Source organism: Rhinoraja longicauda, chromosome 1 (assembly GCF_053455715.1).
Source record: "Rhinoraja longicauda isolate Sanriku21f chromosome 1, sRhiLon1.1, whole genome shotgun sequence".
Taxonomy (NCBI): Eukaryota; Metazoa; Chordata; class Chondrichthyes; order Rajiformes; family Arhynchobatidae; genus Rhinoraja; species Rhinoraja longicauda.
The window spans coordinates 100,978,270-101,122,448 of record NC_135953.1 but is presented as its reverse complement, the minus strand read 5'-3'; the positions used below and the strand labels follow the sequence as shown (position 1 = coordinate 101,122,448).

General features: G+C 45.2%; 1 protein-coding gene across 2 annotated transcripts; it reads right to left on the bottom strand.

Annotated features, from left to right (window-relative positions):
* Nucleotides 1–72,351: 72,351 nt before the first annotated feature.
* LOC144595709 (alpha-synuclein-like) lies at nucleotides 72,352–135,835 on the bottom strand. 2 transcript variants are annotated; one of them, XM_078403256.1, is made up of 5 exons: nucleotides 135,406–135,827; nucleotides 134,357–134,398; nucleotides 122,529–122,674; nucleotides 77,546–77,638; nucleotides 72,352–73,184 (listed from the first exon to the last, which is right to left on the bottom strand). In XM_078403256.1, exons 1-5 carry the CDS (start codon nucleotides 135,524–135,526, stop codon nucleotides 73,152–73,154), a joined length of 435 nt encoding a protein of 144 aa, XP_078259382.1. In that variant the 5' UTR covers nucleotides 135,527–135,827; the 3' UTR covers nucleotides 72,352–73,151. The 2 variants fall into 2 exon arrangements, with proteins under 2 accessions (XP_078259382.1, XP_078259392.1); XM_078403266.1 differs by lacking the exon at nucleotides 134,357–134,398 and having other exon boundaries at nucleotides 135,406–135,835.
* Nucleotides 135,836–144,179: the final 8,344 nt, after the last annotated feature.

Here is a 144,179-nt window from a genome sequence, read left to right as displayed (position 1 = left end):
TTTAGTTTAGAGATACAGCGCAGAAGCAGGCCTTTCGGCTTGCCGAGTCCACGCTGACCAGCGATTTCCATACACTAACACTATCTTACACACCAGGGACAATTTTTTTACAATCTTTACCAAAGCCAATTAACCTACAAACCTGTACCTCTTTGGAGTGTGGGAGGAAACCGGAGCACCTGGAGAAAAACCACGTGGTCACAGGGAGAACGTACAAACTCCATTCAGCCAGCACCCATAGTCAGGATCAAACCCAGGTCTCTTGCGCTGTAAGGCAGCAACTCTACCGCTGTGCCACCGTGCAGTCAATATGTTCACGCCCACTATTAGTGTGTGAAAATATACCAAAATTCACCTGTACTCCTTTCAACTTGACAACCTGTCTTTGCTACTAATGACATGGATCCCTCTCGAACAGGACGCAAAGTACAGGCAGGTGGCTACTTTTTTTTAGCGAGTAGGCATAATTTTAAACTTGTAGTTATTGTCACATTAATTTGCAGGTCCTGACCCAAAATGTTGTCTGTCCTTTTCCTCCACAGATGTTGCCTGACCTGTTGTGTTCCTCCAACATTTGTGTTTTGTTCAAGATTCCAGCATCTGCAGTTTCTTATGTCCCCAATCTAAATTCTCTGTACCCAGCCTCCAACACTATCCCAACAAATGTTCACATGAGCCAGAAGGTGGCAATGTTGAGTCGAGGTTAAGTTATTGAACCAGCAGCTGAAGATATAAAGTTTAGGTTTAGATTTAGGTTTATTATTTACAGGTTAATTGAGGGACAGTGAAAAGCTTTGTTCTACATGCTGGTTAATCAAATTAGCTTTCATTAAAAGTATTGATCCCTTCAGTCTTCAGTGAAAAACAAATTGCTGGAGGATCTCAATGGACCAGGCAATACCTGAGTTGGGAAATGGACAGGCGACGTTTTAGGTTGGGGACACTTCTTCAGACTGATGTCTCCATGGTAGAGCTCATCATTCTCAGCCGCTCTACAAACATTATAGCCCTCAGGTACGGCAGCTTGCAGGCGGAACCATCAAAGGGCAATTGCACCTCCCGTTTTTTATGGCAAGACAAACTGCTTTAGACTCTACTTTAAACTAGAGATACAGCGTGGAAGCAGTCCCTTTGGCCCACCGAGTCCGCGCTGACCAGCAATCATCCCGTACACTAGCACTATCCTGTACACTGGGGACAATTTACAATTTTACCAAAGGCAATTAATCTACAAACCTATATGTCTTTGTGTGAGAGGAAACCGGAGCACCTGGAAGAAACCCACTCAGTCGCAGGGAGAATGTACAAACTCCATACAGACAGCACCCATAATCAGGATCAAACCCAGGTCTCTGGCGCTGTAAGGCAGCAACTCTGCCACTCTGGCACTTTGCTGCCCCAAGCTGTGGAGTGAACTTTGGTAGTCACTCTTATAGAACGTAGAACACAGAACAATACAGCACAGGAACAGGCCATTTGGACCATATTGTTTGTGCTGAACATGATGCCAAGTCAAATTCATCTCCTCTGCCTACATGTAATCCATATCCCTCCATTCCCTGCATGTCCATCTAAAAGTCTCTTAAACACCACTATCGTATTTGCTTCCACCATCACTTCTGGCAGCACATTTCAGACACCCACCATTCTCTGTGTGAAAGATCTGCCTGCACATCTCCTTTAAACTTTGCCCCACTTACCTGAAAGCTGTACCCTCCAGTATTTGGCATTTTCAACCTGGGCAAAAGGTTGTGACTATCTATTCTATCTAAGACTTTCATAATTTTATCTACTTCTATCCAGTCTCTCTCAACCTCTGATGCTCAAAAAAAATCCAAGTTTGTCAAGGCTAAAAGTGCATGAAGAATATTGATCAAGTTGCAGTGAGAGTTCTAGCAGGTTTAGTTTAGTTTAGAGAAACAGCATGGAAACAGAGGAACAAGAGGCCAATTAAACCTCTTTGGGATGTGGGGGGAAATGTAGAGCACCCGAAGGAAACTCATGCCATCACAGGGAGCACGAACAAATTCTGTACAGAACCTGGGTCTCTGGCGCTGTGAGGCAGCAGCTCGACAAGCTGCGCCACTGTGCTGACCGAAGGTGATCATCATCTTAAGGTTTTAGTTTAGTTTAGTTTAACTTAGCTTAGAGGAACAGCATGAAAACAGGCCCTTAGGCCTACCGAGTCCGTGCTGACCGGCAATCACCCATACACTTGTTCTATCCTATGCACCAAGGACAATTTACAGAAGCCAATTAACCTACAAACCTGCACGTTGTTGGAATGTGGGAGGAAACCGGAGCACCCGGAGGAAACCCACGCGGTTACAGAGAACGTACAAACTCTGTGCGGATAGCACCCGAGGTCAGGATCGAACCCGGTCTCTGAATGAATGAATGAATGAATAAATGGATAAGTTTATTGGCCAAGTATGTGCATATACAAGGAATGTGTCTTGGTGCTCCGCTCACAAATGACAACACAAACATACAGTTCATAATTAAGAATAAAGCATAATCACATCAAAACAATAAGGATACACCATTACGGTCTAAACTTGTGGGTGAAAATAAACCAGAGCAAAAAAGAGACTACAGACTTTAGTTATTGAGTAGAACTACTACTCGTGGAAAAAAGCTGTTTTTATGTCTGGCTGTGGCTGCTTTGACAGTCCGGAGTCGCCTTCCAGAGGGAAATGCTTCAAAGATTTTGTGGCCAGGGTGAGAGGGGTCCTTGCAGTGTACAGTTCGTCAATGGGGGGAAGGTTGCTGCCAACAACCTGCCTCTGGTGCTGCAAGGCAGCAACTTTACCGCTGTGGCGCTGTGCTGTTGTGCAGCCCCAGGTATCAGTGAGCAGGGCTGAGAACTGGGTCAGCAAAAGTTCAAACAGGCAAATCCATGGGGAAGAGAACACATCACAGGAACCGTACGAGACTGTTCCCCGCAGGGGATTGAAGACGGATAGTCGCTGCTGCTTCAGTCAGGATACATTTACTACACTGAAGTTCTAACCTGTCACTTACAGCACAGATGGAACCCTCCAAACCAACTGCCTGGGAATGCAGAACTTAACCTACTCTTCCCACTACCACAGCTTTTTCTGGTTCATGTACTTAACAGTTTTATGCTAATGGATGAAATCCTCTCAAGTCTACACTTCCCGGAATGGCGGGACTGTCATATGTTGAAAGACTGGAGTGACTGGGCTTGTAAACACTGGAATTTAGAAGGATGAGAGGGGATCTTATCGAAACGTATAAGATTATTAAGGGGTTGGACACGTTAGAGGCAGGAAAAATGTTCCCAATGTTGGGGGAGTCCAGAACCAGGGGCCACAGTTTAAGAATAAGGGGTAAGCCATTTAGAACAGAGATGAGGAAAAACTTTTTCAATCAGAGAGTTGTGAATCTGTGGAATTCTCTGCCTCAGAGGGCAGTGGAGGCCAATTCTGAATACATTCAAGAGAGAGCTACATAGAGCTCTTAAGGATAGCGGAGTCAGGGGGTATGGGGAGAAAGCAGGAACAGGGTACTGATTGAGAATGATCAGCCATGATCACATTGAATGGCGGTGCTGGCTCGAAGGGCCGAATGGCCTCCTCCTGCACCTATTGTCTATTGACTATTGTCTATTGTCTATACTACCAAACGCTTCATTCTCCATTGTGGCAGCACATGTGCCCAGCTAGTACAGCCGCTTCATAGGACATAGGTTTGAGGTGAAGGGTGAAAGATAAGTGTTTCATACAAAGGGTGGTGGGTGTATGGAACGAGCTGCCAGAGGAGGTAATTGAGACAGGTGCTATTGCAACGTTTAGGAACCAGGTACATGGATAGGACAGGTTTAGCGGGATATGGGCCAAACGCCGGCAGGTGGGACTAGTGTAGATGGGACATGTTGGTCGTTGTGGGTAAGTTGGGCCAAAGGACCTGTTTCCGCGCTGTTTGACTCTATGACTCTCTATGACTCTGATGCTGTCAGCGTATGTAGAACATGCCACAGTGCAGCATAGGAACAGGCCCTGCGGCCCACAATATCTGGGCCGAACCTGATTCCAAGCTAACCCAATCTCCTCCGCCTGCACGCGATCCATGTCCTTCCATGTCTATGAGCCCATCTCAAAGCCTCTTAAATGCCACTAACATTGACAAGTTTGCAGTGGCTGTTTCTTAACAGAGGGTGGTGGGTGCCTGGAACACGCTGCCAGGGGTGGTGATGGAAGTAGATGAATGGTGGTGGTTTAAGAGGCTTTTAGGTAGACACAGCAATGTGTGGGGAATGGAGGGATATGCATCACGTGCAGGCAGGAAGGATTAACTTAAGATAAGACACAATATAGCTGGAGTAACTCAGCGGGTCAGAGAGTATCTCTGGAGAAAAGGAGTATGTGACGAGGCATCAGGGTCTCGTCCCAGAATGTCACCTATTCCTTTTCCCCAGAGATGCTGTCTGACCTGCTGAGTTACTCCAGCGTTTTGTGTCTATCTTTGGTTTGAACCAGCACCTGCAGTTCCTTCTTACACATAAGGATTAGCTTAATTTTTTTCCACAACACTGGAAGCACTTGGCGGTATCTACATTCCAAAGGCCAGAAACAGCTGGTAAGAGAGTCTCCAGCAATCACAGTTAAACAGTTGCTGCTGAGAATGTCAGTGGAAGAAATAATAAAATCACCTTCAAATTAATCGGGCTCATTGTTGTACCATGGGGAATCATGCCAGTAATCTTTCATTTTAAATTGCCCTTCCTATGGAATTAATAGGAATAGAAATGTGCTGTATGGTGGGAAATTATTGTAAACTAACAATTGCATAAGTCTTTGAACATGGAACATAAAGCTGCCAAAAGTAGAGCTTCACAAAATAGAGCCATGTTTCAGACAGCAACGATGTAACGCAAAAAGTATTATAAATCTCTGCCTAGGCTTTTAGCTGAACATGCATCCATTTTTACAGAGCTATAGGAGTGAACAGTCAGTGAAGATAATTTTGTTTTAGAGTACACCGTGCGGGTGGATAAGTAATGAACATCATGTTGATAGAGGTTTTTTAAATTTTAAGAGGGACGGACAGAGTTGACGTGGGTAGGCTTTTCCCCTTGAGAGTGGGGAAGATTCCAACAAGGGGACATAACTTTAGAATTGAGGGACAAAAGTTTAGGGGTAACATGAGGGGTAATTTCTTTACTCAGAGGGTAGTGGCTGTATGGAATGGGCTTCCGGTGGAAGTGGTGGAGGCAGGCTCGATTTTATTATTTAAGAGTAAATTGGATAGGTATATGGATGAGAGGGGATTGGAGGGTTATGGTCTGAGAGCAGGTAGATGAGACTAGGTCAGAGAGAGTGGTCGGCGTCGACTGGTAGGGCCGAACGGGCCTGTTTCCGTGCTGTAGTTGTTATATGGTTATTATATGGTTATGTTCAGCACAGACATTGTGGGCCGAAGGGCCTATTCATGTGCTGCACTATTCTACATTCTATGTAGAAACAAGGAACTGCAGATGCTGGTTTACACAAAGGGACACAAAGTGCTAGAGTAACTCAGCGAGTCAGGCAGCATCTCAGATGGATAGGTGACGTTTCAGGTCTGGATCCTTCTTCGTGTTTATTGTTCCATGATCTATTCAGTAGACCTGGAATAAGGGATAGCTGAAATTAATGTCATTTTATTCATCTCCTCCATTTCCTGGTCAGTTAATCTTGGAGTTTGGAGGGATTGTGGTTTGGTCAGGGGAGGTTGTCAGTGGAGTCGACTGAGATCAGTGTGGGGAGGAGCAAATGGAAAAGGAGGGGAGAGAGAATCAGGTTGTTTGGGCAGAGTGTGAGAAAGGACACCTCCTCATATACAATGCTGGAAGGACACCTCCTCATATACAATGCTGGAAGGACACCTCCTCATATACAATGCTGGAAGGACACCTTGGGCTCTGACACATCATCTCCCAGGTGTCACAATCCTAGGAAATATTACACAATACTACATAAGTGATCATTTAATCATTAAAATGTCATTTATTGCAGGCATGTTGGATAGATAGGGAGATACAGCATGGAACCAGGGCCTTCAGCCCGCCTAATACACACAGACCATCAACCTGCCAATTACATTCATCCTATGCTAATCTAAACCAACTTTATTCTTTCCATGTTGTTAGCGATTATCCTTGAATTCTACAACTCATCCACATACTAGGAGCAATTTACAACAGTCAGTTAACTTACCAACACTCACATGTCTTTGGGTAGTAGGATGTAGGGGGGAAACTGGAGCACCCAGAAGAAACCCACCTAATCACATGGAGAACGGGCAAACTCCACACAGACAGCACCCGAGGTCAGGATCAAACCCGGGTCTCTGGCACTATGAGGCAGGGGCATGATCAGTTGCACTACTGTACCACTGTTGAGAAAGGAAGATTTAACCTTTCCTCAGAGCATCCATTTTTGGAGTAAAATCGTTTCCATTCGGTTTCATTTTCGACCCGCCCTGCAGAAATTATGGATTTTGATATCAGACTTTTCACACACACATACGCACGCGCATGCATGCAAACACACACACATACACACACACACAAGCATGCATGCACATATACACACACACATGCACACACACATGCACACACACACACACACACGCATGCACGCACACACACGCACACAAACACACACACGCATGCACGCAAACGCACACACACATGCACACACACGTGCATGCACACACACACACACACACACACACACACACACACACACACACACACACACACACACACACACACACACACACACACACACACGCAAATGCATGCACACGTTGCACATACACACACCCACACAAAGCACATGCATACACATGGATTGCACACACATACACATGCACAACCACTCACTCACATACACAGTATACCCACACACACACACATATACACAAGGTCAAAGAGTACTGTACAAGAAACAGACAGCACCAAGTCTTTGGTCACTAAGATTGAAGTGGTAATAAAGCGTTTGGTGTACGTTCAGTGTTGCTCCTGACAGAATGAACATCAGGTCCTGACTACAGCAACAGTTTCCTTTTAGTGATGACCAGACAGGCGTGGACCCGTTGGGTCCAAACCTCTCCTGCGGGCCTGGCAACCCTCCCCCAACTGACGACACTCACCCACTCCATCCACCCTCAGCCCCCATTAAATCTTCCCTGGGACCGGGGATGGGCGAGGGGGGAGTGGAAAGGGGAGAGGGAGCCACTCACCCCGACCCCGGGTGGCCATCGCATTGGCCAGCAGCAGGAGAGCTCTCCTCACCCCCCCCCCCCCCATTGGCCCCCCCTCTGAGCAGCAACTCTCCCCCAACTGCACACGCGCAGATCCGGCGGCCATCTTATGTAGGTATTAGATCAACAGACCTCAATTGCGCAGGCGCGGACTCATTGGATTCGCATTGTGATGTTGAACACGTAGGTATTACTGCGCAGGCTTGCAGGGAAAGTGGAAAAGGGATTTATTAAAGTTTAAAAAGTGAATAACTTTTAAAATATAACAACCATTTGAACCACAGGCCAATGGTGAGCAAGGTGGTCCTAAAATTGTTGCGCTATCGTGTACCGTTTTGGCTGTATTTCAGGAACAGACAAATATGCAATCAAATATATATACGTACAAACGAACAAATATACAAGATGAGAGTTTTAGTAATATACTAGAACAAGTGTGCCCGTTCAAAGCGGGCCCGTTGGGCCCGTCCCCACACCCCCCATTCTCTCCTCCACCAGCCCCACTCTTACCCGTTGGGGCCGTCCTCCTGATCTGTGTATGTCAAGTGACCACTATATTTCCTAATCAGATGTGCAGCACTTTGGTCAACGTGGGTTGTTTTTAAATGTGCTATACAAATATAATTGACTTGACTTGACTTGCAGTCAACGTGGGTTGTTTTTAAATGTGCTATACAAATATAATTGACTTGACTTGACTTGACTTGACTTGACTTGACTTGCAATTGGAAACAATGTAGCCGTCACAAGCTGAAGACCAAATCTGCACTGCAGCGCCCCCCTGAAAAGGGGGGGGGGGGGGGGCAGCGCTTTAAAACCTCTGTAACTTAAAAATCACGCGACCAAAGTAAATGAAAATATCACAGCCGAGCGAGCGCGAGATTGGCGATTGAGGCGATGCGAAAACCGTCGCGCTACGGTCCGCCTTTTTTCCGCAATCGATGTTACGTACGGTTCAGGTCATTCTCAAAAATATACACAAGATCTGAGTTTTAATAGTATACTAGCACAAGTGTGGCCGTTGGGCCCGTCCTCGTAGGGTTTCCATTGTAAACGGGAGGGGAGTGGGGGGGGAGGGAAGGGGGAGGGTGGGGGGAGGGAAGGGGGAGGGAGGGAGGAGGGGAGGGGAGGGGGAGGGAGGGGGGAGGGAGGGGGGAAGGGTGGGATGGGGGAGGGAGAGGGGAGGGAGGGGGTAGGGAGGAGGGAGGGGGGAGGGAGGGAGGGGAGGGGAGGGGGAGGGAGGGGGGTAGGGGGGGAGGGAGGGGGAGGGGAGGGGGGGAGGAAGGGGGACCTCCCCTTTTCCCAGTACCCCTCTTTCCCCGTTGGGCCCGTCCTCATAGGGTTTCCATTGTAACCGGGAGGAGGGGAGGGAGGGAAGGGGGAGGGAGGGAGGAGGGAGGTGTGGAGGGAGGAGGGGAGGGGGAGGGAGGGGAGGGGGAGGGAGGGGAGGGAGAGGGAGAGGGGGAGAGAGGGGGGAGGGAGGGGGAGGGAGGGGGGGGAGGGGAAGGGGGGAGGGAGGGGGACCTCCCCTTTTCCCAGTACCCCTCTTTCCCCGTTGGGCCCGTCCTCGTAGGGTTTCCATTGTAACCGGGAGGATGGGAGGGAGGGAAGGGGGAGGGAGGGAGGAGGGAGGTGTGGATGGAGGAGGGGAGGGGGAGGGAGGGGGGGAGGGGAGGGGGAAAGGGAGGGGAGGGGGGAGGGAGAGGGGTAGGGGGGGAGGGGAGGGAGGGGGGGGGGGAAGGGGGGAGGGAGGGGGACTTCCCCTTTTCCCAGTACCCCTCTTTCCCCGTTGGGCCCGTCCTCGTAGGGTTTCCATTGTAACCGGGAGGAGGGGAGGGAGGGAAGGGGGAGGGAGGTAGGAGGGAGGTGTGGAGGGAGGAGGGGAGGGGGAGGGAGGGGAGGGGTGGGGAAGGGGAGGGAGAGGGGAGGGAGGGGGTTAGGGGGGAGGGGGAGGGAGGGGGAGGGGAGGGGAGTGGGGGAGGGGGAAGGGGGGGAGGGAGAGGGGTAGGGGCAGAGGGGGAGGGAGGGGAGGGGGAAGGGGGAAGGGAGGGGGACCTCCACTTTTCCCAGTACCCCTCTTTCCCCGTTGGGCCCGTCCTCGTAAGGTTTCCATTGTAACCGGGAGGAGGGGAGGGAGGGAAGGGGAGGGAGGGAGGTGTGGAGGGAGGAGGGGAGGGGGAGGGGGAGGGGAGGGGGGAGGGAGAGGGGAGGGAGGGGGGTAGGGGTGGAGGGATGGGGGAGGGGAGGGGGGAAGAGGGAGGGGGACCTCCCCTTTTCCCAGTACCCCTCTTTCCCCGTTGGGCCCGTCCCCGTAGGGTTTCCATTGTAACTGGGAGGCGGGGAGGGAGGGGGGAGGGAGGGAAGAGGGGAGGGGGATGGAGGGGGGGAGGGGAGGGGAGGGGGGAAGGGGTGGGAGGGGAGGGGGGAAGGGTTGGGAGGGGAGGGGGGAAGGGGGGATTTGGAGGGAGGGGGGAGGGAGGGGGGGAGGGAAGGGGGAAGTGGGGAGGGAGGGGTTGAGGGGGGAAGGGGGACCTCCCCTTTCTTTTTTCGAAACACTTGCCCCGGTGGCCCACGAGCATAGGGGCCCCATGCTGATCTGTGTATGTTAAATGACTTGCAAAAAAAACCACAACTTTAAAAAACAATCAGCTGCCTTTCGCAACAATGTTGCAACCATCTCACACAAGCATTGTGACGTCACAAGCTGAAGACCGGTTAAAAATAAAAAGATGTAAATTTGTAAAGAGCAGACACCCAATAGCAGCTGCTTGTCCATTGTGACATCACACGCTGAAGACTAAATCCGCACCGCAGCGCCCCCTATAGAAACTTCAATAAGGGGGGGGGGGGGGGGGGCAGCGCTTTAAAACCTCTGTAACTTAAAAAACATACGAACAAATTAAATGAAAATATCTCGGCCGGTCAGCCGGGAGGTTGGTGATCAAGGCGGTGCAAAAACCGTGGCGCCACGGTTTACCGTTTTGCCGGAATCACTGATATATACACAAATCCCGATACAAACCTACAAGATCTGAGTTTTAATAGTATACTAGAAGAAGTGTGCCCGTTGGGCCCGTCCTCGTAGGGTTTCCATTGTAACCGGGAGGGGAGTGGGGGTAGGGAAGGGGGAGGGAGGGAGTAGGGAGGTGTGGAGGGGGGAGGGGAGGGGGAGGGAGGGGGGGAGGGGAGGGAGGAAGGGAGGGAGGGAGAGGTGAGGGAAGGGGGTAGGGGGGAGGGGGAGGGGGAAGGGGAGGGAGGGGGGAAGGGGAGGGGGAGGGAGGGGGGGAGGGAGAAGGGAGTGAGGGGGGAGGGAGGGGGACCTTCCCTTTTCCCAGTACCCCTCTTTCCCCATTGGGCCCGTGCTCGTAGGGTTTCCATTGTAACCGGGAGGAGGGGAGGGAGGGGAGGGGGAGGGAGGGAGGAGGGAGGTGTGGAGGGAGGAGGGGAGGGGAGGGGGAGGGGAGGGGGGGAGGGGGGAAGGGGGAGGAGGGAGGGAGAGGGGAGGGAGGGGGGTAGGGGGGAGGTAAGGGGGAGTGAGGGGGGAGGGAGGGAGGGGGATCTCCCCTTTTCCCAGTACCCCTCTTTCCCCGTTGGGCCCGTCCCTATAGGGTTTCCATTGTAACCGGGAGGGGTGGAGGGATGGTGGAAGGAGGGGGGAGGGGGAGAGGGATGGAATGGTGGAGGGAGGGGGGAGGGAGTGGGGGAGGGTGGGATGGAGGGAAGGAGGGAGGGGGGGAGTTAGGGGCTGAGTGGTGATGGAGGTTGGGATTGAGGGGGGAGGGAGTGGGGATGGAGGTGGGAAGGAGGGGGGAGGAAGGGGTTGATGGGGGAAGTGGGACCTCCCCTTTTCCCAGTACCCCTCTTTCTCCCACCACCAAGCCCCCTCCGCAACGACCCCTGTTGTCCCCAGTCCCCATTCACAGACCCCCCCCCCCCATTCTCTCTCTCCCCATACACACTCTCAGTGCTTTTTTCGAAACACTTGCCCCGGTGGCCCACGAGCATATGGGCCCAATGCTGATCTGTGTATGTTAAGTGACTTGCAATAAAAAAATATACTTTAAAAAGAGATAAGTGCTTTTTAAGTGCTTGTTTTGAAACATTTGCGGTCACATAGTGCTTCTCACTGTAGCACCCATCTCAAGTGTGCCCGTTGGGCCCGTCCTCGTAGGGTTTCCATTGTAACCGGGAGGAGGGGAGGGAGGGAAGGGGGAGGGAGAGAGGTGTGGAGGGAGGAGGGGAGGGGGAGGGAGGGGGTAGGGGAGGGGAGGGGGGGAAGGGGAGGGGGGGAAGGGGGGAGGGAGAGAGGGGGAGGGGGAGGGAGGGAGGGGGAGGGGGAGGGAGGGGGGAGGGGAAGGGCGGAGGGAGGGGGACCTCCCCTTTTCCCAGTACCCCTCTTTCCCCATTGTGCCCGTCCTCGTAGGGTTTACATTGTAACCGGGAGAAGGGGAGGGAGGGAAGGGGGAGGGGGGGAGGAGGGAGGTGTGGAGGGAGGAGGGGAGGGGGAAGGGGGAAGGGGAGTGGGGGGAGGGAAGGGGGAGGGAGGGGGGAGGGGAGGGGAGGGTGGAAGGGGAGGGCGGAAAGGGGGGGAGGGGGGAAAGGGGGGAGGGGGGAGGGAGAGAGGGGGAGGGTGGAAAGAGCATCCCTCTCCCCATCAGAACTGCCCCCTCCATCGACTCCTTTAAGTCCAGGCTCAAAACCTATTTCTACTCCCTAGCGTTTGAGGCTCATTGAGGAGGCGCTGTGAACTGTTTGCGTGCCACTGTATGTTTCATTTTTTCCTTAGTACCTAATCAGATGTACAGCACTTTGGTCAACGTGGGTTGTTTTTAAATGTGCTGTACAAATAAAATGGACTTGACTTGACAGCTCTTCGCAACAATGTAGCACAGGGGCATTGTGACGTCACACGCTGAATACCGCTGGGGGGGGGGAAGGGGGGTCAGCTCGAGTCCATCTCACAGGGGCATTGTGACATCACAATCCGCACCGCAGCGCCCCCCTTCTGTCAAAACTTCGATAAATCAGGGGGGGCAGCACTTTTAAACCTCTGTAACTTAAAAAATATGCGTCCGAATTAAATAAAAATATCATTTTCCAGCAGCGAACCGCATGCTGATTAAGGCGGTACAAAAATCGTGGCGCTACGGTTCACCGTTTTGCCGGAATTGCCGTATTCAGCCGACATCAGTGTTATATATATATATAACACAAGATCTGAGTTTTAGTAGTATATAGATAGATAGATAGATATAGATAGATAGATGAGGCGGTGCGAAAACCGTCGCGCTACGGTCCGCCTTTTTTCCGCAATCGATGTTACGTACGGTTCAGGTCATTCTCAAAAATATACACAAGATCTGAGTTTTAATAGTATATAGATATAGATAGATATAGATAGATAGATAGATAGATAGATGAGTCAACACTTTCTCACAAATATGGGAACTGGCGACAGTAAATGGGACTTGATATATGAGTGGCACTGATGTGGCAATAACCACAAACATTAATCACTTGCCTTATCCAGAGCTCTAGAACTAAACGTCAACTTTCAATTGGGAATATGATTCCTCTTGTGAAACAGGAATCTCTTGGGCTTTACTATTGGGCAAATAAATAATTGAAGATGAAACTTCAAGATCAGGGCATGGAAAGAGGACATTCAAACTCTGTAATAGAGTTAAATAAATAGTCCCAACCCCTTGCTCCTCTTTCTCCAAAACATCTCCAAAAATGTTTCCAAATCTGGTTTCAATTCCTCTTCGAAAGTGTCAAATTTATTTTCACAGCAACACCCCATGAACAAACTTAGGACAGACTTGGCAAACTGTGGCAAATAACTATTCCTCCAGCACTATCAATGCTAGAAAGATGCACAGCGGTCGAGTTGCCTAAGGCCCGGGTTTGATCTTGACTACGGGTGCTGTCTGCATGAAGTTTGTACGTTCTCCCAGTGACCTGCGTGGGCTTTCTCCAGGTTCTGTGGTTTCCTCCCACACACCAAAGATACACAGGTTTATTATGTCAATTGGCTTGGTTTAATTGTAAATTGTCCCTAGTGTGTGTAGGATGGTGTTAGTGTGCGGGGATCGCTGGTCAGTGCGGACTCAATGGGCCGAAGGGCCTGTTTCTTCACTGTATCTCTAAACTAAACTAAACTAAACTAAAAGCACTGGATCTCCTTTCATCCCATGTGTCCCCTTGTTTTGGTCACCCAGCTATAGGAAAGACGTTCTTGAGCTGGAAAGATTGCAGAGAAGATTTACAACAATGTTGCCAGGTCTTGAGGGCTTGAGCTATAGGAAGCGGTTAGCAGGCTAGGACTTTACTCCCTGGAGTGCAGGAGGATGAGGGGTGATCTTATAGAGCTGTATAAGATCATGAGGAGCACAGATAGGGTAAATGCACAGTCTTTTACCCCGAATAGGGGAATCAAGAACCAGGAAACATAGGTTTAAGGTGAAAGGGGAAAGTGTCAATAAATACCTGAGAGGCAACTCTGGCAGGAAACAGTTGCCACAGGAGATAGTTGACGCAGGTGTTACAATAACATTTAAAATACATTTTGACAGGTACGTTGATAGGAATAGTTTAGAGGAATATGGGAAAAATGACTGGTGTGCATGGGATATCTTGGTTATTATGGGTGAGTTGGGCAACAGGGCCTGTTATCATGCTGTATGGCTCTATGAGTCAGATTTTTGTTTTCCAATGTTCTGGGAAAATCATATTTTGTGTTCCGATGCTTACATTTCTTTCTTCTGGCTGCATATCAACCAATGGAAGCAGTTATTTTCCAATGCCTGTTAAAACTAATAGCAAAGTGGCGCAGCAGGTAGAGTTGCTGCCTCACAGCACCAGAGATCTGGGTTCAATCCTGGTCTCAGGCTTTGTCTGTGTGGAGTTTGTATGTTCTCTCCGTGACTGCCTGGGTTTCTCATAAAATAGAACCAGTATGAATGGGTTGATCGATGGTTGGTGTAGACTCGGTGGGTCGAAGGGCCTGTTTCGAGGTTATATCTCTAAACATAAACATAAACATTAACCAGTTCTACTTTAGGGAGAGGAATTCTACATCCACCAATTTTCTGCATAAGCAAAACCCCCCAACGACAGAGATGGACCAAAAGGACACAAAGTGCTGGAGTAACTCAACAGGTCAGGCAGCATCTTGAGAGAACATTTATATGTGACGTTTTGGGTCAGGTCCCTTCTTCAGGCTGATCAAGTATAAGTGACGTTTTGGGTTGGGTCTCTACTTCAGACTGATCAATATAGGCGACGTTTCAGGTTGGGACACTTCTTCAGACTGATCGTATAGGTGACATTTCAGGTTGGGACCCTTCTTCAGACTGAGATGAATTGAACTTTTGGTAATGGTATTGGTTTATCGTAGTCACATGTACAGAGATACAGTGTAAAACATTGTTTTGGTGCCAAGCAGACATATCATACCACGCATGAATACAAGCAAACCATACCTGAGTACCACAGGTAGCGAAAAATGAGAAAGAAAACAAAATGCAGAATATTGTGTTACAGTCACAGATATTTGCAGATTAGAATAAGGTGCAAGGGCTGCAATGCGTTAGATTAGGAGATCAGAAATACTTCCTTATGAGAGGTTTGTTCAATATCTTATAACAGCGGAGAAGAAGCTGTTCTTGATTCTATCGCTTTAAAGCTTTTGGATTTTCTGACGGATGGGAGAGGGGAGAGGAAAAAATGACCAGGGTGTGAGTGATCCTTGATTATGTTGGCTGCTTTCCCGAGACGCCGTGGTGTAGATGGTAGTAATGGTGGTGAGGATGGTCTGTGAGTTAGACTGGGATGTGTCCACAACTCTCTGCAATTTCTTGTGGTCTTGGGCCGAGCAGTTGCCAAACCAATTTGTGATGCACCCTAATAAGATGTTTTCACTGATGTATCACTGATCAATTGAAAGTCAGAGGATATTAAGCATAAGCTTATCTACCTCATTGGAGATCTCGGACTATCTTTAATCAGACCTTGCTGGACTATATCTAGAAGTAAAGGTTATTCCCTTTAGACAATAGATAATAGATAATAGGTGCAGGAGGAGGCCATTCGGCCCTTCGAGCCAGCACCACCATTCAATGTGATCATGGCTGATCATTCTCAATCAGTACCCCGTTCCTACCTTCTCCCCATACCCCCTGACTCCGCTATCCTTAAGAGCTCTATCTAGCTCTCTCTTGAATGCATTCAGAAAATTGGCCTCCACTGCCTTCTGAGGCAGAGAATTCCACAGATTCACAACTCTCTGACTGAAAAAGTTTTTCCTCATCTCAGTTCTAAATGGCCTACCCCTTATTCTTAAACTGTGGCCCCTTGTTCTGGACTCCCCCAACATTGGGAACATGTTTCCTGCCTCTAAAGTATCCAACCCCTTAATAATCTTATACGTTTCGATAAGATCTCCTCTCATCCTTCTAACTTCCAGTGTATACAAGCCTAGTCGCTCCAGTCTTTCAACATATGATAGTCCCGCCATTCCGGGAATTAACCTGGTAAACCTACGCTGTACGCCCTCAATAGCAAGAATATCCTTCCTCAAATTTGGAGACCAAAACTGCACGCAGTACTCCAGGTGCGGTCTCACTAGGGCCCTGTACAACTGCAGAAGGACCTCTTTGCTCCTATACTCAATTCCTCTTGTTATGAAGGCCAATATTCCATTGGCTTTTTTCACTGCCTGCTGTACCTGCATGCTTCCTTTCAGTGACTGATGCACTAGGACACCCAAATCTCATTGTACGTCCCCTGTTCCTAACTTGACACCATTCAGATAATGCTCTGCCTTCCTATTCTTACCACCAAAGTGGATAACCTCACACTTATCTACATTAAACTGCATCTTCCATGCATCTGCCCACTCACACAACCTGTCCAAGTCACCCTGCAACCTCATAGCATCTTCCTCACAGTTCACACTACCACCCAGCTTTGTATCATCTGCAAATTTGCTAATGGTAATTTTAATCCCTTTATCATGTATCTGTACAATGTGGATGGCTCGTTTGTAATCATTTATAGTCTTTCCGCTGACTGGTTAGCATGCATCAAAGGTTTGTCAGGGACGGTGACCCAGTGGTTGAGTTGCTGCCTCACAGCACCGAAGACCCAGGTTCAATCTTGACTACACGTGCTGTCTGTACAGAGTTAGTACATTCTCCCCGTGACCTTGTGGATTTTCCCCGTGGGTTTTCCCCGTGGGTTTCCACCCACATTCTAAAGAGGTACAGGTTCGTAGGTTAATTCGGCTTTGGTAAAAATTGTAAATTGTCCCTAGTGTGTCAGATAGGGCTAGTGTACAGGGATCGCCGGTTGGCATGGACTCAGTGCACCGAAGGGCCTGTTTCCACACTGTATCTCTAAACTAAACTAAACTAAACTAAAAAGCTTTTCACTGTACTTCAGCTCATGTGATGATAAACTAAACTAACCTAAACATGCTCATGGTCATCTCTTTTCCCACTCTTTGATTTCCAAGCCGTGTTTTCTTTCAAATTCTACAAATAAGTAAATTTACTTTGTTTAATTCTTTAATTCGCAGTTGATTTTTTTTACCTATCTTTTCTCATTAGTTCCCCTGCACTGTTTCCTTTGGAATAATACAATTCTTCCGTTTTGCGTCCTTACAAAGCTGTTGCCTCCCAGATTATCTATTTGGTTTTATATATTGTCTTTTATTTTATAGCTTCTCCAGAACATCCTGCATTGTCTAATATTTTCCTTTGGTTGTTTCCCTGCCTGCAATAAACAGGGGACATTTCACACAATACAATTTGTACGGCCAGCGGAACAGATTCAATCAAAGATCGAAGCATAGCTACATAAACATTCACAGAACTCTTCCCCTGAGCGACACAATAACTCCGCTCACAAATAAGCTTCGCTGTGAGTTTAGTTGAGTTGAGTTTAGTTTAGTTTAGTTTAGTTTAGTTTAGTTTAGTTTAGTTTAATTTAGTTTAGTTTAGTTTAGTTTGGTTTAGTTTAGTTGAGTTTAGTTTATTATTGTCACATGTACTGAGGTACAATGAAAAGCTTTATTGTTGTGTGCTATCCAGTCAGAGAAAGACAATACATGATTACAATTGAGGGCGTGCAGCGTAGGTTTACTAGGTTAATTCCCGGAATGGCGGGACTGTGGCGCAGCGGTAGAGTTGCTGCCTTACAGCGAATGCAGCGCTGGAGACTCAGGTTCGATCCTGACTACGGGCGCCGTCTGTATGGAGTTTGTACGTTCTCCCCGTGACCTGCATGGGTTTTCTCCGAGATCTTCGGTTTCCTCCCACACTCCAAAGACGTACAGGTTTGTAGGTTAATTGACTGGGCAAATGTAAAAATTGTCCCTAGTGTGTGTAGGATAGTGTTAATGTGCGGGGATCACTGGACGTTGCAGACTCGGTAGGCCGAATGGCCTGTTTCCGCGCTGTATCTCTAAATCAAATCAGACTGTCATATGTTGAAAGACTGGAGCAACTAGGCTTGTATACACTGGAATTTAGAAGGATGAGAGGGGATATCAAAACGTATAAGATTGTTAAGGGGTTGGACACGTTAGAGGCAGGAAACATGTTCCCAATGTTGGGGGAGTCCAGGACAAGGGGCCACAGTTTAAGAATAAGTGGTAGGCCATTTTGAACGGAGATGAGGAAAAACGTTTTCAATCAGAGAGTTGTGAATCTGTGGAATTCTCTGCAGTGGCAGTGGAGGCCAATTCTCTGAAAGCATTCAAGAGAGAGCTAGATAGAGCTCTTAAGGATAGTGGAGTCAGGGGATATGGGGAGAAGGCAGGAACGGGCTACTGATTGAGAATGATCAGCCATGATCACATTGAATGGCGGTGCTGGCTCGAAGAGCCGAATGGTCTACTCCTGCACCTATTGTCTATTGTCTATTGTCTATAATTGAGCCGGGCACAGTGTACAGATACATGATAAAGGGAATAATGTTTAGTGCAAGATAAAGTCCAGTAAAGTCCGATTAAAGATAATTCGAAGATCTTCCAATAAGGTAGATGGTAGATCACGACTGCTCTCTGGTTGGGTAGAGGATGGTTCAGTTGCCTGATAACAGCTGGGAAGAAAATGTACCTGAATCTGGAGGTGTGCGTTTTCACACTTCTGTACCTCTTACCTGATGGAAGAGGGGAGAAGAGGGAGTGGCTGGGGTGAGACTCATCCTTGATTATGCTGCTGACCTTCCAAAGGCAACACAAAGTTTTGATGGGAGGTTGGTTTGTGTGATGGTCTGGGCTACGTCCACAATTCTCTGCAATTTCTTGCGGTCTTGGATGGAGCTGTTCCCAAACCATGCTGTGATGCATCCTGATAAAATCTTTTCTACAGTTAACTAAAATTTTTATATTTTTCAAGACACACATTGAGGACCAAATGTCAGTCCAACTGCTGGGGTTTACACGAGGATTTGCAGAAAATTGTTGAATGTCACCAAATGCAAAGAGTAGTGCAAGTATAAATCCCTCATATATTGCAACAGTTAGAATAAGTCTGAGGAGGTAATAGGCAAGTGAGAGCAGTGATTATTTTTAGTTTGGAAATGTTACATGCAAACAAGTCCTTCGGTCCACACCGATCATCGATCACCCGTTCACGCTAGTTTTATGTAATCCCACTTTCTCATCCACTCCCTACATATGAGGTGCAATTTTACAGAGGCCAATTAACCGCATGATGTGGAAGGAATCCAGAGCACCCGGAGAAAATGCACATGATCACAGGGAGAACCTCCAAACTCCATACAGACAGCACCTGTCATCAGGATCGAACCGGGTCTTGGTGCTGTGACAATATTTTACAACCTCCATGAAAACCCACTGGGATTCTATTTCCCACACTCCTTTAAACTTGGAGATACTAGGAACTCATCAGGAAAACATCACCATAACAAACTCATCAGGAAGGCTGGCTCTGTCCTGGGGGCGGAGTTGGATTCATCGGAGATGGGCTTGGAGGGGAGGATGCTCCTCAAACTGCAGGGCATCCTGGACAATACAGCTCACCCCCTCCATGACACACTGGTCAACCTGAGGAGTACCTTCAGCAACAGACTGGTTCCACCAAGATGCAGGACAGAATGCCACAGGAGATCCTTCTTCCCTGTGGCTATCAAACTTTACAACTCCTTCCCCTTCTGTCATTGGGTAGACTGTTACCGACTCCCGCCCTCCCCCCCACCCCCCCCCCCCCCCCCCTCAATCTTTGCACATCCCCAAGCCTTTCCACTCATTACTTTAAATGCATGTTTCATGTATTTTGTGTTTTGTTGACTGTTGGCAGATCAATTTCCCTCCTGGGATAAATAAACGTATTGTAACGTATTGTATCATAACTGCAGATGCTGGTTTACAAGAAAAGATACGAAGTACTGGAGTAACTCATCTTGTCAGGCAGCATCTCTTGAGAACACGGATAGGTGATATTTTGATTCAGGACCCTTCTTCAGACTGAAGAAGAATTCCGACCCAAAATGCCACCTATCCATGTTCTTCAAAGATAATGCCTGACCTGATGAATTATTCCACCACTTTGTATCTTTTCTTCTGTCCTTAAACTTACCAGGCTCCCAGGAAAAAAAATTCAGTGTCATTTCTTGAAAAAAAGGCAAATTAAAAGCATGTTGGGTATTCATAAAAGCAACACCCAATAATGTGGAAAATCTGTCAGTCCGTGGTGGCTTTACTGATTTTGGCAATGACTTGCAGGATGTGAGGAATGGAAAAGAATATGCCTGACTTCGGAATACCTCCTCCTGCACCTGCCTTCTGAATGCACAGCCCATTTTAAAGCCGAAGATGTAAGGCACATTCATACAGTGGTTTGACATTGGTCTTCTGCTGTCTGAGTAAAGAAGAGTTGTTTGATCATCCTTTGCCTGCTTTCGATAAGTATCATTTGCCACGGCTTTGTACAATTAGACCGATCGTGAAACCTATTGCCACAAGAGGGCAGTGCTTACCCTAACGGGACTGACTGAACCACTAACTTACTTCACACAGTGGGTGGTGGGTGTATGGCATCAGCTACCAGAGGAGGTGCTTGAAGCAGGTACTGTAACAACATTTAAATCACATTTGGACAGCTACATGGATAGGAAAGGTTTAGATAGACATGGTCCAAATGCGGGCAGGAGGGCCATATGGGCTGTACAGTGCCAGAGACCCGGGTTCGACCCAGACTACAGATGCTGTCTGTATGGATCTGCTGTCAACGAAGTTAGACTTGTCGATAATAAAATCATGTTCATAAGTTCTAGGAGCAGAATTATTCCATTTGGCAATATTCTCTCAACATTCACTCTATCCAGGCCTTTCACTATTCCGTAGGTTTCAATGATGTCCCCCCTCATCCTTCTAAACTCCAGAGATTACAGGTTTAGTGCTGCCAAACACGCATATGTTAACCCAATCATTCCTGGGATCAATCTCGTAAACCTTCTCTTGTCCCTCTCCAAAGCCAGCACATCTTTCCTCAGATATGGGGCCCAAAAATGCTCATAGTACTCCAAATGCGGTCTGACCAGTGCCTTATAAAGCTTCAGCTTTACATCCCTGTTTTTATATTCTAATCCTCCCAAAATAAATGCGAGCATTACATTTGCCTTCTTTACTACCGATTCGACTCGAAAATTAACGCACCAACACTCCGAAGTCCCTTTGCTCCTCCAATTTTTGAATTCTCTCACCATTTATGAAATAGTCTATGCCTTTATTCCTACTATTCTTGATTAAAGAATAATCATTTTAATCTGTAATCGAGACCTAGTTTGTTACCTAATTAAGTCTTTCCGTAAATTCCATTCTGTAATCAAGACCTTGTTTTACTGTTAAACAAGTTTCTGTGTAATCTTGTCAGCTGAGAATTCAAAAGCTGTACCAAAGTCATGCTCAGCAGATCAGTTTTGACTGGTCTCCTAGAGAGCACCAGTTTTAATAAATCACCCATTCAAACACCAACTCCACATGGCCTTTCCATTTGCTCCCACAACATTGAAGTGATTATCTGCATTATGGGCTCAGATGCCTTCAATGTGACCTCAAATTAAAAATGCTCTCATTTATAGAACTTTTGCCAACCCAAGTCTGACACTAGTTCAGATGGAACAGCACAGGAACATGCCCTTTGGCCCACAATGTTAGTGCCAAACATGATGCCTACATAAACAAATCTCTTCTGCCTGTCTGTGCTCCATATTCCTCCGTATCCATGCAGCTATCTTAAAGCTTCTTTAACACCACTAGTGTGTCCGCTTCCACCGGCAGCCCTGGCAGCCCATTCCCAGCAACATCCTCTTTAAACCTCCACCGCTCTGACCATAAAGCCATTTCCTCTTTGACATCTCTAAACTGGGAAAAAGGTTCTGACTGTCAACCCCATCTATGCCTTTTAAATTTTTATGAACTTCCATTAGGTCTCCCCTCAGTTTTCAATGTCCAAAGAAAAAATCAAGTTTGTCCAACTTCTCCAAATAGCTAATATCTATATATTACTAAACCTCTCATCTTGTTTGTCTGGCCATATGTTTGTGCCATATGTTTGGGCCGTTTATTTGTGTCTGTTGATCCGCAAATATACCATATGCCTTCTTTACTGCTCCATCGTCTTTTGTTGCTAGATTCAGGGAGCTATGGACTTGGACCACAAGATCTCTCTGTACATCAATGTTGCTAAGGGTCCTGCCATTAATTGTATATGTAATTAAGATGATTATGCAGGCAAATTAAAAAGAGGCCTGAGAGAGGCAACAGTGAAGATGGGGAAGGTAAATGACTGCAGTGAAAATACATTGGGTTGAACAGCTAACTCATAAATAGTCATACTAGGCTCTAAGGGTTACATTCAGAGAGTTTCCCACTCATCTATGTGCAGATAGAGTCTCCTACTTGGCCTCAGTCCATGAATAGCTATCACTGGTTTGATTAAATTGCATAAATAAAGAAGACAGGAAGATTATTGCTCCCAATAAACTGTTCTGTGTGTTTCAGTTCCCGACAGATTCACTGCAGAGTTAGAAGGTTGAGAGACAGCCCAAGTGTCTCTCCTGAGATATCAGCATGTAATATAGAGCCATAATAGAGCCATAAAGTCATACAGCGTGGAAAAATGGCCCTTCGGACCAACTTGCCCACACCAATCAACGTGTCACATCTACACTAGTCCCACCTGCCTGTGTTTGGTCCATGTCCCTTTAAACCTATCCTATCCATGTACTTGTCTAAATGTTTTTAAAATGTGATTGTACCTGCCTCAACTATTTCTTCCGGCAGCTCATTCCACCACCATTTGTTAAAAAAAATTGCCATTTAGGTTCCTATGAATAGGAAGAGCACAAGGATGGCAAAGTGGCACAGAAGGGACAGAACAGTGGTGCAGCAGTAGAGTTGCTGCCTTACAGCGCCGGAGACCCAGGTGCCACCCTGACAATGGGTGCTCTCTGTGTGGAGTTTGTACGTTCTCCCTGAGACCACGTGCGTTTTCTCCGGGTGCTCCAGTTTCCTCCCACACTTCAAAGATTTACAGATTTGTAGGCTAATTGGCTCTGGTAAAATTATAAATTGTCCCTGTTGTGTGTAGGATAGTGCTGGTGTACGGGATGATCGCTGGTTGGCACGGACTCGGTGGACCGGAGGGCCTGCTTCCGTACTGTATCTCTAAAGTCTAAAGTCTAAAGGGCCTGCCTCCGCACTGTATCTCTAAAGTCTAAAATCGGAGGGATAGGTTATACAGGCATTTGGATGGGCAAGGGTTGATTAGGGATAGTCAGCATGGTTTTGTACGTGGGAGGTTGTGTCTCACAAATCTGATTGAGTTTTTGAAGACATGACCAAAAAGGTCGATGAGGGAAGAGCTGTAGATGTTGTGTACATGGATTTCAGTAAGGCATTCGACAAGGTTCCGCATGGTAGGCTGCTCTGGAAGGTTAGATCGCATGGGATCCAAGGAGAGATAGCTGAATGGATAGCAAATTGGAAGAAAGCAGAGGGTGATGGTGGAAGGTTGCTTCTCAGCTGGAGGCCTGTGACTAATGGTGTGCCTCAGGGTTCAGTGCTGGGTCTGTTACTGTGTGTCATCCACAGCAATGATTTGGATGAGAACATACAGGGCAAGATTAGCAAGTTTGCTGATGATACAAAAGTTAGTGGTTTTGTAGATAGTGAAGATGGTTGTGAAAGATTGCAGCAGGATCTGAATCGATTGGCCAGGTGGGCGGAGGAATGGTTGATGGAATTTAAAACAGAGAAATGTGAGGTGTTGCATTTTGGGACGTCTAAGAAGGGCAAGGCCTCTGGGGAGTGTTGTAGAGCAGAGGGATCTATGAGTACAGGTGCATGGTTCCTTGAAGGTCGAGTTGCAGGTAGATAAGGTGGTCAAAAAGGCTTTTGGCACTATGGCCTTCATCAGTCAGAGTATCGAGCATAGAAGTTGGGAGATCATGATGCAGTTGTATAAGATGTTGGTGAGACCACATTTAGAGTATTGTGTTCAGTTCTGGACACCATGTTACAGGAAAGATATTGTCAAGCTTGAAAGGGTTCAGGGCAGATTTACGAGGATGTTGCCAGAACTAGAGGGTGTGAGCTATAGGGAGAGGTTGAGTAGGCTGGGTCTCTATTCCTTGGAGCGCAGGAGGATGAGGGGTGATCTTATAGAGGTGTATAAAATTATGAGAGGAATAAATCGGGTAGATGCACAGAATCTCTTGCCCAGAGTGGGGGGAATCGAAGACCAGAGGACATAGGTTCAAGGTGAAGGGGAAAAGATTGAATAGGAATCTGAGGGGTAACATTTTCACACAAAGGGTGGTGGGTGTATGGAACAAGCTGATGTGATGTGATTTCTTAATGTTTATTATATGTTCCCTCACCTTGTCCACAAAAGATGGGAACAATGTCAACGGAATGGTAACACAAGCAACTGCAGATGCTGCTTTACAAAAAAAAGACACAAAGTGTTGGAGTAACTCAACAGATCAAGCAGCATCTCAGGAGTACATGGATCAGTAACTTTTTGGGTCACAACCCTTCTTCAGACTGATTGTAGTAGTGGGGGAGAGAGCTGAAACAGAGGAGAGGGCAGGACAAAGCCCGGCAGGTGCAGCACGGTGGAGCAGCAGTAGAGCACCAGTGCCTTACAGCACCAGATACCCGGGTTCGATCCTGACTGCGGTTCTTGTCTGTACGGGTTTTGGACATTCTCCCTGTGACCTTTATTGGTTTTCTCTGGGAAGCTCCGGTTTCCTCCCACACTCCAAAGACATACAGTTTTATAGGCTAATTGGCTTGGTATAAGTGTAAATTGTCCCTGGTGCGTGTAGGATAGTGTTAGTGTGCGGGAATCGCTGGTCGCGTGGACTTGATGGGTGAAGGGCCTGTTTCTGCGCTGTATCTCAAAACTAAACTAAACTTAAAAAGGTGATAAGTGTATACAGGTGATCTGGTTTTTCACCTTTTCCAGCTTTCTTCCCCCCTACTGCAATTAGTCTGATGAAGGATCCCGATCTGAAACGTTACCTATTCATGTTCTCCAGAGATGCTGTCTGACCCGTTGAGTCACATCCGCACTTTGTGTCAATAAATTAGCCATGATCATATTGAATGGCGGTGCTGGCTCAAAGGGCCGAATGGCCTACTCCTGCACCTATTTTCTATGTTTCTATGTTTCTATGTAAAATGTTCACTGTCTGCTGTTTAGGATTATTTCTGTTGTCTTAACAACAGAGGTTCATTCAACAATGATAAGTGGCAAAGGTTTTTCCACTCTCCCACACACCCCTGAGATTACTGAAGCACGATATTACATTGTGCTAGATTCCCTCTCATTATCTTAAGCTGAAAACAGTTTGTTTTACCTTTGACAGCTTTGTGCAGCCTTCCAGGAGAAGATTACAACAAGCTCGTGTCTGATTATAATCAGTCCAACATTAGATTTAATATCCATGTCAAATCCACAGCAGTAAATCATGCAGAACAGAAGAGAACATTTGGTTGAATTGTAGAAACAAAGAAGTGCAGATGATGGTTTACACCAAAGATGGACCAAAGATGAGTAAACCAAGGAGTTGTGGAGGGAGCGGTCCCTGCAGAAAGCGGAATGAGGTGGAGGTGGGAAGATGTGATTAGTGGTGGGATCCCTTGGGAGGCGATGGAAATGTTGGAGGATAATGTGTTGGGTAACGGGTATCCATATAACCATATAACAACTACAGCATGGAAACAGGCCTGTCCGGCCCTACCAGTCCACGCCGACCATTCTCCCTGACCTAGTCTCATCTACCTGCACTCAGACCATAACCCTCTAATCCCCTCCTATCCATATACCTATCCAATTTACTCTTAAATAATAAAATCGAGCCATCCTCCACCACTTCCACCGGAAGCCCATTCCATACAGCCACCACCCTCTGAGTAAAGAAGTTACCCCTCATGTTACCCCTAAACTTTTGTCCCTCAATTCTGAAGCTATGTCCCCTTGTTGGAATCTTCCCCACTCTCAAAGGGAAAAGCCTACCCACGTCAACTCTGTCCGTCCCTCTCAAAATTTAAAAAACCTCTATCAAGTCCCCCCTCAACCTTCTACGCTCCAAAGAATTAAGACCCAACCTGTTCAACCTCTCTCTGTAGCCTAAGTGCTGAAACACAGGCAACATTCTAGTAAATCTCCTCTGTACCCTCTCCATTTTGTCGACATCCTTCCTATAATTTGGCGACCAGAACTGCACACCATACTCCAGATTCGGCCTCACCAATGCCCTGTACAATTTTAACATTACATCCCAACTTCTATACTCGATGCTCTGATTTATAAAGGCAAGCATACCAAACGCCTTCTTCACCACCCTATCCACATGAGATTCCACCTTCAGGGAACAATGCACAGTTATTCCCAGATCCCTCTGTTCCACTGCATTCCTCAATTCCCTACCATTTACCCTGTACGTCCTATTTTGATTTGTCCTACCAAAATGCAGCACCTCACACTTATCAGCATTAAACTTCATCTGCCATCTTTCAGCCCACCCTTCCAAAAGGCCCAAGTCTCTCTGTAGACTTTGAAACTCTACTTCATTATTAACTACACCACCTATCTTAGTATCATCTGCATATTTACTAATCCAATTTGCCACACCATCATCCAGATCATTAATGTAAATGACAAACAACAGTGGACCCAACACAGATCCTTGGGGTACTCCACTAGACACTGGCCTCCAACCTGACATACAATTGTCAACCATTACCCTCTGGTATCTCCCATTCAGCCATTGTTGAATCCATCTTGCAACCTCACTATTAATACCCAACGATTTAACCTTCTTAATCAACCTTCCATGTGGAACCTTGTCAAATGCCTTACTGAAGTCCATATTGACACACTAGGAGCAATTATGAATGACCAATTAACCTACAGATCTGTACGTCTTTGGAATTTGGGAGGAAACCGGAGCACCCACTAAATTGTCCCTAGTGTGTAGGACAGTGCTAGTGTACGGCGTGATCGCTGGTCAGCGCGGACTCAGAGGGCTGAAGGGCCTGTTTCCACGCCATATCTCTAAAGTCTAAAGCCATATTCTCCAGTGATATTGCTAAAGTGAATTATCCAGGAGAGTTCAATCCATTAAGGAACCTTCATTGACAGGTTGCTGTTGCTAATGATGTCGAGTTAATGAACCTGACAGCGGGGGAAACGTGAGTTGGTGGAGAGTTGAAAGAACAGGATATCCAATCTGCCTTGATTGAACACAATGTTAATATTAATTAAAACAGGGCTGAGTAACTTGCCCCAGCTGCTTTTCCCCTAAGACTTAAAAGTCCAGCGCACGCAAAAGATCAAGTTGTGCTTCAGGCACACCTGATCTCTAGCAAAGCATCAGACATCTCTAGCAGACATCAGTCTGAAGAAGGGTCTCGACCCGAAACGTCACCCATTCCTTCTCCTGAGATGCTGCCTGACCTGCTGAGTTACTCCAGCATTTGGTGAATAAATACCTTCGATTTGTACCAGCATCTGCAGTTATTTTCTTACATTACTCTAGGAAAACATAAAGTGCCAGAGGAACTCAATGGGTCAGGCAATATCTTTTTGGTTTTGACAGGTGAGGTTTCAGGTCGGAACCCTTCTTCAGACTGATAACCATAAGAATGTAAGACATAGGAGCAGAATTAGGCCATTTGGCCCAACGAGTCTTCTCCACCATTCGATCACGGCTGATCTATTTTTTTCCTTTTCAACACCATTTCCATTCCTTCTCCTTGTAACCTTTGACGCCTTACTAATCAAGTACATCAATCTCAGCTTTAAAAATAGCTCCTATTATTGGAAACATGATTGTAGATTCAGAGCAATTGATCTTTATATGGAACCAGACGCAGGTTTGTAAATGTTGACTTTCTCAACAAATCTGCAGCTTCATGACAGACCCAGGCGCACGGTGGCGTAGCATGACAGACCCAGGCGCACGGTAGCATAGCAGTAGAGCTACTGCCTTACAGCACCAGGGACCTGGGTTCGATCCTGACTAAGGGTGCTTGTCTGAACGAACTTTGTATGTTCTCCCTATTACCTGTGTGGGGTTTCTCCGAAATCTTCGGTTTACTCCCATAGTCCAAAGATACACAGGCTTGTAGGTTAATTAGCTTGGCATAAATGTGAAATTGTCCTGGGTGTGTGTAGTGTAGTGTTAATGTGCGGGGATCGCTGGTCAACATGGACTCGGTGGGCCGAAGGGCCTGTTTCTGCACTGTATCTCTAAACTAAATTAAAGTAAACTTGGACAAAGATGCTGAGTTTTGTGCACAGGATATGCATGAGGAAAAAATGGAGGTTTAAAATTCAGACAAACATTTTATAAGATTGCATTTTGTTTAATTTAGTTTAGTTACCAAACCTAGTTTAGTTTATTGTCACGTGTACCGATGTTCAGTGAAAAGCCTTTTTGTTGCGTGCTATCCAGTTAGCAGAAAGGCTAAACATGATCACAATCAGGCCGTCCACAGTGCACAGATACAGGATAAAGGGCATGATAAAGTCCAGCAAAGACCAATAAAAGATAGTCCGAGGGTCCCTAAAAAGGTGATGGTAGGTCAGGTCTCTAGTTGATGATGGGATGGTTCAGTTTCCTGACAACAGCTGGAAAGAAACTGTCCCTGAATCTGGAGGTGTGTGTTTCCACACTTCTGTACATCTTGCCAGACGGGAGAGGGGAGAAGAGGGAGTAACTGCGGTGAGACTCGTCCTTGAATATGCTGGTGGTTTTGCCGAGGCAGCGTGAAGTGTAAGATGGAGTCAATGGAAGGCAGGCTGGTCAGATACCTGGGTTCGATCCTGACTACGGATGCTGTCTGTATGGAGTTTGTGCATTCTGCCACATGGGTTTCCTCCGGATGCTCCGGTTTCCTCCCACATTCCAAGGACATGCAGGTTTGTACGTGGACTTCTATAAAATGTCCCTAGTGTGTAGGATAGAACTAGTGAACGTGTGTTGGTTGGCCGGTCAGGACTCAGTGGTCCAAAGGGCCTGTTTCTATGCTGTATCTCTAAATCCTAAACTAAACTAAACAAAAGCCCAAAGTACCTAGTGCAACCACGACAGTTTGTATAACAAAGTTTAGTTGGTAGACACAAAATGCTGGAGTAACTCAGTGGGACAGGCAGCATCTCCGGAGAGAAGGAGTGGGTAACGTTTCAGATCAAGACCCTTCTCTCGACTCAAAATGTCACCCATTCCTTCTCTCCAGAGATGCTGCCAGTCATGCTGAGTTACTCCAGCGTTTTGTGTCTATCTTCGATTTAAACCAGCATCTGCGGTTCTTTCCTGCGAGTTTAGTTGGTATTTGTAGTGTTCAAGAGCCTGTTGGGAAGAAGCTTTCCTGAACTTGGAGGTCATGGTTTTCAGACTCCTACATCTTCTTCCTGATGGCAGGAGTGAAATGAAAGCATGGCCAGGGTGTGTGGGTCTCTGATGATGCTGGCTACCTTATTGAGGCAGCGACTCCTATTGATCCATTCGATGGTGGGGAGGTCAGGACCTGTGTTGAGTGACTGCTTGGCACATTTTCTCCTTGGGGTACAGAGTTATTTTTGAAACTATGATGCTAGATTGATTACTTTAGACTTTAGACTTTACTTCAGAGATACAGCCTGGAAACAGGCCTATCGGCCCACCGAGTCAGCGCCAACCAGCGCCGTACACTAACACACTAGGAACAATTTACAATTTTACCAAAGGCAATTACAGGGGCAGCACAGTGGCGCAGTGGTAGAGTTGCTGCCTTACAGTGCTAGAGACCCGACTTTAAACCTGACCATGTGTGCTGTCCGTACGGAGTTTGTATGTTCACTTTGTGACTGCATGGGTTTTCCCCGGGTGCTTCGGTTTTCCCCCACATTCCAAAAACGTACAGGTTTATAGGCTAAATGGCTTTGGTAAAAATTGTAAATTGTCCCTGGTGTGTGGAACCCAGATCTCTGGCCCTGTAAAGCAGCAACTCTATCGCTGTGCCACCGTGCTGCCCTTGACTGGATTAAGCAGGTCTCTGACCCATCCTTCAGCCTGCTTGCATCCAGTGAGTAGATGTGGCCTATGACATTTAATAGTTTTCCAAAATGCACAGAAAGCAAACAACTACAATGCTCCAACAGTAATTTTGTAATACCATGTTGTAAAACAGGAAGAGTATAATGCTCACCTCCACCCTTATTCAACATCTGTTAATTGTTTGACCAAGAGTCAAGACTCAAGAGTTCAGGAAGTGTTATGAGTGTTTAATTGTCATATGTACTGCCAACGGAACAATTACATTCGTACTTGTTGCAGTGTTACAGGCCCAATAGTAACACAAGAATAAACAGAGAGTAAAACCCTCACTGAAGGGCCTGTTCCTGTGCTGTACTTTACAATAGACAATAGACAATAGACAATAGGTGCAGGAGTAGGCCATTCGGCCCTTCGAGCCAGCACCAGCATTCAATGTGATCATGGCTGATCATTCACAATCAGTACCCCGTTCCTGCCTTCTCCCCATACACCCTGACTCCACTATCTTTAAGAGCTCTATCTAGCTCTCTCTTGAAAGCATCCAGAGAATTTGCCTCCACTGCCTTCTGAGGCAGAGAATTCCATAGATTTACAACTCTCTGACTGAAAAAGTATTTCCTCGTCTCCATTCTAAATGGCCTACCCCTTATTCTTAAACTGTGGCCCCTAGTTCTGGACTCCCCCAACATTGGGAACATGTTACCTGGCTCTATCGTGTCCAATCCCTTAATAATCTTATATTATATTAGATTTGGACTTTAGACTTTAGAGATAGAGCATGAAAACAGGCCCTTTGGCCCACCGAGCACTGAGCAGTAATTACCCCGTGCATTAGCGCTATCCTCTATGCTAGGGACTATTTACAATTTATAGGAGCCAATTAATCTACAAACCCGCATGTCTTTGGAGTGTAAGTGGAAACCGGAGCACCCAGAGAAAACCCATGTGGTCACAGGGAGAACGTGCAAACTCCGTTCATACAGCATCCATTGTCATGATTGAATCTGGGTCTCTGGTGCTGTAAGGCAGCAACTCTACCGCTGCACCACTGTGCTGCCCAAAAATGTATTGATTTATTCCCAATCAACAAAGTAATAACAGATTGGTTTATCTGATTACATTAATAACCAGCTAAATTATATATGCATATATCTATTAAAAAATATCAGAACTTATGAGTGAATAGAATAAAAGATCAGTGATAATATTTGCACACACATATCATGAAACCATTGACACTTTGAACATAAATGAGCTAGAAACAGTAAAGGAGCCTGCAGGTTCAAATATGCCACAGACACAGACAGATTGATTCATCACAACGCTGTCAATGAATGAATCAGCCAGGTGTAAGATGCAAGCTTTTCACCCAATTAATCATAGCAGCCTCACTGATGACTATAATGTAAACAATGGCGGCACTTGCCAGCACCTGAGATACAGAGTGCTCAGAACCCCATCCCAAACAGTGGCCTCTGAAAGGATGTGTAACAACATTGAATGTGGTGTGATGGTGGTGAACCAGTGATTCAGTGTCTCAATGTAGAAGCAAACTGCAGGTGCTGGTGAATACACAATAGGGACACAGGGATGCAGGAAAAATGTCCCCATTGTTGGGCGAGTCCAGAACCAGGGGACCACAGTCGAAGAATAACGGGGAGGCCATTTAAAACTGAGGTGAGAAAAAACCTTTTTCACCCAGAGAGTTGTGAATTTGTGGAATTCTCTGCCACAGAAGGCAATGGAGGCCAATTCACTGGATGAATTTAAAAGAGAGTTAGATAGAGCTCTTGGGGCTAGTGGAATCAAGAGATATGGGGAGAAGGCAGGCACAGGTTACTGATTGTGGATGATCAGCCATGATCACAATGAATGGCGGTGCTGGCTCGAGGACACAAAGTGCTGGAGTAACTCAGCAGGTCAGGCAGCATCTCGGGAGGATGAAGAGTCTGAAAAAGGGGCTTGATACGAATTGTCATCTAACCATGTTCCCCAGTGATGCCGCCTGACCTGCTGAGTTACTCCAGCACTTTGTGTCCAATTTAGTTTCTCACTTCAGTGGCTTTGGAATCTAACTTCATAATCTGGAGATTCTTTAAAAAAAGCCAATCTTCACAATGACTGCCACTAAATGACTGGATTGTTATGAGCATCCAATTGTTTATTTCATACACCATGGATACAGACCCTCCAGCCCACTGAGTCCCCACCGACCATTTGTCACCCTTTCATCCTAATTCTATGTTAACCCACCTTCACATCCACTCCCTACACACCAGGGGTAATTTACAGAGGCCAATTAACCTTCAGACCCACACCTCTTTGGAATGTGGGAGGAAAGTGCAGCACCAGAGAAAACCCATATGGAACATACAAACTCCGTGCAGACAGCACCCATAGTCAGCATCGAACCGGGTCTCTGGCGCAGTAAGGTAGCAACTCTACCATTGCGCCACTGTGCAGCTCTGGATATGGATCATTTGCAGGCAGAGGAGATTAGTTTAACTTGACATCATGTTCAGTCCGGACATCGTGGGCCAAGGGGCCGGTCCTGTGTGGTACTGATGTTAAAAATCTGAGATACAGAATGAAATTCGCTCTCAAGGTACTTGAGCATCAATTTTTATATTATTTTCAGCTGGTCTTTCTTGGTGCATACACTGGCTTAATGATCTGAGTCCCATTCCCACCCCCCACCCCTCTGTAAGTGGGGTAATCTGTACTGGGGATTCACCGCATGCAGACAAGACCGAACCAGAGACCGGGAAGATGGAGGCGGTGAAGATAACGGCTGTGATGGGTGAGGACCAAGGCCGGTAGGTGAGGAGAGGGAACCGGGGTCTGGCCTATCGTGCCCCCGAGGTTGGCTGCGGAAGGCTCCCCCTGGGCACCAAGGTGGCCGGGTGAGGAGAGGGACGCCGGTTCACAGGTCGATCCACATTTCCAAGGAAGGTGATGACTGGAGGCCCGCTGCAGCCTGGGGCTTGCCTAGAACTAGGGTTGCCAACTGTCCCGTATTAGCCGGGACATCCCATATTTTGGGCTAACTTGGTTTGTCCCATACGGGACTGCCCTTGTCCCGCATTAGGCCCGGACAACACAGATTGCCTGGACACTGTAGCCCGGGGGCCGCAGCAGTCCCGGACAGTGTAGGTAGACACACAATGCTGGAGTAACTCAGCGGGTCATGCGGCATCTCGGAAGAGAAGGAATGGGTGACGTTTCGGGTCAAGACATTGAAGAGTCGAGTCTGAAGAATGGTCTCGACCCGAAACGTCACCCATTCCATCTCTCCCGAGATGCTGCATGACCCACTGAGTTACTCCAGCATTGTGTGTCTACCTTCGATTTTAACCAGCCTCTGCATTTTATTTCCTCCACCGGACAGTGTAGACCCGGGCGCCGCCTAACGGAGGTTGGGTAGCAACCCACCACCCGGCCCGGGCGGCTGTCATTGGTGGAGCCGGAGCACATGGCCGCTGGTTGGGTGAGGTCACGTGGGGCACGGGGTGGTGATGTCACCTTGTCCCATATTTGGGAGTGAGGAAGTTGGCAACCCTACCTGGAACGGGCATCACTCATAATACCTAGAGCATGGACTGGACTCTGAAAATTATGCTAAAACATGGTGCCTCTTGCATGTGGAATCAGTAGACTCTTTCTGTACACTTGCTAATCAGGGATGTGCTTAGGAATGGCAATCCTATTCTGGACTATTTGTAAGAAAATAATTTCACTGTGCATATTGCACTTCGCACATGTGTCGATATAAGCACCATTGAACCATTGAATATCTTTAATAGTACTTTGATCAAACTTTTCTTTGATAATATTTCAACTCCAAGTAAATTCCTTTGATTTGATATTTTCAACTTCGATTAGAATTTTATGTAGCACCACAGGGCATTTTCTTCATGATAGACACCGATTTTATATATTCCATTCGCAGTTGGTTTGATATCTATGCTGTGCCAAAGGTTAGCGGGTGAATGCTGCTGAATGTTGGTGCTGGCATCCGGGTAAAGGAACCGCAGGGACGGGTATAAAGCTGGGGAGTGGGTCAATTGAATGGCTCTCTCAATGGGCTGGCAGCAGCAAGATGGGCTGAATGGCCCTCGTGGCGCTGGAAGAGTGAGAATTTCAGCGGGATGCTGATCCCTTAATGTGGTGAGAACGCTGCTCAACTTTAATCCTGTTGTTCCCCCAGAAATAGATGTGTTTTAAAAATATTCAGAGCTCACACCTGCTTCCTGTTCCAACCGAGGAAGGGGAAAGCAGATCAATATTTATCCCTTTGGGAAGTCTTTTGAAAGACTTTCCAAGCCGCACAATGTACTGGAGGTGACCTTGCAGGCACTGCACATACTTTAGCTCAGAGTATTTATCTGGAGACAATTGCGCAACAGTCATATATTATTGTTCGTACATTCTGCGCAGGACGTGTTTGCTTTAGAAAGCATCCTCTCTGGAGACTGCTGACTTCAAAAGCTCATATTTCAGGATACAATGGCAGGCTTTGGGGTTGTTTGTCAGGGACTGATTCATTGCACAGAGCATCTTTCTTATTTACATCTGAAAAGCGTGAAAGGCTCAGATGCTGCTCAATGCTGCTCAATGCTGAGGTTTCGAAGGACTCTCCCATTATTTGATCAGTGCACTGCATTCTGCACTGTTCCTTCTGTAACCAGACTTGCCTCTCATTAACAGTTGGACCATGTCAGTGAAGTGTGACACTAATATCACCTACTTCGTTAGGTTGGTGTGGCCAGTAATTGCAAAACGGCAGATTCAGAAATAAATGTGCAGAGAATTGATTGTTAGATTAAATTGATCGAAAGATACAGCATGGAAATAGGTTCTTCTGTCCACCGAGCCCATGCTGAACATTGATCAAACGTTCACGCTTGTTTGAAGAAGGGTCACGACCCGAAACATCAACTATCCATGCTCTTCAGGGATGCTGTCAAACCAGCTGAGTTACTCCAGCACATTATGTCTTGTTTTGCACACTGGCTGTATTTTATCACACTTTTGCATCCACTCCTTACACGCAAGGGGGAATTTGCAATTAGTGTAACAGTAGTGATTTGCCCAGTGGTTTAGTTTGGAGATACAGTGTGGAAACAGGCCCTTCGGCCCACCGAATAAACGCCGACCATCAAACGCCCCTTCACACAAGTTCTATGTCATCCCACATTCGCATCCGCACCACACACATTGGGGCAATTGACAGAGTTCTATAATCCTACAAACCTACACGTCTTTGGAATGTGGGATGAACCGGAGCACCTGGAAAAAACCCATGCAGTCGTAGGGGGAACATACAAACTCCATATAGACAGAACCAGTAGTCAGGATCGAAACCGGGTCTCTGGCACTGTAAGGCAGAAAATCTACCACTGCGCCACCGTGCCGCCCAGGTCTCTTTTAAGGTTTAGAACAATTGGACAGCTGGATGGGAGAAATGGTTTTCATTTTCATAGCACTGGTGACAATCTTAGAGCATCCCCAAATCTGACATAATCATGAAGTACTTCTGGCATTTAGTCACTGTTGTTGGGGCAGGCAATGGACAGATGATATTTTGGGTGAAGCCATGATCATGTTGAGTGGTGGGGTAGGAATGAGGGGCCGAGTGGCCTATTACTGCTCATGTTCTATACGGTGATGATCAGATCCCAACACAGTTCTCCAGCTGTGACCTAACTAATGTTTATTGTAATCATTTGTTAACTTACTGATAACATTCATATCCAGATTGTTATAGACTTATACAACAGAGGCACAGTGGTACAGTGGTAAAGTTTTTGCCTCACAGCGCTAGAGACCCGGGTTCATTCCTGACTATGGATGCTTGTCTGTACGGAGTCTATACATTCTCCCATGTTTCCCCCAGATGCTCCGGTTTCCCAAAGATGTGCAGGTTTGTAGATTGTTTGGCTTCTGTAAATTGCAAATTGTCCCCAGTGTGTAGGATAATGCTAGTGTACGGAGTGATCACATAGTTTCCAGGCTGTATCTCGAAAATCTAAAGTCTAAATAGCTAGGTTCCCAGTATCCCTGTGCTACAACACTGGTCACAGACACATAGTGAGGTCAAATGTGACTGACAATAGTCACCACTTCAAGTTACATAATCAGCTTCAAGATGCCTCAGGATGTCTTGGGGTCCCTTCATGACTTTAATGCTCAGCAATTCTTGCGGCACGGTGGCACTGAGGTAGAGTTTCTGCCTTATAGTGAATGCAGCTCCGGAGACCCGGGTTCGATCCCGACTACGGGTGCTGTCTGTACGGAGTTTGTACGTTCTTCCTGTGACCGCGTGGGTTTTCTCCGGGATCTTCGGTTTCCTCCCACACTCCAAAGACGTACAGGTATGTAGGTTAATTGGTTTGGTAAATGTAAAAATTGTCCCTGGAGCGTGTAGGATAGTGTTAATCGCTGGTCGGCGCAGACCCGGTGCGCCGAAGGGCCTGTTTCCGTGCTGTTTCTCCAAAACTAAAACTAAAAAACTAAAACTAAAATCAATTTGAGAGCAACTTATTTCACATTATTTATTTTCTGCTATTCATTAACTATCAGTTGTATGTGATGTTGATGATGCTCCATTTGGAGTACTGTGTTCAGTTTTGGTCATCTGACTGTTGGAAGGATATCGTTAAGCTGGAAAGAATGCAGAGAAGATTTACAAGGATGTTGCTGGGACTCAAAAGCCTGAGCTTTAGCGAGAGATTGGGAAGCTAGGACTTTATTCCTCGGAGCACAGGAGGCTGAGGGGTGATCTTATAGGGGCGTATAAAATCACAAGGGGATTTAATAGAGTATTAATAGAGCACAGAGTATTTTACCTAAGCTAGGGGAATCAAGAACCAGAGGGGAAAGATTTAATGGGAACCTAAGGGGCACCTTTTTCAATGAGAGTGTGGTAGGTATATGGAATGAACTTCCACAGGAGATAGTTGAAAGTATAGCAAAGGGGATTACAGAGGCATGAGGCAGGAGCTGGCCAAAATTGACTGGAAGGAGGCCCTAGCAGGGAAGACGGTAGAACAGCAATGGCAGGTATTCCTGGGAATAATGCAGAGGTTGCAGGATCAATTTATCCCAAAGAGGCGGAAAGACTCTAAGGGGAGTAAGAGACACCTGTGGCTGACAAGGGAAGTCAAGGACAGCATAAAAATTAGGGAGAGGAAGTATAACATATCAAAGAAGAGTGGGAAGACAGAGGATTGGGACTCTTTTAAAGAGCAACAAAAGTTAACTAAAAAGGCAATACGGGGAGAAAAGATGAGGTACGAGGGTAAACTAGCCAATAATATAAAGGAGGATAGCAAAAGTTTTTTTAGGTACGTGAAGAGGAAAAAAATAGTCAAGGCAAATGTGGGTCCCTTGAAGACAGAAGCAGGGGAATTTATTATGGGGAACAAAGAAATGGCGGACGAGTTAAACCGTTACTTTGGATCTGTCTTCACTGAGGAAGATACACACAATCTCCCAAATGTTCTAGGGGCCGGAGAACCTAGGGTGATGGAGGAACTGAAGGAAATCCACATTAGGCAGGAAATGGTTTTGGGTAGACTGATGGGACTGAAGGTTGATAAATCCCCAGGGCCTGATGGTCTGCATCCCAGGGTACTTAAGGAGGTGGCTCTAGAAATAGTGGAAGCATTGGAGATCATTTTTCAATGTTCTATAGATTCAGGATCAGTTCCTGTGGATTGGAGGATAGCAAATGTTATCCCACTTTTTAAGAAAGGAGGGAGAGAGAAAACGGGTAATTATAGACCAGTTAGTCTGACATCAGTGGTGGGGAAGATGCTGGAGTCAATTATAAAAGACGAAATTGCTGAGCATTTGGATAGCAGTAACAGGATCATTCCGAGTCAGCATGGATTTACGAAGGGGAAATCATGCTTGACAAATCTACTGGAATTTTTTGAGGATGTAACTAGGAAAATTGACAGGGGAGAGTCAGTGGATGTGGTGTACCTCGACTTTCAGAAAGCCTTCGACAAGGTCCCACATAGGAGATTAGTGGGCAAAATTGGAGCACATGGTATTGGGGGTAGGGTACTGACATGGATAGAAAATTGGTTGACAGACAGAAAGCAAAGAGTGGGGATAAATGGGTCCCTTTCGGAATGGCAGGCAGTGACCAGTGGGGTACCGCAAGATTCGGTGCTGGGACCCCAGCTATTTACGATATACATTAATGACTTAGATGAAGGGATTAAAAGTACCATTAGCAAATTTGCAGATGATACTAAGCTGGGGGGTAGTGTGAATTGTGAGGAAGATGCAATAAGGCTGCAGGGTGACTTGGACAGGTTGTGTGAGTGGGCGGATACATGGCAGATGCAGTTTAATGTAGATAACTGTGAGGTTATTCACTTTGGAAGTAAGAATAGAAAGGCAGATTATTATCTGAATGGTGTCAAGTTAGGAAGAGGGGATGTTCAACGAGATCTGGGTGTCCTAGTGCATCAGTCACTGAAAGGAAGCATGCAGGTACAGCAGGCAGTGAAGAAAGCCAATGGAATGTTGGCCTTCATAACAAGAGGAGTTGAGTATAGGAGCAAAGAGGTCCTTCTACAGTTGTACCGGGCCCTGGTGAGACCGCACCTGGAGTACTGTGTGCAGTTTTGGTCTCCAAATTTGAGGAAGGATATTCTTGCTATTGAGGGCGTGCAGCGTAGGTTCACTAGGTTAATTCCCGGAATGGCGGGATTGTCGTATGTTGAAAGGCTGGAGCAATTAGGCTTGTATACACTGGAATTTAGAAGGATGAGGGGGGATCTTATTGAAACATATAAGATAATTAGGGGATTGGACACATTAGAGGCAGGAAACATGTTCCCAATGTTGGGGGAGTCCAGAACAAGGGGCCACAGTTTAAGAATAAGGGGTAGGCCATTTAGAATGAAGATGAGGAAGAACTTTTTCAGTCAGAGAGTGGTGAAGGTGTGAAATTCTCTGCCTCAGAAGGCAGTGGAGGCCAGTTCGTTGGATGCTTTCAAGAGAGAGCTGGATAGAGCTCTTAAGGATAGCGGAGTGAGGGGGTATGGGGAGAAGGCAGGAACGGGGTACTGATTGAGAGTGATCAGCCATGATCGCATTGAATGGCGGTGCTGGCTCGAAGGGCTGAATGGCCTACTCCTGCACCTATTGTCTATTGTCTATTGTCTATTGTTGAGGCAAGTATTATAACAACATTTAAAAGACACTTGGACAGGTACATGGATTGGAGAGGTTTAGATAGATATGAACCAAATGAGACTAGCTTAGATGGCGCATCTTGGTCTGCTTGATGAGTTGGGCTGAAGGGCCTGTTTCTGTGCTATATGACTATATCACCGAGACCAGCACTAATCTGGAATAGCCTAGCTCCAGGTACCAGTGGAATAGGGGTTGGAGTCTCTGGAACAGGCATTCAGAAGTTCACAAGTTCATGAGCTCTCGGAGAAGAATTAGGCCATCCTGCCCATCAGGAAACCTACACAGTCACAGTGGGAACGTGCAAGATCCACACAAACTGCACCCGAGCTCAGGATCAAACCTACGTCTCTGGCTCTGTGTGGCAGAGAAGATTTATGAGGATGTTGCCAGGTCTATAGGGCCGGAGCTATAAGGAGATGCTGAGCAGGCTCGGCCTCACTCCTTGGAGAGCAGGAGGATGAGTGGTGATCTTATAAGATCATGAGAAGAATAGATAGGGTAAATGCACAGAGTCTATACCTTTATTGGAATCAAAAACATAATTTTAAGATGAGGGGGTAAAGATTTAATAGGAATCTGAGGGGCAACTTTTTTTACACAAAGGGTGTTAGGAATATAGAACAAGCTGTAGGAGGAGGTAGTTGAGGCAGTACTATCACAATCTTTAAGAAACATTTGGACCGGTACATGGATAAGATAGATTTTGACGGATAAGGGCCAAATGCAGGCAGTTGGGACTAGTGTAGATGGAGCATCTTATTTGGTGAGGGCAAGTTGGGCCGAGGGGCCTGTTTCCACACTTTATGACTCTATGACTATTTCACGTGGACAGTAGAATTCTCTTTTTGCATACAATTCAATGACAATCCTACAATACATTAGACAAAATCATACTAAATATAAGAGTGTAAGATAGTAGACCCCAACACAAGAATCCTCATTGTGCACCCTTCAAGTCTGAAAATTAAAATAAATTGTTAACGTGGACATAAAGGCGGCAGCACTGAGTTTGAGTTGCAGGGGTGATCCAGGCGGGGTGATGTGTCGATGTCCTTCACCACTGCTCCGCCACTAAGTGCCGCTGCACGCCTCGTCTGCTCCACATGCCGGTCACTTGGAGCGGCTCACCATCAAATGGAGCTTCAGGATGCTGCAGGGATCCTCCACTGGCAGTTCGTCCCATACACCCATCACCCTTTGTGTAGAAAAGTTACCCCTCAGGCTCCTTTTAAATCTTTCCCCCTCTTACCTTAAACTGATGTCCTCTGGTTCTTTATTCCCCTACCCTGGGCAAGAGACTCTGTGCACCTACCCAATCTATTACTCTCATGATTTTGTACACCTCTTTAAGATCACCCTTCATCCTCCTGCGCTCCAAGGTGTAGAGTCCTAGCCTGCTCAATCTCTCCCTGTAGCTCAGGCCCTCGAGTCCTGGCAACACCCTGGTAAATTCTATCTGGATCATTTCAAACTTAACAACATCTTTCCTACTACAGGGTGACCAAAATATAACATAATACTCCAAATAAGGCCTCACCAATGCCTTTCATAACGAGAGGATTTGAGTATAGGAGTAAAGAGATCCTTCTGCAGTTGTACAGGCCCCTGGTAAGACCACATCTGGAGCATTGTGTGCAGTTTTGGTCTCCTAATTTGAGGAAGGACATCTTTGCTATTGAGGCAGAGCAGCGTAGGTTCATGAGGTTAATCCCCGGGATGGCTGGACTGTCATATGGGGAAAGATTGCAATGACTGGGCTTGTATTCACTGGAGTTTAGAAGGATGAGTGGATCTTATAAAAACATAAATTATAAAAGGATTGGACAAGCTAGATGCAGGAAAAATGATCCCAATGTTGGGGGAATCCAGAACCAGGGGCCACAGTCTGAGAATAAAATGGAGGCCATTTAAAACTGAGATGAGAAAAAACGTTTTCACCCAGAGTTATGAATTTGCAGAATTCTCTGCCACAGAAGGCAGTAGAGGCCAATTCACTGGATGAATTTAAAAGAGAGTTAGATAGAGCTCTAGGGACTAGTGGAATCAAGAGATATGGGGAGAAGGCAGGCACTGGTTACTGATTGTGGATGATCAGCCATGATCACAATGAATGGCGGTGCTGGCTCGAAGGGCCAAATGGCCTCCTGCACCTATTTTCTGTTTCTATGTTTCTATGTTTCGATGGGATAAAATGTTTAGTCAGGATAAAAAAATCTGGCTAGCATGGACCAAGGTGGGCTGAATGGCCTTGGTAAATTACTAGGATTCCAGAAGAATGATTACTTCTGAACCTGAATGCTCACTGAGTCCCGAGCACCGTGAAAGATTGTGGTGATCAGGACAGTTGGCATAGCAACCAGATTGTCCTTTGTAGTAACACCGCTAAATCAATTATTTCTTTCTCGCCAGTTAACACAATGAATGTGAGCTGTGCTGCATATTTGTAGTTGTCATTGCCAGTGAAGAATAAGGGGCTGTAATTTTTTGAAGTCCAATACAATGTGACAATTATACTGCCAAATGCAGTTGTCAGTAAACTCCCCTTGAGTCTGTTCTCGTGCCCCTTCTGAAATAAACTTCTGCTGCTAGTCTGAACAAATTTTCTCTAAGGCTGCACTTGGTGACAACAGTAGCCAGAGTGGAGATGATTCCTTGGACAATCAACCTCGGTGACCACATGATGGTGTTGGGTTTTTATTTTGTCTCCTGTACTGAGATGCAATGGAAAACTTTGTATGCTTGCTGTCCAGTCAAATCATACCATGAATGAGTACAATCAAGCCATATCGAAATACAACAGGTAGCGCAAAGAAAAAAAAACCATGCGAGCAGAATATAGTGCTGCAGCATTATGGCGTTACCGCTACAGAGAAAGTGCAGATGAAGAAATGGCTTCAATGTACTTGGAATGGAAAGACATGGATGGATGTGAGCCCAGATCATCTCGTTAGACAACTTGGTCTGAGGCGGCGAGCACCCATTAAGGCTAAACAACATACAGCCCGGCAATAGAACATAATTCAAAGTATTTTAATTTTAATAATGTGAGCTTGATGATGACAGTAATTCCCCTACAGACTCAATCAGATTTGTTAGTGCTGGCGACTCCACAGTATTCATTAGATGTTCATAAATTATTAAAAATCGGTTGTTAAAAAAATTCCCTCAGACACTTTATGTTCCTTGAGTGTATGATAATTGGACATTTCTCGAGGCTTGAAACTATCTGAAGGTATTAATGCTTTGACAATGAGCCTCACAACAATTTTTTGCAGTGTATTTTTGTATGGCTTGGATCGCAGCTTAAAAAAAAATCAGCATGTTTAAGAGGAATGGTTCCTGAATTGAAGATACCACATATTGATTGAAATTGTGTGTCATGTTGATAAATGGTGTTTACATTAGGAGCGTGTCGGCTTGAATTAAACAGCTCAAGGCACGCTGCATTGTAGGTGGACTTCTGGCTCCATAGCAACCACTGAATTCTCTCACAATCTGTTCAAGATGCATTGGTATAAATTGGACAGGAAAGCAGGCATGATAGTAAGTGAAAGCAGAGAATGCTGGGAATGCTCAGCAGATCAGGCGGAGAGAAACCAGATAACACTGCAAGTCAACCTCGAAAGTGGGAAACATTAGAGACAAAATGGGTTTAGCACATATGGGAGGGAGAGAGGGGAGGAGAGAAAAGAAAGGGAAGGTGGGCAGGAGAGATTAAATGATAGCATTATAGATTGTAATGAAATTATAGATTAAATGATCTTCACATTTTCCTTCCCATCATGATGCTTGTGTACCTACAAGAGGGTGGGTTCACAGGTTGTAGGACCAGAATTAGGCCATTCAGCCTATCAAGTTTACTCCTTCCATTCAATCATGGCTGATCCATTTTTCCCTCCTAGCCTAAAAATATCCACTAACTTGACCTCCATAGCCCGTGGCCATGAATTCCAGATTCACCATCCTCTGGCTAAAAAAATTCTTCCTCATCTTCATTCTAAAGATACATCCTTTTATTCTGAGGCAATGGGCTCTGGTCCTAGACTCTCCCACTAGTGGAGACATTTGTATCACGCTGTATCTCTAAACTAAATTAAAACAAAATGTAAACATGTACTCAGTAAACACCATTATCAACAAAGAAAGTTCAATATATAAAATTAAAACAAAACAATTAGCGCAAAGACAAAGACAATGTCCCAGTTCCTTGTCCAATCAAGCCAGTTTGTAGTTTGGAGTTTAGTTGGACATCATAGTGTTTAATAGCCCGATGGTTGCAGGGAAGATAGCCTGATGGTTCCCCTGAACCTGGACATTACAGTTTTCAGGCTCCTATACCCTTTTCCCAATGACAGGAGTGAAACGAGAGAGTGGCCAGCATGGTGTGGGTGCCTGGAGAGACACACAGGAGAGTGTCATAGGTTCATTAGTTCATGTCATCGGGACAGAATTAGGCCATTCGTCCCATCAAGTCTACTTCGCCATTCAATCATGGCTGGTCTATCTTTCCCTATCAAACCCCATTCTCCTGCCTTCTCCCCATAACCTCTGACACCCTTTCTAATCAGGAACCTGTCAATCTCCGCTTTAAAAATAACCAATGATAGCCTCCACAGCCGACTGTAGCAATGAATTCCATAGATTCAGCAGCCTCTGACTGAAGAAATTCCTCCTCATTTCCTTTCTGAAGGTACGACCTATTCTGAGGCTGTGCCCTCTGGTCCACTAGTGGAAACATCACCCTCACATCATCCCACCTCATGCCAGACCCCAGGTCTTTCACATCTCCATGCCAACCATCGCGCTACTATTTTGCAAGTGCCATGAGAAGAGAACTTTAAGGTCTGGAAGGTTTCCTGGTGAAAATGGCACCATTGCTGCATCCTCCTTCTAATGGAAATTGTAATGATGGATTTTAGTGTACAATTCTGCGTGCAAGCCAGCACTGTGAATGCATTAACATTTTTACTTCAATTTGACAAACTTGTTCTGATTTCACGTCTTACAACTCCGTCTCCTATCCTTTCCATAATTCCACGCACAGTGAATTGTCCTGCTGAGCTGTCAGATTAAATTAACACCTGCCCCTTCTTTCATGCATCCTGCATGTCCAATTAATGTCCCACCAGACGGATTTGGATGAAACTAAGCAACACAAGCGAGATGGAGCAATATCTAATTTCTGGGCACTAGTGTCGAGGCATGTTGGCTTGCTTCAGGTGTTGCCTCGACAGTTGCTGCTTCCCAGGTCCTGAAGATGCTTCAGAGGGCAGTTATTACCGATTCACGGTTTGGGCCTTTGTCATGTGATATTGTTTAGTTTAGTTTAGTTTAGTTTAGTTTAGTTTAGTTTGGATTAGATTAGAGACACAGTTTGGAAACAGGCTCTTCGACCCACTGAGTCCACACTAACCATCAATCACCTGTTCACTCTAATTCTATGTTATCTGACTTTCTCATCCACTCCCTTCACACCAAGGTTCAATTTACAGAGGCCAATTAACCTACAAATAAGCACGTCTTTGGGATGTGGGAAGAAAGTGGAGCACCCGTCGCATAAGAACATGCAAACTCCACAGAGATACCACCTGGGGTGAGGATCGAACCTGGGCCTCTGGCACTGTGAGGTAGCAGCTCTACCAGCTGCACCAGTGTGCCACCCTTGTACTGAATATTCTCTGCTCGCCTGGCTGCAATCTCCATCGCCTTGGCAACATCAAATGTCTTCCAAAATCCTCTTTTGGGAGCAAGGTCTTGGGATCCAGGTGCAACGAGTTCTGTCCAATATAATTTTAAGCAATGTTTAATTTTAGGATGCGATGATTTTGAATCATATCTACAGATATGTACAACTGTTACAGAACATTGGATTGTTTAAGATGCAAAGTACTGGAGTAACTCATCGGGTCAGGCAGCATCTCTGGAGCTTATGGGAAAGGTAACATTTTATGTTGGAAGTCCTGGCCCAAAACATCACCTATCTATATTCTCCAGAGTTGCTGCCTGACCCGCTGAGTTACTCCAGCACTTTGAGTCTTTATTGTAAACCAGCATCTGCAATTCCTCGTGTTTACGTTGGGTAGTTTATGGTACTTAAAAACTAAGTTGAATCTTACTGTGATTTGTATATCATTCATCTCTATTTAAAGAATTAAATAGTTTGTTGCCTTCTAGTTGCTCCTCACCTCTTGAGTGTTTTTTTTCATAGGAGGATGCACATTGTGACATCTGCAAGAATGCCTACATTCGGGGTGGCACGGCGGCGCAGTGGTAGAGTTGCTGCCTTACAGCGCCAGAGACCCAGGTTCAATCCTGATTATGGGCGCTGACTGTACGGAGATTGTACGTTCTCCCCATGATGACATGGGTTTTCCCTGGATGCTCTGGTTTCCTCCCACACTCCAAAGATGTACAAGTTTGTAGGTTAATCGGCTTCGGTAAAAATGGAAAAATTGACCCAAGTGTGTGCAGGATACAATTAGTGTACGGGGTGATCACTGGTCAGCGCGGACTCGGTGGGCCGAAGGGCCTATTTCTGTGCTGTATCTAAAAACTAAACTAAGCTAAACTACATGACAACCTCCTCGCCACCCTGTAATTTAATTAAATATTGTACATTAAAAATGTGCTGCAGATCACAGCTCTGCCCAATGAAATGGTTGATGATCCTGAACTTGATATCTTCCTGGTTCTCTCCCTTCTAACGTAGGTCTCTAGCACCTTATACTGCCAAGTACTTAGAGTTAAGAAGTCTTTTTTTCAAATTGTTACTAATTAAGAGTAAAGATCCAATGACAAAATCCAAGCAGAATGTTCAGTGAATGCATGCAGGTTAAATTAATGCACCTTCTTTGCCCATTTATGTTCAAGACCTGATGACCTCTACTTATTGAGAGTAATTAGTTATCCATGTGGAAAAGGCCTGAAGTTTTCCCTTGTCTATGAAAGATTGATGATATTACTATAGGATCAGATAAACACATAAAATTAATTTCCTTTTGTTGGAAAATATCCAGTACAAAATGGACTGCCACCTTAAAACCAAGCCTCAATCAGTTTAGCTGCAAAATGATTTGGATTTTGAAAAAGGAAGACGATTTTTTTACTTACTTCCTTTTTCAGATCCCTTTCAAAATGTTTAAGTTTAGTTTAGTTCAGAGAAACAGCACGGAAACAGGCCCTTCGGCCCAATGGGTCTGCGCCGACCAGTGATCCCCGCATATTAACACTATCCTACACACACTAGGGGCAGTTTTTACATTTACCAAGCTAATTTACTACAAACCTGTATGTCTTTGGAGAATGGGAGGAAACCGAAGATCTCAGAGAAAACCCACGAAGGTCACGGGGAGAAAGTACAAACTCCGTACAGATAGCACCCTAGGATCAAATCTGGGTCTCTGGCGCTGCAAGTGCTGTAAGGCAGCAACTCTACCGCTTTGCCACTGTGGCGCCCTATTTTATTTATTTATTTATTTATTCACTAGTTTATACTTTTATTTTGTAACTAATATACATTATGGCACATCATGGTTGCAAAGTGTTTTATAGTCAATCAAGTATATTTGAAATTGTGCACCAACCATTTTTGCACACAGCAAGCTCCCATGAATAGCAATGTGATAATGAATAAATGAATGAAAGATACAGTATGGAAACAGTCCTTCGGCCCTCCGAGTCCACACTAACCATCGATCACCCATTTACACTTGTGCTAAGTTAACCCACTTTCGCATCCACTCCCTACAGGGGTGGCAGAGTGGCGCAAAGGTAGAGTTGTGGCCTCACAGTGCCAGAGATCTGGGTTCTATCTTGAGTACGGGTGCTGTGTGTATAGATTTTGTATGTTCTTCCAGTGACCGCAAGGGTTTTCTCTGGCTCCAGTCACCTCCCATGTTCCAAAGACGCACAGGTTTGTATGTTAATTGGCTTGTGTAAATTGTGCCTAGTGTGTACAAATGGATTGAACTGGTGTATGGGTGATTGTTGGTTGGCACGGACACGATGGGCCGAAGGGCCTGATTCCACGCTGCATCTCTCAAAGAAAAACTGAAAGAACTTTAGGGACAATTTAGAGAATAGACAATAGACAATAGGTGTAGGAGGAGGCCATTCGGCCCTTCGAGCCAGCACCGCCATTCAATGTGATCATGGCTGATCATTCTCAATCAGTACACCATTCCTGCCTTCTCCCCATACCCTCTGACTCCACTATCCTTAAGAACTCTATCTAGCTCTCTCTTGAATGCATTCAGAGAATTGGCCTCTACTGCCTTCTGAGGCAGATAATTCCACAGATTCACAACTCTCTGACTAAAAAAGTTTTTCCTCATCTCAGTTCTAAATGGCCTACCCCTTATTCTTAAACTGTGGCCCCTTGTTCTGGACTCCCCCAACATTGGGAACATGTTTCCTGCCTCTAACGTGTCCAACCCATTAATAATCTTATACGTTTCGATAAGATCTCCTCTCATCCTTCTAAATTCCAGCATATACAAGCCTAGTCGCTCCAGTCTTTCAACATATCATATCATATCATATCATATATATACAGCCGGAAACAGGCCTTTTCGGCCCTCCAAGTCCGTGCCGCCCAGTGATCCCCGCACATTAACACTATCCTACACCCACTAGGGACAATTTTTTACATTTACCCAGCCAATTAACCTACATACCTGTACGTCTTTGGAGTGTGGGAGGAAACCGAAGATCTCGGAGTAAACCCACGCAGGTCACGGGGAGAACGTACAAACTCCTTGCAGTGCAGCACCCGTAGTCAGGATCGAACCTGAGTCTCCGGCGCTGCATTCGCTGTAAAGCAGCAACTCTACCGCTGCGCAACCGTGCTACCGTCCCGCCATTCCAGGAATTAACCTAGTAACCCTATGCTGCACGCCCTCAATAGCAAGAATATCCTTCCTCAAATTTGGAGACCAAAACTGCACGCAGTACTCCAGATGCGGTCTCACTAGGGCCCTGTACAACTGCAGAAGGACCTCTTTGCTCCGATACTCAACTCCTCTTGTTATGAAGGCCAACATTCTATTGGCTTTCTTCACTGCCTGCTGTACCTGCATGCTTCCTTTCAGTGACTGATGCACTAGGATACCCAGATCTCGTTGTACGTCCCCTTTTCCCAACTTGACACCATTCAGATAATACTCTGCCTTCCTATTCTTACCACCAAAGTGGATAACCTCACACTTATCCACATTAAACTGCATCTGCCATGCATCCGCCCACTCACACAACCTGTCCAAGTCACCCTGCAACCTCATAGCATCTTCCTTACAGTTCACACTACCACCCAGCTTTGTATCATCTGCACATTTGCTAATGGTACTTTTAATCCCTTCATCCAAGTCATTAATGTATATTGTAAATAGCTGCGGTCCCAGCACCGAGCTTTGCGGTACCCCACTAGTCACTGCCTGCCATTCTGAAAGGGACCCATTTATCCCCACTCTTTGCTTTCTGTCTGTCAACCAATTTTCTATCCATGTCAGTACCCTACCTACAATACCATGTGCTCTAATTTTGCCCACTAATCTCCTTTGTAGAACCTTGTCAAAGGTTTTCTGAAAGCAAGGTACACCACATCCACCGGCTCTCCTCTGTCAATTTTCCTAGTTACATCCTCAAAGAATTCCAGAAGATTAGTCAAGCATGATTTCCCCTTCGTAAATCCATCCTGTTACTACTATCCAAATCCTCCGCAATTTCGTCTTTTATAATTGACTCCAGCATCTTCCCCACCACTGATGTCAGACTAACTGGTCTATAATTTCCCGTTTTCTCTCTCCCTCTTTTCTTAAAAAGTGGGACAACATTAGCTACCCTCTAATCCACAGGAACTGATCCTGATTCTATAGAACATTGGAAAATGATCACCAATGCGTCCACAATTTCTAGCGCCACCTTCTTAAGTACTCTGGGATGCAGACCATCAGGCCCTGGGGATTTATCAGCCTTCAGTCCCATCAGCCTACCGAACAATTTACAGGGGACAATGAATCTATAAGCCCACATGTCTTTGGGACGTGGGAAGAAACTGGAACATCCACTGGAAACCCACGCTGTCTCAGGGAGAACGTGCAAATTCCACACAGGCAGCAACTGAGGATGGAATCAAACCTGAATCAGTCTGAGACTTTTGAGCTCAAATCTCTGAAGAATCTCTTTGTGGAATTGGGATCTCCCTTCCTTAACTTTATGAGTGGCAGGACAATTGATCCTTTCAGGACTGAGATAGGTTTGTTTTTTTGGAAACGGGACTTGATGGAAAACTCGTGAAATAGCACAGATCATCCATTTACAAACTGAAGCACATGGCAGGTTTGAGGAGATTAAATTGTCCACACCAGTTTCTAATGTTCCATCGCGACTCTGAACCCGAAGGACAACAGATTTTTTGACATAAACTAGTTCTAAATTGTCCTTCAATACCAGTTCTTATTCCCAATTTAACATCCCATGTTTACAATTCAAATGAGTTTAGAGATACAGCATGGAAACAGGCCCTTCGACCCATCGAGTCCGTGCCGACCAGCGGATGCTCTAGTTCTATCTTACACGCTGGGGACAATTTACAGAAGCCAATTAACCTACAAACCAGCATGTCTTTGGAATGTGGAAGGAAACCGGAGCACCCGGAGAAAACCCACGCGGTCACCGGGAGAACATATAACCTCCGTGCAGACAGCATCCTTAGTGAGGATCGAACCCGGGTTGGGACTTTTCTTCCGACTGATGGAGCAGAGTGGAGATAGCTGGTATAAAGAGGTGAAGAGAAGAGGTTGGGCAATGGGTGGCACGATGGCACAGTGGTAGATTTGCAGGTTTACAGCGCCAGAGACCCGAGTTCGATCCTGACCAAGGGGTTTGTACGTTCTACCCGTGACCTGCGTGGATTTTCTCTGGGAGCTCTGGTTTCCTCCCATACTCCAAAGATGTACAGGATTGTAGGTTAATTGGCTTTGGTAAAATTGTAAATTGTCCCTAGTGTGTGTAGAATAGTGCAAGTGTGCGGGGTGATCGCTGATCGGCACGGACTCGGTGGGCTGAAGGGATTGTTTCTGTGCTGCATCTCTGAATTAAAATGAAAAAAGCGAAAGCTGAATCCAAATGCAGAGTAGTTGATTGGCAGATGAGTTAAGTGGGGAAAGAAAGGTGGAGATAGTAACCAAGGTGATGATAACCAAAGAGTCTGAGGAAGGGCTCTCATCCGAAACGTCACTTATTCCTTTTCTCACTGAGTTACTTCAGCATTTTGTGTCTATCTTCGATAACCAAGGAGATGATAAGTGGAGAAGATAAAAGGGTGCAAACGGTGGAATCTGGGAATGGGAACAGTTTCTCACGAGTTAATGTGTGTCTCCAAGAATGTTGTTATTCTTGGAAGAAATCGAAGCTTGATGTTTACTGTGGATGCATTGGTGGAAGTTTGGCTTATTAGCCGGATGGAGTTGTTTGGTTCATTTTGCTCCTGTACGTAACAATAGGGGATTTTGACTAAAAATAATTAAAAGCAAACTAAAACCAAAGGGATGTGAGAGAGGGAGTGGTTTGAATCAGTTGTTGTTCCATGAACAAAGGATGGCACTGATATGAACTTTGGCATTTTGACTGATCAGATAGCCCATCTGCCTGCATATGATCTTGATTCTTGATTCTAAAAACAAATGTGAAAGTGGAAAGCTAGCATCATTAACAGACAGTGAATTAAGGTTTGGGGCTAACCCCAATCAAACTGCTTCTCAGGATCAGTGGCAAAAGGTGATTGATCCCTACAACTTATTTGAATTGTATTGTAATTTTTTGATAATGCAACATGTTGGCGCAGCAAATGGCAGATTTACGCATCATGCATTGTCAAAAGTCCCCAGAAGCTGAGAAATAGGGAACATTTGTAAAATATGATGGAAAGGTTCCTGCAAACAGGCTCTCCCCGACCCTTGAGAAGAGAAAACGGAACATAGAGCAGTTCAGCACAGGAAGAGGCCCTTCCACCCACAATGCCCACGCCGAACATGATGTCAGGTTAAACTAATCCCATCTACCTGCATATGATCTTGATTCTTGATTCGTATGGGTGTCAAGGGTTATGTGGCCCTTTTTGCTAAAGGGATCAGGGGGTATGGAGAAAAGGCAGGTACAGGCTACTGAGCTGAATGATCAGCTATGATCATATTGAATGGCGGTGCAGGCTCGAAGGGCCGAATGGCCTACTCCTGCACCTATTTTCTATGTTTCTATGTTTCTATGGGGAGAATGCAGGAGAATGGGGTTAGGAGAGAGCGATACAGATCGGCCATGATTGAATGGCGGAGTAGACTTGATGGGCCGAATGGCCTAATTCTGCTCCTATCACTTATTATCCATATCCCTCCATTCCCTGCATCCCCGCATCCATGTGCCATATCTAAAACCTTCTTAAATGCTACTATTGTATCTGCCACCACCCCCCCCCCCCCTGGCAGCATGTTCCAGGCACCCACCATCCTCTGTGTAAAAGAACTTGCCCTGCACATCACCTTTACACTATTCCCCTCTGGTCTTTGACATGTCCACTCTGGGAAAAAAGTTCTGACTATCTACCCTATTTATGCCTGTCAAATTTTATATACTTCTATTAGGTCTCCCCTCAGCTTCCGGCATTCCAGAGAAAACAGTCATAGAGTTTGTCCAATCTCTCCTTATAGATAATACCCTCGAATCTAGGCAGCATTCTGATAAACACCTGGAAAAGAAAAGGAAAGACGATGTTGCAATTAGAAACATAGAAACATAGAAAATAGGAGCAGGAGGAGGCCATTTGGCCCTTTGAGCCAGCACCGCCATTCATTGTGATCATGGCTGATCGTTCCCAATCAATAACCCGTGCCTGCCTTCTCCCCATATCCCTTGATTCCACTAGCCCCTAGAGCCCTATCCAACTATCTCTTAAATCCATCCAGTGATTTGGTTTCCACTGCCCTCTGTGGCAGAGAATTCCACAAATTCACAACTCTCTGGGTGAAAAAGTTTTTTCTCACCTCAGTTTTAAATGGCCTCCCCTTTATTCTAAGACTGTGGCCCCTGGTTCTGAACTCGCCCAACATTGGGAACATTTTTCCTGCATCTAGCTTGTCCAGTCCTTTTATAATTTTATATGTTTCTATAAGATCCCCTCTCATCCTCCTAAACTCTGTTTCTATAAGATCCCCTCTCATCCTTCCAAACTCATGATCTTGGTGTGTTCTTAAATTCTTTATAACAATTAGAATACCTTTTGAAGTATAGTGGCAGTTGTGTTGATTTAGCCTTTAATCTTATTTTCCCATAAACATACAGATGCGTGTGTGACGTAACACAACACATAAGAATTACTTTCATCGAGAAATTAATGCTGCCCCAGTATGCTATTCTTGTGTACAGTAATTATTTGCACTGAGCACTTTAATCTAGGCATTTTGTTGGCATTCACAGGCAAACTGACTCATTGCATAAGTTGACATTTCATTGTTTAATTAACTACAGCGTGCAGACAGGGTCACACACTTTCCAATTTACAGTCGATGCCAATGTGTGGGCAATAATGTGCCCATCTGTGGTGGTTAATAGTGGATATTAACAAATGAAGAGAAGTTTTGTCAAACAGAATCTGATGTACTGCATATATTTTTGGAAACAAAGTCAGGGTTGAAGTTACAGGAAGCAAAGATGACACATCTAAAAATTAGATTGTTTATTTTTGATTTATCTCTAATTCTCTCTAACTCTCTAAATGTGGCACAATTGAGGCTGACATTACGAATTGAAGGAACAATTGCAATAAGTAATTATTAGACCGAGACAGAGCTGGCGGGGTCAGTAAATGATGTCAATTTTATTTAATAATATCACGTGGCATGACCGAAGAAAGATTTAAGAAAGCAAAATTGCATTTTAGCCTTTCCTGTTACTGCATTATTGGATCTGACAGTAACATCTCTGTGGATTCAGTGGCATTAAAAGTTGTGTGGAATGGCGGACCTGAGGAATGTTTTAGAGCAGAGAGATCGAGGAGTGCGGGTACATAGTTCCCCGAAAGTGGCGTCACAGGTAGATAGGGTGGTCAAGAAAGTTTTTGGTGCATTAATTAGGCTTAGGGGTATTGAGTATAGAAGTTAGGATGTATGTTAGACTTGTACAAGACATTAGTGAGGACGCATTTGGAGTAAGGTATTCAGTTTTGTTCACCCTGCTGTAGGAAGGATGTCGTTAAACTGGAAAGCATGGAGAAAAGATTTACAAAGATGTTGCCAGAACTAGAGGGCATGAGCTATAAGGAGAGGTTGGGCAGGAGAGGAATCTATTTCTAGGAGCACAGGATGCTGAAGGGTGATCTCATAGGGGGGTATAAAATCATGAGGGGGGTTGATAGGGTGAGTGCACAAAGTGTTTTACCCAGAGTAGGGGAATCAAGAACCAGTGGACATAAGTTGAAGGTGAGAGGGGAAAGATTTATTAGGAACCTGAGGGGCAACTTTTCACACAGAGGGTGGTGGGTATATGGAATGAACTGCCAGAGGAAGGAAATGAGTCAGTTACTATAACAACAGTTAAAAGACATTTGGACAAGTGCATGGATAGGAAAGGTTTAGAGGGATATTGGCCAAATGCGGGTAGGTGCGGCTAGCGTAGATGGGGCATTTTGGTCAGCATGGGCTGGTTGGGACAAAGGTAGAAACAAGATGCTGGAGTAACTCAGTAGGTCAGGCAGCATCTCTGGAGTAAAATAATAGGTGACTTTTTGGGTTGGGACCCTTCTTCTGACTAAACGTAAACAGGGGTGGGTGGGGGGTGAAGAGCTGGAGGTGAGAAAAGGTGTTTCTGTGTTGTATGACTCTGTGAATACTCTTGGAATGTAACTGTAAAAATCCAGTGATCAAGTTGCTATGTTTGGTTTGAAAGTTAGGTAGAATTTACTGCCGAGAAACAGGCCAATTGGCTCAATTGATCCGTGCAAAGTCCCACATGGGTTTCCTCACACTTTTCCTAACCTTATGTTCCTCTCACTATCATGTATTTCCCCTTAAGTGCATCCATGTTAATTGGCTCAAGCACTCTGGTAATGAGTACAAGTTTCTGCCATTCTCTAATGAAATCTTCCCTAAATTTCTTTTTGGATTTTTGTTGAGAATCTCATTGAGAACAAAGGTTTTAAGGAACATGGACTAAATGCAAGCAAATGGGACAACCTTGGATGGGATGTTTTGATCAACATGGACGAGTTGGGCTGATCCAAGTATGTATGTGTTGTATGCATGTGTATGTGTATATGCACATGTATCCATGATCCATGTATGACGTCATGACTCTATCTCATACTTGCGTTATCTGCATTTGGTCTTTCCTCCCCATGTAGCAATCAGCTGTAATTCAGTCATTCTTCGAACGGAGTTAAGACACTAATATCCAAGTTCTATTTTCTTGCAAATACTTGCGTTGAGGGAATACTGACTATGGAGGGTGCAATCCTTTGGTTGCATCATCAATCTAGAGGAGCATTAGAGTGTGGTGACAATGGCAGAATGTGGGGCAATAAGTCACAGGCTTGGCAGCATTTGAAGAATAAATCACTTAAAAATAACTTTAAAATAACTGATGCCACACCGCTAATCAAAATGAGGAAGTTAAGTAGTCAAAACAGAATACAGCCCTCGCATAAATAAAAATATTGGAGTTCCTGTATGAATGGTGGAAATACAACAACAGTTCAGTGGGAAAGGTTTTTCACTGGATTTCAGCTGAAGAGTCTGCACCCAAACCACACATCAGAATAAATTGCAAAACGTTATTGGAAACGTTCGTGGAATGTTCCAGAATTTAGGCCACGATAGCTGATTGAGTTAGGGAATCTGCTAGAGGCCAGACATGAAAGAATAAAGTCCTGTGCGGCAATATCTTCTGTCTATTTCCATCCATAAATGCTGCCTGACCCGCTGGGTTTCTCCAACACTTTGTGTTTTGTGCAAGATTTCAATATCTGCTGTCTCTTGTGTCTCCAGAGTTCTTGGAGATTTGTAAAGCCATAGAGAGACGGAGAGGCAAGGGCCAGGAGATGGTGGGGAGTGCAGCAATGTGGGGTAAAACCATGTAAACACAAAGGAGAATTTTCTAATCAAAGTCGTACTCACCTGAGAGCCAATGGAGGTTAGCAAGGCTCAGTTTACATTTTCTATCCATTTGTACTGTATCTAAGATGTGCTTATGTATATTGATACTTATACTGGATGTATACAAAAATGGATTTCATTTGCCCTCAATACATGTGACAATAAAGTACCATTGAACCATTGAACATGCACACAGACCTAATCGGATACAAATTTGTACACATACATCTGCAAATACATGTAAACTCGCAGACACACACACACACACACACACATGCACACATGCGCGTACATACACGCACTAATGCATACTTGTGCACACACCTACACACACACACTGCATACATATGCATACATGTGCATACACACATACACACATACAACACATGCACATGCACGTGCACATGCACACATACCATACATGCCCTGGGATATTACAAATGATTTCCTTTGTGTTACAACTTAGCCAGTATTGTGTTTGTAAAATGGTGATGTATCTCAATATTTATGTATCATTAATATGCATTAATGTTCCCTGCTGTGATGAGTGGGACATAAACAAACTTGCCACTTATGATTGAGAAGGAATGTGTTCATATTATGTTACCAAACCTTTAGCAGGACCTTGGGCTTGAGGGCTCAAAGATATGGAATTGACTTGGGAGGAGGAGTTAAGGGGTATGGAGCAAGTGGGTTGCAATGGTGGGATCAACCAACAAGGACATGAATGTGAGAAAGCACTTCTGCTCGTGGGCAATTTCAAGCTTATTATTCACTGATGAAAGTCAGGATGCATCGCATTTAGGTTTGGCAACAACTCTGCCCTTGACTGCCAGGAATCGCAGAGAGTTGTGAACCCAACCCAGTCGATCACACAGACCAACCTCCCTCCCCATTGATCCCGTCTATACTTCACGCTGCCTCGGCAATGGAGCCAACATAATCAAAGACTATATACCATGGGCATTCAATATTCTCCCATCTCCCATTCGGCAAAATTTACAAAAGTTTGAAAGCACATACCACCAGATTCGGAAACAGCATCTTCCCCACTGTTATCGGAACACTGAACAGTCCTCCCATAACCTACCACACGTTCGACCCTTACACTTTTTCTTTTTTCATTCTGTACTTCCGCTGAACCTGTAACGGTGTAATGCCTTTGGCACTATAATTCAACACTCTGGTTATTTTTCTCTTTGCACCACCTGTTGTCCTCATGTATACTTGATATATTAACCATATAACCATATAACAATTACAGCACGGAAACAGGCCAGTTTGGCCCTTCTAGTCCATGCCGAACACTTTCTCCGACCTAGTCCCATCTACCTGCTCTCAGACCATAACCCTCCAATCCCTTCCCATCCATATACCTATCTAATTTACTCTTAAATAATAAAATCGAGCCTGCCTCCACCACTTCCACCGGAAGCTCATTCCATACAGCCACCACCCTCTGAGTAAAAAAGTTACCCCTCATGTTACCCCTAAACTTTTGTCCCTTAATTCTGAAGTTATGCCCCCTTGTTTGAATCTTCCCCACTCTCAAAGGGAAAAGCTTGCCCACGTCAACTCTGTCCGTCCCTCTTAAAATTTTAAAAACCTCTATCAAGTCCCCCCTTAACCTTCTGCGCTCCAAAGAGTGCAGGAAGGAGATGCTAGTTTATCCTGATGATAGACACAAAGTGCTGGAGTAACTTATCAGGTCAGGCAGCATATCCGGAGAAAAAGGACGGGTGACATTTCGGGTTGGAACCCTTCTTCAGACATGATACACTCATGTTTAGTTTAGTTTAGAGATACTACATGGAAACAATCCCTGTGGTCCACCGAGTCCATGTCGACCATTTTATATGTTATAATTTTTCTGTGGAGCATGCAAAACAAAGTTTAGAGATACAACATGGAAGCAGGCCATTCAGCCCATTGACCAGTGATCTCCAGCACACTTGTTTCATCCTACACAATAGGGAAAATTTACAGAAGCCAATTAACCTACAAACCTGCATGTCTCTGAAAGGCAGAAGGAAACCAGAGCACCCAGAGAAAACCCACGCGGTCACATGGAGAGACAGCATCCGTAGTCAGGATCGAACCTGGGTCTCTGGTGCTGTAGGGCAGTAACTCCACCCCTGCGCCATTGTGCCACTCCACAGATTTTACTGTAGTGACACTAATAAAACGATGCCAATATTGATGACTTGTATAATTTTACTAGAGCCAATTAACCTACAAACCTGTGCATCTTTGGATTGTGAGAGGAAACTGGAGCACCCGGAGAAGACTCACGTGGTCATAGGGAGAACGAATAAACTCCGTACAGGCAGCACCCATAGTCAGGATCGAACCTGGGTGTCTGGTGCTGGAAGGCAGCAACTCAACCGCTGCGCCACTGTGCCATCCCTTTGTAATAGCGCCACCTTTGGTTGGAGGGTTGTAAATGATTGAATAAACCACAGTACAGCTGTGCAGTCATGTTCCAGTCAGCAGTGAGTTAACTTGTTATTCTGTGTCTGAGCTCAAGATATCACACCCTTCTTCTTCCATAGCAACGCAAGCAGGCACTTTATACAGGAACACATCTACCAGAGGCTGAGAAAAGGCAATTTTCCTGGAGCTAATATCAGAAGAACATCTTTTTAAAAATGAACTTATTCTTAACTCAAATATACTCCTCCTCAGTCAGAATGGGTGAAGTCAGCACTTGGTAAATTCAGATCATTTTTGGCTTTGTTCGGGAGCAACTCACACTGCTGATGAGCAGGCACACAATGTAACTGCGACGCAGTAGAGGGGCGATAATTAAATGCAGTTTGGTAGCTTGCTGCTTGCAGAAAGTCTTGGCCATCTGTGACTCTGACACTCAGGTTAATCTTTGCCAAGGTGAAAGACGGCAGCTCACATGCTCTTCCTCTTGTCAGCTGTCCTCTGAGGATAGCAACTACTGTAGAAATGATTTCTGAGGATCTGTGCATCCAGGGTTTTGTTTAGTTTAGAGATACAGCGTGGAAACCAGTCTTTCAGCCCACCGAACCCACCCTGACAATCGATCTCACGTTCTCACTCATTCTACATATAAAAAGACAGTCCAATCCAGTGTTTTGATTGATTGAAAGATGCAGCATGGAGACAGGATCTTTGGACCACCAAGTCCACACCAACCATCGATAACACGCTCACAATAGTTCTGTTATCCCCCTTTCTCAACCATTCCCTACATTCTAGGCACAAATTACACCGGCCAATTAATCTACAAACTCACACGTCTTTGGGATGCAGGAGGAAACCGAAGCACCCAGAGTAAACCCACATGGTCAAAGGGAGAGCATGCAAACTCCACATAGACAGCACCCGAGGTCAGGATCGAACCCGCGTCTCTGCCACTGTGAGGGAGCAGGTCTACCAGATACATAGCTCTGCCACCCATTTGCCTGCATGTCGCTAAGACTCTGGGACTTTACTGGTATCTTCGGGATTGGAACATTAAAGGCCCTCCACGCTGAGTAACTCAGGCGGAAAACAATGGAAACCATTAAGCGTTTGCTCAATATATTGCAATCGTCAGTGTCTTGAAAGGAAGAAAGAAAAGTACTTTACTGTGTGAAAATATTTGGGAGAGGGGCTGGAGAGAATAGAGGTGATAAGTCGAACTAACAAATGGAGGAGACCTTTCAGATGCTGGATCTGAATATGTCATCAAGGTTAACTCAATGACATAAAGGTTATTGCAAACACAAGGAACTGCAGATGCTGGTTCACAGAAAAAAACCCCACAAATTGCTGGAGTAACTCTGCGAGCCTGAAGAAGGGTCCCAACCCAAAACGCCATCTATTCATTTTTTCCTGAAAAGCTGCCTGACCCACTGAGTGACTCCAGCACTCTGTGTCATTTTTGACAGCAAGGTTGATGTGCATCTAACTCCATACGTCCACTGTAGCGCAATTCCCTCAACACATTTGATCACCTTTAAAAGACACTTGCATGGATATATGAATAAGAAAAAAATTAGAGGGCTAAGGGCCCAATGCAGGTAAATAGGACCAGCCCAGAATACCAACTTGGTCAACCTGGACAAGGTGGGCCGAAGGGCTTGTTTCCATGTTGTACATCTCCATGAGTCTGTGACCCAATAACAAAAGTCCATCAATCTCATCGTTCACACTTGACCCAAGGTACATTGCCATGCTTGGAATAGTTCCAAACTTCTCCTCGGCCTCTCCATGAAGAATTATTTCTTAACTTCCCTCTTGGAAAGCTTCATTCCAATATTTGGCATGAGCCCGTTTACTGGTTGATTATTTGAAAAAAACATCAATATTCAGTTTTCAGCATCTGGATGTTAATGACAAGGCCTGGATCTCTTTTGCCCTTGGTGCCAAGTTGCCAATTTGAGCTGTTGCAGACTTTCTAATGAAAGGGTGTTGAGAAGGTTTACAAGGCTGTTGCCAGGGATCGAGGCCCTGAGCTATAGGGAGAGGTTGAGCAGGTGAGACTCTATCCTCGGAGCACAGGAGAATGAAGGGTGATCTTATAGAGGTTTACAAAATCATGAGAGGAATAGATCGGATGGAAGTACAGAGTCTCTTACCCAGACTGGGGGAATCGAGAACCAGCCGACATAGGTTGAAGGTGAGGGGGAAAAGACCTGAGGGATACCTTTTTCATACAGAGGGTGGTGAGTGTATGGAACAAGCTGCTGGAGGAGGTAGTTAAGACAGGTAGTATCAAGACATTTAAGAAACGTATGGAGAGGTGCTTGGATAAGACAGGTTTAACAGGACATGGGCCAAATGCTGGTAGGTGTAGATGGGACTTGTTGGTTGGTGATGGCAAGATGGGTCAAAGGGCCTGTTTCCATGCTGTATGACACTATGACTAAGGTATTCCACAGTGCTGCTGGGGTGGGAAATGCAGGATTTAGACTCAAAGACGAAGAAGTAACAAAAATGCATTTTCAATTCAAAATTGCATTTGGAGGGGATCCTTTTAGCGGTCGTGAGCCCATAGCCCCAAATTATTAAAGACCTAGATAGAGTGGATGTGGAGAGGATGCTTCCAGTAGTGGGAGAGTCGAGGACAAAAAGACACAGCCTCAGAATAAAATGCCATACTTTAAGAATGGAGATGAGAGGAATTCCTTTACCCAGTGGGTGGGGAGTCTGCGGAATTCATTGCCACAGACGGTAGTGGAGACCAAGCCATGGGGTATTTTTAAAATAGAGATTGATAGGCTCTTGATTAGTAAGGGTTATGGCGTCAAAGGTTATAGTATTCTACAGTCTTAGAATAAAGGGGAGGCCATTTAAAACTGAGGTGAGAAGGAACTTTTTCACCCAGAGAGTTGTGAATTTGTGGAATTGTCTGCCACAGAGGGCAGTGGAGGCCAAATCACTGGATGGATTTAAGAGAGAGTTAGATAGAACTCTAGGGGTGAGTGGAATCAAGGGACATGGGGAGAAGGCAGGCGCGGGTTATTGATTGTGGATGATCAGCCATGATCACAATGCATGGCGGTGCTGGCTCGAAGGGCCGAATGGCTTCCTCCTGCACCTATTTTCTATGCTTCTATGTTTCTATGTTAAGGGGAGAAGGCAGGGGAAGGGGATTGTGAGGGAAAGATAGATCAGCCATGATTGAATGGAAAACAGACTTGATGGGCCAAGTGGCTTAATTCTGCACCTATGTCTTATGGTCTAAGTCATTACCAAACTTGGGTGACTGAGGTTTGGGGGGTATTGCATTCTTTGGGGTGATCAGAGTATGAACTGGAAGACCATGACAGGTACTTTCCCCAAACCGTATCCACATGCAGTGTTAGTATAAAGACTTAGTTCTGGGTCAAGAGAGGTTCCAAATAATTTCAAATCCAAGCCAACTCTGCTGATCAATGGTAGGGCAACCATTGTCTGTGGCAATTAATTCCGCAGACTCACCACACTCTGGTTAAAGAAATTCCTCTCACCCTCATTCTAAACGCACGTTTTTTTATTCTGAGGCTGTGCCTTCTTGTCCTCGACTACCCCACTTCTGGAAACATCCGCCCCAAATCCACTCTATCGAGGCCTTTCATTATTTGGGGATATGCACCAATGTTTTTGGATTAGGGCAGTTTGATTTCTCAATTGCAGCCAAGTAAAATTGATAGGATCATCTGGGCGACCAGAACTTGTCAGTATGAATCGCATCACATCAGTCCGTGGCGACACTTACGTGGCAAAGTAGTGAAGGGCACCTGAATGTTCTACCCCGCTCCACATCCACACCAAACACTTCACTCTTTGAACAAAGCCAATGTCAAATCAAAAATCAATGCACTCCAGTTTTAAATGAGCCATTGAATCAAAGTTGTACAGCACAGAAGCATGCTCCTTTGCCCACCATGTCCATGTCAACCTCCTTGCCCATCTTCACTAATCCCATATAGTCCCATTTTGACTTAGTGCCTTCAATGCCTTGTCTCTTTAAGTGTCTGTCTAAATGCCTCTTAGATATAATCATTATATCGGGGTGCACAGTAGCGTAGCAGTAGAGATGCTGCCTTACAGCGCCAGAGACCTGGGTTCGATCCTAACTACGGATGCTGTCTGTACAGAGTTTGTACGTTCTCCCTGTGACCATGTGGGTTTTCTCCAGGTACTTCGGTTTCCTCCCACATTCCAAAGGCGTACAGGTTTGTAAGTTAATTGGCTCCGGTAAAATTATAAATCGATCTTATTGTGTAGGATGGTGTTTGTGTACAGGGTGACCACTTGTCAGTGGGCCGAAGGGCCTGTTTCTGTGCTGTATCTCTAAAGTCTCTAAAGTCTAAATATCAGATTCCAATGATAAATGGTTCATATTAATCACTGGGACTAATCTTAAGGGTAGCTAAAATTAACTGTTGAGACTTCCTGATGGGGAAAGATCTAACCTTAAATATCCCACCATGGTTGACGAGAGTGTGGATTAAGGCGGCTCATGAAAGACAGTGTCTAATTGATTTAAGCTTTACGGCAGAAGAATTAGAAGCAGTATTGAGGGAGGGAGTTGCACCATGTTCAGTTCTTGGGTGAGGATGTTAGATCAGTAGATCTGAATATATAACCTTTTAATATACAAAGATTTGAGTTTTTATGACATCTTTCCCATTTCTTTCAGATCATCTCAAACATGGGAGTGCACAGGGGAAAATCCACACGGTCACAGGGAGGACATGCAAACTCCTCGCAGACAGCACCAAAGCTCAGGATTTAATGCATGTCCTGGAGGTGTGAGGGAAAAGCCCTGTTAGGTGTGCACTGGCAATGATAGGTTCACATTTATTCCTCCTCATTCGTTGCAAAAACAAAGTGGTGATGTATCATTTTCTTGAATTAGACCATAAGCAAAGGAGCAGAATTAGGCTATTCGGCCCATCGACTCTACACCATCATTCGATCCTGGCTGATCTATTTTCCCTCTCAACCCCATTTTCCTGCCTTCTCCCCGTAACCTTTGACACTCTTATGAGTCCGTACCAACCAGTGATCGCTGCACACTAATACTATCCCACACACTAGGGACAATTTACAATTTTAGCGCCCACAAACTTCTACGTCTTTCGGATGTGGGAGGAAACCGGAGCACCCGAAGGAAAATCATTCAGTCACAGTGAGAAAGGGCAGACTCCATACAGACCGCACCTGAGATCATGATCGAAGCCAATCTCTGGCACTGTGATACAGTCGGTTTACCAGCAGCATCTGGAATATCTGGCAGAGGAGGCTACAGGAGCAGGTAGAATTACCACTTTTAAAAGACATTTGGCCATATATACGGATAGGAAGGCTTTAGACCGCGGTGGGCCAAATGCAAACAAATGGGATTAGCTCAGTTTGTCAAAATTTGTCCACATGGACAAGGCGAGCTGACGGGCCTGCATCCATGTTGAAGGTTCTACGACTTCATTAATGAATATTTACAAAGCAAAAATGCAGGTGTTGAAAATCTGAAATTAAATGTTCCAGGAGAGGACTTTGCATCTGAAGCCACAACCACCAATGGTGGAGCAAAGGTGGCAAGGATGAGTAGGGCCGAAGGGCCTGTTTCCATGTGGTATGGCCATATGGCTCCAATTAAATCTGGAAATGCTCAAGAGGCCAATACTGGAGGAATGCAGATATCTTAAGAGCTTACAGAGTTAGAGAGGGGCAATGTGATGGAGAGATTTGAAAACAAGGATTGAAATATTAAGTACAGGACAGTCAGTTTTGAGTTTCTTATTATCAAAATCAGAGGAGACCTATTAGAAATATAGAGAAGAATGTAGGTAGGGTGGACAGAACATTTTCCCAGGCTGGAAATGTCAAAGACCAGAGGGCATAGCTTTAAGATGAGAGGGGCAATGTTTAAAGAATGTAGGTGTAATTTATGTACAATTTTGTTTGAAGGTTGGCTGAGTCTATGTGCCTGTAATTCTATTGCAAACGAGTTTTTTATTGGATCTTTTCCCCATTATACTTGTGTTTATGACAATAAACTTGACTTGGCTTGAAGACATTTCTAAGTACCTCGGTTTTAAATGACCAGCACATACTCTTGAAAATATGTCCCCTCGTTCAAGATTGTCCCACTGAAACCATCTCAACATCTCAACCCATCAAGCCTCCTTTGGACCTCAAACACCAAAGAATACAGACCAAATCTGTTCAACCTTTCCTCATAGAGTAATACTCTGATCCCAGGAATTATTCTGGTGAATCTTCTTTGAGAGCGGGGCAAGTTTTTTACATAGGGGGTTGTGGGATCCTGGGAAGTACCAAGGATGGTGGTAGAGGCAGGTACAATATTGCCACTGAGGTTTTTTTAGGTATGTAGATGGAAATGCAGGGAATGGAGGGATATGGATCATGTGCAGACAGAGGAAGGTTAGATTAAACTGACATTATGTTTGGCATGGATATGGAGGGCTTGGTCCTGTGCTGTACCTTTCGATGTTCCGATATTTTTCTGAATTTGCTTTGTCCAATTCCTCCTAATGCTTTATCTGCCAACTATCTTGGTGATTATCTGGGTCGAACTATGCTTTGACTTGGTGTCAGTAATTGCCTTTACCTGAACGTACACAGCGGGGGTTGGGTGGAATAGAGTCTTCATTCGACCATGAATTAGTTGAATGAGTCTTTTCTTCACCAAGGTTTCAGTAACAAATAGAGAGGGAAAGAGTGGGAGCGTCAATAGACTACTTGAGAAACATCATCACCATCTTCAGATTGATCGACACACTCACAGAATCATTCACTATCAGACTAATAATGATTAAACACAACAAATTAACAAACAAATTGACGCTGGTTGCCAGAACATGCAGGATAAAAATTGAATTACAATCTTACAGACAATTGAACAAATGAGTTTTGGAAAGTAATTAATGCTGTGTTATTTGGTGTCTAATTTGTTGTGATTTTACGACCTTTTCAAATGCTTTACCCATCAATAAATTTAATGAAAATGAATAGCCTTTTTGTCAATATTATTTCTATTGAGCATTGATTTTTCTTCCGGGTGAAAGCATTTGACAAGAACTTACAAATGTTGGTAGGGAGAGGATGTTTGCAAGCAAAGAGATTTCTGGCAAGTGGGAGGCTTTTAATGTGAGATAGGTAGAGTTCAGGGCCAGAGTATAGCTGTTACATAGAAACATAGACAATAGGTGTAGGAGTACGCCATTCGGCCCTACGAGCCAGCACCGCCATTCAATATGCTCATGGCTGATCATCCAAAATCAGTACCCCGTTCCCACTTTTTCCCCACATCCCTTGATTCCCTTAGCCCTAAGAGCTAAATCTAACTCTCTCTTGAAAACATTGGAGTGAAGGGCAAAGCTGGAGGTTTCAGGAACCCTGGATGACAAGGTATATCGAGGCACTGGTCAGGAAATGGAAGGAGGCATATATGCAGTATAGGCAGTTGGGATCAAGTAAACCCCTTCAGGAGTATCAGGGATGTAGAAGAGGGTGATTTTATAGAGGTGTACAAAATTATGAGGAGCGTGGATAAAGGGAAGGTGAATGGTTACAATCCTTTTGCGAGTGTAGGATATTCTCAAAGTAGAGGGGGTATTCTTAAGGTGAGAAGGGAAACATTTAAAGGGGGCCTCAGGGACAACTTTTGCATACAGAGCCATAGAGTCCGAGGGTGGTGAATCTGTGGAATTCTTTGCCACAGAAGGCTGTGGAGGTCAAGTCAGTGGATATTTTTAAGGCAGAGATGGATAGATTTTTGATCAGTACAGGTGTCAGTAGTTATGGGGAGAAATAAGGAGAATGGGGTTTGGAGGGAGAGGTAGATCAACCATGATTGAATGGCAGAGTAAACTTGATGGGCCAATTGGCCTAATTCTACTATTCTGTCTGACCTTATGAGTCATACAGCATGGAAACAGGCCCTTGGGCCCAACTTGCCCATGCTGACCAACATGTCCCATCGACACTAATCCCACCTGCCTGCGTTAGGCCCATATCCTTCTAAATCTATCTTATCCATGCACCTGTTCCAATGCCTTTTAAATGTTGTGGGCTTAATTATCTCCTCCTTAAATATCTCCATAACTTGTTCCATATACACACCACCATATGTGTAAATTAAGTTGTTCCTCGATTTCCTGTTATATCTTTCCCCTCTAATTTGTCCTCTGCTCTGGGTAAAAGGCTCTGTGCACTTACCCTATCTATTTCCCTCGTGATCTTACACATCTCTATAAGATCACCCCTCATCCTCCTGTGCTTAGGAATAAAGCCCTAGCCTGCTCAACCTCTCCCTATAGCTTAGGCCCTCGACTCCTGGCAACATTCTCGTAAATATTTTCTGCACCCTTTCCAGCTTAACAACATCTTTCCTATAACAGGGTGACCAAAACTGAATACAATACTCCAAACGTGGCTTAACCAATGTCTTATACAACTGTAACATAACCTCCAAATGTCTATACTCAATACACTGACTGATGAAGGCCAATGTGCCAAAAGCCTTCTTGACCACCCTATCTATACGTGATGCCACTTTTAAGGAACTATGTCCCTGCACTCCTAGATCCCGCGGCTCTACACTATGAACTGCCATTCACTATGAAGATCTTGCCCTGGTTTGACTTCCCAAAATGCAACACCTCGCACTTATCTGTATTAAACTCCATTAACCATTCCTCAGCCGACCTGCCCAACCGATCAAGACCCTGCTGCAATTTTTGATAACCTTCTTTGCTCGTTCTACGATGCCACCCACTTTCATGTTATCTGCAAACTTGCTAATCATGCCTTGTACAATCTCATCCAAATCTTTGATATAAACCACAAACAGTAAACGTCGCCACTAGTCACAGGTCTCCAGTCCAATAAACAATTCCTGCTAAAGTAATTATTTCTGATGGATCTGTGACAGACTGATCTATCTTTGTTGATCTGAGTCTTCTTTCATATTCAACTCTGTAATAAATACACCATCTGACTTCCTCATGTATTTCTCATTGAAAATATTGATCAACTTCAGACTTTTGACTTCTCCAATTCGAACAAGTTATTGTTTCGAAATTGTATATTCTTACAGTGTTCCACTTCCACATAGATCTACCTCTCTCTGACTATCTTCTCTTCTTTGAATTGTTTCTCTTTGTTGCCTCCCAACAGGTTAGGATGTAAATCACAACGTTGTTTTTGTGTCAGCTACCTTCCCTCCAATTTCCTTTTTTTTAAGAGATACTTCAGAGACTTTAGAGATACAGGGTGGAAACAGGCCCTTCGGCCCATCGAGTCTGCACTGACCAGCAATCATCCAGTACACTAGCACTACCCTACACACTAAGGACAATTTAAAATTTTACCGGAGCCAATTAATCTACAAATCTGTATGTCTTTGAAGTGTGTGTGGAAACCGGGGCACCTGGAGAAAACCCTCGTAGCGGCAGGGAGAATGTACAAACTCTGTACAGACAGCACCCGTAGTCAGGATCAACCCCGGGTGTCTGGTGCTGCAAGACAGCAACTCTACGACTGCGCCACTCTGCTGCCCACTTTCTCTACCAAACTGGGCTGTAGTTCGTATAAAGTTTACAATGCATCAATTGGTCTTCTGAGGTGAATTCTGCAACTTTTATATTGGCCAGCAGAGTGGTGCAGCGGTAGCGTTGCTGCCTCACAGTGCCAGAAAACTGAGTTCCATCCTGACCTTGGGTGCTGTCTGTACTGAGTTTGCACGTTCTACCTGTGACTGCGTGGGTTTTCTCCGGGTTCTTTGGTTTTGTCCCACATCCCAAAGACGTGCAGGTTTGCAGGTTGATTAGCTTCTGTAAATAGTAAAGTGTCCCTCATGTGGGATAAAACTAGTGCATGGGTGATCGTTGGTTGGCATGGACTCGGTGGGCTGAAGGGCCTGTTTCCACACTGTATCTCTAAGATAAGAATGCACACATACCAGAAGTAGGGGCCCGACCCAAAATGTCGCCTATCCATGTTTTACAGAGGGGCTGCCTGTTGCGCTGAGTTACTCCAGCACTTTGTGTCTATTTTTGTAAAGCAGCATCTGCAGTTCCTTGTTTCCTCACACAGACCTATTGGCTCCACCAGTCTTGGCTCCTCAATTGTATATTCATCTGTTGCAGAGGCTTCAGGCTTTTATATGAGGATTAATATTCAGGTTTTTTAATAATCATTTATTTATTTTTGTTTCATATCATATCATATATATACAGCCGGAAACAGGCCTTTTCGGCCCACCAAGTCCGTGCCGCCCAGCGATCCCCGTACATTAACACTATCCTACACCCACTAGGGACAATTTTTACATTTTACCCAGCCAATTAACCTACATACCTGTACGTCTTTGGAGTGTGGGAGGAAACCGAAGATCTCGGAGAAAACCCACGCAGGTCACGGGGAGAACGAACAAACTCCTTACAGTGCAGCACCCGTAGTCAGGATCGAACCTGAGTCTCCGGCGCTGCATTCGCTGTAAAGCAGCAACTCTACCGCTGCGCTACCGTGCAGCCCTACCGTGACGTTTATTATGTTATGCTTGAGTACTCTGTCTGCAGACCTGTTGTGCTACTGCAAGTAAGAATGTTATTGTTCAGTTTTCGAGACAATTATGACAATTAAACAATCTTGACTCCCTCTCTTGTTTCTCTTGACTCTTGAATTGATGCATGATTCCTCATATGGATCTTTCCCAATCCTGGAGATACTGCCACATACTCTCAACTCTACATCATATGGATACTCTGTCATTATAGTTTTTAATTCTTTTTGCACTACTTCTGGACTGCACTGCAATCTTGCACCATTTTGCTGTTTTTGCCATTGCTGTCGTATTTATTATTACTGTATGTATACTGTTCATTCAGTGAGCATGCAAACAAGGAATTTCAATGCACCCTGGTGAATACAACAATAAAATTATCTGAATCTGAATTTTTAGGTAACCAGGGGCATGGTCGGTGTTGTTTACTCAGGTAACATGTTTGAAATGCTTTAAGTGGCCAGAGAAGAGACTGTGGAAGTTGTGCTGTAACCAACAAATGTCCGATCAGAAAGAAAAACAAAGTACAAAGTAAAAGGTAGAAAGTAGAAAATATTCTGATGAAGGGTCACGGACCTGAAACTTCAACTGTTTCTCTTTCCCCACAGATGCTGCCTGACCTGCTGAGTGTTTCCTACATTTTAGTGTAATTTAATTTAGAGATACAGCGTAGAAACAGGCCCTTCAGCCCACCGAGTCTGCACCGACTAATGATCACTACATTAGTTCTATCCTAGGCACAATTTACAGAAGCCAATAGAGGTTAATTAACTGTAAAATTGTAAATTGTCCTCCGTGTGTAGGACAGTGCTTGTGCACAGGGATCACTGGTTGGAGTAGACTCGATGGGCTGAAGGGCTTGTTTCTGCACTGTATCTCTAAACTAAACTAAACTAAACTAAACTAAACTAAACTAAACTAAACTAAACTAAACTGTATATGCTGGTTTACAAAAAAGACACAAACTGCTGGAGTCACTCTGTGGGCCAGAAATCATCTGTGGGGAACATGGATAGGTACCTCTTCTTCAGACTGATTGGGGGAGGAGGACTGGGGTGGGTGGAAAGAAAACTGGAAGGGAGGAGGGGCAGGTCATAGAAGGAGTTTATTCTTATCACAATGCTGAGAAAAAGTTGACATTTAATTAAATGATAATCCAAGAACGCAAGGTCTTTTGAGAAAGCTTGGGTGTAATAATTCCGTTCATTTTATGACACTGTTAAGTTATATCACTGCACCTTGGGAAACTATCATGACACAAGCTCATAATCAACTTAGATCCTAGGCGGAAGCCGTAAACCATGACAAAATTGTACAGTTCCATAAACAAGCTGGAATTATCTGGACCAACCGGACTTTGGACTTTGAATAATGATGCCAAAAATGGCGGCGCCTGAAAGTGTAATATATGTAAAAAGAATGTCACTGTGTAGTTGCATATGTGACAAATAAAATACTATTGATTCTATTATATCTATTGAATGATTCTTACCAAACTGATTGTTGTTTTCATACTGAGATTCGTTTACCGTGATAAGGCAATCAATATTTTCAACCCATCAGGAACAGACGGCCATGGATGTTCCCCACTGTTGCTCTGAACGGTGTTTGATTATTAGTGTGCACGTCCATTATCCACCAAAATGGAAGACTGCCCCTTCACAGAATCCCAGGCAACTGAGAATAGTACGGCTATTCACCATCCCACTCTTTGTATAATGAGTCTCAAAGACGGGAACTAATTGGATTGTTCTTGGCAGGGAGCTGGGTCAGGCCTTTTCTTCAGGCAGTCCAACTCGAAATGGTCTTCAAAATCAACTCCCAATGGTTTATAACCCAGCCCCAGGTCTTCCATTGTGGAACCATCATGCACCACCCTCCAACAAATATCCACCAATGTTTAAAGAAAGCGCTAGGATGTGGGTTTGGCTGGGAAGATGGAAACCTGTTGCCAATCTCTAATCTCCAACTAAGAAACTTGAGTTGGCTAGTAATGGTTTAGAGGGATATGTGCCAAATGCAGGCAGGTGGGATAAAGTGTAGATGGGGCATGTTGATTGGCGTGGGCAAGATGGGCCGAAGGGCCTGTTCAAAATGACTCCATTAGTGGCCTATTAGACTTTGCAATAGACTCTCAAGGCCCATTTTTCATATGCCCCAACTTATCTAGAACAACATAACCTATTATTTTGTGCAATACTAGATGCTGTTTCCACATCAGCCCATTCCTTGCCAATGTCCATTGGCTTGTTCTCTGTCTGCAAAGAGGAGTACAGAAGACTGTTTGATTCCTTGCACTATAAATATAGTTGGGGATGGAAAAGATTACCGTCCTGGACTCCACAGGTCCCAGTTGCAGCGAAGGAAGGTTTAGGTTTAGTTTAGTTTAGTGTCACGTGTACTGAGGTACAGTGAAAAGATTTTGGTGGCTTGCTAACCAGTCAGTGAAAAGACTATACACGATTACAAATGAGCCAAAGATTACAAATGCAAGATCACAAATGTTGCAGGAAAATCAAAGGCAAACAATGGAAATGGTTTGAAAATGCCCTTTTCCCATTTTGTAGCATTTCAAGTAGATTGCTATCAGGGCGCAAATGTGTGTTGTAGACTCATCCCAGACCACTGAGAATGGTGATGATTTGACACAAAACATGCACCAGGAAATAAGGAAATGAGTGCAGTTGCGGTCTTCAAACACGTTTACTTTTAAAATGACTCATTTGCTATAAACTCAGTAAAATATCCCTCTCAAAATCTGGATTGTAAAACAAGCAGCCAGATTTAATGGTGAAGCTTCAAGCAGGTGGGAATTGATAGGGTGAATGGGTCTTTTACCCAGGGCGAGGGAAACAAGAACCAGAGGACATGGGTTTAAGCTGAGAGGGGAATGATTTAATAGGAACCTGAGGGGAATTTTTTTTCACGCAGAGGGTGGTGGGTATATGGAACGAGCTGCCAGGAAAGGTCGTTGAGGTCGGTACTTTTTAAGATGTTTGTTCCGTGGCTGAGATGGACACAAAGACACTTCTCCCCACCAGTGTGCTGAGATCATTCGCCTGGCATTTAAAGGATCCATCCTCAGGGTGGTTCTTAGCACCGACAATCATAGGTGAATTTTGCCTCTTCCCAATGACACCTTCCTTCATCCTTGAGATAGATCCAGTGTCTCCAGCATGATGGGAATGTACTGAAATAGTTTAGCTTAGTTTAGTTTAGTTTATTGTCATGTGTACCGAAGTACAGTGAAAACCTTTTGTCGTGTGTTAACCATCCACAGCATAGAGATTCAGGATAAAGGGAATAACACATAATAGTGCAAGATAAAGTCCAGAAAAATCCAATTAAAAATAGTCCAAGGGTCTCCAATGAGGTAGATAGTAGCTCATGACCGCTCTCGAGTTGTTGATAGGATGGCTCAGTTAGCTGATAACAGCTGGTGAGAAACTGTCCCTGGATCTGGAGGTGTGCGTTTTCACACTTCCGTACCTCATGCCTGATGGGAGAGGGTGGAGAAGAGAGAATGACCTGGGTGAGACTCGTCCTTGATTATGCTGGTGACCTTGCCGAGGCAGCGTGAGGTGTTGATGGAGTCAATGGATGGGAGATTGGTTTGTGCGATGGTCTGGGCTGCAGCCACAATTCTCTGCGATTTCTTGAGGTCTTGGATGGAGCTGTTCCCAAACTATGCTGTGGCTGCATGTGGCAATATCTCCTGTGGCAATATCTTTAGAGATACAAATCCATGCATCCCAATAAAATATGCATTTGTAGAAGTTGGTGAAAGTTGTTCGGGACATGCCGAACTTCAAAAAGCCTTCTCAGGAAGTACAGACTTTGGTGTGCTTTTGGGTGTCAGATGGTCCATATCGAAGCAATGGCCAAGAAATCACACCCATGCCTCTATATCTTGAGAAGGATTAGGAAGTTTGGCATGCCCACAACAACTCTCAGCAACATCTACAGAAATAAGCACTTTAGTGCATCAATTCTACTGGCTGAAGTTTGCACATAGCACAATGTACAGAGGTATGTATTCACCATGGTGCTCGTTCTAGTGAATTGTGGAGGGCTGTGACATTGAAACTGACACAACGGCAGAAAAGGTTTTGTACATACCATTTAATTGGTTTCACAGAAACACCAGATATTTATATACACTCATTAAAACACCAGCACAAACTGATTTTCAGTGTCACATTTGAATACCTATGTGCATAGCTCCATGCTGGCTATTGCAAACATTGTACACAAGACAAAGTCCTCAGCAAACAGAGTCATCTGACATGGAGAACATAGTAATAAATAGGTTGCACAAAGTTACGCACGCAGACACACAGACGCACGCGCACATACAGACATACACACACATGCACTCACACACGCACACACACACGCACACACAAAGTCTTTCATTTGTAGAATTATCACCATAGACAGTTTTGTAACGTTGGGGGTCAGAAATAGTGGGGTGTAAATTCATCCTCAATTATGTGCTTTGCAGTGGTAAAGGTATTTTGTGTTACAAGTCTGAAATCCCATTCCATTGACTTCAATAGAACCGAATTTCGGAAACAGGGTACAGAGTGCGGCTGTTAATTGACAGCGTGTTTAATTGTAAAAGTGACCAAGGATGGATTCTCAGCCCAATATCTACAGAATAGGGAGGCTCCCTTTACCAGAGCTTCATTATATTGGAAGATGATCTCTGGGATAAAGCCTGGTCAAATCCACAACAATCTCGAATACAGCAAATGAAAGACTTCAAAGTACGCCGTGAACAAAATCACATTCGGCGGGGATTAAAGAAAGAATTTTACAACTAGTCACATCTGAATTGAAGGACTTCCACATGGAAAAAGAGTAAAAGGGGGAAAGAGTTCTTGGCGCGTCTGTTCCTTTGATACTCACGCTTCAGGCTCATATTCTTGATATTCGTCCTGCAGGGAGGAAGAGATTCGAGATGGAGAAAAATATCAGTGCATTCAACATATCTATTCCCCTCATAATTTTATACACCTCTGTAAGATTTCTCTCAGTCTAAATCCTGGAACTCCAAAGTGCTTGCAACAATTGGATGGGTACATGGATAGGACAGATTTGGAGCGAAATGGGCCAAATGCAGGCAGGTGGGACTAGTGTAGATAGGACATGTTGCTCAGTGTGGGCAAGTTGGACCATATGACTCTATGACTCAATTATTCAGCCTGAGTATCTTTACCTCAAAGGTCCAGCAGTTTGACTCAGTGATTCACCAACATCTTCTCAAGGGCAATTATGGATGGGCCTTGCTAGTACTGTCTGCTTTGCTAGGGTGAATAAATAGAAAGTGCACCTGTCAAATTCTACACAAGCGATCGGGGCTACAACAGGTGGCACGGTGGTGCAGCGGTAGCTTTGCTGCCTCACAGCTCCAAAGACAGGTGCTGTCTGCATGGGGTTTGCACGTTCTCCCTGTGACCGTGCGCGGTTTCTCTGGGTGCTCCAGTTTCCTCCCACACTCCAAAGACATCCAGGTTTGTAGGCGAATTGACCTTTGTAATTTGCCTCCAGTGTGTAGGATAGAACTAGAGGATAGTACAGGTTTGTACGATCATTTGGCTTTGGAAAATTGTAAATTTGTCCTTAGTGCGTAGAATAGTGCTTGTGTACGGGGTGTTCGCTGGTCGGCGCTGATTCGGTGGGCCGAAGGACCTGTTTCCGCGCTGTAGCTCTGAGGTCTAAAGTATCTCTAAAGTCTAATCGTTGCTGGCAGACTGGTGAGGGGATGTTGATGGTGAATGTCCATTCTTCTTGTGTGTAGAACGAGCTCCAATGGTCTTCAGCAGAGTGACAACCCTGCAGGTCAGGCAGCAGTCGCAGGTACCATTCCCAGCATCCCTGCACAGTGACCAGCACTCCCTGGTTGCTTTGCGTTCATCATACCCCAGGTTAATTATCGAAAGCAGGTGCTGCTTGTCTGGGCTCCGTTGACTCAACACCGCAATAACCATTGCAACCATCTGCTCCGAGACATCTCCATGGATTACTGCAGAGAGTTATACTCTTCTCCATCCGCTGCATGTTAATTGCCTCGTCCTGCCCTGTTCCCATTTGTCCTGCTTCCTCTCCCGTAACCCTTCAACCCTTTTCTTAGGTGCACCATGGAACGTAGAATAGGACAGGCCCTTCGGCCTATAATTTCTGTGCCCAAACATGATGCCGTTAAACTGATCTCTTCTGCCTCTACATGATCTATGTCCCTCTGTTCCCTGCATTGCCAGCTGTTGTCTGGCAACTGAGCCATCCTACCGCAACCAGAGAGCAGTTCAGAACTACTATCTACCTCATCGGGGACCCTCAGACTATCTTTGATCGCATTTTACTGGCTTTACCTTGCACTAAACACTATTCCATTGTCATGCATCTGTACGCTGTGAATGGCTCGATTAATCACATATTGTCTTTCCACTGGCTGGCTAGCACACAACAAAAGCTTTTCACTGTACCTCGGTGCACGTGACAATAAAGCAAACTAAACTGAAACTGAACTGATTTCTGTGTGCCCATCTAAAAGCCTCTTAAATGCCACTATCGTATCTGCCTCAACCACCATCCTTGGCAATGTGTTCCTGGTCCCCACCACTCTTGTGCAAATAAATCGCCCCACACATCTCGACTAAACTTTCCCTCTCTCTTGTTGGACATTTCCACCATGGGGTAAAGGTTCTGACTGTCTACCTTATCTATGTCATTGGCAACTGTTTCAACCAAGATGTGGCAGTGGATGCTTGCACGAGTTCTAGAACACAGAACATAGAGCAGTACAGTGCAGGAACAGGCTCTTCGACCCACTATGTCTGTGACGAGCATGATGCCAAGATCATCACTTATCTACCTGCACTTAACCCATATCCCTCCATTCCCTGCATATCTATGTGCCGACCCAAAGGTCTTTGAAATGCCACTGACAAATCTGCATCAACCATCCCCAGCAGTGGGGCACCACTCTCGGCATCCGTTGTTTCTTGTGCCTCCTCCCTGACTTAGAAAACTGATCCATATTTATTTCGCTAAATTGCATGTAAAACTGATCTCTGCACACAAGGAACGGTAGATACTGGAATCTTGCCAAGAACACAGAGTAACTCAGCGAGTCAGGCAGCACCTCTGGAGGACATGGACAGGCCACATTTTGGCCTATTCATCCTTCTTCGGACTGATTGAGGTAGGGGGAGGACAAAGACAAAGAGTCTGAATAAAAGGTCAGATCTGTCACGTCTGCACACCATCCATGTCCTCTAGATCTGCTGAGTTACGCCAGCACATCGTGTTTTTCTTTGTTAGCCAGCATCTGCAGTTCCTTATTGAGTCATAACGTTATACAGTGTTGAAACAGGCCCTTCGGACAAACTTGCCCATGCTGACCAATATGCCCCATCTATACTACTTCCACCTGTCCACACTTGGTCCATATCCCTCTAAACCTATTCTATCCATGAACCTTGTCTAAATGTCTCTAAAATGTTAATACAAAAATATAAAAACAGGGATGCAATGCTGAGGCTTTATAAGGCACTGGTCAGGCCGCAATTGGAGTATTGTGAGCAGTTTCGGGTCCCATATCTGAGGAAGGATTTGCTGGCGTTGGAGGGGGTTCAAGAGGAGGTTTACGACAATTATCCCACGGGTGATTGGGTTGTTTGATGTGATGAGCGTTTGGTGGACTGGGCCTGTACACACTGAAGTTCAGAAGGATGAGAAGGAACCTCATTAAAACTTACCGAATAATAATAATAATAATAATAATATGCCTTTATTGTCATTGTACGAACAGTACAACAAAATTAGAAGTGCTACATCTGAAACAGTGCGACAGTGCAAATCTTCCAAAAACAATCGTACAAACATAGGAACCAACACAATAAGTACCAATATCAATAAAAACCAATAAATAATAAATGAGTTTTGCACCTAAGATGCTGTATATATTAAAAAAGTGCAAAGAAAGTGAGAGTGATAGAGTGGCCATGGAGAGGACGTTTCCACTAGTGGGAGAGTCTAGGACTAGAGGGTGGTAAATCAGTGAAATTCATTGGCACAGAAGGCAATGGCAGCCAAGCCAATGGATATTTTTTAAGGTGGAGATTGATAGATTCTTGATTAGCAAGGGGGTCAGGGGTTATGGGGAGAAGGCAGGAGAATGGGGTTGAGAGTACCTCGGTACACGTGACAATAAACTAAACTGAAAGAGGGAAAGATAGATCAGCCATGATTGAATGGTGAAGTAGACCAGATGGGCCGAATTCTGCTCTTTTAACTTGTGAACGTGAACCTGCCTGAACTACCTCGTCTGGCAGTTTGTTCCACGCACCATCTATCCTTGGTATGAAAAAGTTACCCCTCGGGTTCCTATTAAATCTTCCCCCCCCCTCACCTTAAACCTATGTCCTCTGGTTCTCGATTCCCCTACTCTGGGTAAGAGACACAGTGTATCTACCCGATCTATTCCTCTTATGAAACAGGTAGTGTTAGTGTTGTAAACAGGTTGTTTAGTGTTGCTTGGTTGCCTGTAAAATAAACTTGTTCTTCGATTCCTGACTGAAAATATCATGGGATGGATTCCTCACGAGAGCCTCCTTTGCAACTCCAGTCCTCGAGATCAGCCACGGTGTCTGGAACTCCACTAGCTATCCCAGACCGCACAGTTTAATTCAACTGAGCCAACATTCCAGCGTTTAGACAGATCAATAGAGTCACAGTGAGGCCAAATGCAAATTGGAGGAACAGCACCTCATATTTCGCACCCAGCAGTTCCCTCCCTCCCTCCCTCCCTCCCTCCCTCCCTCCCTCCCTCCCTCCCTCCCTCCCTCCCTCCCTCCCTCCCTCCCTCCCTCCCTCCCTCCCTCCCTCCCTCCCTCCCTCCCTCCCTCCCTCCCTCCCTCCCTCCCTCCCTCCCTCCCTCCCTCCCTCCCTCCCTCCCTCCCTCCCTCCCTCCCTCCCTCCCTCCCTCCCTCCCTCCCTCCCTCCCTCCCTCCCCAATCTTTGGATAGCCCCAATAATGGACTTTCCACTTGTCACTTTAATTTCATGTTTCATTATCTTGTTGTCTTTTGTGACTGTTGGCAGACCAATTTCCCTCCTGGGATAAATAAGGTTCTATCGTTTCATATCGTATCATATGAATATTGATTTATCTAAGTTCAGGTAACCAACCCTTTGCACCCCGTCTCTCTCCATGCCTCCCCCACCTGCTAGTTTCACTGTTCATATCCCTCCGTTTTGACCTCCTCAAGACTTAACAAGAGCAGGTTCCACTTACCCCGGGCACTGCCCCATAGGTCTCAGCGTCAGGATCTATCTGCAGCGCTTCTGTGCTGTCCATCACACCTTCCTGCGGGAAGATATCTTCATCCTGTCAACAAAGTGAATCGCTTGTCAATACCGATGTATTCAAAACAGCTTTCAGTTCTACCCCTGTTCGTTAAAACAATCGCTGTCTCCAGTATCAGATTAAAATGAATGTTTCAATAGACAATAGACAATAGACAATAGGTGCAGGAGTAGGCCATTCAGCCCTTCGAGCCAGCACCGCCATTCAATGCGATCATGGCTGATCACTCTCAATCAGTACCCCGTTCCTGCCTTCTCCCCATACCCCCTCACTCCGCTATCCTTAAGAGCTCTATCCAGCTCTCTCTTGAAAGCATCCAACGAACTGGCCTCCACTGCCTTCTGAGGCAGAGAATTCCACACCTTCACCACCCTCTGACTGAAAAAGTTCTTCCTCATCTCCGTTCTAAATGGCCTACCCCTTATTCTCAAACTGTGGCCCCTTGTTCTGGACTCCCCCAACATTGGGAACATGTTATCTGCCTCTAATGTGTCCAATCCCCTAATTATCTTATATGTTTCAATAAGATCCCCCCTCATCCTTCTAAATTCCAGTGTATACAAGCCCAATCGCTCCAGCCTTTCAACATACGACAGTCCCGCCATTCCGGGAATTAATCTAGTGAACCTACGCTGCACGCCCTCCATAGCAAGAACATCCTTCCTCAAATTTGGAGACCAAAACTGCACACAGTACTCCAGGTGCGGTCTCACCAGGGCCCGGTACAACTGTAGAAGGACCTCTTTGCTCCTATACTCAACTCCTCTTGTTACGAAGGCCAACATTCCATTGGCTTTCTTCACTGCCTGCTGAACCTGCATGCTTCCTTTCATTGACTGATGCACTAGGACACCCAGATCTCGTTGAACTCCCCCTCCTCCTAACTTGACACCATTCAGATAATAATCTGCCTTTCTATTCTTACTTCCAAAGTGAATAACCTCACACTTATCTACATTAAACTGCATCTGCCATGTATCCAGACCATGTCCATTTATATACAAAGAGCAGAAGGCACAGAAGCTTGAAAGCGCGCACCACTAGACTCAGAAACAAGAGCATTAGAACACAGTGGCACGGATGGTAGAGCTGGTAGAGCGCCAGAGGTCCGGGTTCAATCCTGACCTCAGGTACTGTCTGTGCGGAGTTTGCACGTTCTTCCTGTGACGTGTGGGTTTCCTCCAGGTGCTCTGGATTCCTACTACACTCCAAATATGTGGCTTTGTAAATTGCCCCTGGTATCAATGGATTGGATAAGAAAGATGAATAACATGAAACTAATGTGTCATTGGGGAATCGATGTTCGGTGTGGACTTAAACATTAAAGTCATGAAGTGTAGGAAGTAACTGCAGATGCTGGTTTAAACCAAAGATAGACACAAAAAGCTGCAGTAACTCAGCAGGTAAGGCCTCTGGAGAAATGGAATAGGTGACGTTTCAGGCCGAGACCCTTCTTCAGTCTGAGAGCCAGGGGAAAGGGAAACAAGGAATATAGACGGTGATATAGAGAGATGTAGAAAAGAATGAATGAAAGATATGCAAAAAAGTAACGATGATTGAGAAAACAGTCCATTGTTAGCTGTGGGTTAGGTGAAAACGAGTTACAGACAGTGAAACTCACCAGGACAACAGCGGAACTAGTAAAGTGACGAGGGTGGGGGAGGGACGGATGGAGAAGAGATTAAAGGGTTACTTGAAGTTTGAGAAATCAATATTCTGGGTTGTAATTTGTTTTCACCTAGCCCACAGCTGACCTCTGTTGCTGTCTGTATGGAGTTTGCACACGTTCCTTATAGGTTTGCTTATGGGTTTGCTCTGCAGATTAGTATAGAATTAATGGAAATGATAGTTGGCGAGGACCAGTGGTCAGAAGGGCCTGTTTAATTTAGTTTACTTTAGTTTAGTTTAGAGATACAGCATGGAAACAGGCCCTTCAGCCCACCGAGTCCATGTGGACCATTGATCACCCGTTCACTAGTCCTATTCTACGCACCAGGGACCATTTACAGAAGCCAATTAAGCTACAAGCCTGCACGTCTTTGGAAACCAGAGTACCCGGAGAAAACACACGTGGTCACAGGGAGAACGTACAAACTGTACAGACAGCACCCTTAGTCAAAATCAAAACTGAATCTCTGGTGTTGTAAGGCAGCAACTCTGCTGCTCTGCCACTGTGCCGTATGACTTCTTAACTCTACCGCAACCTGTTCTACCTCAGTTTAGAATACGGAGGAGATCTGAAACTGTGTTACTTTAAATTCACAGGTCAAAGGGCCTGTTGTGGCAGAGTTACTAGGAAGTAAGCACTCTGACACCCACAACTTGCACTTACATAATACCTTTAATCAAGTGAAAAATCCCACTGTGTTTTATCAATGTTATCGATTAAATCTGATATCCTGTAACATCAGAGCCTTTTGGCAGAAAACCAAATATTATTGAAAGAAATAGGTTTTAAGGTATGTCTTAAAAGAAGGGAAGGGAGATATAGAGAGATTTGGGAAAGTAATTCCAGAGTTTGATGGTTTCCCAATCTCGTTGTACCCCTGGGTACAATGACAATAAAGATATATTGTATTGTATTGTTTAGCAGCCGAAGGTATGGCTGTTTAGTTTAGTTTAGATTTACAGCATGGAAACAGGCTCTTCCGCTCACCAAATCTACCGATCCTGACCTGTTCACACGAGTACTGTGTTATCCCACCTTCCCATTCACTTTCTACATACTGAAACATAGAACATAGGTCATGTTGTATGTTTTAACATTGGGGCAATATTCTTTGGGTAGGGCAATTAACCTTCAAACTCACACATTTGTGGGAAAAAAAGGACATAAAGTGCTGGAGTAACTCAGCAGACCAGGCAGCATCTCTGGAAAACATGGATAAATGACATTTCGGGGCAGGACCCTTCTTCAGACTGCACATCTTTGGGGGTGTGGAGGAAACCAGAGGACCCGGAGGAAACCCACGCAGTCACAGGGAGAACATGCAAACTTCACACGTTCAGCACCTGAGGTCAGGATTGAACCCACGTCTCTGGCATTGTGAGGCAGCAGCTATATCAGCTGCTCCACTGTGCTGCCCTGTTACCGGTGGGAAGTTGAATTCAGCGATATTCCAGAGACCAGGAATGGTGGAATGCAGATATCCCAGAGGATGAATGGCAAGAAGGCATTTCAGAGATGATACAACGGAGGGATTTAAAAATTACAATGGGAATTTGTTTATCCGGGAACTTAAGGTGGGGCACTTACGCAAGGATGGTGCTTTGAATGATAGCAAAGGCAGCAGAGAGTGAGATGGCCTTAGGTTTCAAAGGATGGTTCACTGAGCTGTCAAATAGAATTACAATCAACTCCCTTCTTGAAGTTGGGATTATTGTAAGTCATTCTTTGACTCGTTGGGACTCCTATCATTCTTGATAATGAGAAGTATTCTAACAAAGCCAATGAAAATGAATCCAAAATATGCTAAATATCTTAAACTGATGTGATGTGCAAATACTACACTTAGTTGACCCACTAAAGCTACTCCAAGACAGTGGAGCATGATTATCATGTCTCTGATATGAAAGTGGGGTTGAACTACATATAATACCAAGTTATATAATATCAAGTTAAATTAACACAAATTGAGCACGAGGATGACTAAAGCTTTTATTTTAAGTCCCTGTAATGTCATCTTTGTATGGATAGGAAAAGTTTAGAAGTTTATGGGCCAAACACAGGCAAATGGGGTGAGCTTGCACTGCCTTGGAAAAGCCAATACAATGAAAGATTTGTCTCCATGCCGGTCATTTATTCTCCCTGCTCCCATCCGGCAGAAGATACAGAAACTTGAAAGTGCGCACCACCAGACTCAGGAACAGCTTCTTTCCCTCTGTTATTAGGCTTCTGAATGGTCCTCCCATAAGCTAGTGTACTGTTGGATTCACCTCTTCACCATTGAGGACATTGGACTTTGTCTGAGGAACTGATGCACTACAATGTGCTACACTGCTTAGAACTATATTCTGTACTCTGTATCTTCCTCTTTGCTCTCTCCATTGTACTTGAGTCTGAAGAGGTTTTTGATAAAATTGTTAGACAAAGACATGAGATGATTACATATCCACCAATCTACTTATCAAAATAGACAATAGACAATAGGTGCAGGAGTAGGCCATTCGGCCCTTCGAGCCAGCACCGCCATTCAATGTGATCATGGCTGATCATTGTCAATCAGTACCCCGTTCCTGCTTTCTCCCCATACCCCCTGAGTCTGCTATCCTTAAGAGCTCTATCTAGCTCTCTCTTGAATGTATTCAGAGAATTGGCCTCCACTGCCCTCTGAGGCAGAGAATTCCACAGATTCACAACTCTCTAACTAAAAAAGTTTTTCCTCATCTCTGTTCTAAATGGCCTACCCCTTATTCTTAAACTGTGGCCCCTGGTTATGGACTCCCCCAACATTGGGAACATGTTTCCTGCCTCTAACGTGTCCAACCCCTTAATAATCTTATACGTTTCGATAGGATCCCCTCTCATCCTTCTAAATTCCAGTGTATACAAACCTAGTCGCTCCAGTCTTTCAACATATGACAGTCCCGCCATTCCAGGAATTAACCTAGTAAACCTACGCTGCACGCCCTCAATAGCAAGAATATCCTTCCTCAAATTTGGAGACCAAAACTGCACACAATACTCCAGGTGCGGTCTCACTAGGGCCCTGTACAACTGCAGAAGGACCTCTTTGCTCCTATACTCAACTCCTCTTGTTATGAAGTCCAACATTCCATTGGCTTTCTTCATTGCCTGCTGTACCTGCATGCTTCCTTTCAGTGACTGATGCACTAAGACACTCAGATCACGTTGTACGTCCCCTTTTCCTAACTTGACACCATTCAGATAATAATCTGCCTTCCTATTCTTACCACCAAAGTGGATAACCTCACACATCTACATTAAACTGCATCTGCCATGCATCCGCCCACTCACACAACCTGTCCAAGTCACCCTGCAACCTCATAGCATCTTCCTCACAGTTCACACTGCCACCTAGCTTTGTATCATCGGCAAATTTGCTAATGCATTTAAAAAAAAACCTTGCATCTGTTCACCTGTTACCGGCCATGCTCTGTCCTGCTCCTCTGTCCTGCCCCTCCTCTCTTCCAGATTTCTGTACCTCCACAACCCCGTGATGTCTGAAGAAGGGTCCTCACCCGAAACGTCACCTATCCATGTTCTCCAGAGATGCTGCCTGACCTGTTGAGTTACTCTAGCATTTCGTGTCTTTCTTTAGTAAACCAGCATCTGCACCTCCTTGTTATTACATTAAGCTCTAGATATAAGTCATGGTGTGTATGCATGATTCGTAACTAATTGGTGAAAAGTTTAGAATCTTTGTAATTTAGTCCATCACTAATATAACTTGTATTCCAGCAAGCAAAATGTAAATAAACATTAGTCACTTCTCCCTCCTACATATATGAACAATATTTTATACTAGAATCTGACCTAATTATGAAACTGGCTTTACGATAAGCAAACTTGCATTTTGAACATTTGTGCAGGGCTGTAATGAAAATTGCTTCAGGATAAACATTTTAATAAAAGATATGGCTTCAAACCTGGCACAAACACAAAAACATGATTGCACAAAAATTGAGCATAGGCAAATATATTCTAATTGAAGCATAAATATAAAAAAGGAAACATGAAATAAGGATCATGATAGGGTGGAATAATAGGGCTTATTCAATAACAAGCTACAATTGACTGGCATCTAGCCAACTGCTCTTGGTCTTTCTGACGGCATATTTTCATTTGTTGAGTTACTCCAGCATTTTGTGTCTACCTTCAATTTAAACCAGCATCTGCAGTTCTTTCCTACACATAGTATGTTAACCATGTCTTGTGCCTGTATTCTAGTGAACAACCTCATTTACAGTTCAGATACTGGCATGGATAGCAGGTTGGCTGGATGGCAGAAGGCAAAGAGTGGCAATAAAGGTTGCTTTTTCTGGTCGGCTGCCAGTGATTAGTGGAGTTCTGCAAGAGTCGGTGTTGGGGCCGCTACTCTTCACGATGTATATTAATGATTTGTATGAGGAGATTGAAGGCTTTGTGGCAAAGTTTGCAGATGATATGAAAATAGGTGGAGGTGCAGGTAGTGTAGAGAAAGCAGGGACTCTGCAGAAGGACTTGGACATGTTGGGAGAGTGGGCAGACAAGTGGCAGATGGAATATAGTGTATAGTGTGGAGTCATGCATTTTGGTAGTAGGAATAAAGGCGTAGACTATTTTGAGAATGGGGTGAGAATCCAGAAATCGGAGGTGCAAAGGGACTTGGGAGTGCTGGTGCAGGATTCCCGAAAAGTTAATCTGCAAGTTGAATCAGAAGTAAAGAAAGCTAACTCAATGCTAGCATTTATTTCAGGAGGGCTTGTATAAAAAAACAGGGATGTAATGTTGAGGCTCTATGAGGCGTTGGTAAGGCCAGATTTGGAATATTGTGAGCAATTTTGGGCACCATATTTGAGGAAGGATATGCTAGCTCTGGAGAGGGTCCAGAGGAGGTTTACAAGAATGATCCCAGGAATGAGTAATTTAACCAACGATGAGCGTTTGTTGGCACTGAGCCTGTCTCACTGGAGTTTAGAAGAATGAAGGGGGACCTCATTGAAACATACAGAATAGTGAAAGGCTTGGATAGAGTGGATGTGGAGAGGATGTTTCCATTAGTGGGAGAGTCTAGGACTAGAGGTCATAGCCTCAGAATTAAAGGACGTTCTTTTAGGAAGGAGATGAGGAGAAATTTCTTTAGTCAGAATTCTAAAGATTTCTTTAGAATCTCTAAAATTCTTTGCCACAGAAAGCTGTGGAGGCCAAGTCAGTGGATATTTTTAAGGCAGAGATAGATAGATTCTTGATTAATACAGGTGTCAGAGGTTATGGGAAGAAGGCAGGAGAATGGGGGTAGGAAGGAGATACAGATCAGCCATGATGAAATGGCAGAGTAGATGATGGGCCGAATGGCCTTATTCTACACCTATCCCTTATGACATGACCTTATGCCAGTTAACCTACAAACCTCCATAGTTTCGGAATGTGGGTGGAAACCGGAGCATGTGGAGAAAACACGTGCGGTCACAGGGAGAACTTACAAACTCCGTACAGACAGCACCTATAGTTAGGATTAGACCTGGGTCTTTTGCGCTGTAAGGCAGCAACTCTGTGCCACTGTGTCGCCCCTGCTGTAGTTCTGTAGCACTCTTCCAGAAAACTGCCAAAGCAAAGCTAGTTATGAAATGCAACACTGTTGTTGATTAATTTGTACTTGGAAAGGCTAATGAGAGCACAGACTAGGATTGAACTGACTGAAAATTGGTGTTGAGGGCTGAATGGACTATTTTTCTTGCTGTGTTTTGTTCCTTTCAAACTGTAGCTGTGAACCATTTACTTCTGGCCAACTCTACAACCCAGAATGCAAGCAAGCCATACATCAGCGTAGGAAGGAGCTGCAGATGCTGGTTTACACCGAAGCACAAAATGCTGGAGTAAGTCAGGCAGCCTGACCTGCTGAATTACTCCATACATCATCAGTGGCTGAGTTGTCCATTGAATGTCAGGAATCGGGTTACACATGGCAAATGAAAAGATGCCATCAGAAAGACCAAGAGCAGTTGGCTAGATGCCAGTCAATTGTAGCTTGATATTGAATAAGCCTCACAGTTGGCATGGTGCCCAGTGTTGGTGGCAGGTTGCATAGTATGATGGACAAAGTAGGAATTATCTGCTGGTGAGACATCATTCCTGTTGTATAGTTTGTGATTATATCTCCTTTGGTTCAATAGAGAACACAATGGGCCTCATCGGAGTGGCATTTCTTGCATTAACTTTACCATTGTTGGTAGCTCCATGCAATCCAACTTGATCCTGTCATTAAATAAAGGCCACAGTGAAAGTTAAGGATCCTACATCTAATGTTTCTCTATATTTAGAGTCACCAGCTGCTCCTGTAGATGGATCTTACATCCTCAGTGATTTTGTGGGCACTTTAATCTGCTCAATGTCAAGGTCATTGACAACCCCAAGAATCATATTGGATAAGTCTTACACAGTACAGTGATACAGAGTCACAGAGTCAACCAGCACAGAAACAGGCCATTCGACCCGACTAGTCCATGCCGATCAAGATGCCTATCCACGTTAACCCCATTTTCCTGCAATTGGTGTTGTTAAAGAAAACTTTAAAACACAACACAAAGATTGAGTAAGACAATCAAGACTTTATTTAAGATAGCCAAATAAAGTGATCTCTGGGAACAACGTAGCAAATTGTTTTGCCGAACGAAGATTCATCTGCTCCTTATATCCGGAAGTTTCCTCTGAAGCGTTGTTTACTGTAGCAGGCACTTCAGCATTTTTGTGAATGAGCGGATGCATGGCAGATGCAGTTTAATGTGGATAAGTGTGAGGTTATCCACTTTGGTGGTAAGAATAGGAAGGCAAATTATTATCTGAATGGTGTGAAGTTAGGAAAAGGGGACGTACAACGAGTTCAGGGTGTCCTAGTGCATCAGTCACAAAGGAAGCAGCAGGCAGTGAAGAAAACCAATGGAATGTTGGCCTTCATAACAAGAGGAGTTGTGTATAGGAGCAAAGAGGTCCTTCTGCAGTTGTACAGGGCCCTAGTGAAACCGCACCTGGAGTACTGTGTGCAGTTTTGGTCTCCAAATTTGAGGAAGGATATTCTTGCTATTGAGGGCGTGCAGCGTAGGTTTACTAGGTTAATTCCCGGAATGGCGGGACTGTCGTATGTTGAAAGACTGGAGCGACTCAGCTTGTATACATTGGAATTTAGGATGGGAGGGGATCTTATCGAAACATATAAGATTATTAAGGGGTTGGACACGTTAGAGGCAGGAAACATGTTCCCAATGTTGGGGGAGTCAAGAACCAGGGGCCACAGTTTAAGAATAAGGGGTAGGCCATTTAGTCGGAGATGAGGAAAAACTTTTTCACTCAGAGAGTTGTAAATCTGTGGAATTCTCTGCCTCAGAAGGCAGTGGAGGCCAATTCTCTGAATGCATTCAAGAGAGAGCTAGATAGAGCTCTTAAGGATAGTGGAGTCAGGGGGTATGGGGAGAAGGCAGGAACGGGGTACTGATTGAGAATGATCAGCCATGATCACATTGAATGGTGGTGCTGGCTCGAAGGGCCGAATGGCCTACTCCTGCACCTATTGTCTATTGTCTATTATCTATTAACCTTTTGACCTTATTTTACTGTGATACGATTGCCATTTGTCCTTTGACCACAAAGAACAGAATCTGAGTAAAGTTGACTGCAGTAAATGTCAGGTACACATGTTCAGTTTCAACTTTCCTTAAAGCACAGAGTTATTGAACTCCACGTGAACATTAAGTATTTTTAGGCACTCGACCTATCCCTATCCCTTGCTGTCTTCTTGAAGCTTTGCATTTAATTTTTGATAGTGTAGATACCTCTATTTATTTCCTATCCATGTACCCATCCAAATGCTTTTAAATCTCTCTGTGATTATATCTGCCTCTACTATTGCTTCTGGCAGCTCCTTCCATGTACTCACCATTCTGTAGGTCATGTCAACGAATACTTGAACTTCTACAGGTGTACAGTAGAGAGCATATTGACTGGTTGCACCAAGCTCCGGCAACTCAAACACCGCAGAAATAAAGAAGATTACAAAAAGGTCAACCCGTCCATCAGGTACTGACCTCCCCACCACTGAAGGAATCTACAGGAGTCGCTGTCTCAAAACGGCAGCCAGCATCTTCAGAGACCCACACCACCCTGGCCACACACTCATTTCACTCCTGCCTATCCACTGGGTGGCGCCATCAGGGATGGCAGCCTCTCCAATGGTCTGTCTGTCTTTTCGTCTTTTTTGTTATTTTTTGTGTGTTTTAAAAGTTTGTGTTAATATTCTCTGGTTTGTTTTATGTGGGGGATGGGGTGGTCAATAGAAACCTTTCTCAATCTCTTACCTTGCCGGAGATGCGATTGTTTTCCAGATCGTATCTCCGGTCACTCTGCGGCCTAACATCATGGAGCTGGCGGCCTTGCTCGAGACTGACTTTGAGCCCCACCGTGGGGCCGTGGACTTACCATTGGAGCATGCGATCCCTTGCCTGGGATCGATGCTCCAACTGCAGCCTGCGGACTTCAACATCGAGGAGTTCACAGTCTCGGGTAGAGACTGATGTCGGGAAGCTCCAAAGTCGCAAGAGGTTCGACCACCCTGGACCCGGGGTCTGATCGCCTGGCGCGGGGGAGCGGAGATCCCTCCGATGCAGGAGCTCAATCGCCCCGATGCAGAGGGTCCGACCGCCGGCTACGGGAGCCAAGATCGCCCTGACAACGGAAGGCTTGAGGCCTCCAAATGCGGGAGAACAAAGAGGGGGAAGAGATTGAACTTTGTGTTTGCCTTCCATCACAGTGAGGAATGCGGGGGAGTCACTGTGGTTGATCTTTTATGTTAAAATGTGTTTCGTGTGTTTTGTTGCTTTTTATTAGTATGACTGTATGGCAAATCAAATTCCTCGTATGGTGCAAAACATACTTGGCTAATAAATATGATTATGATTATGATTGGGAAGAAGGTATAGGAGCCTGAAAACTGTAATGTCCAGGTTCAGGAACAGCTTCTTCTGACAACCATGAAGTGATTAAACACTACAATCCCCAAATACGCTCCACACATTAATTTTGCCTTTGGACTACTATTATCCTACTACTCGTGCAGGAAGGAACTGCAGATGCTGGTTTACAGCGAAGATCGAGACAAAATGCTGGAGTAACTCGGTGAGTCAAGCAGAATCTCTGGAGAAATTGAATTTATTTATTTGTCTGTTTTAAAAAAATATATACTGAACTTTTTTTGTTGTTTATTATGGGATCTACAGCTGACTGTTTAGCATGCAACAAAAACTTTACACTGTGCCTCAGTACACATGACAATAAACTAAACTCAAACTCAGAGCCTCTAGTTTGGAGATTGAGGAGATTCAGCATGTTTCTGGTGACTCTTACAAACCTCTGCAGATACACCATAGAAAGCATACTGTTGAGACGCATCACAGCTTGGTTTGGGAACAGTTCTGCCCAAGATGGCAAGACAGCTGGAAGAGAGGGGGGTCAGGACAAAGCCTGGCAGGAAATTGGTTGATACAGGTGAGGAAGGTTTTTGATAGGCAGATGGTTGATGGTTAGGGTTCGGGTTAGGCCAGAGGTCAAAGATGAAGGGACAGAAGGCGTGATACAAAAGGATTGAAGAGTGAAGCGTAACGTTAGAGGAAGGAATGTAGGTGGAAGGGGAGGGTAATCAAATACTCATTCTTGACTCCAGGACAAACTTGAGCCAAATGTCAGGAATTTAGTTACAACGAGACCAAGTGGACCCATTGGGCCCAAACCTCTCCTGCATTGGTGCACCACCCTCTCCACCCCCCCCTCCCTCCCCTCCCCATCCCCCTCCCCCATCCCCCTCCCCCTTCCCCTCCCTTCCCTTCCCCCCACTCCATCCCCCTCAACCCCCTTATCCTTCCTCCTCCTCCTCCCCCTCCCTCCCTCTCCCCCTCCCTCCACCCCCCTCCCTCCCTCCCTTGGAGATAGATTTAAACATTAAAATGTGAATAACTAAAAATATAACACCGATTTCAATGACACTTCTTCCATTAGCACCAAAGGGACGACGGTGAGTAAGGTGGGCCTAAAATTATTGAGCTACCGTGTACTGTTTTGGCTGTAGTTCAGGAACAAACAAACAAACAAACGAGAGTTTTAGTATATAGATGTCCCTCAATTGACATGAAACATTGAACAGTAAAATATTGGTAAAGGAAGCTGTAATGAATTAGAAATAGGAAATAATTACCAACTGTAGGAGTAATATATGGCAGTCATTGAGAAACCTGCTTTATTACTGATGCACTAAAATCCTTATCAATATTCTCCTCAGTCTTTTTGTCACCGTGACAATGATACACAGTTCTGGGTATCCTTAAACGCATTTAATTTTGTAAGAATTATGAGTTTTTCTGTTTAGGAAGGACCTGCAAATGCTGGTTTATACAGAAGATAGACCCAAAATGCTGGAGTAACTCAATGGGTCAGGCAGCAACACTGGAGAAAAGGAATAGGTGACCATTGATAATTTAATTCTGAAATGCTACAGGATCTGCAGATGGGCGACCTGCTGCCTCACAGTGCAGAGTTTACACATTGTCCCTGTGACCGCATGGGTTTTCTTCGGGTGCTCCGGTTTCCTCCCACATCCCAAAGACCTGCGGGTTTGTTGGTTAATTGCCAATTGTTACTAAATTGCTACTAGTGTGTGGGGAGTAGATAAGAAAGTGGGTTAATGTTTAATTACGTTAAGTAATCGATGGTCAATATAGACTCTGTGGACCAAAGAACCTGTTTCAATGCTGTATCTCTAAACTGAATATGCCAACTTTTATTAACCAAATATTACCAAAGAGACACATCAATTACCAACTTTGTGGTGTTCTGAAGTAAAACTATTAATGTAATAGAACCTCAAATATGGCTAATTCTCCGGAAGAACATGTCTTGGGAAGTTGCAATGTACAAAGCCGGCTGCTTTTAGGTCTATTGGGAGCACTGATTAAGGACTAGTGTGGAGACTTTTTAATCAAATGTGTATTCAATTCAAGCATTGCACTTTACAATTAAAACAAATAAATGAGACACTGCAGACTATTATCCTTATTAAATTTCCAAGAATTAAAAATTAATAAAGTTTCTGAAAATAAACTTTACTACCCACTTATTTAAATGCTATCATTGTGCAGAATCTAAAGCAATTTAATGCAATGCCCTTGTTTAAATATTAACAATTTAACTTGTTTTTGTCTAGACAGTTTCCAGAAATCAATGAATCACAAATAGGTTTATTTAATCTGCAGGATTCATTGACTTTGAAGAGTTGAGGAGATTTGTGCCCTTGATATTGACAAAATATCTATATATTTGTCTATATATATATGTGTGTGTGTGTGTGTGTGTGTGTGTGTGTGCATATATATATGTGCATGTGTGTAAATATTGAGCTTTAAAAAAAATTATATTGTTTACAGTGTACTGTGTTTACATATTCTGTAATGCTGCTGCAAGTAAGAAGTTCATTGTTCTGTGTGGGACATATGACAATAAAACACTCTTGACTCTGGAAAAGATCACCAAATAATAGGGGTGAGAAGATGTCACTTTATAACGCCACAATAAGAGAGTGCAGCATGAGAATGCGGGTAAGAATGAGGTTGAAGTTTGTATGTGCAAATACAATTGGAGATTTCTATACTTAGATGGAAGTACAATAGACCTGAAGGTTTTGTGGCCATGACCGTGTCAAGTTAAAAAGAACTAAGTTAATCAAGCACTGAACGTCAGCAAAATCCTTGATTCTGACTGTGGAACAGCAAATGACAATATAATAATGCTCTTTTGAATTTGGAACAGATTGAAGAAACAGCTAGTGAAGGAACGCTGTTACTTTCTTTAATCCTTTTTTCAGATATGTGCATGGGCAGTTTTGTCTCCCTGTCACCCCTTGGGCACTGAGAGGGCACTGAGAGGTATCCAAGTCAGGTACATTTTCCTGGTAAGATTGCTTCTTTGGCAATCCAAACATTAGAATATAACAGATGCAAGAAACCGGAGGTGAAAATAGAGAATGCTGAAAACATAGATACATAGAAAATAGGTGCAGGTATTGGCCATTCAGCCCTTCGAGCCAGCACCGCCATTCAATGTGATCATGGCTGATCATCCACAATCAGTATCCTGTTCCTGCCTTCTCCCCATATCCCTTGATTCCGCTAGCCCTAAGAGCTCTATCTAACACTTTTGAATGCATTCAGTGAATTGGCCTCCACTGTCTTCTGAGGCAGGGAAGTCCACAAATTCACAACTTTCTGGATAAAAAAGTTTTTCCTCATCTCAGTTCTAAATGGCCTATCCCTTATTTTTAAACTGTGGCCTCTGGTTCTGGACTCCCCCAACATCGGGAACATGTTTCCTGCATCTAGCCTGTCCAATCCCTGAATAATTCTACTGTATATGTTTCTATAGGATCCCCTCTCATCCATCTAAACTCCAGTGAATACAAGCACAGTCATTCCATTCTTTCATCATATGACAGTCCCGCCACCCCAGGAATTAACCTCGTGAACCTACGCTGCACTCCCTCAATAGCAAGAATGTCCTTCCTCAAATTAGGAGACCAAAACTGCACACAATACTCCAGGTGTGGCCTCACCAGGGCCCTGTACATCTGCAGAAGGACCTCTTTGCTCCTATCCTCAAATCCTATCGTTATGAAGGCTAACATGCCATTAGCCTTCTTCACTGCCTGCTGTACCTGCATGCTTACTTTCAGTGACTGATGTACAAGGACACCCAGGTCTCGTTGCACTTCCCTTTTTCCTAAGTTGACACCATTCAGATAATAATCCTCCTTCATATTCTTGCCACTAAAGTGGATAACCTCACACTTATCCACATTATACTGATCTGCCATGCATCTGCCCACTCACCCAACTTATCTAAGTCACCCTGCATTCTCACGGCATCCTCCTACAAGTTCACACTGCCACTCAGCTTTGTGTCATCTGCAAATTTGCGAATGTTACTTTTAATTCCTTCATCTAAATCATTAATATATATTGTAAATAGCTGCGGTCCCAGCACCGAGCCTTGCAGCACCCCACTAGTCCTTTCTTAAAAAGTGGGATAACATTAGCTACCCTCCAATCCACAGGAACTGATCCTGAATCTATAGAACATTGGAAAATGATCACCAATGCGTCCACGATTTCTAGTCACTTCCTTGTACCCTGGGATGCAGACCATCAGGCCATTTCCTGACTAATGTGAATTTCCTTCAGTTCCCCCGTCACCCTCGATCCTCTGTCCCCTAGTACATCTGGGAGATTGTTTGTGCCTTCCATAGTGAAGACAGAACCAAAGTACTGGTTCAACTCGTCTGCCATTTCCTTGTTCCCCATAATAAATTCACCTGTTTCTGTCTTCAAGGGACCCACATTTGTCTTAACTAATCTTTTCCTTTTCACATACCTAAGGAAGCTTTTGCTATCCTCCTTTATATTATTGGCTAGCTTACCTTCCTACTTCATCTTTTCTCCCCGTATTGCCTTTTTAGTTACCTTCTGTTGCTCTTTAAAAGTTTCCCAATCCTCTGGCTTCCAGCTCATGTTTGCTATGTTATACGTCTTCACTTTTATTGTTATACTGTCCTTGACTTCCCTTGTCAGCCATGGTTGCCTCCTACTCCCCTTACAATCTTTCCTCCTCTTTTGAATGTAATGATCCTACATCATCTAGATTATTCCCAGAAATTTCTGCCACTGTCATCCCTGCTAGGATCCCTTTCCAGTCAACTTTGGCCAGCTCCTCCCTCATGCCTGCATAATCCCCTTTGTTCAACTGCAATACTGACACTTCTGATTTTACCATCTCCCTCTCAAATTGCAGATTAAAACATATGATATTATGGTCACTACCTCCTAATAGTTCCTTTACCTTGAGTTCCCTTATCAAATCCGGTTCATTGCACAACACTAAATCCAGATTCGCATGCTCCCTGGTAGGCTCCAGTACAAGCTGCTCTAAGAATCCATCTCGGAGGCACTCAACATTCTCCCTTTCTTGGGGTCCAGTACCAACCTGATTTTCCCAGTCTACCTGCATATTGAAATCTCCCATAACCACAGTGGCATTACCTTTGTAACCTGCTATTTGGCGTGTGCATGTTTTGTGTGCCAAGACCATCTTAATAAAGGTTTTTCAGTGTACCCCAGTATATGTGACAATAATAAACCTGAACCTGAACCTAAACATTGCAATTGTACTCACCTCTACCACTTCATCTGGCAGCTCGCTTTGCATTCCCACCACCCTCCGTGTGAAAATCTTGCCCCTCAAACCTCCTATAAATCCTTCCTCTCTCACCTTAAATCTAAACCTGAATGTTTCTTACCGGAACGTTAAAATCTTTCTGAAAACGCTGGGACAAAGGTCCGGTAAGATAAACCGTGAGGGTCTTTCCTTCTGTGCCCTCAAGGTTGGCTCTGGGATGATCTCTGGGGCACGAAGGCTGAAGATGGCCGGACGAGCAGAGACGGCGGATCGCTGGTGATCCAGAATGGAGGCGACGGCTGCAACGGGTCTTCATGGCCAGCTGCATCTGGACTTAGAAAATGGATCCAAAACCTGCTGACTCTTGCATGTGGACTCAGTGTGCTGTCTCTATACTCCATACCTAAGTGGGGATTGTACTTATGTATGGCAATAATCTTACTGCCCGAGATGCAAAAAAATAATCTTGCTGTACACGTGATAATAAAGACCCATTGACCAGTGAAAATTAATCAGCCATAACTTTAAGATTGGAAGATTTTTGTTTTAAATCTAGTTTTAAAACTTATGTCTATTAAGGATCTGAAGCGGAGGAAGTTAGAGCAATCTCGGTCCCAGTGGATAAGAGATCCACATTATCCCTACTCTTCGCGTCAATTCTAATTGGTGCCACTTTGACAGCCTTTCTCAAGAAAGCCAATAAATTTTGGCCTTTTACTGCTGTATTAGATGCTGCTCATTTGTGACTCCAGAAGTTGTCAAATCAACAGGGGAGTTAATAATGGATGCTCTTGTAAAATATAAACCACAAAAGCATTGTACCACTGTCGACTTATCAGGTTCTTTCTGTCAGCATCGAACACCCGTGACCAGGAAGGAGTAAAGTGTATGAGTTATTGCTGCAAATGAGGGAACATCACTGTGTTTGAGACAGTTTATACTGGAGCAACCTTTCAGGAGCAGTCCAAATTAAAGACTTACCAGGGAGGGTAGTTTCATCCACAGCATAAGTAATTCATTAAATGCCAGCTATTATTAAAAAGCAGCTCTGTGGTCTTTCTTCACGTTATCCCCGAGGAACAGTCTTTCTGTAACTGAATGTTGTGATGGTGTGATAGTTGAAAGCAGATTTATAATCAGAGTTTACTTTAGGCGTTTTATTTTGAGTTTGGTGGAAATATTGGATTCTTTAGCTGTCCCAGTGTACGCCGTGTCCATGCAGAGACTGGCTTGCACTTTTTCCCAGGGTAAGGGAGTCAAGAACTAGAGGGCTGAGGTTCAGGGTGGGAGGAGACAGATTTAATAAGAATCTGAGGGGCAACGTACTCGCACGGAGGGTGGTGGGTAGATGGAATGAGCAGCCAGCGGACCTGGTAGATGCGGGTACAATAACCACGTTTAAAAGATATTTGCCCAAGTACATTGATAGGGAGGATTTAGAAGACGGCACCATGGTGCAGCTGGTAGACCCGCTGCCACACCATGCCTGAGACCCACTGCCTCACCATGCCTGAGACCCACTGCCTCACCATGCCTGAGACCCACTGCTCCGCTGTGCCTGAGACCCACTGCCTCACCATGCCTGAGACCCGCTGCCCCCCTGCCTCACTGTGCCTGAGACCAGCTGCCCCGCTGCCTCACCATGCCGGAGACCCACTGAGGATGTAACTAGGAAAATTGACAAGGGAGAGTCAGTGGATGTGGTGTACCTCGACTTTCAGAAAGCCTTCGACAAGGTCCCACACAGGAGATTAGTGGGCAAAATTAGGGCACATGGTATTGGGGGTAGGGTACTGACATGGATAGAAAATTGGTTGACAGACAGAAAGCAAAGAGTGGGGATAAATGGGTCCCTTTCGGAATGGGAGGCAGTGACCAGTGGGGTACCGCAAGGTTCGGTGCTGGGACCCCAGCTATTTACGATATACATTAATGACTTAGACGAAGGGATTAAAAGTACCATTAGCAAATTTGCAGATGATACTAAGCTGGGGGGTAGTGTGAATTGTGAGGAAGATGCAATAAGGCTGCAGGGTGACTTGGACAGGTTGTGTGAGTGGGCGGATACATGGCAGATGCAGTTTAATGTAGATAAGTGTGAGGTTATTCACTTTGGAAGTAAGAATAGAAAGGCAGATTATTATCTGAATGGTGTCAAGTTAGGAGGAGGGGGAGTTCAACGAGATCTGGGTGTCCTAGTGCATCAGTCAATGAAAGGAAGCATGCAGGTACAGCAGGCAGTGAAGAAAGCCAATGGAATGTTGGCCTTCGTAACAAGAGGAGTTGAGTATAGGAGCAAAGAGGTCCTTCTATAGTTGTACCGGGCCCTGGTGAGACCGCACCTGGAGTACTGTGTGCAGTTTTGGTCTCCAAATTTGAGGAAGGATATTCTTGCTATGGAGGGCGTGCAGCGTAGGTTCACTAGGTTAATTCCCGGAATGGCGGGACTGTCGTATGTTGAAAGGGTGGAGCGATTGGGCTTGTATACACTGGAATTTAGAAGGATGAGGGGGGATCTTATTGAAACATATAAGATAATTAGGGGATTGGACACATTAGAGGCAGGAAACATGTTCCCACTGTTGGGGGAGTCCAGAACAAGGGGCCACAGTTTAAGAATAAGGGGTAGGCCATTTAGAACGGAGATGAGGAAGAACTTTTTCAGTCAGAGAGTGGTGAAGGTGTGGAATTCTCTGCCTCAGAAGGCAGTGGAGGCCAGTTCGTTGGATGCTTTCAAGAGAGAGCTGGATAGAGCTCTTAAGGATAGCGGAGTGAGGGGGTATGGGGAGAAGGCAGGAACGGGGTACTGATTGAGAGTGATCAGCCATGATCGCATTGAATGGCGGTGCTGGCTCGAAGGGCTGAATGGCCTACTCCTGCACCTATTGTCTATTGTCTATTGTCACCATGCCTGAGACCCGCTGACTATATGCAGCCTTCTCTGATCTTTGTTTTGTTTGCCACGAGCGTCGTCACAGGCTGGGAGGTGAATCCCTCGGTTAATTACGAGGATATTCATGTCTCAGGTTTTGATCCCACGACCTTTGTTTGACTTTGGGAGCAGATTACTAGGGTTCCCACCCGGCACACCTCCACCCGAGGAGGTACTACTGCACTCAGAGTAATTAATAAGACCCTACCACCTGCCTCTCAGAAGAGATAATGACACCTTTGCTGTTTACCACACCCCAGTCAATCTAACCTCTGCTTTGTTAGTTTAGTTTATTATTATTGTCACATGTACTGAGGTATAGTTTTTGTTGTATGCCGTCCAGTCAACGAAAAGACAATGCATGATTACAACCAAGCTGTCCACAGTATACAGATACAGGATAATGGGTATGATGTTCAATGCAAGTTAAATTCCAGTAAAGTCCAACTAAAAATAGTTTGAAGGTATCACAAAATGCTGGAGTAACTCAGCAGGTCAGGCAGCATCTAGATTTGTACCAGCATCTGCAGTTATTTTCCTACAAAGATAGTTTGAAGGTCTCCAATGGGGTACATGGGAGGTGAGGACCGCTTTCTAGTCGGTGATAGGATGGTTCGTTTGTCTGATAACAGCTGGGAAGAAACAGTCCCTGTATCTGTTTTCACACTTTCGTTGACACTCAGTCTAAAGTTCGAAGTTCAAGGAACAGAATTAGGCCATTCGACCCATCAAGTCTTCTCCGCCATTCAATCACGGCTGACCTATCTTTCCCTCTCAACCCCATTCTCCTGCCTTCTCCCTATAACCCTCGACACCCTTACTAATCAAGAATCTGTCAATCTCCACCTTAAAAATATCCACTGACGGTCTCCACAACCATCTGTGGCAATAAATTCCACAGATTCACCACCCTCTGACTAAAGAAATTTCTCCTCATCTCCTTTCTAAAGGTACGTCCTTTTATTCTGAGGCTGTGGCCTCTGGTTCTTGACTCCCCCAATAGTGGAAACATCCTCTCCTGAAGTCGGGTCGCGACCTGAAATGTAGACACACACTCACACGCACACACGCACATATATATATATCCCATTTTCAGAGATTTTTACAAGAAACTTAGAATACTGAATCAACAATAAATCCCCAAATCAATATTATACTACTGAATTTTACAACACGACACAAGGTCAATGTCTTGATTGTGCCTGTGCTGGTCTTTGAATGAGCGATCCAATTAGTCTCACTCTCCTGTTCTCCCTTCTTATTTGCAAGTATTTCCTTTGCAAGTATGGATCCAATTGCCTTTGAAAACATTTCTAACAAAGTTTCAATTCAACCCTTTCTAGTTATGCATTCCGTATTGCCAGAAGGGAAATTCTCTTCATCTCTCCTCTGAGTTAAACCTGGGCTTAAAAAAAAAATTCTCTTCAGGGGAGTGAATCAAAGGAAGTTGCACAAATTTGTTCATCAGATATTTAGAGTCAAAGAGGCATATGGCATGGAAAAAGCGAGAACATGGATAGGAGACGTTTCGGTTCAGAGAACATCTTCAAACTGATTGTGGATGGGAGTTGGGGGAGCAGGTGAGGGGGAGGTGGGGAGGGGAGAGAGTTGGAAGAGAGGAGGGGCAGGTCAAAGCCTGGCAAGTAATAGGTGGATACAGGTGAGGGATATGTTTGATAGGCAGATGTTTGGACAAAGTCCGGAGATGAAAATACAATTGCGAGACAAAAGGATTGAAGAGTTATGAAATGTGAAGGCCAATAAGATCACAGACGGATGACTGATTCAAGGAGAAAAATCAACTTATCAGAAATAAGTTAGAATTGAATGTTGAATCCAGTCGGCTGTAATGTGCTGAGATGGTAGATGAAGTCCTATCCCTCATGGAATTGGGCCTCGTTCTAACAGCCGAGGAGACCAGGCCACTGGGTCAGAGTGGGAGTGGAGTGGAGAATTAAAATGGCAGGTAGGTTCATAAATCATAGGAGCAGTATTAGGTCATTTGGCCCACCGAGTCCACTCCACCATGGTTAGGTCAGGGTTGGCTTCCATATTTGGGGAGAGCAGAATTTAAATGTACAAAACTAAACAATGTGGAGTTAAAAAGGGGACGATCGTGAATCCACTAGGTTGATGTAAAAACTTGTCTGGTTTCTTAATATCCTTGGGAAGGAAGTCTGTGGACCTTACCTGCTCTGACCTGCTTGGAATTGTGGGCACATCTCCTAAAAACTAACTGCCTTAGGACTGGAGTAATTAGTGATAAATAATAAATGCTAATCTCATCAATTTGTTTCTCATGAATGAATTTGAATATTTTCTTTCTAGATTGGACAGCATCACAGATTGTTTTCTTCCCCTGCAATTTTGTTACAGCTGGTCTGTGGGAATATGTGGACTATAAATGTCTGTGCCGAATATGATGCCAAGTCACACTAATCCCCTCTGCCAGCACATGATCCATAACCCAGCATGTCCATGTGCCTATTCAAAAGCCTCTTAAATAGCTCTACCGCGTACGCATCCACCACCACCCCTGGCAGTGTTCCAGGCACCCACCACTCTGTTTAAAAAACCTAACAGGTACATCTCCATGCAGTATAATGTGGATAAATGTGAGGTTATCCTCTTTGGTGGCAAGAACAGGAAGACAGATTATTATCTGAATGGTGTCAGATTAGGAAAAGGGGAGGTGCAACGAGACCTGGGTATGCTTGTACATCAGTCACTGAAACTAAGCATGCAGGTACAGCAGCAGTGAAGAAAGCTAATGGCATGTTGGTCTTCATTGCAAGAGGATTTGAGTTTCGGAGCGAGGAGGTCCTACTGCAGTTGTAGTAGGACAACTGGTGAGACTGCACCTGGAGTATTGCGTGCAATTTTGTTCTCCTAATTTGAGGAAGGACATTATTGCTATTGAGGGAGTGCAGCGTAGGTTCACCAGGTTAATTCCCGGGATGGCAGGACTGACATATGATGAAAGAATGGTCCGACTGGGCTTGTATTCACTGGAATTTGGAAGGATGAGAGGGGATCTTATAAAAACATATAAAATTCTTAAAGGATTGGACAGGCTAGATGCAGGAAAAATGTTCCCGATGTTTGGGGAGTCCAGAACCAGGGGTCACAGTTTAAGAATAAGGGGTAGGCCATTTAGGACTGAAATGAGGAAAAACGTCTTCACCCAGAGAGTTGTGAATCTGTGGAATTCTCTGCCATGGAAGGCATTGGAGGCCAATTCACTTGATGTTTTCAAGAGAGAGTTAGATTTAGTTCTTAGGGCTACAGGAATCAAGGGATATAGTGAAAAAGCAGGAACGACGTACTGATTTTGGATGATCAGCCATGATAATATTGAATGCCGGTGCTGGCTCGAAGGGCTGAGTGGCCTACTCCTGCACCTATTTATCTATGTTTCTATGTTTCTATGGAGTGTGGGAGGAAAATGCAGCACCTGAAGAAAACCTGTGCAGTCACAGGGAGAACGTAAAACCCCCATGTAGACAGCACCCATAGTCAAGATTGAACCCAGGTTTCTGGCGCTGTAAGGCAGCAGCTCTACCGCTTCACCACTGTGCTGCACTTTGTGTCATGTTTTTGTAAACTAGCATCTGCAATTGCCTGTTTCTACATCTCCTTTAAACTTTGCCTCTCCTCACGATAATACTATGCCCTCTAGTCTTTGTCAATTCCATTCTGGGAAAAGGTTTTGTGTATTTACCCTATCTCTGCCTCCCATCATTTAATATACTTCTACCAGGTCTTCCCTCATTCTTTGATGCTCTAAATTACAATGCACTGAACAATGCCAAGACACCACTTGGCTCATCGGTCAACTTTCAGCTCTTTATAGAGAAATCCAATTTCCCATTGATTACGTTAGTTCATATTCATAGCTAAATAAATTGCCTTTACATGGATCATTGAAAAGGACAATGTGCCTGCCCATTTTGCAACAGTTCTAAGTACATAAAGGAGATGAAAATTGGAACAGCCATGTAATTATTCTGGTTCATAGCATGGCTGTGAATAAAAGGAATGTTTAGACTTTTGCATTTTAGATTTCAGAGATACAGCGCGGATGCAGGCACATCGGTCCACTGAGTCCGTGCCGACCAGAGGTCACCCCATACACTAGCACTACCCTACAAACTAGGGACAATTTACAATTTTTTTTACCAAAGCCAATGAACTTACATACCTGTATGTCTTTGGAGTGCGGGAAGAAACAGGACCACCCGGAGAAAACCCACGTGGTCACAGGAAAACGTACAAACTCCATACAGACAGAACCTGTAGTCAGGATCAAACCCGGGTCTCTGGTGCTGTAAGGCAGCAACTCTACCGCTGAGCCGCCTCTTTAATTTAGCGATAAGGCGTGGAAATAGGCCCTTCAGCCTACCAAGTCCATGCGGACTCATCGGTCACCCATTTGCACTAGTTCTATGTTATCCCACTGTCTCATCTGCTCCCCACACATTAGGGGCAGTTTACAGAGAGCCAATTAGCCTACAAACCCGCCCATGTTTGAGATGTGGGAGGAAACCTGATAGCGGAGGAAACCCATGCGGTCATAGGGAGAAGATGCAAATTCCACACAGACAGCACCCGAGGTTAGGATTGAACTCGAGTCTCTGGCACTGTGAGGCAGCCACTCTGCCAACTGTGCCACCGTTAATGATTGTTAAAACCTGGAAATCACAATCAAAGCATATTGTAATCTATCTTTGCAATGCAATGGCGGCGCTGCCATAGCAGCTGCGGCTTACCTGCGGTCCATTTGTCTTTGTGTTTTTGTTGTTTTTTTTGTCTTAATTGTAGTTGTGATGTGGTGTTTTTGTGTTTGTGTACTATGTGTGTATGTGGGGGGGAGGGGGGGGAACTGTAAAATTGTAAATAGGTGTCCCTTCCGAACGGAGACCCGACCTTTGTTTTCTGGGTGTTGTCTCCGTTCCTGCTGCGGCCTACCATCGGCCCAACTCCTGGAGCTGGCTGCCTCCAGGGCTCTGGTTCGCAGAGCCCGCGGACCGGACTTACCATCACCGGAGCCGGCCGTCCTCGGAGGCTGCGGGAGCGGCTGCAACTCGCCTTAGGCTCGGGCCGCGTGGATGCCGACATCGGGAGCTCCGGCAGCGGCAGCGTGTTAGCCCGCTGGGGCTTGGGTCGCGGACATTTCACCGTCCGGCGCGGCCTAACATATGCCGCGGGATTTTTCTCTGCTGGGCGGGGGCTTCAATGTCGGGAGCCACGACCGCCCCGACGTGCAGCAACAGCAGCAGCGTGTTCGCCCGCCCGGATCGGACTTATCATCGGCGGAGCCGGCCGTCTTCGGAGGCTGCGGGAGCGGCTGCGACTCGCCTTCGGCTCGGGCCGCTGCGGACCATCCGGCGCGGCCTGCAACCACAACAACCTGACTGCGGGAGAAGACGGCAGGAGAAGGGAAAATACATTGTGGCCTTCACAGTGAGGAGAGGACTGGAGGAGACTCACTGTGATGGATGTTTCTTTGATGGATGTTTCTTTTTTTGTGTGTTTTTGGGGTTGTGTAATTTTAATGCCTATTTAATGCTTTTATTGTTGGACTGTGGGTGACTGAATTTCGTCCAATATTGGATGACAAATAAAGCTATCTTGAATCTTGAATCTTGAACAAAGATGAACAAAGATTATCTCAAAGTATTGAGAATAATTCAAGAAGTAAAATACCCTGGCACTGTGAGGCAGTGGCTCTCCCAGCTGCACCACTGTGCCGTCTCAGCCTGGGTTTATGTCTGCCAACTCCAGAGCTCAGTCTCGTTGGATTGGAGCTCAGCAGCTGCATGGCACCATACAGATGTTTGTTGTGTCTGGTCCTCCGGCCATTCTCATTTTGAAGAAACCGATGCTGGTTTCCAAAATAGCACACAAAGTGCTGGAGTAACTCAGTGGATCAGTCAGCATCTCTGGAGAACACAGTCCGTGAAACACCCATTCTCTTTTTCAATAAGGCTTTCTGATTCTAAATTCTAAGTCAACCAGGTTTAATTACTGTGGTTAAATGGTAGAATTGCAGTCTGGTAAGAGGCCATTGGACATATCATTCCTATACCAGCATCTTGAAGGCACCGTCCAACAGCCTCGATGCCTGGCTGTTTCGCTTGTGCTGATGTAAGGATCCACACAAACTATTGTTGGTGGGTCCTGCTCGTGACAATTCAGCATTGTTCCCCAAGCCAACCATTTGGCACCCGCTCCCATCCCCACCCCCCTCCACCATCCATTCTCCACTGTTCCCCATCCATTCTGCTTCCTCTCCTATCCCCACCCATTCTCCACTGTTCCCCACCCCACCCATTCCACGCCCTCTCCCATCCCACTCATTCTGCACCTTGTCTCCCACCCCCACCCAATCAGCACCCTCCCCATCCATTCTGCAACCTCGTCTCCCATCCCCACCCATTATCCACTGATCCCCACCCCACCCATTCCATGCCCTCTCCCATCCCCATCCATTCTGCACCTTGTCTCCCATCCCCACCCATTATCCACTGTTCCCCACCCCACCCATTCCACGCCCTCTCCCATCCCCATCCATTCTGCACCTTGTCTCCCATCCCCACCCATTATCCACTGTTCCCCACCCCACCCATTCCACGCCCTCTCCCATCCCCATCCATTCTGCACCTTGTCTCCCATCCCCACCCATTCTACACTGTTCCCCACCCACCCATTCTGCACCCTCCGCCATCCCCACCCATTCCACACCCGGTTTCCTTCCTCCACCCATTCTGCATCCCCTCCCACCAATTCCCAACCACTGAGCATGTTCCAAATGGATGGAAGATGGAGTCACAAGGATGAGAGGGTGGAGTCACTACTTCAACGATGACATGGCTACATTACATCTTACAAGATGTTGGTGAGGCTGCATTTGGCCCATTGTGTCCAGTTTTGGTTAACATGCAATAGTAAGGAAATCATTAAGCTGGAAGGAATGCAGAGAAGATTTATGAGGATGTTGCCAGGGCCTGAGAGCCTGAGCTATGGGGAGAAGTTGGACAGACTAGGACTCTATTCCTTGAGCACAGGAGGCTGTGGGGTCACAGGTCATGTGATAGGACCAGAATTAGGCCATTCGACCAATCAAGTCTACTCCGTCATTCAATCATGGCTAATCTATATCTCCCCCCTAACCCCATTCTCCTGCCTTCACCCCATAACCCCTGATGCCTGTACTATTCAAGAAACAATGTATCTCTGCCTTAAACATATCCATTGTTAGACTCCACAGCCTTCTGTGGCAAAGAATTCCACAGATTCACCACCCTCAAACTAATGAAATTCCTCCTAATCTCCTTCCTAAAGGAACGTCCTTTAATTCTACGGCTATGAACACCAGTCCCAGACTCTCCCACTAGTGGAAACATCCTTTCCACATCCACTCTATCCAAGCCTTTCACTATTCAGTACATTTCAATGAGGTCTCCCCTCATCCTTCTAAACTCCAGCAATTACAGGCCCAATGCCATCAAACGCTCATCAGATGTTAATCCACTCATTCATGGGATCATTCTTGTAATGGGTGATCTTATAGAGGTGTATAATACCATGAGAGGAAAGGATAGGGTACATGCACAAAGTCTTTTACCCTGAGTGGGGGGAATCCAGAATCAGAGGACATTGTGTTAAGGTGAGAGGGGAAAGATTTAATAGGAACCTGGGGGTAACTATTTCACACAAGGATGGTGAGTACATGAAACGGGCTGCCACCGGAGGCAGTTGAGGCAGGTACTATAAAAACATTTAAAAGACATTTTATCAGATTCATGAATATCATATCATATCATATCATATCATATCATATCATATCATATCATATCATATCATATCATATCATATCATATCATATATATACAGCCGGAAACAGGCCTTTTCGGCCCACCAAGTCCGTGCCGCCCAGTGATCCCCGTACATTAACACTATCCTACACCCACTAGGGACAATTTTTACATTTACCCAGCCAATTAACCTAATATAGGAAAGGTTTAGAGGGATATGGGCCAAATGTGGGCAGGTGGGACTAGTGTATGGGGCATCTTAGTCGGCATGGGCAAGTTGGGTCGATGGGGGCTGTTTCTGTGCTGTATGACTGTGATTCTACTACTAACTTGGTGCCTTGCGTTGGAATCGGAGCAGGTACACAGTGGAGGGTGCGGGCAGAGAGGAGGACACAGGTCAATGTGGCTGTGCTGAATTAGCCTCAGTACCCTCACTCAGTGAGACAGAGAGCCAGGACTCAGAGCTCTTTGCAGTAAAGGGTCTCAGTAGTCTAACTGCAAACTGTTCCTGTTCTGCACAGAAAGCCAGACTTCTGCTCAGAGAATTGACAGGATTCTAGGGCAAGGGCAGGGATATATGATCAGTGGCACGGTGGAGTAGCGGTAGAGTTGCTGCCTTACAGCGCAAGACACCCGGGTTCAATCCTGACTACAGGTATTGTCTGTATGTAGTTTGTACGCTCTCCTCGGGACCGCGTGTGTTTTCCTCAGTGGCTCCGGTTTCCTTCCACATTGCAAGGACGTTCTTGATTTGTAGATTAATTGGCCTCTGCAAATCATCCCCAGTGTGTCGGATAGAACTCGTATTTGGGAGAATGCTGGTCGCTGTGGACTCAGTGGGCCGAATGGCCTGTTTCCTGACTGTATCTCGAAAGCTAAAACTAAGACCATACCAATATTGATCTGGTCTGAAGGAGGCATGGGCAAAGAGACATTGTGTGCTGATTATCTCAAGTTCAACAGCAAGAAAAGAACACTGTGTACCGGTGAAAGGTTGAACACGTAGAGAAGTGAAACCATGGGAACAGACGGAGATCAGGGGTTGCTGCAATCAGACCCACAAGCTGACAGAGCAGCAAGTTTTCCGGTTCTGCAGTTCAACCTAACCCCAGCGCACTGGAGCAGAGACACAGCAAATAATGACTGGTAGCAAGAGACAGAAACACAAGAAACTGCAGATGCCAGAATCTTAAGACAAAAAAACATAGTTTAAGAATAAGGGGTAGCCCATTTAGAACAGAGATGAGGAAAAGCTTTTTCAGTCAGAGAGTTGTAAATTCTCTGCCTCAGAAGGCAGTGGAGGCCAGTTCTCTGAATGTTTTCAAGAGAGAGCTAGATAGAGCTCTTAAGGATGGCGGAGTCAGGGGGTATGGGGAGAAGGCAGGAACGGGGTACTGATTGAGAATGATCAGCCATGATCACATTGAATGGTGGTGCTGGCTCGAGGGGCCGAATGGCCTCCTCCTGCATCTATTGTCTATAAAACAAAGTGCTGGAGGAACTCAGCAGGTCAGTCAGCATCCGTTTAGAACATGGACAGGTGACGATAGACACAAAGTGCTGGAGGCAAAAGAAAAAAACTGGATAGAAAAAATGAAGTGCTGGTTGAACTCAGTGGGTCAGGCAGCATCTCTGGAGAAAAAGGATAGGTGAGTTTCTGCAGACTATACAAGGGTCACGACCTGAAACATCACCCATCCTTTTTCTCTAGAGATAGTGTCTGAGCCGCTGAGTTATTCCAGCACTTTGTGTCTTTCTTTGTTATAAACAAGCATCTGCAGTTCTTTGTTTCTACATGGACAGGTGACATTTTGGGTTGGGTCTCTTCTTCAGACTGATTCAGTGGAAGAAAGAGCAACTTTAGCTTATCTTCGTCATCTCACACAATTGCAAACAAAAATCAAAACAGCCTGCCATCTTATCTCTTTAGCCACAAGGAACTTCAGATACTGGTTAATCAAAACAAGACACAAAGTGCTGGAGTAACTGAGTGGGTCAGGCAGCATCTATGGAGAACACGGTTAGGTGACGTCAAGACCCTTCTTCAGCCTGAAAGAAAGTGGAGCTGGAGGCGAGAAGGAGTGATCTCAAGAGGAAACAACGTGGAGAACTGTGGAACTGGTAAAATGACAAGAATGGAGGAAGGGGGCAAGGAGGGAGTGGGGGGGGGGGGGGGGGTGGGGGGGTTGGATACGGGAGGGGGTGTAAGATGAAGTCATAAAAATTTAGAGAATTCAGTGTTCGTACCTTTGGGTTGTAAGTTACCTAAGTGAAATATGAGGTGCTGTTCCTCCACTTTGCATGTGGCCTTCCTGGTTTGAAGAAGGGTCTCAACTCGAAATGTTACCTATTCCTTTTCCCCAGAGATGCTGCCTGTCCCGCTGAGTTACTCCAGCGTTTTGTGCCTATCCTCTGTGTAAACCAGCACTGCAATTCCTTCCTACACATTATTAAAAACCAGTATGGACTCCATGGGTCAAATGTCCTTTTATGATTTCACCATTCTGTGATACAAATAGTCACTTTTCTTCTTTTACCAAGTCTTTGGTCAACATTCCGAACCATCTTTTGATTCAACTTGGTGGTATTCTTTAAATGTTTCAGCTTATGAAAGGTGGTATAAATGAAAGAATGTTGCTGGATCTCGAATGATCTGAAGTGCCTGTTTCCGCGCTGCACCTCTAAAGTCTAAAGAGTTGCAGGTGAACCATGTGTGGAAGTCAGGGCTCTAGAAGGTGGAAAAAATACCTCCGTGAGACGGAACGATATTGAATGAACTGTCCGCCAATGCAGCATAGCGTTCGATGGAAAGCAATGGAAATGGACTAATCCGTCAAGATGAATAGCTTTCATGAAAAGGGAGTGGTTCACCTGGTTGTGCCAGGTGAACTTCGACTACCTGCCTGCTAATCAGCACTGTGAGACAGCTCATTCTGAAACTCGGGTTCTCCCTGTGTGGAGTTGGCCCGTTCTCCCTGTGACCACATGGATTTCCTCCCGTTTCATAAGATCAGAAGTTATGGAAGCAGAATTAGGCCACTTGGCAAGTCTCATCCACCATTCAATCATGGTTGATCTATCTTTCTCTCCTGCCTTCTCCCCGTAACCCTTGACACATCACCAAAGACATGCGGGTTTGTAGGTTTAATGGCCTCTGCACAACTTCCCCTAGAATGCAGGGAGTGGATGTAAAAGTGGAATGACTTAGAACTAGTGTGAACGGGTGATCGATGGTCATCGTGGACTTGATGGGCTGAAAGGCCTGTTTCCATGCTGCATTTTTCAGTCAATCCATCAATTATCTGCAGGCTCTACAATTAGAGCTCTTAGAGGATACATTTATTTATCTGATCCTTAACACAAACGTCGGCAAAGGTGGAGATGAGTCTGCCAAGATTACATTGCGATGGCATGAAGCAGAGCAGCAGTAGAGCAATCCAGTCAGCAGATTTACAAGGATATCGCCAGGACTCGAGGGCCTGAGCTGGAGGGAGAGGTTGGAGAGGTCCGAATTCCTTGGAGTGTAGGAGGATGAGGGGTATAAGATCATGAAGGGAATAGAAAGGGTGAATGCCCAAGGTAGGGGAATAAAGAGTCAGGGGACATAGATTTATAGTGAATAATAGGAACTTGAGGGGCAACATTTTGATCAAAGAGGGTGGCGGGTGTATGGAATGAGCTGCCAGAGGGGATAGTTGAGGCAGAAACTGTAACAACATTTAAAATATATTTGGATAGGTACATAGATAGGAATGATTTAGAGGGAGCTGGGCAAAACGCGAGCAGGTGGGACTAATGAAGATGGAGCATCTTGGTCGGTATGGGAAAGGGCCTGATTTGCTGCTGTGTGACTCTATGACTCTCTCCAAGTATAAACAGCAAAGAGAAGACAATAATCAACTGTGTAGTAACAATTGAAGAAATGATCATTCTGCCTTGCAATGTCACCTTGGCTCAGCGGGTCGCTCTCTGGCTTCTGAGTCAGAGAACTGTGAATGCGCATCCCACGCCTGCATTTAATAACATACTCTTCCCCCACCGCTTAGTGCAATGTCTGGTCAAATCGCCGTTTGTCGTCACCCCAGTCGGTTTAAATCGATGAATGAAACACAAAGTGCTGGAGTAACACAGCGGGTCAGGCAGCATCTGTGGAAGGCATGGATAGGTGACATTTGTAGTCACTGTGCGGGGGTGCGGTGGTAGAGTGTGGGTGGGGGGGGGGGGGGGGGGCTGGAAAAGAGAGTGGTGGCAAGATGGAAGATGCAACGCCTGTCCAAATACCTCCTCCCTCGACTCCATCCAGGGACCCCGACCCCGACTGCCCTTTCAGGTAAGGCAGAGGTTCACTTGCACCTCCTCCAATCTCATCTACTGTATCTCCTGTTCTAGGTGTGGACTCCTATATATCGGCGAGACCAAGCGCAGACTGGGTGATTGAACACCTCGGCTCAGTACGCTTTGGCCTACGCGATCTCCGGTTGACAAATACTTGAACTCCCCTTCTCATTCATACGCTGACTTTTCTGTCCTGGGCCTCCTCCACAGTCAGAGTGAGGCCGAACGCAAAGTGGAGGAACAGCACCTTATATTTTGCTTGGGCAGCTTACACTCCAGCGGTATGAATATTTGTTTCTCTAATTTTAAGTAACCCTTGCATTCCCTCTCTCTTCATCCCTCCCCCACCCCATTCATCCTACTAGTTTCACTGTCGTCCTGCTTAGTTTCACTGTTCGTACCGCCTCGTTATCACTTCTTCCACAGCCAACAATGGATCATTGTGGGCTCCACCTTTCCTTGATCATCCTTGCTGTCCTTGACGTCCTTTTCATACCTTTCATTCTCTTGTTCTTTGTAGTTCATAAGTTCACAAGTGACAGGAGTAGAATTAGGTCATTCGGCCCATCATGCCTACTCTGCCATTCAATCATGGCTGATCTATGTCTCCCTCTCGACCCCATTCTCCTGCTTTCCCCCCAAAATCCCTGTACGTTTTCATACATCGAGTTTCTCTCTCCCCTGACTCTCTGTCTGAAGAAGGGTCTCATAAATTCCTTTTCTCCAGGGACGCTGCCTGACCTGCTGAGTTACTCCAGCTTCCTTGCTGTACAGTTCTATGACTCTAAGACTTGCATTTACCTTCATAGACCTGAAATAGAGAATTTAAAAGGGCAGCACAGTGGCGCAATGGTAGAGTTGCAGCCTTAAAGCACGAGAGACCCGGGTTCGATCCAGACTACGGGTACTGTCTGTATGGAGTTTGTACGTTCTCCTTGTGACGTTCTCCTTTCTCTGGGATCTCCGGTTTCCCCCTACACTCCAAAACCGTGCTGGTTTGTAGGTTAATTGGCTTTGGTAAAAATTGCAAATCGTCCCTCATGTGTAAGATAGTGCTAACATATGAGGGATGGTTGCTGGCTGGCGTGGATTCAGTGGGCCTAGGGGCCTGTTTCCACTCTGTATCTCCAAGGAAAGGAGACAATGAGCTTGATACATGAAGTGCATGGAAACTAATGAAAATGAAATTCCCAGAAAAATTATGAAAAATCCAGATAACCTCACAAATTTCAGTCGCTGGATACAACAAACATTTCCATTGAAAATATAAATCTGGTGAATCAGTAGATAGGTTATAAACATTTTAGCAGCTCTTCAAGCAGATGAAGGGTAATTACTGAGTGCTTGTCTCTAATGTGTCTTTTCTCCCACATTGTGAGTCATCTCCTTTCCGAAGGATGGCTCATTACTTATCAAGGAAACCTGCAGTTACAGGTAGAGGTGAACGCAAGCTGTCACAGCCAGCAACGGTGCCCCTCAAACTGGAAAATCACATTTGAAAAACACGACAAGGTGAATCTCCACTAGTCAATCCTTCTTCCCACACTGTTACCGAATTCTGATCTTTCAGATGTACTTAAAAGACCCTGAACAAAATAGAGTAGCTGGAGTAGCTCAGCGGGTCAGGCAGCTTTTATGGAAGGAATGAATGGATAGTCAACGTTTCGGGTTGGGACACTTCTTCAGACTGTGTCTCCATGAAAGACCCTGCAGTATGTTTTGAAAAAAAAATGGAGGGAAAATGGGTGAGTTGCCCCTGTGGTTTAGAATGATAGAGTCATGCAACATGGAAACAGGCCTTTTGGCCCAACCTGCCCATGCCGACGTTGATGCCCCATCGACACTGGTGCGTTTGGTCCATATCCCTCTAAACCTTTCCAATCCAGGTACCTTTAGAAATATAGAAACATAGAAAATAGGTGCAGGAGTAAGCCATTCGGCTTGGCTGATCATCCAACGTCAGTACCCTGTTCTGGCCTTTTTCCCCGTATCCCTTGATTCCCTTAGCCCTAAGAGCGAAATCTAACTCTCTCTTGAAAACACCCAGTGAATTGGCCTCCACTGCCTTCTGTGGCAGAGAATTCCACAGATTCACAACTCTCTGGGTGAAAAAGTTTTTTGTCATCTCAGTCCTAAATGGCCTACCCCTTATTCTTCAACTGTGACCTGGTTCTGGGCTCCCCCGACATCGGAACATTTTTCCTGCATCTATCCTGTCCAATCCTCTAAGAATGTTATATGTTTCTATAAGATTCCTTCTCATCCTTCTAAATTCAAGCAAATACAAGCCCAGTCGACCCATCCTTTCATTATACGTCAGTCCCGCCATCCTGGGAATTAACCTGGTGAACCTAAGCTGCACTCTCTCAATAGCAATAATGTTCTTCCTCAAATTAGGAGACCAAAATTGCACACAATATTCCAGGTGTGGTCTCACCAGGGTGTGGTACAACTGCAGGGGGACCTCCTTGCACCTAAACAAGTCCTCTCGCAATGAAGGCCTTCTTCACTGCCTGCTGTACCTGCATGCTTACTTTCAGTGACTGATGTAAAAGCACACTCAGATCTCGTTGAACCTCCCCTTCTCCTAATCTGACACCATTCAGATAATAATCTGCCTTCCTGTTCTTGCCACCAAATGGATAACCTCACATTTATCCACATTATAATGCATCTGTCATGCTTCTGCCCACTCACCCAACCTATCCAAGTCACCGTGCAGTCTCATAGCATCCTCTTCGCAGCTCACACTGCCACCCAGCTTTGTGTCACTTGCAAACTTAGAGATGTTACATTTAATTCCCTTGCCTAAATCGTTGATATATATTTTGTAAACAACTGGGGTTCCAGCACCGAGCCTTGTGGCACCCCACTCGTCACTGCCTGCCATTCTGAAAAGGACATGTTAATTCCTACTCTTTGCTTCCTGTGTGCCAACCAGTTCTCTATCCATGTTAATACCCTACCCCCAATACCATGTGCTCTAAATTTTCACACTAATCTCTTGTGTGGGACCTTGTCAAAGGCTTTTTGAAAGTCCAGATACACCACATCCACTGGCTCCCCCTTATCCATTCTATTTGTTACATCCTCATAAATCCATGTTGACTTTGACTGATCCCATCACTACTTTCCAAATATGCTGCATTAACATCTTTAATAATCGACTCCAGCATCTTCCCCACTAACGAAGTAAGGCTAACGAGTTCATCCATGCAGTCTTTAAATCTTCGACATTGCATCTCCACTGTTGACCCTTTAGGTATAATTTGCCAGTCTATCCGAGCCAATTCCCGTCTCATACCTTCAAAGTCTCCTTTATTCAAGTTCAGAACCCTAGTCCCTGAATTAACCGTGTCACTCTCCATCCTAATGCAGAATTCCACCATATTATGGTCACTGTTGCCCAAGGGGCCTTGCACAACAAGATCGCTAACTAATCCTTCCTCATTACACAATACCCAGTCTAGGATGGCCTGCCCTCTAGTCGGTTCCTCGATTTACTGGTTTAAAAAACCATCCCGTATACATTCCAGGAAATCCTCAGCACTGTTACCAATTTGGCTGGCCCAATTTATATGTAGATTAAAGTCACGCATGATAACTGCTGTACCTTTGTTACGCGCGTCCCTAATCTCCTGCTTGATGCTATCCCCAACTTCCCTACTGCTGTTTGGTGTTCTGTATACAATTCCAACAAGCATTTTCTGCCCTTGGCTATTTTGCAGTTCTACCCATACCGATTCTACAGCATCCAAGCTAATGTCTCTCCTTGCTATTGCATTAATCTCCTCTTTAACCAGCAATGCCACCCCATCTCCTCTTCCTTTCTATCCATCATTCCTGAATATCGAATACCCCTGCATGTTTAACTCCCAGCCGTGATCACCCTGGAGACATGTCTCTGTAATTCCAACTATATCATATCCCTTAACTACTCACTGCGCATTCAATTCATCCACCTTATTTCAAATGCTCCTCGCATTAAAGCACAAAGCTTTCAGGTTTGTTTATCTTATCTCCCTTCTACCTTTTGCTCCTGTCCTCCTTTTATAACCCTCTGTCTCCTTGCATTGGGTCCCATCCCCCCTGCCCTGTTAGTTTAAACGTGACCTTTCCTACACTCTCTTTCCCATTAGCTGCACGGATACACGTCCACATTGTTGACTGTTTAGTTTAAACCCACCCGTGTGGCACTAGCAAACCTTGCCCGGTAACTATCCAATAATCAACATCGCTAAAGCTGATGGTTCTATCATTACCAAATCATTATTTCATGGGAGTTTACTATATGCAAATTGGCAATCACCTCTTCCACAGCCAACAATGGATCATTGTGGGCTGCACCTTTCTTGAGTCATCGGTGCCGGTACTGATTTGCTCTGTACTTTTTCATACCTCTGGTTTCCCTCTCCCCTGAATCTCAGTATGAAGAAGGGTCTCTACCTGAAACGTCACCTATTCTTTTTCTCCAGAACTGCTGAGTTACTCCAACATTTTGTGTCTATAGGAACATTTCATGTGTTACTTCAGAAAATATGACATTTGGTTGAAAGTGTGTTGGGGTATTCTCAGGTTATGAAATGCCTCCATATAAGCACTCTGCACCTTCTGAGGATTGCCCGAGATATTTGCACATGTGAATTCAAAAGCAAATGTTTGATGCATGCCAATAAAACCCCCTGTATCCAGCACTTTGTGTCTTACTTCATCACTTTGCATCGTTTTTTGTCACCCAAAATCTGCAGTTCCCTGTGTCAGCAGCGTCTGGCTGAGATCCTTTTCTATGACCGGCAAAGTAACTGTGAACAAAACAACCAAGCTCCCAGATGGCATGTACATTGTAACGAGAGGGATGAAAGAAAAAGAAAGTCATTTCTTCAGCTGATCACCTTTCATGACCTCAGGAAATCTCGAATCACCTTAGCATGTGTTATACAGCCCACACCCTTAGGATTAAGAGACAACAGTGATATAAATTGAAACAACATGAAACAGAGTCCCGTTACTTTGGTGCTTATTTGCAACTGATTTCTCAGTAACCTACCACAAGGACATCACAAACTGGAATCACTGTAGTATAATCAGTGCATTCCACATGGCTGCAATACTTGTCTAACTTGTCCACTTGTCCATACTTGTCTACTGATAGCCACAGATGGCACAGTAGGGCATCAAAGGTTTCGGGTCAAAAGCAGCAGAATGGGGTCGAGAAGGAGAAATAGATCAGCCGTGATCAAACAGCAAAGACTTGATGGGCCGAATAGCCAGATTCTGCTCCTGTGTCTTATGATCTATGGCATAGAACACCTAACCAAATAGCACCTACAAAGGTGATGTTATGAAGACCAAGCACAAAAAAAGGCACGCTTGAATGGGTATAAAAAATCTGCTTTATAGGTACTGAAAAGTAAAAATACTTCAGCTGTAATGCAAAAGGCTGTGTTCTGAAAATCACTTTTAGTTTAGATTTTTTTTAGATTTAGAGATACAGCGCAGAAACAGGCCCTTCGGCCCACCGGGTCTGCGCCGCCCAGCGATCCCCGCACATTAACACTATCCTACAGACACTAGGGACAATTTTTATATTTGCCCAGTCTTTGGAATGTGGGAGGACACCGAAGATCTCGGAGAAAACCCACGCAGGTCACGGGGAGAACGTACAAACTCCGTACAGACGGCGCCCGTACTCAGGATCGAACCCGAGTCTCCGGCGCTGCATTTGCTGTAAGGCAGCAACTCTACCGCTGCGCCACCGTGCCGCCACGGTTTAGAGATACAACGTGGAAATAAGCCTTCAACCCACCTAGTCCACACCGACCAACGATCATCCTTACGCTAGCACTATCCGACACACTAGGCACAATTTACAGAAGCCAATTAACCTACTGACCAGCATGTATTTGGAAACCAGAGCACCCGGGGAAAACCTGGGTGATGTCACAGAGAGAATGTATAAACTCCATACAGACAGCCCCCTAGTCCAGACTGAACCCGGGTCTCAGGTGCTGTAAGGCAGCAACTCTAACGCTGTGCCACTAGCACTGTGCCCCACATTATGATGACACTTGTGTCAATGAGAAAAAGGGGGTCAGGGTTTAGAGAGTTTCAGACTCATAATAACAACGTCTTTTTCCTTTGGAGGGTTTTTTAAAATAAAGGTAATTTTAATGGCAATAAGTTTATTTTTGATACTTCAACATAAAAATACTAAATACTGTATGTTACATTGTTTAATAAAGTACCTATAGAAGCGATTATTCTTAATTTCAATGACCACCTGTGGTGAAATTGATGGGCTGCGTTCTTAAGGGATAATGGTGTCTGATTAGTTTACAGTTTTTACTTATGCCAATTAACCTACAAACCTGTGCGTCTTTGGAATGTGGGAGGAAACCGGAGCACCCGGAGAAAACCCACGCAGTCACAGGGGGATTGTACAAACTCCATACAGACAGCACGTGTCAGGATCGAACCCGGGTCTCTGCCGTGTAAGGCAGCAACTCTACCGCTGCGCCACCCTTAACACAAGGCTCCACTGTGCCACCCTTAATGAGTAAGACAAATAACATTTCCTAATTCATCAATTGAATTATATCTAATTTGTGATATGAAAACACACATTATAGCAAAACTCCAATAAACATTGCCTGCAAATTGCATCCTAACAAGATCCAACAAGAAGCAAGTTGATCATGAGTAGTCTACGTGATGCTCACTGAATAAATATTGGCAGAGAAGATGCCAGCGTGCCAAGACTGAATTAGAAATGTTTTTTATCTGCCTAAATCTCAGAACAATATGAAGAATATTGGCCAGGACACCGTGGAGAATTGCCCAGCGAAACAACAAATCTCGTGCCAATTTTCTCCCAGGTTCTGGTTTCCGCATACATCCAGGAGGGTTTATGCTCACTTCATGCACTGATTTCATGGAATCATATTTAAACTGGATACCAAGCTGAACTCTGCAGGATATGGTGTAAATATCTTCCTACTATTTTAAAGCCTGTGACTGCAGGAACCCTTCAAATCCAAAAGGCTTTTATTGTACAAACGCCGACAGCATATTTAGAAAAGCAATTTGCTGTTTGGTCAGCACAGTGGCGCAGCGGTAGAGCTTACAGCACCACGACCCGGATTCAATCCTGACTGCAGGTGCAGGTCTGTATGGAGTTTGTACGTTCTCCCTGTGACCGTGTTGGTTTACTCCGGGTGTTCCGGTTTCCTCCCACACTCCAAAGACATGCAGGTTTGTAGCTTGCGTAGAAAGGAACTGCAGATGTTGGTTTATAGCTTGAAGAAGGGTCCCGACCAGAAAAGTCACCCATCCGTTTTCTCCAGAGATGCTTCCTGACCCACTGAGTTACTCCAGCACATTATGTCCATCTCAGGTTTGTAAGTTAATTAGCTTCTGTAAATTGTAAATAGTCCCGAGGGTGTAGGATAGTGCTAGTGTACGGGGTGATCGCTGATCGGCATGGACACGGTGGGCCGAAGGACCTGCTTCCACGCTGTACCTCTGAAGTCTGAAGTCTAAATTTCTTCCCTATTTCCAATACTTTAATCTTCACTATTCAGCGTGCTGGAAAGGCGGTGGAGTATTATCTCTATGTTTTAAGGTATGTTTGCTTTTCAGTGCCTCGATTACAGTACTTACGGTTGAGAAGGTAAACCAAGAGCAGAGCAGGCAGCAGACCATATGTGCAGACGTTAGAAAACCTACCACCGTTAGAACCTCACAGCAGGTATCGAAATGCAGAGTTTCGTGCCATCTGTGGCAAGGGCAAACCTCTAACCCAGTGATAGCAGCATCCAGTTTTGATAAATCAGCTTTATCCTCAGATTAGGACCATGACTTGGTCCTAGTTAGCATTGCAATGGGAGCTCAAATGTGGATACATGCACAGCAAACAGATGATGGAGGCATTGCACACCGTGAGATGGCCGTTCATCTCCACTCCAGGAAAAGAATGACATTGCATTGGAGAGCTTCCCAAAACAGATGTGGAGCATTATCAGAAGAAGAGTCTCGACACAAAATGTCAGCTATCCATGTTCTCCAGAGATGCTGCCTGACCCAATATTTTTAACACAGATGGTGGTGGGTGTCTGGTACGCACTGCCAGGGGTGGTGGTAGAGGCAGATATAATAGTGGCGTTTAAGAGGCACATGGATACGCAGGAATGGAGGGATATGGATCATTTGGAGGTAGATGAAATTTGTTTATCTTGGCATCATGTTTAGCACAAACATTGTGGGCCGAAGGGTCTGGCCTTGTGCTGTACTATTCTATGTTCTGTGGCATGATGAGCTTTTAGTTTAAGGTAGACACAAAATGCTGGAGTAACTCAGCGGGTCAGGCAGCATCTCTGGGGCGAAGGAATGGGTGACGTTTTGGGTTGAGACCCTTCTTCAGACTAATGTCAGGGCGGGACAAAGATAGAATGTAGTCAGAGACAGTAAGACTAGTGGGAGAACAGGGAAAGGAGAGGGGATGGAGAGAGGGAAAGCAAGGGCCATCTGAAGTTAGAGAAGTCAATGTTCATACCGCTGGGGTGTAAACTACCCAAGCAAAATATGAGGTGCTATTCCTCCAATTTGCACTGGGCCTCACTCTGACAATGGAGGAGGCCCAGGGCAGAAAGGTCAGATTGGGAATGGGAGGGATATTTGAAGTGCAGAGCCACTAGGAGATCAGGTAGGTTAAGATGGACTGAGCGGAGGTGTTCAGCAAAATGATCGCCGAGCCTGCGCTTGGTCTCGCCGATGTAGAGAAGTTGACACCTAGAACAGCGGATACAGTAGATGAGGTAGGAGGAGGTTTTAGTTTAGTTTGGTTCAGAGGGCCCATCGGCCAAGAGTCCGCACTGACCAGCGATCCCAGCACACTATCCTACACACACAAGGGACAATTTTACATTCATACCAAGTCAATTAACCTACAAACATGTCCATCTTTGGAGTGTGGGAGGAAACCAAAGATCTCAGAGAAAACCCACACAGGACACGGGGAGAACGTACAAACTCCGTGCAGAACGCACCCGTAATGAGGATTAAACCTGGGTCCCTGGTGCTGTAAGGCAGCAACTCTACCGTTACGCCACCGTGCCACCCTAGTAGTTAGTGGTTTGTGTCAGGGCTTTACATGGGTCAGCAGTGAATGTGAAATCAATGACTGCCAAGTAGGTGACTGTCCTTGGTCTGTAAACTGGAGCTCTCTATTCAAATCAGCGCACCAGTAGATAAACACAAAATGCTGGAGAAATTCCTTTTCTCCAGAGATGCCGCCTGAGCCACTGAGTTACTCCAGCATTTTGTGTCCATCTCTTGAGTAAACCAGCATCTGCAGTTCCTTCCTGTACATTTTGTCAGGGCACTAGCAGACAGATTTAACTTGCCCTGCATCTGACAGAGTGGCACCTCGTCCCACCGCACTGCAGGCCCTGTAGAGAACAGTGGGGCTGAATGCCATCTGCCAGGATTGGTACAATGCCAACCATAAGCAAGGTTTTGACAGAGCTACCGAAGATAGACTCAAAATGCTGGAGTAACTCAGCAGGTCAGGCAGCATCTCTGGAGAAAAGGAATAGGTGATGTTTCAGGTCGAGACCCTTCTTCAGACTGAGAATTAGTGGATAGGGAAACCAGATGTGACAGAGCCAAGCTGCATTTCATTGTTATCGGGTAACTGAACCATCCTACCAACAACTATAGAGAGCGGCCCTGAGCTACTATCTACCTCATTGAAGATCCTTGCACTATATTTGATTGGACTTCACTGGACTTTATCTTGCACTAAATGTTATTGCCTTTATCATAGAGACATAGACATAACTGGCCTCCACTGCCTTCTATGGCAGAGAATTCTACAGATTTACTACTCTCTGGGTGAAAATGTTTTTCTTCATCTACTCCTAAATGACCTACCCCTTATTCTTAAACCGTAACCCCTGGCTCTGGACTCCCCCAATGTCCTGCATGTTTCCTGCATCTAGCCTGTCCAATCCCTTAATAATTGGACTGTCCATCTGCCCAATCATGTATCTGTACACTGTAGATGGTTCGACTGAAATCATGTATTGGCTGTAGTTCAGGAACAAACAAACAAAAGTATTAGCATATAGATAGATATGTTTGTGTATGCACTGGAAATGTGTTTCTCGTTTGTGAGATTATTTACAAAATACTATGTTTACATATTCTGTTGTGCTGCTGCAGGTAAGAATTTCATTGTTCCGTGTGACAATAGACAATAGACAATAGATAATAGGTGCAGGAGTAGGCCATTCAGCCCTTCGCGCCAGCACCGCCATTCAATGCGATCATGGCTGATCACTCTCAATCAGTACCCCGTTCCTGCCTTCTCCCCATACCCCCTCACTCCGCTACCCTTAAGAGCTCTATCCAGCTCTCTCTTGAAAGCATCCAACGAACTGGCCTCCACTGCCTTCTGAGGCAGAGAATTCCACACCTTCACCACCCTCTGACTGAAAAAGTTCTTCCTCATCTCCGTTCTAAATGGCCTACCCCTTATTCTTAAACTGTGGCCCCTTGTTCTGGACTCCCCCAACATTGGGAACATGTTATCTGCCTCTAATGTGTCCAATCCCCTAATTATCTTATATGTTTCAATAAGATCCCCCCTCATCCTTCTAAATTCTAGTGTATACAAGCCCAATCGCTCCAGCCTTTCAACATACGACAGTCCCGCCATTCCGGGAATTAACCTAGTGAACCTACGCTGCACGCCCTCCATAGCAAGAATATCCTTCCTCAAATTTGGAGACCAAAACTGCACACAGTACTCCAGGTGCGGTCTCACCAGGGCCCGGTACAACTGTAGAAGGACCTCTTTGCTCCTATACTCAACTCCTCTTGTTACGAAGGCCAACATTCCATTGGCTTTCTTCACTGCCTGCTGTACCTGCATGCTTCCTTTCATTGACTGATGCACTAGGACACCCAGATCTCGTTGAACTCCCCCTCCTCCTAACTTGACACCATTCAGATAATAATCTGCCTTTCTATTCTTACTTCCAAAGTGAATAACCTCACACTTATCTACATTAAACTGCATCTGCCATGTATCCGCCCACTCACACAACCTGTCCAAGTCACCCTGCAGCCTTATTGCATCTTCCTCACAATTCACACTACCCCCCAACTTAGTATCATCTGCAAATTTGCTAATGGTACTTTTAATCCCTTCGTCTAAGTCATTAATGTATATCGTAAATAGCTGGGGTCCCAGCACCGAACCTTGCGGTACCCCACTGGTCACTGCCTGCCATTCCGAAAGGGACCCATTTATCCCCACTCTTTGCTTTCTGTCTGTCAACCAATTTTCTATCCATGTCAGTACCCTACCCCCAATACCATGTGCCCTCATTTTGCCCACTAATCTCCTATGTGGGACCTTGTCGAAGGCTTTCTGAAAGTCGAGGTACACCACATCCACTGACTCTCCCTTGTCAATTTTCCTAGTTACATCCTCAAAAAATTCCAGTAGATTTGTCAAGCATGATTTCCCCTTCGTAAATCCATGCTGACTCGGAATGATCCCATTACTGCTATCCAAATGCTCAGCAATTTCGTCTTTTATAATTGACTCCAGCATCTTCCCCACCACTGATGTCAGACTAACTGGTCTATAATTACCCGTTTTCTCTCTCCCTCCTTTCTTAAAAAGTGGGATAACATTTGCTATCCTCCAATCCACAGGAACTGATCCTGAATCTATAGAACATTGAAAAATGATCTCCAATGCTTCCACTATTTCTAGAGCCACCTCCTTAAGTACTCTGGGATGCAGACCATCAGGCCCTGGGGATTTATCAGCCTTCAGTCCCATCAGTCTACCCAAAACCATTTCCTGCCTAATGTGGATTTCCTTCAGTTCCTCCATCACCCTAGGTTCTCCAGCCCCTAGAACATTTGGGAGATTGTGTGTATCTTCCTCAGTGAAGACAGATCCAAAGTAACGGTTTAACTCGTCTGCCATTTCTTTGTTCCCCATAATAATCTATATACTCAAACTCTCGTCTGTTTGTTTGTTTGTTCCTGAACTACAGCCAAAATGGTACTCGGTAGCATGACAATTTTAGGCCCACCTTACTCACCGTCGTCCCTTTGGTGCTAATGGAAGAAGTTTCATTGAAATCGCTGTTATATTTTTAACGGTATTCACATTTTAAAGTTTAAATCTATCTCCGAGGGAGGGGAGAGGGGGGGGGGGAGGGAGGGAGGGAGGGGAGAGGGGGGGGAGGGGAGGAGGGAGGGAGAGGGGAGGGGAAGGATAAGGGGGGTTGAAGTGGGGGGGAGGGGAGGGGGGGAGGGGAGCAGGGAGGGGGGATAGGGATGGGGGAGTGGAGGAGGGAGGGGAGGAGGAGGGAGCAGGGAGGGGAGGGGTGGGGTGAGGGGGGAGGGGATGGTGGAGGTAGATATGATAGTGACATTTAAGAGACTTTTTGATAGGTACTCAATAACCAAAAGTCTGTAGTCTCTTTTTGCTTTGGTTTATTTTACTCATATGTTTAAACCGTAATGCGTATTCTCGATGTTTTAATATTTTATGCTTTATTCTTAATTGTTTACTGTATGTTCGTGCTGTTACTTGCGAGCGGAGCACCAAGGCACATTCCTTGTATGTGCACATACTTGGCCAATAAACTTATTAATTCATTCATTACATAGGTTTGGATGGATGTGGATCATGTGCAAGCAGATGAGATTAGTTTATAGTGGCATCATGTTCAGCACAGATAATGTGGGCTGAAGGACCTATTCCTTTAAACTTTAGAGATACAGCATGGAAACAGGCCCTTCGGCCCAACAGGTCCATGCCGGCCAGCAATCACCCTGCACACTAGCACAATCCTACACCCTCGGGACAATTTACAATTTACAGAAGCCAATTGACCTACAAATCTGCACGTCTTTGGAGTGTGGGAGGAAACCAGACCGTCTGGAGAAAACAAACGTGGGTCACGGGGAGAACGTACAAACTCCATACAGACAGCACCCATGGTCTGGATCGAACCTTGGTCTTTAGTGCTTTAAGGCAGCAAGTTTACCACCGCGCCGCTGTGCCACCCTTATGGTGGCGTAACGGTGTGGTCCTGTGCTGGACTGCTTTTAGACAATAGACAATAGGTGCAGGAGGAGGCCATTTGGCCCTTCGAGCCAGCACCACCATTCAATGTGATCATGGCTGATCATTCTCAATCAGTACCCCGTTCCTGCCTTCTCCCCATACCCCCTGACTCCGCTATCCTTAAGAGCTCTATCTAGCTCTCTCTTGAATGCATATTTATGTGCCATGTTTACTGTGAAAATCTTCCCTTTTCTTTTCTGCTACAACTCCTCCTGCTTCTAAAATGTGCTGATTTCTCCAGCTTTTGTTAACGTATTCGCTAAAACTCACTGATGGTTGGAGATTACAAGGCTTCAAATCTCCTCGGACTGAAGAGCCCAATTAGACCAAATTAATTGTCAGCTCAACACAGCACACTAGTTGATGCCAGACCAGGGAGTGAAGAATTCTCACACGGTTCGATGCCTTTGCAAATTCAAAAAATCCAGCCGCATTTCAGCTTAATATTTTCAGCTTCTTTGAGTTCCAGGTCGGAGATATGTTTTTTTAATATAAGCATTCAGTGAGCAATATTGCTCGGCAGCCTTTGGGCTTGCGTGTCCTTACATAGCCAAAAGATTCGATTGAGAAGCTGGTGACCTCAAACGCTCACACACACACACACACACAATCTGATGCAGAAATGGATAAATCATTTAACAAATCCCACACCACGGCCATGAGAACAGAGAGGAACGTGTGTCTTGTGCATAGTAATATCAGAGCCTGGGGGAAGGAGAAATGAAATGAATTTTTGAAAAGCCAACCTGCTTCACGAGCTGCTCCTTCTTCACCAGTCCGGTGGCTGCTGCTATGTTTCCAGCTCCTTCCACAGTCTTCTGAGCGACTGTGGACATTCCTGTCACCATGGCTCCTCCAACGAGCGACGCCTGTTCCTTGGTCTTCTCAGCCACTGACCAGAGATAAACGAAAACTCAGGGGGTGTTCTGACTTGCTGCACACTCTCAGCTCAAGATAGGGCATGCTTTCCAATCAAACACTGAACACAGAACAGGACAGCACAAGAACAGGCCCTCTGCCTGTTTGACCATAAGGTCATAAGTTATCGGAGCAGAATTAGGCCATTCGGTCCATCGAGTGTACACCGCCATTTAATCATGGCAGATCTATCTTTCCCTCTCAGTGCTGTTCTCCTGCCTTCTCCCCATAATCTTTGACACCCTTACCATGATGACAATCTGAATTAATTCAATCCACCAGCACATGAATGTATCCCTCTATTCCTTGACTGTTCATGTTTGTGACTTTACGCCTCTTAAATGTTTTATATCTGTTTCCACCACTCCCCCTAGCTGTGTGTTCTGGGCAGCTACCACTCTATGTGTAAAAAAATGTACCCTTTTCACCTTAAACTTATTCCCTCTAATAATGCACATTTCCACCCTGGGGAACAAGGTACTAACTATCTATCCTGTCTGTATCTCTCATAATTTTATATACTTCTATCTGGTTGCCCCTCAGCCTCCAACAATGCAGGGAAAACAGTACAAGTTTGCCCATGTAGATGTAAGGAATTGTAGACGCTAGTTTACAAAAAGGACACAAAGTGCTGGAGTAACTCAGCGGGTCAGGCATCGTCTCTGGAGAACATGGATTGGTGACATTTCAGGTTGGGATCCTTCTTCATTTTGTCCAATGTCACCTTGTAGCTGATTCACCCCAATTCAGGCAAAATCCTTGTGAACCTCTTCTGCCCCGTCTCCAGAGCCTCCATATCCTTCCTGTAATGGGGTGACCAGAACTGCACACCACCGTCCAAATGTGGCCTGACCACAGTTTTATGCAGCTGCAACATGTCATCCCAACTTTCATACTCAATGCCCCAACATGCCTTCTTTACCACTCTATCCACTTGATTTGTCATCTGTACAAAGAAAAATGGCTCCGTGCACTAGTCAAAACCATTTATCCAGTGGGTTTATTTTTAGTAAGTGTTGCAACAGCATGAGAGAGTGCAGAGGAGTTTTACAAGAATGTTGTCAGGGTGACACAATGGTACAGCTGGTAGAGCCGCTGCCTCACAGCTCCAGCACTTGGGTTCATTTCTGACCACCAGTGCCAACTGTGACAATGTGGGTTTTCTCTGTGTGCCCACTGTATATTAAAGAAAGGAGATGAGGGAGATTTCCTTTAGCCAGAGGATAGTGAATGTGTGGAATTCATTGCCACAGATGGCTGTGGAGACCAAGTCATTGGGTATTTTTAAGGTGGGGAGTGACAGATTCTTGATCAGTAAGGATGTCAAAGGCTATGGGGAGAAGGCTGGAGAATGGGGTTGAGAGGGCAAGGTAGATCAGCCATGATTGAATGGTGGAGTAGACATGATGGGCCAAATGGCCTACTTCTGCTTCTATGACTTACGAATTATGAACCCTTAGTGTGTCTATGAGTGATGGCATCTAGAGGGCTTGTTGGGGATGTGAGGACAACAGAAAAATTGGTAGTGTTGGATTAGTGTAAATGGGTTCTTAATGTTCAGTGTGGCTCCATTGGATTGAAGGTCCTGTTTCCATTTCACAATGGCTCTGTGGCTGCAGAATTATCGCTATAATTATAGTGTCTATGGTGGAGGTGGTGGGGAGTGGGGGTTCTTTGTTTCTTTGCAACAAAGGAGAATGAGGAACTATGTGCTTGAGGTGTGTGAGAGACTGAGGCAGGGCAAACCAAAATAGATAGAGGTGTAAGTGATGGTGGGCAGATTTACGTGAATTGATGGAAGGGTTAGAGGGGAGCTGGGATTTTAAATAAAACTAATTCACTTCACAAAGGTGAGGGTCTAGAACACACTGCCATGAAGGGTTGAAGGGTGGTGGTAAAACAAAAAAGCTATATTGACACTTAAAGAACTTAATCCAACCAAGAATAGGACATATGTTTAACCTAAACTCGTTTTTTTGGCCAGCAGAACTATGCCTAGGCCAAATGGCCTTTTTCTCTGTTTTAAATTTCTATGATTCTGACAATGCAATAATTTACAAATATTCGTATTAACAATAACTTGCATTTATATAATGCTTTAAACCCAGTAAGATACTCAAGTCTCTTCACAGGTGCATTAACAAATGCAACGTGATGCAGATATGAAGATACATGATCAAAGGTTTGATAGACAAGTTTCAAGGGGGGAGCGAAGAGAGAGTGGAGAGAGATTTTCCAAGTATTACTGCTCAAAGACAGTCGATCAATATCTATCCCACAGCTCTAATCATTACTAGAACAATCATGTTATCTTTTTCATAGAAATCTGTGAAAACTACTCTTACTGTGAAAATGAACCCTTTCCCACAACCTCTCTGTGTCTAAAATTATTATTAGTTTGGAGACACAAAGAAGTCTAGATGCTGGAATGAATAAAACACAAGGTGCTGGGGTAACTCAGCAGGTCAGGCAGCATCTATGGAAGACATGGACAGGCGACGTTGGGATTGAGACCCTCCTTCAGACCCGTCCTCCAAGAGATGCCGTCAGAACCACTCGGGTATTCCAGCAGGATGGGTGGCGTTTGGGTCAGAACTCTTCTCCAGGTTGGGGGGGGGGGGGGGGAGGACTGGTGGTAAGACAAGGCCAGAACAAATCAGAGCAGGCAACGGATGACCAAGGAAGGGTGGAGCCATAATCGCCATAGCCATTTACCTATATATATATATATATATATATATATATATATATATATATATATATATTATACCTATTTCTATATTTACTCATTCACTGAAAACCATTCTAATCGGATCAATTGGGATGTTGTTGCATAATGCAAGGACTGCTTTTCAAATTTCAGCACAGGTACATTGGGCTGAATGGCCTCTGTCAGTACAGTACCATTCTGCATTTCTAGTCATTGTTGGCTGCTGATGCGACCATTAAAAACCTGGATGATGGGTGCAGCAGTTCAGCACATCATATATGGCGCCAACACATATTGCTACAAGTTGTAAGATGTAGGTTATGCTCTGAATGGAATTGAATGGTAGATAGATTTGATATAATAGACTTGGCCTAACTCTGCTCCTATTACTTATGAACATGATTAGCTCATCCACACAAATTGATAGATCCACTGTAGTATTAGAAAATGGGCTCTCGAACAAGTTTCAGTTTTGACATCTACCACTTCATCCCAATTGCTGGCTACTGAAATTTTGACCTGGCATTCACATACCATCTCTTACATTACCGTCTTACCAATTTTAAACATGCCTTACCAATCTCTCCTCTCCTCTCCCTCCATTCCTTCCCCTAGCTGCACAATTCAAACCTCATTAATCCTCTAGTTTGACAATTTGCAACTCCATAATCCTTTTGTTTCACGTTTTGTGTGTGTTCATCTCTGGCTTTTGTCCAACCATCTGCTTATCTAAACCTCTACCTTACCTGTGTTCACCTATGACCTGCTATGCTTTGTCCTGCCCCTCCATTCTTCCAGCTTTCTTTTTCCCCAGCCGTACATTCTGTCTGTACATGGATCCCAATATGAAACATCACCCTATCCATGTTCTCCAGAGATGCTGCCTGACCTGCTCAGTTACTTCAGCATTTGGTGTCTTTTCAGCAACATATCATCTTCTGCTGGTGAGTTGCTTTGGTCCTAAAGTCCCTCTTTGTGAACTGTCCTATGCTCTTCAGGTTGTAATATATAATCAGCCCCTTCAAGGCAAGATGGGCTGCAGTCCCAAGATAATTCATGTTCATAAGCGATAGGAACAGAATTAGGGCATTGGGCACATCAAATCTACTTTGCCATTCAATCATGGCTGATGTATCTTTCCCTCTCAATCCCATTTTTTGTCTTCTCCCCATAGCCCCTGATCTTCCTTGCAATCCAACCTTAAGGCCATTCTCAACCACATGCATCTTATCTACCTACACTGGTATGTTGGTCTGAACATTCCTCGTGTGGTCAAAACTATACAGAGTAAAGTCCTACCACAGAACGGAGTGCTTTAGGCTTGTCAAGTCAAACTCAATTGAGATAGCAATGTAACTAAGCATATCATATTGGCTCATGACTAACAGGATTATTCCCACAAAGTGATGATTTGAAAAGCATAAAACAAAGTGTTGGAAGAACTCAAGTGGACCAGGCACCATCTGTGGAGGGAAATGGACAGATGACATTTTGGGTCGGGACCCTTCTTGGAATAGGTGGAGGCAAGCTGGAAGAGAGAGGCAAAGTCTGGTGAGTAATAGGTGTATACAGGTGAGGGGGGGGGGGGGGTGTACTGATAGGTGGATGTAGATATTGGCAAAGGATAGATGTGGAAAGGAGACAAAACAGCATCAGATAAAGAAAAAGGGGAGTGAAATGTAAAGCCAGAGAAAAGGAAATGAATGGATGGGGGGCAGGGGGAGTGTGAAGAGTGGGTGAGGGAGAGGAAAATGGAGTGCTCGGAGAAGGGAGAGGTGGCAGATGGAATGTAAGGAGGTGGGGAAAGGAACAGGGTGATGGGTAGTGGGAAAAATGTGTGTGCACCAGGTTGGGGGATCTGGAAACATACTGCATCTCTAAACTAAACTAAGATGGTCCAAGTGATGATAATAAACTTATACCAACACCAATGCCACTTGGTAGGGTAAATGGCCACTGCAAATTGCCCCAAATTTGTGGAGGTGAGTGTTAGAATGTAAGGAGAGTTGATGAGAATATGGGCAGATTTTAAAAATGTGATCAGTGTAAATGAATGGCTATTGGCTGATGTGGATTTGGTGGGCCGAATGGTCTGTTTCCATGCTATCTCCATCTCTCTATGACAATATGTGAGGTAAATACTTGTTTCCTATTGAGCTATTTATCCATTATAATTGTATTTGTATAGTTTAAATACAATAGAACTGCGTAAGCATTTGTTGTTAAGAAAACATCATTTTTGTATTGAAACATGTGGGAAACAATATTCAGTGGTCAGGCTAAAATATGGGTCCTTGTTGGGAACTTGAACTGTTGCTGCCTTTCAATGGCTGCCCTATTTTGAAAGAACGTGGAGCCAACTAGAGGCATCTCGATAAAGGGTGACAAGGAGTGATGTCCTGAACACAATTTCCTCCCTCACCAGAAGACAGGTGGTACGGTGGTGCAGCGGTAGAGTTTCTGCCATACAGTGCCAGAAACCTAGGTTTGATTCTGACTACGGGTGCTGTCTGTACGGAGTTTGTACGTTCTCCCTGTGATACTTCACACTGTATCTCTCATACTTCAGAGATACAGTGTGGAAACAGGCTCTTCTGCCCACCGGGTCCACGGCTGACCAGCGGATCACCCCGTACACCAGCACTATCCGACACACTAGGGGCAATTTACAGATGCCAATTAACCTATAAACCTGCTGGTTTTTGGAGTGTGGGAGGAAACCGCAGCACATTCGAGACACTCATCATTCTCTGTGTTAAAATGTTTGATAAAATGTTCAGATGTACCTTTAGAAAATAAATGAGGAGGAATTCATTTTGTCAGGAGGTGGTGAATCTGTGGTATAAGAAAATAACTGCAGATGCTGGTACAAATCGATTTATTCACAAAATGCTGGAGTAACTCAGCAGGTCAGGCAGCATCTCGGGAAAGAAGGAATGGGTGACGTTTCGGGTCGAGACCCTTCCTCAGACTGATGTCGGGGGTGGGACAAAGGAAGGATATAGGTGGAGACAGGAAGATAGAGGGAGATCTGGGAAGGAGGAGGGGAAGGGAGGGACAGAGGAGCTATCTGAAGTTGGAGAAGTCGACGTTCATACCACCGGGCCGTAAACTGCCCAGGCGAAATATGAGGTGCTGCTCCTCCAATTTCCGGCGGGCCTCACTATGGCACTGGAGGAGGCCCATGACAGAGAGGTCAGACTGGGAATGGGAGGGGGAGTTAAAGTGCTGGGCCACCGGGAGATCAGTTGCGTTAATGCGGACCGAGCGCAGGTATTCAGCGAAGCGATCGCAGAGCCTGCGCTTGGTTTCGCCGATATAAATAAGTTGACATCTAGAGCAGCGGATGCAATAGATGAGGTTGGAGGAGGTGCAGGTGAACCTCTGTCTCACCTGGAAAGACTGTTTGGGTCCTTTGATGGAGTTGAGGGGGGAGGTAAAGGGACAGGTGTTGCATCTCGTGCGGTTGCAAGGGAAAGTGCCCGGGGTTAGGGTGGTTTGGGTAGGAAGGGACGAGTGGACCAGGGAGTTGCGGAGGGAACGGTCTCTGCGGAACGCAGAGAGGGGAGGGGATGGGAAGATATGGCCAGTGGTGGGGTCCTGTTGTAGGTGACGGAAATGTTGGTGGATGATATGTTGGATCCGCTGGCTGGTGGGGTGGAAGGTGAGAACGAGGGGGATCCTGTCCTTGTTGCGAGTGGGGGGAGGGGGAGCAAGAGCGGAGCTGCGGGATGTAGAAGAGACCCTAGTGAGAGCCTCATCTATAATGGAGGAGGGGAAGCCCCGTTTTCTGAAAAATGAGGACATCTCGGAAGCCCTAGTCTGAAACACCTCATCCCGGGCGCAGATGCGGCGTAGACGGAGGAATTGGGAGTAGGGGATTTTGTGAATAAATCGTGGTGAATCTGTGGAATGCAGACGGCTGTGGAGGCCGAGTCATTGGGTAATTTTAAAGCAGAGATTGGCAGGTTCTTGATCAGTAAGGGTGTCAAAGGTTACGGGGAGAAGGCAGGAGAATGGGGTTGCGAGGGAAAGATAGATCAGCCGTGATTGAATGGTAGGGTAGAATCAATGGGCCAAATGGCCTAATTCTGCTCCTATGACTTGGGAACAGAAAAATTCATTCAAACAACAAGCATTGGCGTATGTCTTATCTTTTATATATTTACCTGTTCATGGGATTTTGAACCTCACTGGAAATGCTGGCAATTATTGTCCTTTCCTAACAACCCCGGAATTAAGAGACATTGATGAACCTGGAGTCACATGTAAGCCGTGCAGAGTAAGTTTACTCTAAGGCTTTTATGATAATCCAATAGATCTGTGGTTGCCATTATTCAAAGTAATTGGGCTGAAATTCCACAGCTGCTGCTTTGGGATTTGAACTTCCCTCCCTGGATCAATACTCTAAACAACTGGATGCTCGCTCGGTAACCTGATCTTCATGCTACCCCATCCCTGCTGATCTGTATTAACTTTGAAGCTACTATAGTCTGTTCTATGTTTCAGATATGAAACAACAAACAAACAAAAGAATATTTACGAAAAATTGTACGATCCCCAGACTGGTTCTGTATATATTGACTCCATTTATACTTCACACTGCCTCGGCAATGTCAGTAGCACAAACGGGTCGCACCCTCCCTCTTCTCCCCTCTCCCATTAGGCAAGAGGTATAGATGTGTGAAACTATACACCTCCAGATTCAGGGACAGTTTCTTCCCAGCTGCTATCAGGCAACTGAACCATCCTACCAACAACTAGACAGCGGTGCTAAGCTACGATCTACCATATTGGAGACCCTCAGACCTATCTTTGAGCGGACATTACTGGACTTTATTTGCACTAAACATTATTCCCTTTATCATGTATCTGTACAGTGTGGATGGTTCGATTGTAATCACGTATTGTCTTACTGCTGACTGGTTAGCATACAACAAAAAGCTTTTCACTGTACCTCGGTACAGGTGACGATAAACGAAACTAAACTATATATGCTTTAAATATTTATCTGTACTGCTTCAGAAACAATTGCGTTCAATTCTATGCCCTGTCCTCTGAGAGAAATCAAATCTATTGGTTGCCATTAACTCTTGACCTATTGCCAGAGCTTATTATAAATTCACAATTAGCAGCCTCATTGACAAAAGAACAAGTTGCCCTTATACATGTCCTGCAAAAATGTACAAACACTTGAGTCTCATGTTCTACTTTCTCTGAAAGGTTATTTGCGAGAGCTTTAACACTAGAGACAAAAGCACAGATAATAAAATTGGTGAATGAAGTTACCTCTATTTTATAATTTAATGGGACAGTTATCAGATCAAGACAATCTTTGTCACACTGTTCCTGGTTGTTAACTCAATTTTGCAAATAATTGCCACATCAGTAATACAGAACATGTTATGTAGATATTCTCTCTCAATTTTCTCACATATTATATATGTGTGTGTGTGTGTGTGTGTGTGTGTGTGTGTGTGTGTGCGTGTGTGTGTCTATCATGCTCCTATCTAACATCCCCTGAAACACCAGTATTGTATCTGCTTCCACCACCACCCCTGGCAGCGCGTCCCAGGCACCCACCACTCAAAGAAACTTGCACCCCAAAACTCCTTTAAACTCTGCCCCTCTCGCCTTAAATCTGTGGCCTCTTCACTGTGACAGTTCCACCCTGGCTCTGACCGTTTACCCTATCTATGCATCTCATAATTTTGTGTACTTCAGCCACCAGCGCTCCAGAGAAAATAATTCAAGTTGCACCAGCACGTAGTGGTGCCTTAAACCTTCACAATTTACCAGTTTATCTCAAAGGCACTTTAGCAAAATCATAACTTTAATTCCCAGTGATGAAGGGGGAAAAACAGAGCAAAGACACTCCTTTGATTTTTGCAAAGGCTTTGCATTTCACCGTCACATCATTTTGCCTTGTTAAATGCTCACATCTTCTCTTATCTCCCTTTCACTGCACAGTGCTGTACTCAGGACTTAATTTCAAATTAAATCAGCTGTATTCTGCGTTTCTGCTGAAGAAAGATCATAAGAAAACACATGGGGAATATTGTATAACCTCGACTGCATCCACCTTCCAGATCTGCGAGTGGGGAGGCCAAATTAATGGGCAGAGCTGGCAGGCAGAAGCCGAAGAGAACCATTGCCTCAGGTCAATGTCTCGTTAGCTCTTATTTCTCCGATACAGCTTGACACACCGATCCTTCTGCTCTAAATAGATGTATTGAGCCCACTATTCTGCACAGCAGGTAAGGGGGGGGGGGGAGTGAGGAAGCAATTCACCCCCCCCCAACACCTAATAAGTCAGAGCACTCTAATTTGAGAGCATTCTTGGTCAAACCAGATGCCAAATGTTAGGGGGGAAAAAAAGACACAAAGTGCTGGTGTAACTTTGCAGGTCAGACAGCATCTATGGAGAATACGGATAGGTAACTCTAGAAATACAGCACGGAAACAGACCCTTTGGCCCACCATGTCAGTGTCGACCAATGATCACCCATACGCCAGCATTATCCTGTGCACTCGGGACAATTTACAATTTTGCCAAGTTAGTTAACCTACAAACCTGCACATCTTTGGAGTGTGGGAGGAAACCAGAGCTACTGGAGAAAACCCACGCAGTCACGGGGAGAACATACAATCTCCGGAAGGACAGCACCCGTAGTCAGGATTGAACCTTGGTCTCTGGCGCGTAAGGCAGCAACTCTACCATGTCACCTGTCTGTAGCTTCTCTGGTTCGGATATGTACTCGGTATTTCTAGCCCGGGGTACAGGTCCTCTCTGAGTTATGAATGTCTGACTTATGGACACCCTAGGCAAATGATTGAGCATTTGGGAGACTGGTGGGATGGGTGAGGGTAGATTTGTTTGCTGCTGCAGACATCTTCTGCTGAGTGGGAATGAGGCATTTCAGTAATGTCTTGTCCGCACCCCCCCCCCCCCCCTCCTCCACCATTCCCCTACCCCAGCAGCAACAATCAGGGGGCTGAGTGGAGCTGAGCAGAGCTGGGAGCTCCGAGCAGACTCACTCCTCACTCACTGAGTCAGTGACGCCCACTCAAGCGCTCTGTGCCTTTTAAAAATAAAACTAGCATCTGCAGATCCTTGTGTCTTTTCTTATAAACCAGCATCTGCAGATCCTTGTGTTCACGTCAAACATCTAGTACAGATGATGTACCACCATTCTGACCCTCTACCTTATTCTTTCACAGTAACCCACGTTCTGACTTGCAAGATGCTGCCCCATTGATTCAGGCCATCACCTGAAAAGTCAAAATCTAATAAATCAATTACTTTGAGCAATGACTTCTTCCTTGAAGTTTGTTCTTTTCAGTCTGTTTTTACTTAATTTGTATTTACATTAAGACATCGCCTCAGGGAATTAACGGATGAAACATAAATATCAAAGAACTGACCTATTGTTTTGATTTAATCAGTACTCGTTTGGCATTGGTACCATGGAGAGCTCCACACAGCGAGGGTAGCTGCCTAGACAGTGCATGTGTACTTTAAAATCCAATCTTAATGCACTGATCCAAATCATTTCACCTTCTAATCTCACTAATGTTGGTAGTGCCCTGGATTACAATGAATTACATATAATTTTACATGCTTGTAAAAAGTACTATCATAACATTTAAGAGACATTTGGACAGGTACATTGATGGGATGAGTTTAGAGGGCTTTGGACCAAGCGCGAGCAGGTGGGACGAGTGTGGATGGGGCATGTTGGCAGCATGGGCAAGTTGGGCTGAAGGGCCTGTTTTCACCTTGTACGACTCTATGCATACATGACAAGAGAACCATTGACTCCTATCACTCTCTATGTTTCTATCTTACAGCAAGCAGCTGGCAATTCAGCCCAACACATCCATCCTCCCTAGCCTGATTTATGGATCACAACACCAGTGAAAAACCAAAGATGAACACATGTGGTTCTGCTAATAGTTACGGAGGCCAATGAGCCCTTGAAACCTTATTTCACATCTGCAACAGCAACCCACTGTAAGAGCTACAAAGTCCAATATGATTTGTGGGAACACCTTGTTAGCTCTTTCCCACATGAGAGTCTATATCGAAGAAAAGCACAATGCAACTCTGTGGGGAAATAAAATCGATACTCTTCCTGACTCACCTTGCACTTTAAATGGGTTTACAAGGGCAGTTTGCATAGACACCACCAATATTTCCTTCAGGGTAAACTATGGACGTGGATCATTGTTGTTGGATGGTTAAAGGGTCTGAAAGGAAAGTTAGGGAATAGGAATCTCTCTTTTAGGAAAAGGTACAATGTTAGATTGAGGCTTCTCAAGATGATCCCAGGTAGTGATGGGACGGGGGAAACCTTCTCCAAGGTCCTACAGTGTGTGGGGATCATAGTCGTAGAGTCATCGGGTCATAAAATTATGCAGCTTGGAAAGAGGCCCTTCAGCCCAATATTCCCACTCCAACCAACATGCCCCAACTACACGAGTCTCACCTGCCTGCATTTGGCCCATATCCCTCCAAACCTATCCTATCCAAATACTTGTCCAAATGATTTTTGAATCTTGTGATAGTACCTACCTCAACTACCTCCTCTGGAAGCTAAAAAAAGGTTGCCCCTCAGGTTTTGATTAAATCTCTCCCCCCTCTCACATTAAACCGATGTCCTCTGGTTCTTGATTCCCCTACTCTGGGTAAAAAGCTCTGTGCATTTACCCTATTTATTCCTCTCATCACTTGATGACTTGAAGATAGATTTATCTTGCGTTATGGATGTGCCGAGGAAGAAAGTCAGGTTGATGGGGATAATGCAACCATGAGCATTGATTGAGGGAATAAACTAGATGGGCTGAACGGACTTTCCCCATCCTGTTCGCCCTGACACCAAGAAAGAGACCAGCACACACAAAGGGACAAGCACAGACATCGATAAGTCTATTAGTCGGTGATACCTGACGACACTCCGTGAAACACCCCTTCTTTAGTCTTGGAGCCTGAAAATAAATACATTTTTAAAGCAAAATAAGGAAAGAGCCCTGTTAGCATTTTGGAAAAATGTCACAAATCAGTAAACTGATTCCTCTCCCCCTCCCCCCCCCCCAACCTTTCACCTTCCCCCATCAGATTCCCAAGGCGTTGCAAGCAAGCTTGACTGCTGGGGGTGGTGGTGGGGGGAGACAGATTAAGACCAGGACTTGTAGTGAGGGTCGCCCTGACAGATGTGACTGCGGCGATCCAGGGTCCGCCGGGGTCGGGGGATGGGGTGGGGAGGGGGATGGGATGGGGGTCGTGCCGAGTTCGGGTCAACAACAAGGCAGCCCACAGCCCTAACGTTCACAACACGCACGGGGCAGCAAAGGGTTAAACGCGCCATTACCACATTCCTCCAGAAGCCCCTTCACAAAGCACCAGCGCCTGGCTGGGAGTAGTAATGGGCATTCTGTCAACCCACACAGTCTAACGTGGGTTAAAATCCCTTTAACATTGAAACCTGGGGTTTCATTTTTAATATTGTACACGGCCAAGAAAGAAATTTTTATTTTAATCCCTTCAGGTGAAAATAAAATCCTGTTTATTAATTTCTGTAACTCGCTTCGAGTTCCCCCTCTGATCTTAAACCAGGAGCCCTGACCTTGGGATCTCAGTTCTTATCCCACCCGGTGCAGTCTTTCCAGACGGGTGAGGGGGGGGGGGGGGGGGGGGACTAAATCGTGTTTGACCACAGGTCGAGAGAGAGAGAGCATTCTTACAATTACCCCCCAACAGCTTGCAGTTACAAAGCGCCAACTCTCAGCTAAATACTACGGACATTATTGTCCATTCTCGCCAGACACTTGATGCTCTTTATTCAATGACTTCCACCTTCTCCACACTATCTATCCTCCCTCTCTTATCATTTCCCCGTGGGTGGTAGAAATAAAAGACTCTCCTTGTCCTCCACCACCATACCCGCTCCAGGGAACATCACCTTGGGTATTTGGCCATTGGGTTTCCAACCTACCCACGTAAAGCATCCCATCCTTGGTCTTCCCCGCCGCCTCTGCCACTCCTTGCTTGGTTTTCTCCGCCGCTGCCACCACCCCGTCTTTAGCTTTGGACAGCCCTTTCATGAACATGTCCATGGTCACCGTGCGATCGTCTTCACCCTGCCTGCTTCACCAGCACGACCATCAACCTCCAGCCGCACGCTGCACTAAGAGTGAGTGAGTTGCTTCCTTCCTTCCTTCCTTCCCTCCTCTTGTATTAATTGCTCGGTCGATCAGCACATCGCTGCCTTGCCGTTGGTTGGAGAGGCGAGGTCGTGCACACACACACAGAGAGAGAGAGAGAGAGAGAGAGGTGAGAGCGCCGAACGCTGAAGGATGGATGCTGTGCCGGAGGAGATTGCAATGACTCGGGCTCAGGCGCGTCCCGATCTCGGCAAGCGAGCGAGCGAGCGAGCGTGCATCCTGATTTGTCGGTGCGAGGGACCTTCATCTCCCCGCTCCCGACCCTATTTGGCTCTCGCTCTCTTCCTCTGAACTCTTCCAACATTGATGAATAACGCTTCATCGATGATTGGTACCTTTTTCCGTTTAGTTTAGTTTATTGTCACTAGATGGACATGGGCCAAACGCAGGCTGGCGAGACCAGTGGAGATGGGACATGTTGGCCCAGGTGGGCAATTTGGGCTGAAGGGCCTCTTTCCACGCCGTATGACTTTATCACCCTACGACTTGTACCGAGGTACAGTGAAACGCTTTTGTTGCGTGCTAACCAGTCATTGGAAAGACTACATGACTTCAATCGAGCCATCCATAGTGTGCAGATACATCAGGTTCAGCATGGTGGAGGAGCCCCTGTAGAACCACTGCCTTACAGCGCCAGAGACCTGGGTTCCATCCTGATTCCTCCCACTTTCCAAAGATGTGTGGGTGTGTTGGTTAATAAACCTCTGTAAATTGTCCCTAATGTGTAGGATAGACCTAGTGTATGAGTGATCGAGTGCGGACTCGGTCAGCCGAAGGGCCTGTTTCATGCTGTATCTCTAAACTAAACTAAGCTAAACTAAACAATAAAGGGAATAACATTTAGTGCAAGGTTAAGTCCAGTGAAGTCCGATTCAAGGTAGTCTGAGATTCTCCAATGAGATAGATGGAAGCTCAGGACTGCTCTCCAGTTGTTCATAGGATTGTTCAGTCGCCTGGGAAGAATCTGTCCCTGAATCTAGAGGGATGCGTTTTCACACTTCTGTATCTCTTGCATGATGGGAGAGGGGAGAAGAGGGAGTGGTCAGGGTGTGATTTGTCCTTGATTATGCAGGTGGCCTTGCCGAGGCAGCATGAAGTGTAGAGGGGGTTAATGGAAGGGAGGTTAGTTTGTGTGACGGTCTGGGCTGCATCCACAATTTGCTGCAATTTCTTGCGGTCTTGGATGGAGCTGTTCCCAAACCATGCTGTGATGCATCCCGAATAAATGCTTTCTTCGGCACATCTGTAGAAGTTGGTGAGAGTTGTTGGGGACATGCCAAACCTCCGTGAGATGTTGGAAGTGGAGGCTGGGTTTTCTTATCATTAGAGCTGGCACACTTTGGATGGACGAATCAGAATATGTTAACTGACTAGAAATCAAGTTTTGCGATACAGCATGGAGACAGGCCCTTCAGCCCACCGAGTCCATGCCGAACATTGATCACCCATTCACACTAGTTCTATGTTATCCCACTTTCTCGTCCACTGCTTTCACACTAGGGACAATTTTACAGAGGGCGGTTAACCTACAAACTCACACCTCTGTGGGATGTGGAAGGAAACTGGTGCACCCGGAGAAAACCCATGTGGACACAGGGAGAATGTGTGAACTTCACATAGACAGGATTGAAGCCAGTTCTCTGGTGCGGTGCGGCAGTGACTGTAGTAGCTGTGCCACTGTTCTGCTCTAGAATAACTAGAATTCATAAGAATATAAGTTGGAAAATGGGCATGCCATTCACCCCCTTGCTCCTGCTTTACCATTCTATAGCATATAGAACAAAGAACAAAGCAGACAGTGCTGAAGTAACTCACCATGTCAGGCAGCATCTCTAGCAAAGATGAATAGTGACTGTGGGGCCAGGTTCAGCTCAAACTCCATCATCAAGTTTGCTGATGACACTGTGGTGGTGGGCCGGATCTCCGACAACGATGAGAAGGCCTACCGGGAGGAGGTGGCTGATTTGGCACTCTGGTGTCAGGACAATAGCCTCCTCTTGAATGTCACTAAAACTAAGGAGCTGATTGTGGACTTTAGAAGGGCTAAACATCCAAGGACGTACACGCCACTGGCGATAAATGGGTCTACTGTGGATAGGGTGAGCAGTTTTAAATACTTGGGAGTCCACATCACAGAGGATCTGACATGGGCAACGCACATTGCCGCACTGGTGGGTAAGGCAAAGCAGCGCCTTTACCACCTTAGACAGCTGAGGAAATTCAGAGTGTCTCTGAGGATCCTTCATTGCTTCTACTCTGGGGCTGTAGAGAGCATCCTGTCCGGCAACATTACAGTCTGGTTTGGGAACAGCTCTGCCCAGGACAGGATGGCCCTGCAGAGAGTAGTGTGTTCGGCAGAACGCACCATGGGAGCTACACTCGTCCCCCTGCAGCACCTATACATCAGGAGGTGCAGATCCAGAGCAAGTAAGATTATGAGGGACCCGTGCCACCCCAGTAACGGACTGTTCCAGATGCTACGGTCAGGCAAACGCCTCCGCTGTCACGCTGTGAAAACGGAAAGGATGAGACGGAGTTTCTTCCCATGGGCCATCAGGACTGTCAACTTTTATAACTCCAGAGACTAAATTTTGTCTACACTATAGTAACTTTATTAACTTTATTTATATGCTGTAACTGTAATTCTTTTTTGTGCACAATCCGCAGGCATTGCCACTTTCATTTCACTGCACATCGTGTATGTGTATGTGACAAATAAACTTGACTTGACAACTGACAACCTCTCCTGGCCTAATCACAATCTCTCCAAACACCATGGCTATCTAGCCAGGAAACGGAGGAGATAAATAAAATTAGATTAATTTCGGCTATCCCTCATTCCAGGTCTACTGAATAGATCATGGAACAAAGAACACGAAGAAGGATCCCAACCTGAAACATCACCTATCCATGTTCTCCAGAGATGCTGCCTGACCCACTAAGTTACTTCAGCACTTTGTATCTTTCTTTTTGAAACCAGCATCTGCAGTTCCTTGTGTCTACAGAGAATAGTGTGCTACAGGCCCTTCAGCCCACAATGTCAATGCCGAATATGATGCCAGGTTATCATGCCTACACGTGATCCATATTCCTCCATTCCCTGCATATCCATCTAAAAGCCTCATTAAAAACCCCTATCATACCTGCCTCCACCACCATCTCTGGCAGCATATTCCAGACACCTGCCACCCTCTGTGTAAACAACTTGCCTCGCATATCTCCTGTAAACGTTGACCCTTCCTCCTTAAAGCTATGCCCTCTAGATTTTGTCCTTTCCATTTCTGACTGTCAAGCTTATTTATGCCTCTCAGAATTGTATATATTTCTACCAGGTCTCCCCTCAACCTCCAAAGTTCCACCCTTAGGATCTACCCGATACTCATATTCATTGCTCCCCATAATATTTAGGAAATTAGCAATCTCTGTATTGACAGTATTCAGTGACTGGATCTTTACAACCCTCTTTGATGAAGAGTTCCAAAGATTCATCACCCGCTGGATGAAGACATTTATAGAGTCATAGTGTCATAAGGCATGGAAACTGGCCCTTCGGACCATCTTGTTCACACCAACCAACATGTCCCTTCTACACTAGTCCCACCTGCCTGCGTTTGGTCTGTATACCTCCAAACCTGTCCTAGCCATGTATCTGTCTAATTGTTTCCAAAACATTGCAATAGTCCCTGCCTTCACTACCTCCTCTGTAAGCTCATTTCATACACCCACCACCTTTAGTGTGAAAAAGTTACCCCTCAGATTCATATTAATTCTTTCCCTTCTTCAGAAGAAAGGACTTTTTCCAAAACGTCACCCATTCCTTCTATCCAGAGATGCTGTCTGTCCCGCTGAGTTACTCCAGCATTTTGTGTCTATCTTTAGTGTAAACCAGTATCTGCAGTTCCTTCCTACACACCTTCTATACCCAATACTCTTACAGATGAAGGCCAATAGGCCAAAAGCCTTTTTGCCCACCTTATCTATCTGTGACGCCACCTTCATGGAACTATGTAGTTTAGTTTAGTTTAGTTTAGTTTATTGTCACGTGCACCGTGGTACAGTGAAAAGCTTTTGGTGCATGCTAACCAGCCAGCAGAAAGACAATGTATGATTACAATCGAGCCATTCGCAATGTGCAGATACATGATGTGCCCGCACTCCTCGATCCCTCTGCTCTACAACACTCCCCAGAGCCCTATCATTCACTGTGTAGGTCCTGCCCATGTTAGATTTTCTAAAATATCTACTTATCTTACTTATCTTTACCTTGAATGGACAAAGCTTTACTTTGAGTCCGTGACCCCTGGTTCTAAGCATTCCAGCCAAGGGAAATGTCATCCTCAAAGTCCACTAAGAAGCTTTATGTGTTCAGCTAAAGTTCCCTCGAGCTTTACTTTTCACTTCCCCTCTCCTCTCCTTATCTGACATCCTTTTGTCTTTGAATTGATGAATGGAAAGATGCAGTATGTAAACAGGCAACACTGTGGTGCAGTAGTAGAGTTGATGCCTTCCAGCGGTTCGATACTGACAGGTGCTGTCTGTACGGAGATTGTACATTCTCCCCATGACCATGTGGGTTTTCTCCAGGTGCTCCGGTTTCCTCCCACGTTTCAAAGACGCGGGTTTGTAGGATAATTGGCCTCTGTAAATTGTCCCTAGTGTGTGGAATAGAACTAGTGTGCAAAGTAATTGTTGGTCGGCTTGGACTCAGTGGGCCGAAGGGCTTGTTTCCATGCAGTATCTCTAAACTAACCTAAAAAACAAAAAAAAGTCCCTTTGGCCCATCGAGTCCATGCTGATTTCGATCACCCATTCACACTAGTTCTATATTCTCCCACTTTTGCATTCACTCACTATACACTAAGAGCAAGTTACAGAAGTCAATTAACTTACAAACCATTTTCACTTGGTCTTCTTTTCACCTATAGCCTTTGTCACTTACTCCACCTATCTGAATGAATGAATGGATGAATGAAAGAATGAATTAATTAATTAATACTTTATTGACACATGTGAAAAGTCACAGTGAAATTCTTTGTTTGCATACACAAGGTATGCAATAGTCGCCCCATAATGGTGATAAAGGGCGCCCCATAAATCTGCCAACCAACACCCTCCCGCCAACAGGAGGCGTCACCTGTCCATTCCTTCCACAGATTCTGCCTCACTTGGCTGTGTTCCTCCAGCACTTTGTGTTAAACTCAAAAGCATAGGGACTGATTCTCTTCACCACTCCTCAAACAATAAAACTAACATCTCTGATGTCGACCTGGTGAATCTCTATTGAGTCTAAAGACGGGGTCTTGACTGGAAAACTTACTTATTCCTTTTCTCCAGAGATGCTGCCTGACGCGCTGAGTTAATCCAGGTTTTTGTGTCTCCAAATCTCTATTTCACGTTCTCTGCCATCAATATATCCTTAGGAAGACCACATATGTACACAGTATTCCAGATGCAGTCTTATCTGTGCCCCTTATTCTTTCTCTCATTGAAGAGGGTTCTGAGGTTTTAATTTATTTTCTTTTGGCAATAGAAATCAGAGATGCAAAAAAATGGCTGTTTCTGAAAGATATGCATTAATTGCAATTTTCCTGTAGGTTGCAATAAAAATAAACCCTTTTCGACCTGCATGCTCCATGCCTGCAGCACATTCGTGGCAATTTTAGGGATAATTTGTTTTAAATATACTGCGCTTGGTGTCACAATGCGAAATCTCACAAAAACAGGCACGTTTTGCCATCTGGTGAAAGTGTAAATGCTAAATAGAGCAGAAAGAGATGGTGATCAAATTGATCAATGGTTGTGAGCGCCTCTGCAAATTCAGATGCAGACTTCACCATGAGAATAAAAAACCCTTGAACATTATAATGAGGTCTCTGACGTTTCATATAATTTTATGGTTGTTGAGGGAATTCAATGCTCTTGCGATATCATGTCCTTTGTATGTCATGGGGACGCCAAGCAGTTAATGTGCAGGGAAACACAAAGGCAACAATAAAGTTTTCCCTGCACAAATACTCAGGCAAACACCGTGCCACCCTCAACAAAGAGCAGTGTGGTGGATCAGTGGTAGCGTTGCTGCCTTACAGCGCCAGAGACCCCGGTTCGATCCTGACTACGGGTGTTGTCAGTATGGAGTTTGTTAAGTTCTCCCTGTGACCGCGTGGGTTTTCTCTGGGTGCTCCAGATTCGTACCACATTCCAAAGGCGTACAAGTTTGCAGGTTAATTGGCTTCGGTCAGTATTGTAAATTGTCCCTAGTGTGTAGGACATTGTTAGTGTATGGGTGATCACTGGTCAGTGGGCCAAAGGGTCTATTTTTGCACTGTATCTCTAAAATAAAATAAACTAAACTAAACATGATTGTCATGGAAATTCTCAGCTCCACTCAATTAATGTTAGTGATTTATTTCTTGGTCAACATTATGTCAAGGTTCTTTATCCTGTTGGAATCTGCACCTGCATTTCCAGAGGCTTTCACTTCCATTTGCATGTATGAGAGCGGGAGAGAGAGATTTAATTTGATCGCCATGTCTTTCTGCTGGAATATACAACATTCTTCTACTTTGGAGCTCCCATCTGAATATTGAATAACTGATGTCAAAAGCTGGTAACAGGTGTTGGCGCTGAGAAGTTGCCCCAACAATGTCATTGTCAATGTCCTTTCAATCTCAAAGGAACATTGGGAGGCTATAGAGCAGAGGGATCTTGGAGTACAGGTGGATAGTTTCCTGAAAGTGGCATCACAGGTACACAGTGAGGTCAATGGTTATTGGGCAAAAGGTATAGAAGTATGAAAACACACCACCAGATTCAGGGACAGTTTGTTCCCAGCTGTTGTCAGGTAACTGAACCATCCTATCAACAACTAGAGACAGTCCTGAGCTGCTATCTACCTCATTGACGACCCTTGGACTATCTTTGATTGGACTTTACTGGACTTTATCTTGCACTAAGCGTTATTCACGTTATTCCCTTTATCCTATATTTGTACACTGTGGATGGCTCGATTGTAAACATGTATTGTCTTTCCATTGACTGGTTAGCACAAAACAAGTTTTTCACAGTACCTTGTTACAATAAACTAAACTCATCTCAACTCAACTTAACTCAAGAATATTTTTGGTACTTTGGCCCTAATCAGTCAAGGTTCGCTTGGGCAACTTATGCCCCATTGTTATGAACATTGATTTCTCCAATTTCAAGTAACCCCTGCATTCTCTCCCTCCCTCCCCTCCCCCCTCCCCCACCCTAGTCATCCTACAGGTTCCACTGTTCGCATCCCTGTATCCCTTCATTATCACCTCTTCCACATCCAACAATGGGCCATTGTGGGCTCCACCCTTCCCTGGTCATCAGTTTCTGGCCTTTCCTACCTCTAGTCCCCCACCCCACACACACTTTCAGTCTGAAGGGTACTGACCCAAAATGTCTCCCATCCTTTTTCTCCAGAGATGCTGCCAGACCTATTGAGTTACTCCAGCACTTTATGTCTATCTTCGGTATAAACCAGCATCTGCAGTTCCTTCCTACACATTGAATGTAGACGTTGGGACATTATGTTACAGTTGTACAAGACATTGGGGAGGCCACACTTGGAGAACTGTGTTCAGTTTTGGTCACCCTGCTATAGGAAGAAGGTCATTAAGCTGGAAAGGGTGCAGAGATTGGAAGGTGAAATGTGGAACAAAAAAAACTGCTGGTAGAACTCAGTGGGTCAAGTAGCAAAGGTAAGGTCAACATAGAGTCATAGAGTCTTACTGGGTAGAAACAGGCCCTTAGGCCCAACTTGCCCACACCAGCTAACATGTCCCATCTACACTAGTCCCATCTGCCTACTTTTGGCCAATATCCCTCAAAACCTGTCCTATCCATGTACCTGTCCAACTGTTTCATAAACATTGCGATAGTACCTGCCTCAACTACTCCTTCGGCAGCTCGTTCCATACATCCATCACCCTTTGGGTGAAAAACGTACCCCTCAGGTTCCTGTTAATTCTCCTCCCTCACCTTAAACCTCTGTCCTCTGGTTCTTGATTCCCCACTTTGGGCAAGAAACTCTGTGCGTCTACCCAATCTATTCCTCTCACCCAACATTTTGGGTTGAGACTGAACCATTAACCTGTAGTGAGTCCAGACGAGTGGTATTATCCAAATACTTTATTGGTATAAAACCCGTGACAAACGCAACAGACTTCTTTCTGGACGAACACTAACTTCACTCACTAATCTAATCTCTAACTAACGTTTGGCGCCAAGCATTTAAATACCCCGCGCTCACTCACCCCGTGACCGTAACCCAATCCGAGGGTTCTATTACCTGGCCAATCCCTATGTCCCTACATGACCCCCCCCAGAACCCTCGAAACCATACCTCACGGGCGGCCGAACCTCCCGCCCAGAACGTGTACGGAGGGGGGAAACCGATACCCCCAGCGTGACAGGAGGCGGGGTGGACGCCGCCGCTGGAGGCGATGGGGGGTCCACTGGAGCGGAGGGTGTAGGTGACGGGGGGCACTTGATGAACAACGGCAGCCCGGGACCAACC

Bases quoted from the DNA above. Each gene is read 5' to 3' on its own strand.
- LOC144595709 (XM_078403256.1), bottom strand. From the start codon at position 135,526: ATGGACATGTTCATGAAAGGGCTGTCCAAAGCTAAAGACGGGGTGGTG. The intron at 134,399-135,405 runs GTAGGTTGGAAA...ATTTATTTTCAG, and splicing joins GGATGGGATGCTTTACGTGG to GCTCCAAGACTAAAGAAGGG. The intron at 122,675-134,356 runs GTATCACCGACT...ATCTCTGGTCAG, and splicing joins GTTTCACGGAGTGTCGTCAG to TGGCTGAGAAGACCAAGGAA.